This window comes from Akebia trifoliata, chromosome 3 (genome assembly GCF_017979445.1).
Source record: "Akebia trifoliata isolate Shusen 1 chromosome 3, ASM1797944v1, whole genome shotgun sequence".
In the NCBI taxonomy this organism is placed as follows: domain Eukaryota; kingdom Viridiplantae; phylum Streptophyta; class Magnoliopsida; order Ranunculales; family Lardizabalaceae; genus Akebia; species Akebia trifoliata.
Genome location: NC_141377.1, coordinates 11,777,527 through 11,921,705, shown reverse-complemented (window position 1 = coordinate 11,921,705; position 144,179 = coordinate 11,777,527). Strand labels below are relative to the sequence as shown.

The following is a 144,179-nucleotide window of genomic DNA, read 5'->3' as shown; positions in this document are numbered from 1 at the left end:
CCAGAAATTGTATGTTTGATATGTTTAATTGTATTTTTAATAAATTATACGTGGGTAGGATATTTTAACGGGTAATTTCCATAAATTAGGTCTTGTGCACTGCTCGGACCCCGTTTTGATATAAAATTTGTATTCTTTTTCAATATTATTGATAGAAATAAATTCTATAATTGGAAAATGTGATTTAATATTCAATAAATTCATATTGAGTTGATGAATATCAGAAAATGGATATTTTATTGAAGAGATTGAAAATTGTAAAAATCGAAAAAAGGGAAAAAGGGTATGAAACGGTAAAATGTCAGAGTCACACCTGAGGGGTGATGTATGCATTTTACGTTATTGTGTTATGTGTTGGTTGGTGAATAAATATCCAGGGATAATATTGTTGGTTGCATGTTTATTTAAATTTCTGTTAGCGCGATGCGCTGTTTACCTTTTCGTTATGTTATTTATTTTAGGCCGGGTGGGCACACTTGCATGGTAGGAAACTGGATATCCATTCTCAACCTTGTATTGTTAATTTCTCTTTTGTTTTCAAATGAAAATAATATATATTTATAGTTATTTTGTGAGCTGTTAAAGAGTTTGTGAATGCCTGAAGGGATAGTGCGTCATATCATCCGGAGTGGTGTACTATCCTGGGATGTACGGTAGGGACCACCAAGCTCATACGTGGTATGGGACGAGTATGAGAGTGGAGTCACAACTGGAATCCGGGTTACTCTTCTCTATCTTTATCAGTGAACTTATAATGTAAAGGTGGTCGTATATGAATGGTTTGTATATTTGGGAATCACATGCATGCCTAATAGGCATAGACGAAGATGATTAGTCAGTGATCACTAACAATCTATAGTAGTCGAACGTTCTGACACATCGAAAAGAGACCCATTGCTTACGGTTACGTCAAACGGCCAGCCTGAGCCGGATAAATGGTCAACCAAGCGTGGTAAACAGCGACCAGCCATAAAATTAGGAACTAAAAGCCAGAGAAGAATTGTAACATCATGTCCCGACTGGGAGCGATCCAGTCGTGAATCCCAACTCTCTAATTCCAATACTCCACCATTGTGTATTATGTATCTGTTGCTTATTTTGATATATAAAATGAAATCCATGTTTACTGTTTCCATTTGATCAATTAGATTTGTATAAAAAGAGAATGTTATAGTGAGTAATGATGATCGATGTAATGTGAGTTTTAAAATGGTTAGTTGCTCATCCCTGGCTATATGTACCAGTTAATCGTAGTTTCTTATATACAATTTTACATATTTTTAAATGATTCAGTATGTTTATTCGTTCATGTTAGGAGAGGTTATTGGCAGAAATTGTTTTCTTCCTTACTGGGTAACCATTGTTACTCACCCTTTCCTTCTTCATTTTTTTAATTTCAAATCTGAAGTTTGGCGAGGCAGGTATAGAGCACGAGTGAGAATCATCTGGTAGGTCAGACAGCAAGAGTTCGTCACTTGGTAAGTATTGGGGCTACATCCCTCTAGTGGTGTTAGATTGTCTAGGTAATATTATAGATTTTATTTTGAGCGTTAAGACTTTTGTTAGAGTAAGAAATATTTGTATAATCTTGTATTCTGGTTATTCTTCCGCACTCTGATCTTTCGTTCGTTATTAGACGTATAAAGGCTTCCGCTAGTATTATATTTTATTTGTTTATATGCAGGATTGTATGTCGTTTATCAGGTGCAGGTTGAACACCTTGGAATGCTAACATAAACAAAGGAGATCATGCCGAAATTTCAAGGTGCCACCTAGTATCTCGAGATCTGACATGGGGATTTGTGTTAACGTTTGGCGGGGCGCCACACACCAAAAGGATCGGACCCATCCCATGTTATCCCAACCTTCACCGCGCCACGTTTACATCCAAAAAAATCGATAAAATCCTTCAACGGACCCAAAAAGCCCGATTTGCCAACACGTGGCATTTTTGATCAAAATCAATGATCGCAAAAATCTCAAAAAAAATCAAAAAAATAAAAATGTGAGACTGGGGATACTTACCCTTCATCTACCCTCCACCGCTCCGCCTCGAAATTCACAAACACCTTAAGCCCATTAAAGGCCCGTGAACCCGCAATTCTCCAAAATTCAATTTTCCCCTTACCCTATAACCTAAAATTTATCACATATATCCCCTAAACCCTAAAATCTACCCACCATCAAAAACCTCATCCAAAACAAACCCTACCCCATCCAAAACATATATAAACAATCTTCAAAACCCAAGCCCAATATACTAAAAGCCTACAAACCACTATCTACACCCATTTCATTATCCAACCCACAACCCTAACCCATTAACTACTACCCACATCAACCAATCACCCTCCCAACCTCAAAAGATGACACATGTCATCATCCCCTTTCACCTCCCTCATCTAATCACCTAACTCCATCATCATTCTCTAAAAAATCAACTAAACACATCACCTTTCCTCAAAAATCACCTCAACTCATACCTTACCCTAACCTAACCTATCCCCATTCTCTAATATCATCAACCACTTACACCTCAACCCATACCCGAATCCATCACCATTCTCTAACTTCATCAACCACCCACATCACCACCCATATCTCTTACATATCAACCCATCACTTTCCCTTAAAACACTCCAACAAAATCCTCTCAACCTATACTTCCTTCATCATCAACCAACTAACCCATACCCTTCTCTCTAATCAAACAACCCCCATCCACCAATCAACCAATCTCATCACCTCACTCTCTCATCACATATGCCACATGGCATCATCCCCTTTCTCCTCCCAAAAATCAATCTATCCACCTCTTACACAACTCATTCTCCTAAATCTAAACACCTCACCTCTTCAACCAACCTAACACTCCTTCTCCCAAACAACCCTCTTATACCCCCACTCCCCCATCAACCATCACTCATCTCACCCTACCAAACACTCTACCCAAATGGATTTGGGTAGGATCCAAACTATTTGGGTCAAAACCTCACCCATTTTCATTCTTTACAAAACTACCCCCAAATTCACTCCAAATTTCATACCCCATGTAGAAATCCCAATTTGAACGGGTCGTCACTCGAAAGGGCCCAAAAACAGTGATTTTCCGATAAATTTGGTCAACGGGCCTCGAAGACCCGAAGCATTAAAATTTGGCATTTTTGACAAATCAAAGCCTCTAACACCTCTCAATGGATTAGTAGGTCATCCAAAAAGCTCGACATGCTCCACTCCATTCGAAATATCGATTTTCGACAAAATAGGTCAACGGGCCTCAAAGGCCCAAGATGTTAAAAAGTAGCAACTTGATTGAACCGAGGCCCCTAAAACCACCCAATGGTCCAAGGGACCCACCAAGGGGACCGTACTCATTGTACGTTGTCCCAACCTTCACCGCTCCATGCTTACATCCAAAAAATTGATAAAATCCTTCAACGGGCCTAAAAGGCCCTATTTGCCAACACGTGACATTTTTGATCGAACCGACAATTGCAAAAATCTCAAAAAATTAATAAATTAAAAAATGTGAGACTTGGGATGCCAAACCCTCATCCACCTTCTACCGTTCCATCTCCGAATCCGCGAACACCTTAAACCTATTCAAGGCCCATAAACCATTAACCTTCTCCTAAATTAATTCCCCACCTTACACCCTAACCTAAAATCAACCACATATCACCTAAACTCTAAAATAAACCATCCTAAAAAATCTAACAAAAAACAAGCCTTACCCAATCCAAAATAACCTAGAACCCCAAAGCCCAACACTAAAAGCCCACAAGACATCACCATATCCATATCCAATTATCCAACCCACAACCCTAATCCATCAACTACTACCCACATCAACCAATCACAATCTTCACACCAAAAGATGACACATGTCATCACCACCCTTCACCTCCCCCATCTAATCACCCATCCCCATCACCATTCTCTAAACACTCCATCTAACCCACATCACCTCTCTCCAAAATCACCTCAACCCATACCCTACCCTAACCTACCCTATCCCCATTCTCTAACATCATCAACCACTCATATCTCTTACATATCAACCCATCACTTTCCCTTAAAACACTCCAACAAAATCACCTCAACCTATACTTCCATCATCATCAACCAACTAACACACACCTTTCTCTCTAATCAAACAACCCCCATCAACCAATCTCATCATCTCACCCTCTTATCACATATGCCACATGACATCATCCCTTTCCTCATCTAAAAAATCAATCAACCAACCTCTTACACAACATATTCTCTTAAATCTAAACACCTCACCTCTTCAACCAACCAACACTCCTTCTCCAAACAACCCTCTTACACCCCCACTCCTCCCATCAACCATCACTCATCTCATCATACCAAACACTTTACCCAAATGGATTTTGATAGGATCCAAAACATTTGGATCAAAACCTCACCCATTTTCATCATTTACACAAATGCCCTCACTGTCATTCTAAATTTCAAACCTTCCACCCCTAAAACCTATGCCATTATCTCTCTTTCCAAACTTTAAACCCATTATACCCCAAAACATCCCCCCAACACCTATAAATACCCCTCCCCTCCTTCCAAAAATGGTTACCAAGTCTTACTAGAAAAAAAAGAAATCTAATCTCTGCTTATTTTCTTTTCCACTCTCCTACTCTTACTACAACATAAAAGAAAAAGGATACAACTCTCTCATAGCCACTAAGAACTCAAGAGAAGCCAAGAAGCATAGAAGAAGAAGGAAGAAAAGGAAAGGAAAGGAAGACCTTGAAGCTTCAAGGTGGGTTCAAAGTGCATCCCCCCCATTTTCTATCTCTATCCTTTTCTCCTCCCTCTTCTAGTATCCCCTTTCTTTTCATTTTGTTTTAAATGGGTTGAGCATGAATGGATCCCAAGGCTAAAGGTTCATGAGGGTCATTTCCATCAATGAAATGACCCTATGATCAAGTCGAAAATGAACCCCTATCGAGGGTACAAACACTTCCACATGGTACTTTATTTTCCAATGTTCTTTAAAATCAAAATGACCATATTATGTTGAGGTTCCAGCCACTGGACGGGGAGAAAAGGGTGCCTAACACCTTCCCTTTCCTCAAACCGAGCCGCTTACCCGAATCCCTAGGTTCAATTAGTTCCCTATCCGTTGTGAGTCACTAACGCCAAAAATGACAATTTTTCGAAAATGTGCATCGGGTGACCATTCACACCCACTTACAATTTGAATGGTGGCGACTCCAATTCATCGTAGATGTGGCCGTCGTAATGACGAAAATCACGTATCTACACCCCCATCTTCTAAAAACCATGCCATTACCCATTCTCCCAACCTTTAACCCCATTATACCCTCAAACATCCTCCCAACACCTATAAATACCCCTCCCCTCCTTCCAAAAATGATTACCAAGTCTTACTAAAAAAAGAAAGAAATATAATCTCAATTTCTCCTCTACTCTCCTACTCTTACTATAACCTTCCAATAAGATACACACTCTCTCACATTCCACTAAGGACTCAAGGGGACATAGAAGTAAAAAGAAGAAGAAGAAGAAGAAAAGGAGATTAAGGATACAAGGTGGGTTCAAAGTGCATCTCCCCCCTCTCTCTTTTTACCTTCTCCTCTTCCCTCTTCTATCATCCCCCTCCTCTCCATTTTGTCTTAAATTAATTATGCATGAATGAACCCCAAGGCTAAAGGTCTAAAAGGGTCATTTCCATCAATGAAATGACCCTATGATCAAGCCAAAAATAAATCCCTACTTAGGGTACAAATACAAACACGTGACACATTATTTCAATTTAAAAAAAAAAAAACAAAATGACCGAGTTACGTAGAGGTTACTGCCATTTGGCGGGGAGAAAAGGGTGCCTAACACCTTCCTTTTTTTCAACCGAGCCGCTTACCCGAATCTTGAGGTTGATTACCCCTTATCCATCGTGAGTCACTAAAAATGCCAAAATGGCAATTTTTCGAAAAATGTACATCGAGTGACCATTCACACCCACTTACAATATGAATGGTGGCGACTCCAAACCATCGTAGATATGGCCGTCGTAATGACGAAAACCACGTGTCTACACTTTTTGTATGAAAAAGTTGTCGATGAGCTTTTAGACTAAGACAATTGCGTCCCACTATCACTCCATCCTTAATTCCATTATAATATGGGCCTTTTTGGAAAATTAAAAATAAATAATGACTAGAAAAAGTATTTTTCTAAAATTTAAATCGAAATTAATCCTAATATACTTTTAAATTGATTTTGAAGAAAGTTTGATATTCTTCTTCACTCCGGCTTCAAGATCCGTCTCTTACAAGATAAAAGAAAATGTTAAAACAGAAATAAAAATTAAAGTAAAAGAAAGAAACTAAAATAAAGAAAGAAAAACTTCCATGATTTTTGTTGATTCAGACAATTAATTTTGCCAATCCCTAGCAACAACGCCAATTTGTTTGTGGCGTAAAGCTATCTCTAAAAAACATAAAAATAAATATAAAATAAAAAACCTACTTTATATTGACAAGTAGGGTAGTTCCACTGAGGATTACGAGACTAATATTCTTGATTTTAAAAAATCAAAGGAAAAAAACATGTGATTTTGAAGAAAAACTAAATTTTATAAAAAATAATTAAAATTAAGAAAAACTTGAAATTTAAGAAAACCTACGAATAGTAAATCCACCAAAATAACCTGATTAAATATAATCATAATATTCAAATTCTTATTAGATAACTCAAATCAAGAATCTAACTAAGGATCTTGACTCAGAATACTTTTCATTAAAACTCTTGTGAAATATATCTAATTAATTTGTCAAAATTTCCTTTACTTAAAATATTTTACTGCCAATGATCCTCCATCACGACAATCATCTGATATAATAGATTTTTTTTTCAATATTAATGGATCACATTGAGCAGAATGAATTAGGATAAATAATTGAAGAATACTTGTTGAAGAGAAATTTATTAAAAATCTTTAAAAGCACATGAAAGAATTAAAATACTATAATTAAACCTAACCAGTTTAACATGGCATTATCAAACTTCCTAAAATGGGAGATTGCCAAGTATGAACATGGAAACATAATAGTAAAAATAAACAAAATACTTATCTTTATTATTGATGAAATATTTAAACAAAATCTTTCTTGTCTTCCAAAATTACAGTAAAAATAAAAATAAAATCTACAACTAAAATATGGAGAAAGAGATTAGGAAAAGAAAGGAAAAAGAAATTGAATGGAGATATCAAAACAAGGGAGTTAAGGTTTTTTTTATAGAAAAAAACTAGGATTACTTTGGTAACATGTTTTCATCCAAAAAAATATCTGAATTGGTTCTCCTTCTTGAAATAGAAAATCTTTACTCTCAATTAGATTTCTAATCCCATTGATATGGCTCCGTTTAAGTAACCAAGTCAAAAGTTATGTCCAAAATGGTGAAATGTGACAGATTTCCAATGAAAATCTAAGTTAGTATTTCTTTGTGAAATATGAATTTGTTTTTCTTTGAATCAATTTTCTAATCTCATTTACTTCGCCTTAATTCGATAAATGAGTAAAACATTATGGAAAATGACATTATGTGTCAGATTTAAAGTGAAAAAATTTAATTCTGTCAATCCAAGGCCACTAGATCTCTTTGACCGTATTTTGATTTTGGTAGTTTTGCCATTTTTAATTATTTACTTTCTATCTATTTTTCTTGTAAAAAATGAACATATTATTAAACTCTCAACATCTGTTAAAATACATAAAATTTAGTCAGTAAAATCTAACTTATGATAAATTAATTATTATGCATGATTTCATTAAATAATCCTACCTCTAGATTAGAAAATACGGTTAAGTGTTCTGTAAAACAATGAAAAAATGCACATATTTTACACTTAATAGTGAGGTAGAGTTTGAGGGTGGCTTGTGAAATTATTTTAGAGAAAATGATGAGGTGTGATTAATTGAACTTGGGAGGGTGATGGAGGTGATGACATGTGTCAATGTTGGTGAGAATGGATTTTGTACTTTATTAGACTCTGACATTAGTCAATGGAATTTGATTGAGGGTTTGAAATAGCGTTGGGTTTAGTTTAGGAGTGGGCATGGATATAATATTGGGCTTGGGCCATTATTTGAACATGGGTTGGGTTTAGAAGGGATTTAGGTATTGAAATTGGATAATAGGCTAGGAATTAGGTCAGTAATGGATTGGCTTTGGGCTTAGAGTTTGGTATGGTTAGGGATTGGGTTAGGAATTGTAATGGGCTAACAATTGGGTAGGGATTTGATTTAGGATTTTGAAGGTTTGGATTAACTAAGGATTTTATTTAAGATTTGATTAGGTTATGGAGTTGGATAATTTGGGGATTGTTAGTTATGGAATTGGATTGGTTATGGATGTTAAGAGGATTGTTGATCAAATTAGGAATAGCTTAGTGTAATGGATCTAAGGGTGGGTGGTCTTAGAAATGAGTCTAGATTTTTAAAAATGCATGTAATGGATATGAGACCCATGCATTTATTTTGGACACATGGGCAAAACAAGGGCCTTCAGTTTTTATTAGAGCAAAAAGTTGAAATTTCAAACAGAGTTTTTAGGTCTTATGTTGGTATTTTGACTTAAAAACACATTTTCACAGACTCTTTTTGAGGTGATTCCATGCAAATTGGGGTGTCTACTGTCTACACCCATGCGCCATGCATTGTAGTAGTCATCACTAGACCATAATTCTCGAATCTTCAATCTATGACGAGACATGTCATATACCACCTATCTGATTTTCATGTAACCATGTTTCTCATACCAATCAACTAGAAAATCTCTTCGAGTCAACAAACCGGTATTTTATTTCATCAAGTCTATTCTTACCTAAATCAAGGAAATAAAGAAATATTTAAATTACTCAATGTGTAATGATAAATTAAACAAAGAATTCAAATTGGATGAGGGCACTACTACTATAAAGAAGTTTGTCCAAAATTAATAATACTAGTCAAATAAGAAGAGCTTTGGGCTAAAGAACCAATTATGGAAGAAACTCAATTAATAAATATTGGCATTATTATATTAAAGTGAGGATAGATATTGAGGTATCCCTATAGGACAATGAGAAAATAATGAATTTGTTTAGATATGGGTCTATGAAGATATGCTAGGTATGCCTTTCCTATGGATTTACACAAATAACAAAAGGTAGGATAGAGTCAATCTAACCAATATAGATATACGAGTATATATTATATTCGTTTAGTTGATTCTAACATTCTTACACCACAGAACCGAACACTCAAGTTTTTTTTTTTTACATTGTAAACCCTTTAGGGAAAAATCATAAGACCTCTTCTAAATGCAAATGTGCACTGGAAGTTAACGAGAGTTACCCACACACACAATCAGATTCCACAACTGACTCCATTCTTCAACACTAGCAACTTCAATCTGCTCCTCACGGATCTCAACATGAACTGCTCATCGATGGAATCCCAACACTTAATTCCAGAAGTAGTCAACATATAAATATGATTTTATATGCATAGACACCACAATTTGAATAAGGGTCCACAAAAATGCATTTTTATCCAAAAATTGTCAAAAGGCCTAGAGGCCCAAATTTTCAAAATTCAATTTGTTTTTGTCCAAAATAAGACCCTGAGACTTTCAATAGTCCTATGGACACATAATAAGACCTATCTAACTTCCAAACCCAATGATCTTCTCGACTCCTCATCATTCTAACCTAATCCTAAAATCAAATCTTAAGGTCAGTTAGAATCCACCACTCCTAAACTACTTCTAAGCCCCAAACCCTTTTCAACCATATCCTAAATATCAATTTCTAATCTAAATCTTAGCATATTTCAATCTATTACCTAGACCAAACTTACACAAGCCTACCCAAGCCCAATACCCTACTTATGTCCAAATCAAAGTCTAACACTACCTTAAAACCCAATAAAGAACCATTAACCAAGGTTGAGGTCTACAAACCCTCAAAAATCCTTACTCACAAAAATGGACACATATCACCATCATAATCCACCTCTCAAATTCTTTCCAAACAACATCATCATTACCCTCAAAAGCTCTACAATCCATACTTCAACCCACAGTACATATCATTATAGAGCACTATCATTTTCTCCAAATTTTCATCACAAGTCATCCTCATACCTTTCTCCTTAATTAACTCATTTAACCAACTTATTTCCATGCTTTTTGTCACATGTCATCACCATACTCACCTTCCCAAAATCTAACCACTTAACTTCTTATATTAACCATGCTTTCAATCAAACCATCAATTTTTTAAAAGATAGTGCCTAACACCTTCTCCGATCTCTAATCAAATTCCTTACCTAGATTTTAGGTAAACCGGTTACTTTATCCAATTTCAAGAGTCACTACAATGCCCAAACACATTGAATTTTTGAAACTATTGTTCGAGTGGTCATTCACACTTATTTCCTAAAAATGAATGGTGGTGACTCTAATCCACATAGTGTCGATATTTTAAACTCGAAAATCGCATAGCTACAATATGGTTGCATACCTTGATTTTTACACAATCATGATATGGACGTACATGAGAAGGTGTAGAGTCCTTGATGAAACATCTAAAATGCTCAAGATGTATACCTTAAGAAACGGCCTCTTAGAGTCACTTGATTAAGGTTTCTAAGATGAAGAAGATGAGTTTTATAATCCTAAGAGTGAATTCTTCTATAGTTGTTTAGAAAGAGAGCTTATATAGAAGTTTCTATATTTCTAAAAGTTCTCCAACTGACCCATCACCTGAGCATTCCTCAATTGATTGGATGAAAATATATCAATTGTCAAATGTTGTAAGGCCTTGGTCGAATTTTTTCACATATTAATTAATTGAAAATTAATTCCATTGATAGAAATTTTTTCTTAAGGTCAGTCAATCGATAGATTTGACCTATCGGCCGTCTATAAGCCTATTTCGATCGATTGGACAAGTCTGGTCGATGGATGAAACCTTCCTTTCAAATTTTAATTCCAAATTTAAATGATTTTACAACCTTCAGAACTTAACCAAATAATGTTAAACTAATCTCCTAAGTTTATACCTAAATATCAAACCAATTAAGAAAAAGCTCCAATGCACGAAGCCAGAATGGGTTATGATTTCTAAATATCAAAGAAATAATATTTAAAAAAGCATAGTATATTTTAGAAATTATTTAACAGAAATAAATTGATTCAAATTGAATCCATGGTCCAAAAAATTTGTCAAAATTTCAGTCTAACTCTTAAAACATTTGTTATAATGTTGTTATATATAACAACTATTTTCAATATACATTTTATGTAACATGAAAAGTGGGTCTTATTGTTGTAACAGTCATAGTATCAATAAAAAAGCAGTCCACATTATATTGGTATAGTGAAGAGTGGATCCTTTTAACCTTACTTTAAGAAAGTAAGTTAAAACTCATTAGTTGAAGATCATATCACAAAAGTGATACCTGTCAAGTCAACTATAGATTTACTTGGTGATATTTTAAAAAATAACAATAATTTAATTGAAGATTTGGTGTGATCTGTCTTAATGTTGATGACTTGATGCTTTCACTTACTTTTGCTAATAATTCTAAAGTTGTAATATCTAATTGTTCAAACAGATTAAAGTTTGGAATTGGATTAGATCAACATGACAACACTCATTAAAATTAAAATAAAATAAAGAAAAAGTAAAGCTTGTTTTCTCCTTATTCTTTGATGAAGCAAAATGACAAATGATTAAAGAAACAAAGTATGGAATGACTCTAAGCCAAGAACCTAATTTTTCATTTGGAAAGATTGTTGTATTAAAGCAACCTAATGAGAGATGTTTGGGGTCTTTTCAAAGTGTTTAATTTTCATCCACCATAATGTAATAGGTAGGACCCCATGTTTCCTTTAATGTTATTTATTTATTTATTTAATGAAAGTTGGTTTAAAGTTTTGTACTATTTTAAAATATTTAGACCAAGACATCTCTATTTGGCCTAAGATCAAGATGAACTCTCGATCACTAAACATTTAACATTTTGAATTTTTCTTAGATTGTCTTGATCAAGATAATATCAATTAATAAATTTATTTGTTAAAGTAATACCCTAAAATGTATATATGAACATACAAATTAATATCTTTTCCTTTTACCTAAATTATTTTTCTCCCTATGTCCTCCATCTCTTTGTGTTTTTCCCTCCTTACTCACTTTATGACCTTAATTTACTTTTCTTTCTCTCTCTAGTTGGATCTAGTCTTAGAAGGAATGGTGTACAATGATGAAAAATAATAAAGGTAATCTTCATATCTTAATTATAAGATTGGAGAGTTATAATAAAAATTTGAGATTTCAATTCATTTGGTTGTAGTAAGAATTTGGATAGGGACAATGTATGTTGTGTAAAGGAAGATGTTTAATGGAAACCTTTTCAAGGGCCCTTACATTAAATGAGAATATAGTCTAGACTTTGCTTCTTATAAAGATGTCTTACTCAAAGGCCACCACCAATGTTCAGTCTTTTTTGAGTCGCTGAGATGCCTACTCCCACTCCATCAACATTTCTAAAATTATTTCTACATGTGGGGTCATATAAAATATCGTTTTGAATAATCCAATTGTATATGGACTTGCTCATACCGCGCATATAGACATATCTCACTAAAATTCAATCCATTACATATTTCGAATCTCATGAAAGATTGACTTAAAAAACTAAAATCTAATTTTTGATAAAAATCACTTATCTTAATGAAAATATAGGATCATCAAACATGATATTCTTGTACATAGGCCTCACAAAACAAGGAATAGCGAAGATTTGAGTTAAAAAGGTCATATATGTCCTTTCAATAGGTGTGTCAATGGATCGAAACCTATCATGAATAATGGTTCTAGAGGGGTGTTTTGATATTGTTATTAATATATAAAGGTGGACCCAAACTCATGGATCATGCTCCAATATGTCCAATTGTTTGCTGGGAATCCACCTCAAGCTTTTGCTAGACGTTCCTGAGTGTGTCTGCACCAAACCTTTTGACGCCTAAATCAAATTCATAGGAATGCTTAGGTGTTTATAGAATTCATGTTAGAATTTCCTAGCTTGTTCTTAGATTTTAATCACACATTTCATGGTGGTCTTGATTTTTCAGGAATTTTTTTATGGGTAAACTACTGGTTTGAACCCATGACCTCAAAGTTGTTTTGCAATTTTTCTAGGATTTTAGTTGATCCTTAAAGTAGAAATTCCTTGAGATATTTCCCTTGCCACCCGAGAGACGCCTCCAAGAAGAATACCCGGGACTACTGATTCTCCAGCAGTGTTACCCTACTTGCACAACAAGTTGGACCCTTATTGACCATAGCGCGGACCAGGCGTGAGTACGGGAGCATTTAGTTCAAAAATATCTTAAAGTAGAGAGCGCCTCCAAAGTGTTTTATATATATTATTTAAATATAAATTTTACTATTGTATGCTTCATTTGTTTTGATTAATTCATCACTACATACTTTCTCTTGCAAAAAAACACCTATTTTACAATTTAGAATTAATAATTTTTAATAAAAGAAACACACTTTACTAATAAATTTATACATGTCTCCACCATGGTCTATAATTGTTATATTTTCACACGCCCTACATCTATTGTTTTGTTGCATCTTTTTATACTATTTATATAGCTTGACTATATCACTGATGTCACTAAGCTACTCATCACCTCCAATTAGTTACAACAAAAAAATCTTAATCAATATAATTGTTAGCAATTAAATAATCAAAATCTGTTTTAATTATTGAAGTTTATTTAATTTTGAAGGATTCAAATTAATTCTATAATTTCAATATTTTAATTTTTTCGTATTCATTAGAATATTGTTGTCTCTAATTGTAATACTTAGCAATAATTTATTAAAATTTTATTTTTAAGGATATACATGACTAATAGATACTTAAGAAATAAAAAAAATGTTTAATGTGACATGAAATGAGATTCTTTTATGTGAGTAGATATCAACATTTTGATTACAAGTTCTCATATTTTGAGAGCGAGGATTAGAGAAGGATCCACTCTTAAAGCACTAGAGAGAGGTTTAAGAGGAGTGATACCCTTAACAGAAGGATTGGGTCACTAAGGTTGGACCAGCTCATTTTGATTTTGATCGTGCATGGATCTTAAGATGATACATGTAATCATCTAGTTAGTTTTACTCTCCATGGTTGTTATTGAAGTAGATGCACATACATACATAAAAAAATTAAAATTAAAAAAAATCTTAATTTCAATTATAATTGGATATGATCAAATTTAATTTCTGAATAAAAAGTCGATCTGAGATCTCACAAAATCCTAAACACCAAAATGTATTGAAGGCACCTCCAATTTACAAAATTAGGTACCCTTGTTAAATAAATACCAAGATTGACTTTTCCATTAGCAAAAATCTCTATCCGATGGCCATAAGAACCCTAGCTAATTTTGAAGGAGGATATGTAATCTACAATCCTACATTAATGGTATAGCTCACAGCTCAAAGTCCGAAAACATTTAATGTTAACTAACGTATATAATAAGTACATGAGTGAAGGGGCCTACACATTGCAAACATGAAAGAGATTAGACACATGGCCTATACAAAGTACAGAAACATTGAGTGGAGAAGGAAAAAAGAACTTAAGAGAGTTGAGGGAGTGGGTTGTGGGATGAAGGGACAAAGTGGGGGCCATATGACCCAACTGTTTTGGATGCTTTTATAATGTCTTCTTCTAAGTGCACGGCCTAAGCAGATATCATGTGGTTCTCTACACACACTCTCTCTCTCTCTCTCTCTCTCTCTCTCTCTCTCTATATATATATATATAAATGAAAGTGAAAATTTTCAAATCCACCAACTAGTAAACCTTCAATTATTTCATACTCATTGTGCTTGTTTTCGTCAGGATCTCAGTCAATTTATCCACCCCACTAGTTTGACTGTCTTTTGGCTGCATACCACCCCAGTAATATTAAGGCATGAACATGGGTATATTTGACAATTGCGTAAGGAATGCAACTTGAACCACATGTAGACGAGGGGCCATGGGGGACACTTGCCCCCACAAGAACTTTAAAAAATTGGCTTGTCCTACTATTAATTTAGACATATTTTGAATTTGCCCCATACTTAAAATTTTGACAGTTTCTTCTATCCTCAGTCAATTTTTTGGATTTATTAGAACACCTCTCTATTTGTTTAATATTTGAGATACTACCTCTGTTTTCTAGCCAATGGCATACCCATTTGGACCTTGGGAGCCCTCTCAATTCTTCGATGAATATTTAAGACCCCGTCACTTTCAAATCAATGACATGCCCCCACTAAAAAAAATGCAAAAATTAGGGTGTTTTTAAACAGCCTGTGAAGGGTATATATAACAGCCATTGAAGTAGATACCGGCAGTTTAAAGAATTGCCATTAATTCTAGGATCGGTAATTCTATTTGGGGGCAATCTTTTCAGCAATTTTATGATCCGCCACTAATATTCTACCTATTCCTGCTCTTGAAAAATCACATGTGAAGAAATGGTTCCAGTTATTTTTTTAAACTATTGTGGCAGTCATAAAACCGTTGGTAAATAAAATATTCAAATTTTATAAAATGCCATTACACGCAGTTTAATAACAACCCCTAAAGTCATTTTTTATTTAATTAATATTATTTTAAATATATCTAGTGGTTGTTTCATAACCACCGGTAATGCTTTTTTTAAAAATAAATTTGGCACCTCAATTTCTTATACCAATTAAAGATCAGAACATACTATTTACTTATAATTGTGTTTGATTATAATTTAAACATTACAAAACTTTATAATACTCTGTTCAAATAATTTCAATAGTTACTTACAATTGTGATTAGGATAATATTATATTCAACCAAAAATAATTTACAATGGAAAATTTCAAGCTTTATACACAGTAGTAATTTTCTTTCCTACATCTATAGTCAATGTAGAACGAGGTGTGCTTGAAACTAGTGAGGAATACAAACCATTGTATGCGTCCAATTTTTGTTTCACAATTCCATTAGAACAAGCAGAACTTGGTGTTGGCGACTGACCATTTCAGACATGCAAACCCCTGGTGAGCAAAAACAAAATCTTTATATAATAAAATTAATCTCGTTTGCTTAATTGAAAAATAAATGTATAAAAATTCTACAACCTTAAAAAGAATATATGAAAATACAACATTCAAATCATAATAAACAAAATGATCCAATCTGAACTTAAATATTTATTTTGACAAAGTATACAAGAAATGAGAGTACTCCAATCCAAAACAGTATATGTAAGCTCAAAATATTTATTACATTAGGCAATCATATGTGATTTAGATGGAGTAATGTAAGAAAAATGGGATGTGTATTGATATTTGATAATAAAAATGTGAGCATAAATCTGAATTAATCAAACATGAAGCAAATGAAATTGGACTATTTTCGAAAACAATCCAAATGATAGGCTTTGAACATTAGTAACTATATTACTATGCAACAACAGTTGGAAGACTGTTGTTTGAGTGTATGTTCCTCATCATTCCCATCCTTTGGGAGAATGACTTACCGCTTATTCCCATATACCCTCCATTGACTAATGACTATTTAGTTGGGAGTTGCTTTGCCTGTGATCCTAGTTGGTTGGCTCTAGTGGTATTTTTGTACCTGGGGAATGATATTAGAGATAGGAAATATATATCCAAGATAATTAACATATATTTTCTTTCAATGCCCAATACCAAAAGAGATCAAGTAAAAAACTGCATTATGCATTAATCCACAAATGAACATTTCATGTCAAATTATAAGGAATTGGCTTCTATGTTGGATGAGATGATTTTTGACCAATTTCAAACCATAAACAAGGTGAATAAATTCCTCTTACAGTCCCCTATTGTTCCAATAGAATGCAGCTTTTGAATTTGAATCCCTTTGAGAAAGATGTTTCAAGAAAAACCATTACAAAGAAAATTACAAGATCTATCTAATAATTCAAACAAAATATTCAAAATCACACATTTTATTTGAGAAGTAAGCGAATCAGAAAGTAAAAAACCTTACAACTTTACATAAATCTCTTCTCTGGAATTCGACAGTAACTTTATAGAAATCTCTACTCCAGATTAACTCCTTAAAGTTCTCTTCAGTGAACGATGGTTGTTCAAAATCAAAATTGAAAGACTTTGGGCAAATGGGCTCATCATTGAGATCATGAAGTGATTTCAAGTATGGGTGGCAAAGTGCTTCATCACTTGCAAAGACAATCAAGAAAGGAAAATCAAGCAAAATATATGATATGGATTCCAATAGGAAACTAAATTCAAAGACATGGATTCTACATGTAAAAGTAAAAAAAATAAATAAAAAAGATATGTAGTTGTACCTGTAATCTGCTTGTTCGGATCAAACACAAGCTTTAGGTATTGTGGAAGTTGTCTAACATATCTCCTAGCATTATCACTTCGGAGGAACCCAAAGCTTGAATCGTCAATTCAACCGAATAGGATTTTAATAACAAGAGTGAAATTTAGTCACACTTTACTTGACGTAATGGTGATAGACAAAACTTCGCCTTTTAATAATACTTTTCTTCCATCAATTTCAAGTTTTACCTTTAGAACTAATCTGTAATATTTGCAAGCAGGGGGGTACTATACATCATTTTAGAAGATTGGCCAATTCTACAAAAATCAAAGATGGAAAAGCATTAAAAAAGATAGATTACACCATTTTTTTTAAAAACCTTTTTCTTGTATTTTTTCGAAAATGGTATTTTGGTAATCCTTCACACAATTTTCCGGTTCAATGGAATTAAGGAAAGTAAGAATATCTTAAAACAACTATAGTTATACATGAAAATCATCATAAATTAAAAAAAAAATGTTACTTAGAAGTATATGAAAGTAAAATTGAAATACCCTTTAACGTATCCCATATAAATTAAAACTTGATGAGCATTTGCCTTGTAAAATTGAAACGATTCTTAAAGGACTTGGAACTCTAACAATGAAAGCAAAATAGTACACGTAAAAAATCAAAATCAATGCTAATAAAAAATTATATTATTACCTAACCAGTATATGGATTTAGAGAAGATTCCAAGCTTGGTTATTCATTTATAAAAGGTAAACCCTGGCTTGGCCCCTTGATTTAAGAGAGCTCGCAAAACAAAAATAAAAAATAAAGGAGTAGTGATTAATAAGTAGAAACACCAAGCTACCAAACCATCATTATTTTAATAGTAAAAGAGCATCTATTACAGATAAGATAAAATATTTACCTCTTAGCTAGGTGCATCAAGGAAAATACTCCTTGGATTATCCTTATCCCTCATCCTTTATCCAGGCTTGAGACCGGCAATGTAAAATGTTTAATTTTTTATTGATGGAGTTAAAAAAAGATTTTCCTAAGAAATAAATTTTTTTATAAGTTAATTAATAATAAAATAACGAAATGCTAACAATAACAAATATTTGAATTAGTAACAAACAACAAATATTTACTCTAATATACTAGTCTATGTGTAGTTTACACATGTCAAAAGAAAAGTATCATATATTAGTAAAGAGTAAAATAATGGAGCAACTATAACAGCAAGCATATACACGCATTCAAATAAAGAGATTGTGTTTTGGAATTAAGGGAGACTCAACCTTAGATGTTTTGGAATTCCACCCAGAAGACAGAACTGACTAAACCAAGTGAAATCACCATGAGTTTAAATAATGTGGTGTGGCCAAGACCACTTTTTAAATATTCAAAAGAAGAGAATATGTTGGAATTAAAATATATTAGTAATTAAGCATATGTCGGAATTCACAACCAAATCCAAACAAATATCAACCAAGTAAATAACCTCAACCAAGTAATAATAGTACTTAATTTAGTTATACATCAATTTGCAACAAAAAATTCAAACAAACATGAACCAAGTATTTCAAAATGTTAATTAAGGTCCAAAAAACTAATATCAATAAAAAATATTGTTCACTAAAGACAATTAGTTCTCTCAATGAGCTGCTAACCTAAATCATCCGACGATTGGGTGGAGGAGTCGAGTTGAGTTGGGAATGATGCCTCAAACTATAAAAATAGCCAATTTTTATTTATTTATTGTATAAATTAAATATAAAACAATTAAAAAATTGAAAGGGGATTATCTTACTTGACGAGATATTTGAAATAAATAATGCTTAATTTCATCCCTTTCGACCTTCTCGACTTCACGCTCCTTCTTTTACTCGGCAAGTTCTTCTTTAAAGTTCTAACCCTTTCTCTCAATGAAATGACCTCCTTTGTATCTTTGGTGGATGATGATGATGAATCATTAAAGTAACTCGTTGGAGTCATACCCATCCCCACTCCACGAATATTACTAGATTTCTCGTTTCTCATGACTTTACTAAATATGTCATTTCTTCCGTAACTATCATGGGAGTCCTCCGGTAAAGCATCAATTAGTTTCTGCATCTCATCCTACACAAACATATACAAGTGTTTAGTTATTAAACATAAACAAGTAATATTATGTGTAATTAATTGAAAGAATTATATAATATGTTAATTACACATACAATTTTTTCCTTCGCAAAATTATCAATGGACACACCAATTTTAGTCTTATGGGTCATCATGAAGAACTCAACATGACTTAAAGGAGTGTCTAAATCATGAAACACTTGTGCGAAACTCTTGGTACCCATCATATGATCTTTTGTTGAGGCCGATTAACCTTATTAGTCGTGCTTTGTCGTTGCATTATGACCAATAAGCCAAGTTAATGGTTCAATGTATAACATAAACAATATTAAGGACTACAAATAAAACCATACTTATCCTAGTTCTGAGTTCCAAAATTCTATAAGACCACTCCATTGATCAATGGGAACATCCTCTGGATATTTGTACAACCGCATTACATCATCATCAAAGACCTAATAAATTCTTGTTTTTAGTTCAGACTTATAGTGGTTCCATTTCTTATTAAATGATTTTAATATAAACTTTCGATGGTCATCAATAATGTCAAAATTTTCCTACATAGACATAACTATTTACTAATTATTTAACAAACTAAATCATTATTATAAAAAAATTTAAGCATATAAAATATATTTAACATACCTTAATTGTCTGTCAAGCCCTTTCCTTCTCATTTCTATCAATACGTTTTCAAGAAATGACATCCAATCTAAAAATGTGTGGGTCTCTTGCTAGAACCCCACAAAAATTAAAATGCCTAGCAGTATTCTTTCCAAAAGGTTGTCCATGTCGATTGAAATCAACATGTACTGTATGTCCAACCTCTAAACTGTATAAATCCAAACACCTAGTTGGGTGATACCTTCTTTTAGGTATCGAACCAGATCTTTCGCCAACCTCATATTGTGAATGATCCATTTACAGTTATTACGAGTATTAAGACTAAAAATATAAGAAATAATAGTTCACATTATAAATTAACTAAATATATTTTTCACATGTCAAATATAGACATAGAAAATAGTAAAACAAATATGTCCATTAACAAGTTATTTGAATAGTAAAATATAAAATTTAACATTATAAATCATTTAAGAAACTAAATCATTATTATAAAAAATTTAAGCATATAAAATATATTTAACATACCTTAACTGTCTATCAAGCCCTTTCCTTCGCATCTCTATCAATACATTTCCAAGAAATGACATCCAATCTAAAAATGTGCGGGTCTCTTGCTAGAGCCCCACAAAAATTAAAATGCTTAGCAGTATTCTTTCCATAAAGTTGTCCATGTCGATTGAAATCAACATGTACTGTATGTCCAACCTCTAGACTGTATAAATCCAAACACTTAGTTGGGCGATGCCTTCTTTTAGGTACCGAACCAGATCTTTCGCTAACCTCATATTGTGAATGATCCATTTGCATTTATTACGAGTATTAAGACTGAAAATATAAGAAATAACAGTTAACATTATAAATTAACTAAATATATTTTTGACATGGCAAATATAGACATAGAAAATAGTGAAACAAATACGTCCATTAACAAGTTATTTGAATGGTAAAATATAAAATTTAATACTATAAACCTTACATCAAATTTGTGAATTTTTAAAATCAGATTCAACTGTATTATCAACGGATCCAATTGAATGAAAAAAATGTTCAGATAACAATTGAGGAGGTGCAGCAATAGTAATTCTTGGTACAACATCTCTAGCTCAATTTACACCACCATCATTATTTTGTGCTAAAAGATTTATATATTGAAAATAACTAAATGATTAATTTTCTCGGACCTCGCATTCGTCATCTCCATAACTCCCATTTATGTCAAATAAGTCTTTAGGTTTAGTCTTGAAAACAAAGTGCTAATCATTTTCAACATGATCTTTTACGTTACCATAGCACCATTATTCTGACTTTTCCTATTACTCTTAGTACTAAAGACACGAAATCTATATCCATTTTGAACATATTCCTTAAACTTCTTCGGGACTATTTGTAGTCCATAACTTAGGATTATAATTTCATTCAACATGACAATATTTGATTTTCGTAGTAATTTCACCTAATCCAAGAAAAAAAAATTAAGAAAACTCTTGAACCACTTAGTGAAAATTAAGATAGTTATCCAATTTATTCGATCAAAGCGTTATTCTAATGATTATAATATTTTACTTACATAGCTCTTGAACCACTTAGTGAACATTCCATTTTTCATCTTATGTAGTTCATGAGAACCATACATGAGTTTTGCATATGAAGTGATCGAATGTGTTGTTTGTGGTACCATTAATAATGCACATGAGATCGTACCACTCAAAAATATAATATAAAATCACATAAAAGTAAAGGAACATTCTATTGTATTACTTATTCAACGTAACATGTAATATTATTGTTGTTGAGCAACACATAGCGATATGCATGTTCCCATTCTACTTCACTCAAATGAAATGGCAATACAGCTCCTATCATGCTATCGTCATAATTCCTTACAGATCAATTGAACCTTATTTCAACGTTGGTTAGATACCTTGAACAAAATGTGATACATTCCCCAGCTAAGTATCCTTCGATTATAAATCCTTCAGGTTGAGCTCTATTCCGCATATGATTTCAATTTGTAAAGGTATCTATAAAAAAAACATATGTAATAAATGAAAGAATATTGATTGATAATAGAACGTGTAAAGATTTGTAAGTTATATAAAAAAATAATACCTTTTGATTAGATACATCCATCGATATTGGATTGGACTACCTAATTTGGCTTCTATTGATAAATGTATAGGCAAATGCACCATTATATCAAAGATTGCAGGTGAAAAAATCTACTCTAAATTGCACAGCATCAATATAATGTGTTCATCCAACTGATGTAGTTCCTGAATATGACATACCTTCTTACACAATTCTCAAAAATAAATTGTTTAATTCAATGATGATTACACAAATATTTTTCAGTAACGATCGTTTAATCGCCATCGACAACAATTATTGTATTAAGAAGTGATAGTCATGACTCTTCACTCCAGTAATTTTATGTTCTCTTCCATTAACAGGTTGAGAAATATTCGAAAAAAATCCATTTAGAACCTTCACGTTTTTTAATATTTTACAAAATAATTCTCACTTATTCTTGTCCATAAAAAAGTAGCAGTTGGTAAACAAACTTTGTTTGTTGATGATACTATCTATGGGTGAAGTGTATGTCTCAAAACCATTTCCATCAAGTCAAGTCGAGTGTTTAAGTTGTTTTTTGATTTCAATAACGTACCAATTACATTATGACATATGTTCTTTTCTATATGCATCACATCCAAATTATGTCTTAATAAATTATCTTTCTAATAGGGTAATTCGAAGAATATGCTCAACTTTTTTCAATTATATGACATGCTATCATTTACGGCCTGTCTTGCTCGTTTCCTATTACTATATTTTCCAAAATTAAATTCAATTTCGTCTAATAAATTTAATATGTCAGACTCAGACATAGGCATGGGTGCAGATATGTTATCTATTATATTGTCGAAATAACATTTATCCTTTGAAACCTGTGATCTGTTGGTAAAAGTCGATGATGTCCCATGTAACAATGTTTTCTATCCATTCATAAATAATAACTACATGTGTCTTTATGGCAAAATGGACATGCAAGTTTCCCTTTGTTACTCCACCTAAATAACATTGCATATCCTAGGAAGTTACTAATTTCCAAAACAAGGTCGCGTGTATAAGAAATGTATTTTTCTTTGAGACATCTTATGTCGGCAATCTATATTCCCACAACTCCTTCAATTCTTCCACAAGAGGCCTCATGTATACATCAATATAATTTCCAAGACTAATAGGACCAAGAACAAAAATGACAATATCATATTTGATTGTTTCATACATACCTATGGCAACAAATTGTACGAAATGAGAATTACGGGCCATTTAAGGTAGGCAATGCTCATTGTCCCAAATGGATTGAAATTGTCATTAGCTAACCCAAGCCTAATATAATGTTTTTCTAACGTAAATGTTGGGTGAAGGTTATTAAAATGTTTTCATGCCATCCCATTTGTAGTATGTCTTAAAATTCCATCTTTCGTACGGCCCTCATCATGCCACCTTATGTCAGAAAAAGTAATTGACGACATGGACAACCTTTGTAACCTAAATTTTAATGGGGCATGTCGTATGATCTTAGTTGAGATATTCTTCTACTTTTTTTCTTGTATTCCCATTTTCCACTTTCCATCTTGAAGCACCCCATTTATCACATACTTGCTTATCAATGACCTCTTTCCAATATAACATGCAATCGTTGTGACATGTGTGAATCTTGTTATAATCGATACCTAAATCTGAGATTATCTTTTTTATTTGACTAAAATTTTCTAGTAAGATTGAATTTTTTTATAGTACCTCTCTCAACAAGTCAAGTAACATTGTGAACGACTTATTACTCCATCTACTAAGACACTTTATGTGATATAGTCTCACTATAAATGACAACTTAGTAAGCTTCGTGCATCCAGGGTTTAATTCAGTTTCTACATCATCCAATAAATTGTAGAATCCGTTGATTTTTACATTTACCCCACTATTTGGTGTTGTCAAACTAATACCTATATCACAAATTTGTGGAAATCTAAAAACATTGTTTAATAAATCTCCCATTCCATCACCAACATTTTCATATCGGTTTGAACATTTGATTTACATTATGACCCGTAGAGGATGACGACCCTAACTCTTCACCATGAAATAACCATCTCATGTAATTCTTGTCAAATCCATCGTAAGTTATATGATCAAAAGCATTTTCTTTGTTACATACATTTAAAAAAAAAATAAAACATGAGGTGCATTAGTGCATTAATGTCGTATAATAGATTCATATTAAAATTTAAAAACATTTATATGTTATTTTAATACCTTGACTTTCGTATCCAACTCCAACTCCTATCCATTATATAGTCAAGATCATCTCAAATTTGAATTTAGACAGAAATCCACTCTTATTTTTAGTAATTTTTCAACTACTTGCAAAATTTGAAGATAGGTCTATGGGGCCTATCTGGTCTTAAATTTGAAATCAACTCATGATTAAAATTTTCAAATTTTTTTGTGAAGTGAACTATTAGGATCCAATCCAATAGACATCACTCATGCCTTTATAATAACACAATAGACCATGATTTAGACCAATGTTTTTGGAGGTGTATGATATTTACACTTCGAGGCGCGACTCAATTGGAACCAAGACTAATATTTTGGTTAAGGAATTCAAATTTTTGTGTTAATCACTTGTAGTAGTAATGTAAAACACTTTAACTCAACTTCAGTGAAGATTTCATTTTGCTTGATCTACGATGAAATAATAGGCGTAAGTCCAAGTTATATTTTTTGATCTCTTACAAAATTAAACGCACAAAGAAGCCAATTAAAGTTTTCGGGTAATTTCAATCTCTCTAAATCATTACCAATATACACAATGTGAAAAAAAAGAAGATAATAAATTAAACGAAAATGGAATCCTATGTTCATTCATATTTTTCATCTTCCCCAATTCTATTATCTTGTTTCCTAATGCTTAAAAAATAAACTTACATCATTTTTACTTCCATTTTTCTCACCCTTATTTTTTTTCATATCTATGCCAAGCTTAAGATATAACCTTTAAATTCTACACTTAATTATAACCTTCTAATTAATATAGATTGTGCTGCCAGAAGCTAGTGAACGGTGCTGATGGACTTTGCTTTACGGATCCGAAGTCACTTTTATCACCTCCCTTCTTGTGTCGACGTGGTACTTGTCAAAATCACTTCAACGCTCAAGTTAGAGAAGCAGATGAATAGTCTAATAAACTAGTTAAACCTCCAATCCAACCAAAAAGATCCATTCTTCTGTGTTAATTATGTTATTTATGGATCCTTGTTGTGAATCAGGATTTCCCCCTCTTACAAGCAGTGATCCAAGGGAATTCCTTAATTATGTGGATCCACAAATAGAATAGGAATCTTCTGGATTGGTCGTACTATACTAGGGAGATCTCTTCCGAGATCTCTAGGTTTGACGTGCGTATATTAAGATTATAAGTATTCTTTGACAAGGTATGCACTGCTTGGCAGAGGAGGTCTCATTCAGTACTGTGTTGCCTTTCTAGCTAGACTAGGGAGATCTCTGCTTTGACTTGCCCTGCTGTTGGGTAACGCCCATATGCTAATTTGCACATGGTACCACTTAATCAGTTTAGACACGTGTACGGCTTAGATAATTGTGCGGTTATTTTCCTATACAATTACCTCCTCTCAATGAGACGTGAAGTCCTTCCGTCTTCTCGAGACACGTAACCTCCTTCTCATTGGCTATCTTGATTCTTTATAATTACTTCTGCCCTTAACGAATCGATGCATTTAATACAACATCATTTCAATTCATCTCTGACAGCTAAGATGAATCAATCTTTGTCTGTGTCCATCCACGTTGAAAGCGCCCTCGATCCGCAGGGTCCGTGGGTTCACTTTTGATTTTTGAGATTTAGGAGTCGCCACCTAGTTATTACGGTCTAGGAATCGAACATTGACTCTAAAAGGTAAATAATACTAATCTACAAAAGAAAATACGGGTCTGAGGATCACGTTACGGGGTTGGAAGGTGTTAGGCACCAACCTCGCCCAGCAAACGTCGGTCTCTACTATTCCCCAAAGAAGATTACATTGCTAAAGGACTTAAAACAAATAAATAAAATAATAAAAAAATAGAAAAATTTACCTAGATGATCACAATAATAGTTCCCTCAGAACTGGTGGAGAGATTCCTTATTTGTGATTCCTTGCTTCGTTTCCGTCATTGGATCTGTTTCTGATCTTCTAAGATAAAGTATATTCTTCATAGATCTGAGTATTTTTAATTTTTTTGATAGATTTTTAGGTGTTTTAGAAGAGTTTTTGGGTATTTTTTTGAGCTAAAGTTGGGGTATGGATGTTAGATAAGGAGTTAGGACTTCAAAATTAGGGTTTTGGAAAGGTTGGAGAGGCTTTTTGACCTATTTTTTCTAGGATTTTTTCTTAGATACGAAAATGGGTTGTAAAGACCCTTATTTATAGATTTTTTCAGAGCTTTTTAGATAGAATTAGTGTTTAATTAGAATTACATTAGGTAGTTTTAGAGTTTAATTAGAATTATATTAGGTTTAGGGTTTGACTTTGGTCTTATTAGATTGATTAAGGTTTTGACTTAAGTTTCACTTGATTGACTAGAATCTAGAGTTTTGACTTAAGTCTTACTTGATTGACTTTAATTTTAATTAATAACTGTTTTAATTATTAATTTCAGAATTTTTAATTATTAAAATTGTAAAATTATTATTTTGCCCTCGGAGATGACTTTTTGTATTTTAAGTCGTTTTTTAATATTCTAGGATTTTTTGGAATCAATTTTTCGTAAGGAATTCAATGGGAATATTAGTTTGTGTCATTTATGAAATTTTTTGTGCAAAATGATCGTGAACTTTATGAGGGGTATTTTCGTAATTTTATCGAATATTGTGAAAATTGGCGAAATGATTTATTTAATTTCGATTTGTTGTTTTATGTGTTTGAAAGGGTTTTCCTAAGCGTAATGTAGGCTCTGTTAGGGGTATTTTGATAATTTGGTCATTTTTAGTGATTTTTACTGTGAAACTTCTTTTTGTCTACAAGATGATAATTTCTATGTTTTGTTGAGATATATTTTCCTAGCGTAGCGTGGTTTCCATAATTTGGCTTGAGATACTTCATCTGAATTAATCATCTATCATTGGGAACCGTTGCAATCGGGTTGACGAGTTGATTAATCAGACGAGTGCAAAAATGGGGTGTCGACAGATGCCCCTCTTTGGTAGAAGGTTGAAGCAAATTAGATAGCAAATCTATTTTGGTAGATAGTGCGATATCCGAATGCCAAAGCTAGTGATCGTTCATTTTGCAGCTTGATTTAGCAATTCGTCGTGGTGTTCTGATCCTCGAGGGTAAAACTCTCCCCGAACAAAAGGTCCTCGAGCGCGAGCTCTCACTAACAGCGTCAGATCCTTGAATTTTAGAAAATTCTCCCTGACTAAAATGTGCAAGTGTGTGCACTTGAAATTTGAGATAAATCTCAAAGGGTCTGAGCAAAATCCGAGTAAAATTGAGTAAAATCTGAGCAAAACATAAAATCTAGGAAAATTTGAGAAAAAATTTGACTTTAAACAAAACTTGAGAAAAATTTGAGGTTTGAGAAAAATCTGAGCGAAAGTTAAGTAAAATAAAACTGAGCATAAAATTGAACATAATCTGGGCATAAACTGAGCATAAAATTGAGCATAATTCCGAGAAAGTCCTTGGCGGCATCTGAGCATACTTTCGAGAAAGCCCTCGACGACATCTGAGCAAAATCCAAGATAATCCTTGGCGACAACTGAGCAAAATCCAAGTTAACCCTTGGCGGCAACTGAGCAAAATCCAAGATAACCTTTGGTGGCAACTGAGCAAAATCCAAGTTAACCCTTGGTGGCAACTGAGTAAAATCCGAGATAACCCTCGACGGCATCTGAGCAAAATCCAAGTTAATCCTTGGTGGCAACTGAGCAAAATCCAAGATAACCCTTGAGCAAAATCCAAGTTAATCCTTGGTGGCAACTGAGCAAAATCCAAGATAACCCTTGAGCAAAATCCAAGATAACCCTCGACGACAACTGAGCAAAATCCGAGTTAACCCTTGGCGGCAACTAAGCAAAATCCAAGTTAACCCTTGACGGCAACTGAGCAAAATTCGTGATAACCCTCGGCGGCATCTAAACAAAATCCAAGTTAACCCTTGGTGGAAATTGAGCAAAATCCAAGATAACCCTTGACGGCAACTGAGTAAAATCCGAGATAACCCTCGACGATAACTAAGCAAAATCCAAGATAACCCTATGCGGCATCTGAGCAAAATTTGAGATAACCCTCGACGGCAACTGAATAAAATCCCAAAAAACCCTCGGCGACAACTGAGCAAAATCCGATATAACCCTCGGTGGCATCTGAGCAAAATCCAAGATAACCCTTGGTGGCAATTGAGCAAAATCCGAGAAATCCTCGGCGATATCTGAGAAAGAACAAATTTGGGAAAGAATGGATGAATCTGAGAAAGAATTATTGAATCTGGGAAAGAATGAATAAATTTGAAAAAGAATAAATGAATCTGGGAAAGAATTTGGGGGAGAATGAATGAATCTGAGAAAGAAAGGATGAGTCTGGGAAAGAATGAATGAATCTACGAAAGAGTGAACGGATCTGGGAAAGAAAAGATGCCTTATTTACTGTTCTAGGTAGAAGCGTAATGAGTTATTTTATGGGCAAAAGCAAATATGAGATCAGAAACGCTTCTGTTTGAACCTCAAGATTTTTTTTTTAATTTAAAATCTGAATTTTCACTTCCTTTAAACCTCAGGGATTTTTCCAAAAATTGTTATCAAAAGGGTAACCTTAAATTCGGGGCTCCCATTATTCCTTTTAGAATTAACATTGACCAAGCTCAATAACAAAATGCCCATAGTTTGACAGGAAACATTGCATCGAGCACATCTTGTTAAAAAAATGCCCATAGTATAAGGGGAAAACTATATATTAGAGAAGAAGGAAAGTGTCCCTTGCATGAAGGTTTGAAATATTTGATTACCACAAGCGCAATAAAGATTCAACTTTTAATTTTGATTGAAGATTTTGAGTCAGGCTCAAGAGAACAAAAACATTTCCTTTTGAGACTCGTCATAGAATTCACCTTTTTCCCATTGGTTCACTTGAAGAAGTAGAAATTTTTAGATCAATCGTAGACAATACTCGTAGCTTTTGAGTTTTTGCCTGGTTTAAGCTAAGTGTTGAACTTGATTAATTAGACTTTAGATGTTTCGGCTCAGACCACCTTTTAGCTTTTCGACTCTATGGAGATTTTCTTCTATTTTTCTTTGTTGCTCTAACTTTTGCCTATATTGCCCATTTTGATTTTCAAACTAGCGAGCATGCTCTAACTTTTTCTTAGATCGCCTTTTCAGGTTTTCGATCTAGTGAACTTTCTTTAATTTTTGCTTTGCTCTGATTGTTGTTAAAGTCGTCATTTCAGATTTTCAAACTTGCCTTAATTTTTGCCTAAGTCGCCCTTTTCGGATTTTCAACCTAGCAGGCTCTTTTTTCTTTGCTCTAATTGTTACCAAGACTGTCCTTTCGGATTTTCAACCCTGCGAGCTTGCCTTAATTTTTACCTAAGTCGCCCTTTCAGGTTTCTACTTAGTAGGAAGATCATGTTTTGCTATCTTCCTTGATTTTTCGCACGGTACTTAGGAGGACTTTTATGGGTAAACTTAGGACTGGGTATAAAAAGAAAGGGATTTTGAGACTCAAAAACCCGAATGTCACTTGTGTGGTATTTCTTTTATTTTGCTTTGAATTTTCTTCCTCATTTTGAAGATATTTCTTTTTTTTTTGAATTTTTTCTGAATTTTTTTTGTGGGAAAATATTTTTTTTATTTTGATGTGGTCGGGCTTGAAGTAACGTCTCAAGTTGCCTACGTACCCCAGAATTTTGGGATCAGATCAAAACGTAGTTTAAAATTTTCCTCCCTTGGGTTAGGTGATCAGGCTAAGAAAAAAAAGGTATATATATATTTTTTTGAAAATGCTTCAAAGGGCTTGAGAAAAGATATATTGATCTGGGTAATAGGAGAATTGATTCGACCAAAGATGGCCTCCTTAAATGTAGTACCGTTCGATTTGGTCAAGGTTGGTTGGTTCTGGTAATTCAATTCCATCATGGTTTTGAAGTCTGACAGCTTTTCTTAGTAATATTTATTTGATGATGAACAATCCTCCCCAATTTGGTTTGAACTTCCCTCTATGGTTAAAGATAGGTGCCCGATTCTCTTTAAGTACTAAATCCCCAACTTGTAAGTGACGGGCCTTGATCTTTTTGTCAAATGCACGGACGACTCTTCTCTGATAGGCCTGCACGTGGTACAGAGCTCTTAGTCATTTTTCTTCGAACAAATTTAATTCTTCATATCGTTGACGAACTCAATCTGCTTCTGATAACTGACTTTTCAACAAGACCTTGGAAGATGGGATTTTCATTTTAACTGGTAAAACTACTTCTATATCATATACTAGAGAGTAGGGATTAGCTCCAGTGGAAGACTATATTGAAGTATGATACGCCCCCCAGTGTGAATGGTAGCTTTTTTGACCAATCCCGGTGTGATTGACCCATTTTCTTTATGATTGTTTGGAGAATCTTATTTGGCTACTCTATTGGTCTGAATACGGTAGGGAGATGATTTTTGATGTCAAATCTTGAACAGAACACAGAGTAATGACCTAAGCTTTTAAGTACAACCCATTATCAGAGATCAGCTCAAAAGGTACCCCCATATCGACTGATAACATGTGCTTAAATGAACTTTTCAACTCGAGATGTAGTGGGGATAGTGCTAATATATTTTCTAACATCTTCTTTGATTCCATTGATATAGACGAGTATATATTCCGTGTTGAATAATACCCAAGCTTGTACCTAACATACCCTCATATGATCACATGAACACGTTTTTTGAAATTTCTGAGTAAATTCATTATCCCCTCGTGTTCCTCTAGGGATAGGATAATTTTTATCTGAATTTCTTGGAAATTATTTTTTGGTTTAAAGTTCAATGACCTTTGCTTTCTGATTGAAAGTTGTTAAGCCCAACCCTTATCTTCTTGTTTAGGAGAAAAATATATCTTTGAAGCTAGATTATTACTTAATTCGTTTATACGCTCGAGGTATTCAAAAATTTTCTTTATCCAATCAAATTCAGAAGGGGCGACAGACATCTCTATGACTTGACAAACTAACTCGACTTAACAGAAAAAAAGTAGACTCGATCTAAAGAAAACATGATATTGATGAATTGAAAAAAAAAACTTGATTCAAAACTCATGAAAGACAATTACCTACACACAACGGACTTGATTATAGGCTGAGGACTCTGGATATTGCTTACAACCAGTAGGATTAAGGCAATGTGATCTTCAGGGAACAACTTGTAATTTTGAGAGATTCCAAGGCCATTTTTGATTGTTGACTTGGTACTAACGTTTCTTCTTGTTGACCAGACTTCCAACCCTTACTAGGCGTTAGACAATTGAGCTTAGGTGCAATGATAATCCTGAAACCTTATCAAAGGTAGAGTAGTCTTTTAGCAATTAGAAATAGAGGTCCCTCTTGATAGCATTGGTTAACCTCCTAGATTCAAAAACTCTAACCGATGAAATCTTCCGATCACGAAACATTACATGAAGATGATTTATCGATTAATCATGAATCTTAGAAAATTTTACATCACGATTAAGGGTTGTACGATTTTCTAAAAGTAAGATCTAGATTATACTAATCAGTATATCCCTTAATATGATGTTTTTACTCATCCTGATCTTGTTAAATATGAAATATTCAGTCCATTGAATTAAATTGACTGATACAAGGTAATTAGGACCATGTACCCATTTGAATTTGGGCCGGTTTGACCCAATAGATCTAAATATTCTACTTGAATCACTTCATCAACTATTTTTTTAAGCTAATTAATCCAATTGGTCCATGTGTAGATCTATAAGATCCATTTACCAATTGGGCTAACTAGTTTAATAATTTGATATTGATCGGTATGTCTCATCAATTAAATTTACTGGGTTGGACCGGTATTGCGGGTTAGATTGAAGTAGTGTGGACCGGTCCACCTACTTACCTTTGAGTTAGATTAAATAAAGCAACCCGAGAACACCCATAGTTAGTTCGGGTCGTGACCTATAGGAAGACTCCTAGATTCTAGGTGTACTATGTGCAATGCAATTTATCTGGCCACCCTTGCTCAAGTACACCTATATACCTTTCGAGCATACTCAATCAAACGGTATGTGATGACTTGGTTTGATATACCGTATAGGTGATAATCTAAAACTTCAACCCACTTCTCTGAAGTCAAAAGCAGCCAGTTTAATCCCCAGATCAGAGGTGGCGCACGATGCTTGAGCAAAGATACTTTTAAATCACATTTTTCTAGAACAGACGTAGTCTATCCTCCTAGTACCGTAGTACATCGAAGCAGGATCTCCCTTAGGCACTGGTTTTGACCAAGAAGTGCAACTGATGTACTTGGATCATCTTTGATATACCTATGAATACGAGTCAAGAGTTGTAGCTTTCATAAATGATTTTGCATCCCACAAGGGGACCGACCACGTACTAGTACTACGTTGGCAAACAGGACATGTGACCGTGTGGCTCACAATAGGTCAAAGGCTCAAGTCGTTCCAGCCTGGGTGTATCGATATACCTTTCAGAGTCACCTGATCAGACGGTACTGATGCCCCAGTTTGATATACCCTAAGGTACGTGACTGGAGTTGTGATTTTCATGAATGACGTCGCATTTCCAGAAAGACCGGGCCACGCACTAGTGCTACGTTGGCTATATTGGGACATGCAAGTGTGCAAAATAGTAAACGTGCAAGTGGTGTGTGCAAAACAAGCTAGGGTGTGCCTGGGCCTTTTTCAAACAAATGGGCCCATGAGCCAAATCAAACCAATCAAAATATAGACATCACATAAAATCCGTAGCATCGAGATCCACATCAAGACACGCATATCAAAGTGTATAACAATCAGGATTATGGCATATCTAATAGCAATCCATCTAAGAAGTGAAACAAAGAACAATGATGATCAATCAATTAAAATAGCATGGAAATCATATCAATCATTGAGATAGGTATAAAGTTTTTCCTTATTGTTCAATTGGGGATCACTTTGGGTGACTCAAAATAATTTGAGATTTCTGTGAACATTGAATTGAGGGTAAATCAATAATTGTAGAAATGAGGAGTTATAACTTTTTTTTTTTTAACGGTTTTTTTTTTTAAATAAAGAAATATTGAATTCAGTTTGAACAAAATTGTTCCATTTTTTTAAGAGAAAAACCGAATATTGTTTAAAATAAAAAATTTTGAAACAAATTTTTTTTTTTAATTTTTTTTTTAAAAAACTTTTTTTTCTTTTAACATTTTTTTAAAAAATGCTTTTTTTTTTTAATTTTTTAATTTTTTAATTTTTTTTTTATTTAAACGTTTTTTTTTTTGAAGTCTTTTTTTTAAACATTTTTTTTAAAATTTTTTTAAATGTTTTTTTTCTTCTTTTTTTTTTAAAACATTTAAAAAAAAAATTTTTGAATGTTTTTTTTTTAAACGTTTTTTTTATTTAAAACGTTTTTTTTTTCACGTTTTAAAATTTTTTTTTTTTTTTTAACTTTTTTTTTTTTTAATTTTTTTTTTCTTATCATCACGAACAATATTAAAAAAAGGTAATTTTTTTATTTCCTACCACATCACTCACAAATAATTTATTTTCACAACTCGTCGTCTATGCCTAGTAACGTGTTAAAAAAAATTCATCCAACATTTAAAAAAAAAAAGAAATCATGACTCTCATCCCAACCACTATCATTCCATCTTCAATTCATATGTCAATTTGAATATTTCATTATTTAGGATCATTCTAAATGATTCTCGATTGAACCAAAAAGAAAAAATTATATGTCAAATCCAAAATATCCAAAATTGAACCAAAGGGTACCAATAAAGGATAATACAAACCCAAAAATAATCCAAACAATAAAAATGGGTCAAATCCTTTTGATATCCTGCATTATTTAGGATCATTTCAAATGTCCCTAAATTAAATTATAGCAAATAATATTCCATAATAATACGCTAAAAATGATGCCGAGAGAATATAATACAATCCCAAAAATAAACGAATCAAATAAACTAAAAATAAACAAAACAAACATAAAAAAAAAACTAGGTCTAAATGGCAATGTTCCCATACTTGGGGGTTTTCAAGTTTGATCCTCAATAATCCTCAGTTGAGTCGCCACTGAAAGCGCCCTCGATCCGTGGGGCGCGCGGATCCACTTTTGATTTTTAAGGTTTGGGAGTCGCCACCTAGTTATTACGGTCTAGGAACCGAACATTGACTCTAAAAGGAAAATAACACTAGTCTATGAAAGAAAATATGGGTCCGGGGATCACGTTACGGGGTTGGAAGGTATTAGGCACTAACCCCCCCAGCAAACACCGGTCTCTACTATTCCCCAAAGAAGATTACATTGCTAAAGGACCTAAAACAAATAAATAAAATAATAAAAAAATTTACCTTGATGATCGCAACAATGGTTCTCTCAGAACTGGCGGAGAAATTCCTTGCTTCGTTTTCGTCACTGGATCTGCTTCTGATCTTCTAAGATGAAGTATCTTCTTCCTAGATCTGAGTATTTTTTTATTTTTTGATTGATTTTTGGGTGTTTTAGAGGGGGTTTTGGGTGTTATTTGAGCTAAAGTTGGGGTATGGATGTTAGGTAAGGAGTTAGGACTTCAAAATTAGGATTTTGAAAAGGTTGGGGAGGCTTCTTGAACTACTTTTTTAGGATTTTCTCTTGGATACGAAAATGGGTTGTAGAGACCCTTATTTATAGATTTTTTAAGAGTTTTTTAGATAGAATTAGTGTTTAATTAGAATTATAGAGTTAGTGTTTAATTAGAATTACATTAGATAGTTTTAGAGTTTAATTAAAATTCTATTAGATTTAGGGTTTGACTTTGGTCTTATTAGATTGATTAGGGTTTTGACTTAAGTCTCACTTGATTGACTAGAATCTAGAGTTTTGACTTAAGTCTTACTTGATTGACTTGACTTTAAGATTTTGACTTAAGTCTTACTGGATTGACTTGATTATAAGATTTGACTTAAGTCTTACTTGATTGACTTTAATTTTAATTAATTAATATTTTAATTATTAATTTTAGAATTTTTAATTATTAGAATTGTAAAATTATCGTTTTGCCCTCAGAGAGGACTTTTTGCATTTTAAGTCGTTTTTCAATATTCCAGGATGTTTTGGAATCGATTTTTTGTAAGGAATTCAATGGGAACATTAATTTGTGTCATTTATGAATTTTTTTGTTCGAAATGGTCGTGAACTTTATGATGGTCATTTTCATAATTTTATCAAATTTTGTGAAAATTGGTGAAATGGTTTATTTGGTTTTGATTTGTGGTTTTATGTATTTGAAAGATTTTTTCTAAGCGTAATGTAGGCTCTAGGGATGTTTTGAGGTTAAGGGTATTTTGGTAATTTGATCATTATTTAGTGATTTTTATCGTGAAGCTTCTTTTTGTCTGCAAGATAATAATTTCTATGTTTTTTGGAGTTATATTTTCCTAGCGTAGCGTGATTTCTAGAATTTGGCTTGAGATACTTTATTCGAATTTCTAAAACATATTTAGCAACAAAATATAACATTGGAATAATCATCCATTATTGGAAACCGTTGCAATCGAGTTGACAAGTTGATTAATCAGGTGAGTGCAAAAATGGGGTGTCAACACATGTGCCCCACTATCATCAGTACTACGCTCAAATTGTGACGTTTAGGTTAGATTTATGTTATCTTCTCAGGCGTATGTACTCCTTTACTTTTTCTTATAAATAAAAGATTTAGTGCTCATTCTCCTTCTTACTATGTTATTGCTCTCCATGATTTCGTCTCTCTACATTTTATGAAAAAATTTCTATCTTTTTTTTTCTACTTCATTGTTACTCTTACCTTTTTCAGACTAAGGTAATCTTTTTTTTTTCTGCAAACTTACTTTCTCAATGGTTGCTAACATAGCCCTACTTCGGAGGGGTATCTATATATCTGCTTCTATATCTCTTCGGGTTTGTGATGACCCCAAAAATCCTGGCGAATGCTGTCAGGCAAAAATTATGGTCTACGCCGACCAAATTAAGGCTAGCCTTACTTTCCCTCTCTCTCCCTTCCTTGGGGAGGTACTGAGTAAGATAAACCTCCAAATGTCTGGAAACTTCTACTGTTTTTGGTGGAGATTATGGAAAAGATGGGCATAACCCTCAATGACTTCATCTCCAAATACAATTTGAAAGTTATCCCCCAATACCAGGGGTACTACTTGTTGTCCTCTAAGAGTACAGCTGTGGCACTGGCTCATTCTCTCTTCAATGCTGACAAAGGGTGGTATAAGGACCCCCTATTTATCTCCAGGAATTGGAAATTCGCCTCTAGCGTTCCTCATGAGGGATTTAGAGTCCCTCAGACCTTCCAAGGTAAAACTGACTCTTAAATTCCTAGCTGTGTTTCATTTTTAATTCTGTTTGTAACTTAATTTGCTTCTAACTTTACTTTCTTTTTTTCCACAGATTTTTTTACCTTTTTCACTATTGAGGCTAGAAAAGAGCAGTGTAGAGTATTAAAAAATTGGAGGCTAGTGGCAGTGAACCTCAAAACCAGAGTAGTTGAGGGGGTGGCAATGGAATATCATATTCGTCTTTTTTTTTCATTTTGCCTGACCATCTGCATGACGGGCCTTATTTGATTTGATTTCCTTTGATCAGGCCAAACAGATCCCAGAAGATCTACCCTCTTTCTTGGCCTTTATTTTCGGTCTTCCTTTACTTCCAATTCTTTCAGGGTTTTCCGACGCCATGAACATTGACCTATCGAAGTTTCCTTTCTCCTTTTCCCCTGCCATTAGGGCCACTCCTCCCATTGACCCGACCATGAAGAAGAAGAGTCTAACATCTCAAGGCTCCACCCTCATTAGAGAAGTAGGCCAGCTGACACTGATGCATGGGAAACAAGTTACTCTTGCTTCTACCACTGCAGCTGCCGTTACTATTGCTACTACTATGGTTGTTACTGTCCCTACTAAGCTTCTTGAGGAGGAGATTCAGGCTCAGGTAGGGTAGAGTTGAACACTATCAGAGAGCACAGCCTTGTCCCTACTCTCTAACCGCTCAAGAGGCACAAGTTGATTATGAGAAGTTTGAGGAGCCTTCTCTTCCAAAAGAGTCTGATCAAGGGGGTCCTAGTCATCGCAGGACTCTTCTAGAGGAAGCTGCATTCTCTTAGATGGATCGCGGGGCCTTCTTCTAGGATGAAAATGAGAATAAAATCTTTCGACCTCGTTTTCACGTTTACAATAAGAGTTGCTTGGTGAAGAACCCTATCACTACCTCTATGCTTTCCCAATCTATTACTCCCAAGGACTAGGATGTTGCGGATTAGATTAATGTTGACCTAAGCTTCGATCGATTTGTCCACAACCTTTATCAAGTAATTTTCTGCTCTTCCTGTTCTATTTTATATTTTTCAAGCTTTACTTACTTAACTGCTTTAATTTTCTCGCAGGCCAACGTTTATGGAACCTTGGCCTTACTAAAATGGCATGAAGCTGAGGACCAGGCAGTTACTTTGACTAGGGAGCATGAAGAAAAAATAACTCTGCTCTAGGTTGAGTTGGCCTCTTCTAGTAAATTTTCCTAAGAGGCTAGAGAGGAGATGGAGGCTATCTTAGCCCAATTTTCTAAGGCGAAGTTAGCCTTGGAGGCCACCAATAAGAAGTTGACAAATCTCCAGGGTATTTTTTACTTGGAATTGGCCAACTACAAGGTAAAAATAAAGAGAAGTAGAGTTCACAGATCTCCAAAAGAAGGTACGATAACAGGAGCTTAAGTTGGGCTCTCTTAGGGTTGTTATTGAGACAACTAGGGCAACTCAGGTCACGAAAGATGAGGCTGAGACCAAGAGGTTATTGGGGCAACTACAAACCCAATATTCTTGATTGGCTAAGGAAGCTTCTACTAAGACCTATCACGAAGGCTTTGAGGTTTTTCAACTTCAGTACGAGGAGGATGATGACGAAAAGGACAAAGAGGATGAAGGTCCTACTAGTCCTCCTACCGCGGAGATCTCAAGCTGGTCTGGACGTTTTGGGCGAGTCCTACCCTTCTAACTGGATGAAAAGTAGAATCCCATTGCTATCTTGAACCGAGTCTTTGGTAAGCTTATGGAGGCTGGGCATACTATAGACTTGGACCAAGCCAGAATGACTGATCCACCTATTCAGGCCAATGATTTACCCCTTGACATACCTTTTGACCTACCTCCTACCCCTATTATCGATGTTGATCAAGACGAAATGGTCGACTCTCCAAATCTTGCTATTGGGACTTACCCTCCGAATTGTTGAGACTTCTGCCAACCAGTCATCTACCACCAATAAAGATCTACTCCTTGGTTTCAGTTGTATTCTATTTTTTTTGTTGTTCTTTGTACTATCCCATCTTTAGGATTTCTCTTGTACTCTTTTACTATTAATGAGAAAATTTTATTTCCACACAACTGTTATTCTATTGTTCTACTTTCAATATGAACTCTACTTTTCTATACTGTTTGCACTACATGCCCAACTACTGAACTACTTTTTAACTTAGCATAAATTTTAACATTATGCTTTACTTAAAGACTCTAACAGATCTATTTTTTGCACTACTTGCTTTACTTAAGCCAAATGCTACTTAGGCCAACTGCTACTTAAGCCAACTGCTAATCTGCCTTTAACGTGAACTCTATTCGTACTGTTTGTGCTGCACATTTTACTGTTAAAACTGCTTGAACTGCTCATATTTACCATCTCTTCCCCCTAGGTTCTACCTTATGTAAATTTTACTTAGGTGGAACCTTTTGATAAATTTTGGGGAGGTACCTTTGAGTTACTATCCTTTAAGAAGGCTCTAACTTAGCTTTATTTATTTGATCCTAAAATGGCTTATTCTTCAGCACTTTCTTTATTATAAGGCCAACTGTAGTCTTTTTACAATTTTTCTCCTACACATAGGTAGATGTCTTTGAGGACCAGCTTCTTGCTCTTCCAATTAAGGCAAAGAAGACCCACGCAAGTCCGGATCTAGGTGGGATCCACATTAATGTTTTGTTACTCATATCAGAGTTGGGCGCCGACCAACTTCTTAATCTGCCAATTAAGGTAGAGAAGACCCACGTAGGCCCGGATCTAGACGGGATCCATCTTCAGTATTTTTGAACTTGTGACAGAGTAGGATCTTGAACAACTTCTTACTCTGTCAATTAAGGCAGAGAAGACCCATGTAGGTCCAGATCTAAGTGGGATCCACATTAATGCTTCTTTACTCGTGTCAGAGTTGAGCCCTAACCAGCTTCTTACTCTGTCAATTAAGGTAGAGAAAACCCACGTAAGTCCGGATCCAGGTGGGATCCATCTTCAGTGCTAAATTACTTTCGTTAGAGTAGGCCCTGACCAGCTTCAGAAAGGCTGAAGCATACATAATGTCGATAGAATTACCGATGTCGATCAGTACCCTCTTCAGAGTGAAGGTGCCCACCTGAAAGGTAACCACCAGTACATTGTAATAGGGCCTTATTGCCCCCTCCGAATTCTTATTCGTAAAATCCACAGTCTACTCTCCGTAGGGCTTTATCTACTTTATAGGCCTGCTTCTTGCTTACTAAACGTGAGCAAGTTCCTTTGTTCACCGTCTCTTGACTCTTTTGCTGGCCTTGCTCTAGCTTGACCTTCTACTTTCCTACCTAAAGACAACATGTATCACTACTGCCCTTCAATAGGGGGCTGATTAGGCCTCTAGTTCCTATCTCGGGATGGATTCTTTCTCTATCTTTTAGATAGGTTTTTTTAGTCCGTCTTGCTCTACCAACCTCTATAGAAATCTTCTCAAGGCCTAACAACTATTAGTAGTGTGTGCCTACATAGTATCGCTTATTTCGATTTATTTAATCTCAAGGAAGTGGTGCTAGCCATTCAAAATAAGGCTTTGCGATGAGCGGCAAAATCTCACTAGGGGGCATAGAAAAGTGTCCCCTTATTCTTCCGTTCTCTGTCCTGCTCAAACGGTCTCTTTCTATTTTGTTGTTGTAACTGGTGCTACTTGTTCGGCTTCATCATAGTATGTATTATTTTGCTCTTCCTGGCCGAATTCTAGGGATCATCTTCCAAGCGAATATACTTTTTTGCTCTTTCGAACAGTTCGCTTAATACTTTTGGTCTCTTCTTTACAAGATACCTGTACAGTCCTGAGCCAGATGACAAAAAGTTTCTGAACATCACAACGACCGTTCTCTCATCACAGTTTTCTAGGGACATTACTTCTTCCCTGAGTCTCATTGTTGAACTCTTTGAGGCTCTTCTTAGACTATATTCTCATACTGAGTAGAGCATCTACGTCTTCACCACTCTTTCTATTGCCAATGTAATGTGTTACAAAGGCAGTACAAAGCTCCTTGAAAAAAGTCATAAATCCACATGGCAACTTGTGAAACCATGTTAATGTGTTTCCTTGCAAACTTGGAGGGAACAATCTGAATATTAGCCATTCATTTCCTTCTCATAAGGCAAGTTTCTGTTGAAAGTGGAAAAGATGTTCCATTAGGTGTTTCATCCCTAAATAGGGGGTGAAGCGTGATGGCATAACCTTCTTTAAAGTTTCTTCCACCAAGATCTCAGCTGCAAAGGGAGACTTTTGAATCTCTCTGATAGCTTGCGTTGCCGCTGTACCAATATCAGCACTCTTTGTCGTCTCATTCTCTTTCCTAATCATCTTTCTGATCTCCTCTTGAGTCAGACCCATTGTGAGCTCTACTCGAGTAGTTGCAGTAGCAACGTTTGTCACTCCTTCTCCCGTAGGGATCAATGATTGAGAATTTTCTTCTGTACTCGAAGAGCGATCATCTTCAACAGGAGGCTAAGGATATCTCGGTGGGAGATCTTGTCTTATCGATTGTTGTTTATCGAAACACTGACTCAGATTTGATTATGTTCGACTAAGTCATTCATCTTCTTCTACATCTGTTCTTGCTGCTTACTCATGACCTCTAGCATTGCCAAGAATTGAATATTTACGGTTGGTGCCATGGGTAGGGGTGCATTGACTTCAGTGGTTCTTGTGGATCTCACTATTGTTTCAATTGAAATCAATATACTATTAGTGTTCCCATGGACAATGCCAGTTCTATGCGGTTAGAATCTAGTGAATGGTGTTGATGGACTCTTCCTCATTGATCCGAAGTTGCTCCTGTCACCTCCTTCCTCGTGTCGACATGGTACCTACCAAAATCACTTCGACACTCAAGTTAGAGAAGTAGAGAAATAGTCTAAGAAACTAGTTAGACCTCCAATTTGCCCAGAAAGATCCATTCTTCTATAATAATTGTGCTATTTATGGATCCTTATTGCAAATCAAGATTTCTCCCTCTCACGGGTGGTGATCCCGGGGAATTATCTGATTCTATGGATCCACAAATGGAATGGGGATCTTCTGGATTGGTCATACTATATTGGGGAGATCTCTTCCGAGATCTCTGGGCTTGACATGCACATATAAAGATTACATGTATTCTTTGACAAGGTATGCTCTACTTGACAGACCAGATTTCATTCAGTGTTGTGCTGCCCTTCTAGTTATAATAGGGAGATTTTTGCTTTTACTTGTTCTGCCGTTGGGTAGTGCCCGTATGCTGATTTGCACATGGTACTACTTAATCGGCTTGGACATGTGTACGGCTTAAATAATTGCACGGTTATTTCCCTCTACAGACATTATTTTGTATATCAACCAATTTCAATAATTTTTCTTTTTAATTTTGTTTGGGAGGGCTCTATAATATCTTTCAATTGCAAATTCATATTGTTTATTTTCATGGTTGAGATGCAACATATATTCATTTAAAAAAGATGATTGAGATAAGTGGTCTAGGTTGGAAGATCCCCAACAATTAAAATTGTAGGTATTTGTATCATATGACACACATACAAAGTTGTGCATAAAATTTTAGAAAAATGGTGTACAATTATTTTTTCCCTCATTTATATAATTAACATTGGTGTTGAGGATCAAGATTGACTATGTTATCACCTAAAATAAATATTCAATTCCATCATCACTAATTAATGAGTAAAAACGACTAGTCAATTATAATTTTTTAGAGAATTATAAGAGCATTAAGGGGGAGGGGGGATCATCCTTCCTCCCTGATTTCTACAACAAATCACATCAGTTTTCTCGACTCAATCAAACGGCCATAATTCAATCTTACATTTTATAGGACATAAGAGAGGATCAGACCCACTGCCATCCATCTAATTAATTTGTGAAGAGAATATAAAAGAAGTTATTAAACATAAATAAATCTTGTTTCAAAAAAAAAAAAAAAATTTATGAGTTGGCAAAGATACTTATGTTGGATCTCAAAATCAATCAACAAAATTGGCACTAATATTTCCATAAGTAAGAAGAAATCTAATAAAGCTAGTAATATCAAGTTTTAAAATTAAAAAAGAAGAAATTTCTCTTCCATTATTTTTTAAGAAATATCTTCTTGCCCCCCTATAAATGACATCAAAACAAGTTTTTACATGAATTTCATTTACAATTCAGTTGGTTGACATGCTGCAAATCAACTTGTTGAGTTGATTCATTTACCTAAAAAATATATATTAAAATTCATATTAAAAAATCCAAATGAATCAACAAAATAAGTTTACATTAATAACCAAGTTATATGATACTACAAATGAATGATTAAACAAGTTTACTCCAACTATAGTTGCAATATTTTATTACCTATTTATAAACTTAAGGTCCATGGTTCTAGTTTTTTTATATATTATAATTCTATTCCATGTTGCTTGACCATATTCAGACACAAGGGTGATTAAAAGACCACCATTACCTGATTGTATATATATAAAAGAAGGCAAAAACAATCTGATTAATAAAAAAATCTACTAAGAAATTATTTTCAGTGGAATTGAAGCATAGATCATTAAAAGATCTAATGATGCATTAAACAAAATTAGGCAAATCAACACTATGTAACAGATTATGAGTGTTAATATAAGATGCCATTACCATCTCACAAAAAAGTAGTTCAAGAAAAATAAAAATAAAAACTAGTAGAACTTCTTAAGAAATGATTTCCAATTCCTAACAAAAAACAACCCTATCACTAAGTTATTCGAATAGAAAATGAAGACCAATTGATCTGTAGGCATGCTTACTTTAAAAAAATAAAATATCAAACTTACAAGAGATTCAAAGAAAAAGGCTTTTGAAAATTCAGTCTTTGAATTCAGCCAAACCTTCAACTGTCCACAATTAATAAAACATATTATATATGTTGTTTGTTTGCGTAAAATTTCATTAAAACCAAAGGATAACAAACAAGGATAATCAAGAAAATACCAAAATATAACAACGAACAACAAATACATAAAAGAGAGCTACATTCAAGTTTCTAATGAGGGAGAGAGAGTGTGTGTGTGTGTGTGTGTGAGAAATTGACCTTCAACCAAAACTTTATCTAAAATCTTAGATTTGCAGACAAACCCTAACTCCAACTTTGGAGAGAAACTTTGGTAGCTAAATCTTTTTAGAGAAATGGCATTTGATATCGCAGGAGTGAACGAATTCGTAGGGTTTTATAGAACAAGTAATTGATTTCACGCGCGAAGAAACCCATCAAAATCTCAGCAATTCATTCTCCCTTTGGTGGCTATAGAAATCACCCCAACTTTTTCAGAATTTAGATAGCCCCATTGACCATGTATCGTTGTTTTTTCAAATCTTCGGTAGAGAAAACCTAAAGATTCGGGCAAATTTTTTTTTTTTCAAATATTGGCATTTATGAAATCACTTGTAAAGAAACCCTTAAGGTTTTTTGAAACGAAGATATATGTGAACCGACATTTGAGCGAATTTTTTTTTTGGGAAATCAATGTTTATCAAATCGCCTGTAAAGAAACCTTTAAGGTTTTTTGAAACAAAGATATGGGAACCAAGATTTGTGGGCAAAATTTGTTTTGAAAATCGGCATTTATTAAATCGCCTTTAAAGAAACCTGGTTTTGTGAAACGGAATATGGGAACCAAGATTTTATGGATTTGGTTATGTTTGGATACCGACGTTTAACAAATCGTCTGTATAGAAATCCTTTAGGTTTTGTTAAAAAAAATATGGGAATCGAGATTTATGGGCTGTTTTTTAGAAAAGGCTTGTAAGACATTTATTTGAAGGCTGTTTTAAAAAAACACCAAAATATTTGGCCTCTAAATCATGTTTTTTATTTTTTATTTTTTTTGTAGTGCCCTCTAAATTTTTAGTGGATGTTTTAGATACCCATGTGTTTTCAAAGGGATGACATTCCACCTATCCAATATTCTTCTATTTGGACATCCCTCCACATTTTTAGTGAATATTTGAGATGCCCATGAATTTCTAATGGAAGACATGCCTCATTAACACTTTTCTTCCCTACATTACTTACTAAAAATAACCTAAATACCCTCATCTTCAACCCGTAACTAAGCACCCTTCATTTTTAGTCCTAAATCATTCATTTTCAAAATTTTTAACTTCTATAGAAAATTAATTTTAATTCTATTCAATCATTTAAATTTTCTCTTCAAGACCACTCATTTTCAAGCTCTTCAACCTCAATGATCAACTATAGTTTTCCAACCCCCCCCCCCCCCCCTCCCAAGAAAATCCTGACTTCGCCCTTGATCATGTGTAGTGGTATTTTTATAAATATGAATAAAATATGGGGAATATCAAAACGAACAACTTTTCAAACTTATTTACCAAAACAGAGCACTATACATCTTTTTTTATTTTTTATTTTATTTTTATTTTATCAAAATGGTAATTTATCATTTTGGTTAAAAAAGAACTATTTTAACAAAATCGTAAAATAGTAATTTTCATATTTGTGCTATTGAAAAAACCCTTTTTGTCAGAAGGAAACTTCTAACATGAGATCAAAATGTATTTTATTCAATGTTAGAAGGAGCCTTCTAATATGAGATTTGAATGTATTTTATATAATGTCAGAAGGATCCTTTTGACACTATATAAAATACATTCTGATCTTATGTCAAAAGCATCCTTCTAACAAAATGGTGTTTTTGGTAGTAAAAATATGAAAATTACCATTATTACCATTTTGGTAAAATAAAATATTTACCAAAACGATAAATTATCATTTTAGTAAATAAGATGTATAGTGCTCCACTTTGGTAAATAATTGATATGTTGTGCATGTTTTAGTGCATTTGCCTAAAATATATTTATGAAAATACCAATGTGCAATGAAAACTTTTAAAAAAAAATGTCGGGTTCAATCTGGTTATGCGTACAAAATAACTTGTGTAAAAATGCAAGATCCCAACCTATAAACATGAAATTCAACTGTCAGGATTTATGAGTACCTCGAAATATCCACTATAGAATTAACAAGTACACAATGATTATTCACACAAGACAACTACTTATAGACTCGATCTCATGATCTACTTCTTTTTCGCTTAACCACACCCTTTATTACTTCACTATCTGAATCCACGCACTGCTTCTATTATTTCACCACTACACAATCCAAATCCATGAGTTGCAACACCAACACTCAATTCCACGAGCAACAAATGAATAATAGGTTTGTGTTTGTGGTTGTTCACAAAAATCTCTCAAACTTGCATAGGTATAAAATGAATATAAATGTTTTAGAAACAAGATGGCTGGGGTTTCCAGAGACATTCTAATGATAGAAATTGTGCTCTACTTCTCTAGATATGCATATGTGAAATCTTAGATTTGAAAGTCAATTTATAGAGAAAATTTTGGAGTTAAAAAACATTAAAACTATGTTCACTGATCAATCGGCTTTTAATGCAATCAATCAAATGTAGTTGTCCATCGATATTCACAGAAATTGAATTTTTTATATCTAAAATTAATTTGCATTTTGAACTTATAGAATTTAATTTGTTGTAATCATCTATGGGTAAAATGGTTTCTAGGCGACTTACCATCCTAAATCATGGAATTGAATGGTCTTGAATTTCCTCAATCAACACACTAGAACCTTTAACAAACTCCATGATTGGAACTTGACTCATGTTTTGGAAACAAAACAATGGCAACACTAAATTTCCTAACAATATGCATGTTATTGTAGTAAGCACTGACGGTTATTTTTCATGATACAAATCATATTCATTGTGTAACCAAGCACCCATAAAATTGATTTCGGAAAATTATTTGCATTTGTAAATGGTTTGTAGTATACCAAGCAAGGACTTAGTACAATAAAAGGGATTGTTGTCCTTGTTCAAATAGCTCTTTCAAAAATAATTTTAGTCTTTCTATTATTTATAATAGTACTATGGACCTTTTGATATTTATAAAAGAAAGTAGGTTTGAGTGAATGGTAGTAACAACATACTGAGGTCGTTTAAAACACACTTGTGTGATTCTAGGAAAAGCAGGACTGATAATAACAATACTCTGAGGTCGTTTAAAATACACTCGAGTGATTCAAAGTAAGACAAGTTTGGTAGTAACAACACATCTAGGTCGTTTAAAACACACTCGTGTGATTCTGAGAAAGGCATGATTGATAATAACACCACATCGAGGTCGTTCAAAACAAACTCATGTCATTCTGGAAAAGGCATGATTGATAATAATAACATATTGAGGTCGTTTAAAACACACTTGCGTATCCAGAAGAAAATTCCAAGAAGCATTATACTAATATCGTTTCTAACATACTCATATGGTACTAAGCAAGAAAAGTTTGGGAAAGGCAAATCCGAGCAACAAAAGAAACACCGAGATATCACTCAAAACACTCATGTGTAGCCTTGACTAAAACAAGGCCAATGTTCAAAAGTAAACTATGTTTAATGCTCGGGGGAAAAAGGTGGGACATCCATGAGGTAAACCAAGGTTATGTCCGCTAAAACACGACAACTACTCAGAGATTCCTAAGTGTCAAAAGAAAAAAAAACAACATAAACGTCCAAACAGAAACAAAAAATAATAGAAAGGAAAGTAAGATGAGCAAAGACAATACCTGAGAAGTAAATACTTTTTATTTATTTATTAAAACTGAGGTAATTTACAAAATACTCAAGACATACCCTGGTGATACAAGGTTTTCTTATGTAAATAGGAAAACTTGAAAATCGAGGCAATTTTTTATTATTATTCTACTCCAATTCAAAACTTCTAACCAAATTAAAAGTGATTTATAAAAAAATGGACGGTCTACAATTCTCAACTTGTAAACATAAGGCTAGAAGTTTTAGAATAAGTTGATTTTTTGTGAGGATGTTCTCTATGGTGAGAAAATCATCATCACAAAATATCAGTCAATTCTGAAATTTCTAACCCTAATTTATAAGTTGAATCATGAACCGTCAATTTTTTACTGTTAGTTTGTAACCACTTTTCATGGGGTTTGACGTTTCAAAATTGGATGATATATATATATATATATGTATAAATGGAGGTATCTGAGTCTCTTAGAGCACCCAACTAATCCTAGGGATACATTGTGGCGCCCCGCCAAACGCTAACACAAATCCCAAGGCCAAATCCCAAGGTACTAGGTGGCACCTCGAAATTTCGACATGGTCTCCTCTACTTATGTTAGCGTTTCACGGAACTCAAACCTGATAAACCAATTTATAACAAAACCTGTATATAAAGCTGTAAATACAGGAAAATAACAGCGGAAGACTAATTACATCTAACATGTAAGTAGATCAGAGTGCGGAAGATTTATCAATATACAGGCTTACCAAAACACTCTCACTCTAACAGAGGCCTAAACTCTCAAATCCAAAAACTACATACATCCTGGATAAAACTGGCAATTCTAACGGATGTAGCCTTAGTGCTCACCAGGCAACAAACTCTGATCGTCGATCTGACCGACCAGATACTCCTCAAATACTGACTCTACGCCTGTCTCGGTAGCTGCAAGTGCTGAAACTAAAAAAAATAGGAGAGAAAGGGTGAGTAACGAAAGTTACCCAGCAAGTCCACAGCCAATTCCTACTAATAACCTTTCCTAAGCATGATCGAATAAAGCATACTGAACATTTTAATACATGCAAGGTTTTACAAGATAAAATACGATCAACTGGTACATATAGCCAGGGATGAGCAACTAAACAGTTTTAAAAATTATACATAGCATCAATCATCCATACTCATCATACGTTTTTCATTTTATGCAAATAAGATTGCCAACATTGAAATAATAGACATGCTTCTCATTTATAATCCGAAATATAACAACAGATACATAATACAAATGGTGGAGTATTGGAATTAAAGAGTTGGGATTCACGACTGGATCGCTCCCAGTCAGGACATGATATTACAACATAAATCTGATTTTTAGTTCCTGATTTTGTGGCCGATCGCTGCGCTTACCACACTGGTGACCATTTATCCGGCTCAGGCTGGCCGTTTGACGTGACCGTAAACAATGGGTCTCTTTTCGATGTATCAGAACGTTCGACTACTACTAGATTGTTAGTGATCACTGACTAATCATCTTCGTCTATGCCTATCAGGCGTGCATGTGATTCCCAAAGGACACTCCACTCGTATACGACCACCTTTACAAAACACGTTCACTGGTAAAGATAAGAAAGGAATGGACCCGGATTCCAGTTGTGACTCCACTCTCATATGCGTCCCATACCACGTATGAGTTTGGTGGTCCCTACCGTACATCCCAGGATAGTGCACCCCTCCGGATGATGTGACACACTATCCCTTCAGGCATTCACAAACCCTTTAACAGCTCACAAAATAGCTACGTACATATATGATTTTTCATTTAAAATAAAAGAGAAATTAACAGAACAGGGTTGAGAACGGATATCCAGTTCCTACCATGCAACCGTGGCCAATCGGCCTAAAATAAATAACAGTACTCAGCGCAAGCGCTAACATAATCGGAAATAAACATGCAACCCTTTCATTAATAACCTGGATATCCTTTCACCAACCTACACACAACATACAATGTAAAACGCAGACATCACCCCTCGGGTGTGATTCTGACATTTTACCGTTCATTCCCTTTTCCCATTCTCTCAACATTCTCATTTTTCATCCTTTCAAATCAACCATTCATTTTCAATCTTTCAAAGTCATTCTTTCGGTCTTTCCATTGAAAATCACCGAAGTTTATTCAAAAACAAGGTCCCGATGATGCACGGGGCAAAAGCTGTTAGAAATAATGAAAGCTGGTGAAAATTTGGCTAAGTGTCGGAAACTCAATTTTTCAAAGTTCTCGAAATTGAAAACGGGTTTTTCGAAATGAAAGTCTCGATCATGAGATTCGACACCATATAGTTTTTGTAATCTAATTCAAAGTTACGCGAAAGTTATTACATTTTGAAAACTTGCCGAAAACGTCGAAAATTACGTTTTGTTCTTGAAACCAAAATTCGGATTTTGATCCTTTGAGATTTGGATCTTAAAACCATTCCCATTATTCCGAAATGGGGGGTAAAACCTTAATTTCATTAAAGAACTTAAAGTAAATGGAAAGTAAAAATTAAAGAGGACATTTACTTAATATTTTTAATGAAATAAAGGGTGGAAAATAGTGTATAAGGTGTGAGGAGGTCAAGCCAAGAGTCAGAACACTGTTCTGATCAAAACTGTGTCTATCGGTGGCTGTCGGCGGCAGAATCAGGATTCTATCGGTGGAACCGACAGTTTACTCATCGGCAGGTGTCGGTGGGACCGACGGTCCTGCCGACAGAACAAAATTTTCGGGTGCTTCTTGATTTTGTCGGCGGCAGAAGCAACATTCTGTCGGTGGGACCGACAGAATGCCTTCGGTAGGTGCTGGTGGCACCGACCCTTCCCACCTACAGCCTGAACCTTACTCGAACCTTCGAGTTTTCGATCCATGTTTCGGATTCTTCTTCCATTCTTCGAATCATTCAACCCACCCACGATTTTGTTATCAAAATTCGATAAAACATAAACAAAACACCTACTTCTATCATGAATTTGAAATCAAACACCAATTTCTACGATTTAAATGCAAACAATAAGTTTTGTTTCAAAACCCTAAATGCACATTGAGAAATCTAAAGTTACCAATAAAAATTGGAAGTCCCTTACTTGGTTGTGAACGCCACGGGTACAAGCTAGCACTACAACTCAAGGTTGGATGGCTCAAGAGTCGAGGTTGGGCTGACTTGGATGCGAAACGAGCGAGGGTTTGCAAGGTATCCGACAATGACGTCCTCCTTCGCTTCTACAATGAAGTATAGACCTAGCTCCTAACTCGATGAAGCCCTCGGACGGAAGATGTGGAGGTTTACTCGAGCTACCCGGCTGATTTTGATGGAGGATGGAGAAAACGAACAAGAATGAACAACCAAAGGTGGTGAAGTTGTAGCTCTCGACGTGGCCGACAACTTTGTCTTCTTCGTCGAGGTTCAACTCGGCTTCGTTCGGGCTAGAACTTGAAGGGAATGGGTTGAAACCCTAGGGTGGAGAAGTGGCTGTCGTTTGGTTTCCTTGGAAAAGAAGAGAAATGAAATGAAATAAAAGAAATAAGATTTCTTTTATAATAAAGCTGATGGCATACTTGTAATTTTCCCATCATTTCTAACTTCGTTCTTAACTTAACCATTCGGACTCGGAAATTGACAAGTGAATATACCATTTCGAATAATTTTTCGCTACGGACCTAATGGTATCATCAAATCTTTCCGATTCTCGCTCTAACGAAATTCCACTGTTTTGGGTCCCACTTAATGCGAAATTCGAGGATTTTATAACTTTTTCCTCCGAACTCGAATTCAAACTTGCTTACAGGCTAATGTATATATTTCGATCCTTTTGAATTTAATGGCGAAGTCGATTTTCCTCAAAATTAATCATAGCAATATTCGAGTATTTTACTCTAAGTCTCTCATTCGATATTTCCCTCCGAATCTCACCATTTACTTTCCTCGAGATATGAGTTGAAAATCCGGGGTGTTACATACATACAGTCCCTTTCACCCCATCCCACCCACATCTGGTAATTTCTGAGATAAATCCTAAGGGTGGATTCTAAGGGGGAACTTGAAGACCTCCAATTCCTGAGACATTGTCTTGCCCACTTAGAAGGTCTTTTACTGGTTAGTCCTGGTAAAGCCCCCATGTGAATTTTTTTTTTTTTAAACGAGTTCCTCAACACCAAGTTTGAATAAGTCGAATAAATATATATATAAATCATAACATTTTAAAATGGAAATTTATAATTTTTTAAATCACTTTTCTATTTAAAATAGAAAATAAATTATAGTACATAACTAGATCAAGTTTCTCATCCGATTTGGGTGAGTTTCCAAATGAGTCATGCTGGAGTGACTAGACATGACACTGCGCTGATGTGAAGGTGCGCAAAGTACAATAGATGCTTTTCACTTGTACCTTGAGGAAAGCATTTAGGTTGTGTTTGGATTGACAGAAATGGAGAGAAGAGAAAATAAATGAGTTTCTTTCCATTTCTCCTGTTTGGATTGTTAAGTGGGGAGAGAGGAGAAAGGAATTGTAGGAAATTGGAGAGAAAAAAATGTGAGTTTTCTTTCTCTCCAAAAGTGGAGAGAAGAAGAGAGAAATGGAGAGAAACCCTTTTAAAATAGTTTATAATGCCAACTCTATTCCTAAATCTCTTTTAAAATATTTTAAAATTCTAAAGTTGTCCCAAGTTCTCTCCTGTCAATCCAAACATGGTAGAAAGAAATTGAGTTTCTCTTCGCTTATCTTTTCTTCTCTTCTCTTAATGAATTTCTCTTCTCACTATTCAAACAACTGTCACGACCATATTCTTTCGAAGCGAGGTCATGCGGTGCTTGGAGTGCTAATTCACAAGCAAGTCTGTCAAAATTATCTCACACCCCAAAATGTAGCTAGCAACACAAGAGAATGAGAGCAATATAAGACAAAGTCTGGAGATAATTTTGTTGATATAATATGCTAATTACATGGAGTAACACATTACAAAAATAAATAAGTGTGTTACAAACAACTAGTGATCTATGACACATGGGACTGGGTGTAGGTCATACTGTGCACACCTCCAAGTGGTGCAATGTCTATCACAGTATCTTGAGGAGTCAGCATGAGCATTTTCCTTTCCAAATCAAATGGGCAAATTGATTTAAACGAGTTTTACTAGTGAGTCAACTCAAAGTAAAGTAAGTTGAGTTGACTCGTCCAAGTTCCGACTTGCCTTTGTTAGATGGGAAGCTTTTATAATGCTGTTTGTAGGCTCTGTTTACAGTAATACTAGCGGGGAATCCTGATTTACCCCTTCAGTGTAAGACAGATACAGCAAAAGGAAAGTGCCAAGAATGTCAAAACCATTAGTTCCCGTTTAGATGCTTTCATAGATGTGGACAGCTCACTCCAGTTTGCTTTCAATTATTAAATTTTTTTTTTTTTTTTCAAAGAAAAAAAGTAATGGGGGGCCACAAGTCCACATAACCCACCCTGTACTTGTGGGGTTTGGATAGCTTCTCCACTCCCAACTTACCTTCATTGGCCTAAACATCCTAAGTTTCCAAAAATTCATAAAACTCTCTGATTAAGGAATTAGTGGCGATTATATTAATTAATTGAAGAATTAATTAATAATTTATTATGTAATCATATAATATGATAAAACTTCACTCTTCCTCTATTTATTGGGGTCTCCCTCCTCTTTACTTTATTTAGATACCACATTTCTTTCTAAGACCTCCAAGATTCTCTCTCTCTCTATGATCCCTAAGGATCTTTCTTTTATCTCTTTCTAATATCCCTTGAAGATGATATGAGTTCCTATCTATAATTTGTCCGGTGCTTAAACTAATCCATATTATCATGTATCCCTCTTTTTAGTGTGTGTTTGGTGACGCTTATTAAGTCTAAATGGAGGTAGTTCACCTTTAATATTCAGACTTCAAAAATTTTACTTTCATTTATTTTGTTTCAGATTTTAGACTTTAGAACTGAAATTTAAAAGTTTTGAACAGATGAATAACACTAGATGAAACTTCTAAAATCTGATTTGTAATTTTCAGACTTAAGAAGTGTTACCAAACTTAGCCTTTACTCCTCCCGTGGCATCTGTCAAATTGGAGAGCACGATCCCCACTTATGCGCTGCCCCCTTGGGAGACGTGTATAGATTTTACCTCTTATACAATGATTTTGATAAGAAACTCAAAAACATAATTTTTTTTTTCTTTTGTAATTCAATTTTATTTTTAGGAATCATATCCGTGAATTAATCGAATTGAACCTCAATAATTACCAATCTACATCTATCAAATCTTCAATCCATTTTTAGATTTGTGGGTCCTTCAAAAAGTGGGCCAAAACATTCGTTGGTTAGTGGAGCAAATTGTTCCTTATAATTTAAGAATTGCAGCTTTAGCTTTTAAAAGTAACATATTTTGATTTGTTTATTTGAAGGGCTGTCTCTGACTGTACAGAACCTTTGAGCATGCTAAGGTGTATGTTTATATTATAGGACGTATGGCACACCTTTTTGGTCCACTCACTCACTCATTCATGAACTTTTACCCATATTTTGATGGACCTACAAGTAGCTTGATTGATACCAAAAGTTTGTTTGATTGGTGATTCTCAAACATCTCAATAACAGCACATGTGACTATAGCAGTTAGGACTGATTTTCCTAAAAGTCTTTCGGATAAGGCTTTGAATATCATTGGTGATTCTTAATCATCAATCTAAAAATCTGAAAGAATCTAAATCTAGTGGCTAAAATCAATTGTGTTTCTTTCTCAAATATAATGACTTATAAATCATCGATCAAACTAATTATTTGTGTAAAGGTCCAAGTGTTGGCCAAAAGTTAATGCCATCCGAATAAATATCGAATACTTGTACATGTAGAAAGATATATATCAAAACATATGGTCCTTATAGCTAAGAATCAAAAAATAAAAATAAATTAAAAGATATTAGAAAGATTATGTTTGGAGCAATTATATTGCTTGTGACCATAGAACATCCGACTTGAGGTTTCATGAGCAATGGAGATCGACCATCATAAATTCATGAATAACTAATATAACAAATAAATAGTAAAATGTTGATTAAACAATCTTCTTCATTATCATCAAAGTCCTAATCCAGGGATTTGAGCACAGCTAAACAAATCATGTTCTTTTATTCAAACTCTCTCGTTGTTATGGAAAGTGTGTTCATTCCATTTTCACCATATATATTAGAGCAAATTATCAAAAATGCCATTTTAGCATCTTTTTATGAACACTAATGTTGGGGTGACATAGGATTTAATGCGATTCTCACAATTCTGATGTGAAGGTGCCTACATAATCGTAAATGTGTTTCCTCATGATATGAGTAAAAATCATCTATAGTTTTGTACGCATCTCCACGTCAGAATTGTAGAAAATCATGTATATCACCCCAGTACTACTCTTTTATAAGACACTATACATATCTCTATTTAAGTAAACAAAAAAAAATGTGTAATGATTTTTTTACGCCCCCCCCCCCCCTCTTCTGACACACACCCCCATTACAGAACCGAAGATCAGTTGCCTCGAGATACACATAATCATAAATTCATTTTTGTGTATCTCGAGACAATTGATCTATGGTTCCTTGATGGGGGTGTGCGTTAGGCGGGGCGTCATATCATCACGACTTTAAAAATATATATAATTGTTTTAGTATAGTCATGTTTCTTTTCAAGATTTAGTTTATTTCATAACTCAGTGGTTTTGTAAGCAATTTCTGGCATCAATGAAGATTTGAAAACCCACATATCTATTACTATTTTATCCATCACCATTCTTAAAAAATAAGTCATTACCTGCAATTAGGAATAGAGAAAACTTAATTTTAAAAAAACCTCCACCTCTTCCTACACGTTATTGTTTTATTGGTTGTTGGATATGTAAGCATCCAACAACATTGCACCCTAGTAGAGCCAGTGGAATCAATTAGGCAAACCCAACCCCATGTACAAAGGAAAAAACATAAACAATGAGTTCATTACATCACCTAAACCTAAACCCAAAACCTCGAGATTCCCACCATTTTAAATTTCTAAAAAATTTGATCTTTGTGACTTTAATGGATGACTGAGCTCAGGGAATGTTGGATTCCCACTAGGAAGCAGTTCAAAGCAATCCCACACACCTTTCCTTTTCTCACCCACTTTTCCTCTCTTTATCTCTGCCAATTCTTCTTTATGTTTATTTTTTTAACTTTGAACAATCAATCAAATAAAATTCACTGCTCTCTATGCCAATGGGTGCCTGACAGACTGACCTGCAAAAGAATTTTGATTTAAATATATTAATTTTATTCACTCACTTAGCTTTCTATTTTAATTTCTTTGGTGTAGGATAGAAGAGAATAGAAAAATCTCACACTAACACTCCTTTCAAGGCAAATGTATGATTGCACACTACAAGGAATTTTTATTCTCTCATTCCTTTTGAAATTAACAAGATTTGTTTAGGCTTTTTAAAAAAAAATAAAATTATTTGTTTATATATTTTCTTTACTTTTACTCTGATGAACCATTGGAAGGCATGTTAGTAATTCTCTTTTACAACCAAACCTGTCTGTTTTTTTTTTTTTTTCGTTCTTAGAGTCTGACAGAAGCTATTAGAAGCATGAAGAGCTCTAGTTATTTGGGTCAGATGTAATCTTAGCTAAAATAAAAGAAGTCCATATTAGGAGTGATTGTTTGAGTCCATCAAACCAGTCCTACTATATCTTCATATCATCAGAAGCTGGTTTTGGCATCTGGGTATCTCTGGTTTTTGAACCTATAATTCAGTGGAAGCTATGGAAAGTAAAATTTTCCCTCTTTTTGTGGTTTTGTTTTTGTTTTGGACTTCTACTAGTGCTTTGCTTTCTCCCAAAGGTGTTAACTTTGAAGGTAATTTGATTTTTGTTTTTTTCACATTTTCTGCAATTCTGCCTTCATTAATCCCAATTTTTTAATCTGGGTTTTATAATTTCAGTGCAAGCTTTGATGGGTATTAAATATTCTTTGGTGGATCCTCATGGTGTACTTGATAATTGGGATGAAAATGCTGTTGATCCATGTAGTTGGGCCATGGTCACTTGTTCTCCTGACGGTCTTGTTATTGTACTGTAAGTTCTAGTGCAAAAAAGTTCAAAAGAGATTAATTTCTCTTAAATTTTTAATTTTTGAACTATTAATATACTAGAAAATTTAAAAGAGCTTTTGTTTCAATGATGGTGTTGCAGAGGAAGTCCAAGCCAGAACTTATCTGGTTCACTTTCTCCAAGTATAGGAAACTTGACAAATCTCCAGAATGTGTAAGAATTATCTATAACAAATTTATTATCATTATTTTTCTTTGTTAATGGTATTAATGTTTAGAATTCTTGCAGTCTCCTACAGAACAACAACATATCAGGGCCAATACCACAAGAGATAGGGAGGCTCTCAAACCTTCACACTCTTGATCTTTCCAATAATTTCTTCACTGGTGAAGTTCCCATTTCTCTAGGCCACCTCAAAAGCCTCCAATACCTGTAAGTAAGAAAATTGAGGAAATTTAACATGATTTATTTCATGAAATTTTAATGTTTTTGGTCTTAATTTGAAGAAGTAAACCCATATATTGTTCTGAATCTGATTATGAGTTTTTCAATTGGGATTAGGAGGCTTAACAATAACAGTCTCTCTGGAACAATACCTCTGTCTTTGGCTAACTTGTCCGAGCTTGCTTTTCTGTAATTCTCTAAACCTTTCTGGTGTAATAGGTCAGATTATTTTATTTTTCTCTAATGGAGTTTCATATCTTTAGAAGATTAATGTGGGTTTGCTTCATAATGTTCAGAGACTTATCATACAACAATTTGAGTGGCCCTATAACAAAGCTTCCTACCAAAACATTCAGGTACTTTGGGTTTCTATTATATTTCTTTTTCTTTATCAAGGATCATGGGGTATTGAATTTTTTTTTTTTTTTTGTGATTTAGCATTGTAGGAAACCCTCTGATCTGTGCAACGGGATCGGAGGAGGAGTGCTTTGGAACAACGGCCATGCCACATTCCTTCAACTTGACTAGTTCACAAAGTACGGAATTTTGTAATTTTGAAACCTTCTCTCTGAAGATTTAATTAATTATTTTCATTATATTTTTTGTATTAAAATTTGAGTATCGTCGCCCTTTACTACAAGCACAGGTTCAATCATAGATGTAACTTTAGATTCAAATCCTTCACTAAATTAAGATAACCCAAGTCAATTGTTTATGATCTCTGCTCTAGAATTGAGTCATATTTTCTTTTAAAATTTCTTATTTTTTCATTATTTCTTGGTTGATACTTAAATTATCACTTTTCTTCAATTTCCTTTAATTTAAATTTAACTCATTCTTCCTTAATTTTCCTACACAAATTAAAAAAATTTATTACTTGTGTTTTAATGAATGTTATCAATATGTATTAAAACACAGTTTTTTCATCCTTGCATGTTGATCTCCTGACTTCATCTACTTCTCTATGCCTATGAAGCTCAACACTTGGGAAGACCGAGAAGTCACAAATTGGCCCTTGCTTTTGGATCGAGCCTCGGGTGCATCTGTCTACTCATTCTCGGATTTGGGCTCCTTCTCTGGTGGAGGCAAATAAACAACCAACCGATGTTCTTCGATGTTTATGGTTAGCAAAACAAAATAAACTCTGCAAAATTACCATGAAAAAGAATATTATAAGAAACACTATCCTTGAATTGTTAACCAATCCATCTTACAAACATTTGTAATAATCTCTTCAAATTTTCAGACAAACATCATGAGCAAGTTAGCCTGGGAAACTTGAAGAGGTTTCAATTCAGGGAGCTTCAAGTTGCGACAGATAACTTCAGCAGCAAAAAGTTGGTTGGAAAAGGTGGTTTTGGAAATGTATATAAAGGGTACTTACAAGACGGTACTGTTGTGGCCGTAAAGAGGCTTAAAGACGGAAATGCCATTGGAGGTGAGATCCAGTTTCAGACTGAAGTTGAGATGATAAGCCTAGCGGTGCATCGAAACCTCCTTAGGCTTTGTGGGTTTTGTATGATGGGCACAGAAAGGCTTCTTGTTTACCCCTATATGTCCAATGGGAGCGTTGCTTCCCGACTCAAAGGTAAACAAACTTTTTTATGTCAAGCAATTCCATTTATCTGAACATATCATTTAATTCGTTGTTTTTTTATTTTATTGTTGTTAATTTACCAAAACGGTGCACTATTCATTTCAATTCCGAAAATGATAAATTGCTGTTATAAGTTATTTTGCCAAAACAGTAAAATTTGAAATGAACATTGTTTTGATACCACAAAATACACATCCCCATTTGTTTTTTTTAATAAAACAGTATAAATGTCCCTTGTTTGACTAGCCATATAGAAATATAACTGTTTTAGTACAAAATAATGAAATAAATTAAATATTGAAGGGAAACATCATTGTACTAAAACAATTATATTTCTATCTGTTTACTTAAACTGTGGATATGTATACTGTTTTGTAAAAGGGTAAAAGGGCATTTTTGAAATAAAATACTGTTCATTTGAAATTTTACCATTTTGGTTTAAAAAAAATCTTTTTTTGAAAACGGTAATTTACCTTGTTAGGAATTAAATTGAATAGTGTACCGTTTTGATAAATTTTCAATTTTCATATACCATTTTGATAAATTTGTCTCTTTTAAAAAAAAAAAAAAAAAATTCTTATAGGAAAGCCAGCCTTGGATTGGAGTACTAGGAAAAGAATTGCCTTGGGTGCGGCGCGGGGTTTATTGTACCTTCATGAGCAGTGTGACCCCAAGATAATTCACAGGGATGTGAAGGCTGCCAATATATTGCTTGATGACTATTGTGAGGCTGTGGTAGGAGATTTTGGATTGGCGAAGCTTTTGGATCACCAGGATTCACATGTGACAACAGCTGTTCGGGGCACCGTAGGACACATAGCTCCCGAATATCTCTCAACGGGACAGTCCTCTGAGAAGACTGATGTCTTTGGATTTGGGATCCTTCTACTAGAATTGATCACAGGGCTGAGAGCTTTAGAATTTGGCAAAGCGGCAAACCAAAAAGGAGCCATGCTTGATTGGGTACGTATATAAATATTAGTTGCTCCATATGCAGGCATGCAACCTTACAGTTATACATCCACATTTATCAATATTTTTTTCTTTAATTGATAAATATAAGAAGATCCCAATAAAGAAGAAAGAAATTAAAAAGGCCTTAAAGGTTGACAAAGTCTACTAAAGAAACACGCACACGCACACGCGCACACACACACACAAATGCAAATGCAAACAGGGGATATCTATACTGTTTAATAAAACAAAGTTAAAAGGGTATTTTTGATACGAAAATTACAAAAGTTATTGTTCATTTTAAATTTCACCGTTTTGGTAATTTTTAAATTTTCGGTGCACATTTTGGTAAATTGCCTTATTTTTAACTGCTAAATTTCATGTTAATTTTGATCGAATCAGTATAGTTTCTTAATTGTTCATAACATCTATTTTTCTGTGAAGGTTGATCATTATTTATAACATGGTTTAATACAGGTGAAGAAGATTCACCAAGAAAAGAAGCTCGACATGCTTGTTGATAAAGACCTTAAAAACAATTATGATCGGATTGAGCTAGAGGAAATGGTTCAAGTAGCTTTGCTGTGCACTCAATACCTTCCAGGACACAGACCAAAAATGTCGGAAGTGGTTCGAATGCTCGAAGGTGATGGTCTTGCTGAGAGATGGGAAGCTTCTCAGAAAGAAGAAGCAACCAAGTGCAGATCTGCCCACGAGTTTTCCTCATCAGAGCGATACTCCGATCTCACCGACGACTCTTCATTATTAGTCCAAGCAATGGAGCTATCAGGACCAAGGTGAATTCACTTGCCCCCCACCTCCCCCCCAAAAAAAAAAAAAAAATTGATAGAAAATGAAAATGAAGAAATGCATGCTTAAAGCAGTGACCTCATTTGTTTTTTTTTTTTTTTTTTTTTTTGATAATTATTACTTTTATAAGCAAGCGAGTTAGTGGTTAGCAATTAGTGGGTGCAGGTGAGTTTTGAATCTAGGTCATGCAATCAACCCTCAAAGATTTTACCAAACTTAAGCAAAAGTTGGCACCTCAATTTTCTTTTTTTTTTTCCTTTTGAATTTATTTATTATTATACCAAAGTTGTTTGTTGTATAGTAATATTGACTTTAGCAACTTTTGAGGGATGGCACCTTCATTTGTGTTTTGTGTTCTGTTTTAACGAAGTTTGTTGTATACTAATATTGCACCAAAGGTTGGGATGGGAATTTGGAATGTACATAATCTAATTTTAGTTTCTCCTGGACCCTCTTGTATTTTTCTTTAGGAAAAAGAACCTTGAGAGAAGGATTTCTTTCTAAATGCCCACTAATTTTAATAGTCCAACCCTTTCATTTTGTGAGATTGAGATCCATAATTCAAATTTTTTAGATCGACAATTCAAATCATTGGGATCAACCTTTTGAACCAATTGTCTAGACTTGTTACAATCATTGAGATTGACTATAATAAATTGCCCAGAGCTACTATATTTTGGAACATTCTTATGTTTTGTTACTATGACTCATGACTCATGTGAGTGTGACACCCCCTTGTGCCTTCATGAAGCAGAAATTCAAGATTGAAGATGAAACCCTCCTTGATCTTAATCGTGGTAATCATCTCCACTTCGTTGACCATAAAAAGATTTTTAACAATTGATTATAGGGCTAGACTATTTGCACCCACCGTTTGTGCTCAATGTACCCATCTAAAACACATTTTGGAGTGGGATGCATAAAAGAAAGTGAGTGCATCAAGCATAAATAAAACGGTCCATGATGATATCAATAAGAGACCTTGAAAGACGTTATGACAACATGTCAAAAAGATGTTATACGAATCATTTAAAAAATCTAATTTCCTTGACAACAACAGATATAAAAGATGTAATAATAACTTCTATGGATGAGAGAAAGAGAGAGACTACTTGATTTGGAAGAGGAAAATGAAGTAAACCCTTCACAATTTCGTCTTGATTTAGAGGAGGAAGATGAAGTTTTCTTATCAAACCCCTTTGTTTGCTAGTTCACTTTGTTGAGAAGGGGAGAAAAAAATTGATTTGGGAATGAAAGGATAGGGTTTGGAGATGAAAACGAAGGAGATCACATTTGGCTCGGAAATCTCGGATGAGATTTTTGATATTTCGTTTGATACGTATCGTTCGTCTTGTGAGATACCGCCAAATCCTAATACTTTGTCTGTTCGTCTCATTGTTAGGCAACACTGAGACGACTCAAGCGATACATTTCAGTCTCAGAAGAGTTTTAAAACGTGCTTCCCTAATCTCACCATTAAACACGAGGTTCTTGGATCACATCTACTGGAAAAGAAGTCATCATTGGACTCTCATAAAGCCAATTTCCTTACTTGGTCCCAAGTCTCAATTCTCCATCTTCTTCAACCTTTTGATTCTATAAAACAAAACTCATTATCTATTCTTGTGCCAACAATCACTCTCCCTTCATTTCCATACACCCAAATCCACCAATCCCAAAATTTTAATATCAAATTACCATATTCTTAAGGAGATTATAAGGTCAATAGCCACTACACACAAAACAGTTGAAAGCCATATCTTTCAGTCAGAAAGAGTTTTCAGATTGGGTTGGATCGGGAGCATTTTCCTAAATCGCTCCTCATTAAGAGACATAACCAAGATAGTTCTCACATTAATCTGTGTAATAAATGATACCTCTCACAACATGAACAACTTGTGCAAAGTTGGTTCTTGATCGTTATCTACACTCGTTAATTATTGATCACGTAAGTTATAAAACACTACTTTTTTTTGGGTTGGCGCAGGTTATCCAACTCTCCTTTGGGATGAGATCAGTCCTTACGGTTACTTACATGCCCCAACCCCACCAAAATTTTCCAAAATGCAACAGGGTTAGTAAGGAGGCCACCTAGTTTCGAATAAAATGCCAATGTAACTTAAAAGAATTTATATTTGTCTCTCTTGAGCTTGAAATTCTATTCCTAGTGAGGCTAAAAGTTAAAAAAATATGTAGCACTTATTTTCACCACGAAAGAATATTTGTAGTTGCATTGATTCTATTTTTTTCACCATCAACATTACTGCCGGGGGTAAATTTTTTTCACCTTCAATTAGTCACCCATGTCCCACCTTGAGATTTTGTCAATGCCAGCTGATGATCTCAGTCCATTTGTTTGAGGCCCCATCATGAGAACCCACAGCCCGGTCGTCACTACCTCGTGTCCTTACTAGCCAAGTACTTTCCCAAGGGATCAAGGTACCTCTGCACTAATAAGGCTTAAACTTGAAGCTATCACCAATAGTCCGTACTGGTCATTACTTGTACTGACAATACACTTAACGCCACATCCATAGAGAAGACCATGAGGTATTGCCACAGAAGAAGACATCTTTTAATAGTGTCTCACAGTGTACTACCAAAAACGAAAGTCATTTTTACCAAATTATCACCGTTAAACTTGTAAATGCAAAAATTTACACTATTTTAAGATTTGTGACGACACCTTGTGGTCACTACCTCTAGTACTCCTAGGTGTACATGCAAAAAATCCTTCCCGTAGTCAAAATTAGATTAAGTACAAAAAGAGGTAGAGTAAAAGTGTAGGTGGTCAAAAAACATATATTTTTTAATGTCTTTGCCCATATATTTATAAAGGTGAAATCTTAGAATCCTATTAATCAATTTTGCCCTTATTTAATTTTGTAAGTGGATCTTGATTAGGAATGCACCTAATCAAGTTCTTATCTCCATTCATTTATTCTTCTTTAAGATTTTGCATCACCAATATTCTAATCACTGTTGACATAATCCTTGATTTTGAGGGATTTTCGCTGACTAAACGGCTCTACAACGCATCATTGATCCAATATCACCTCGACTAACTGAGATCCAACTTCATGGTTGGTTTACTACCAAACCACTGATCATACCCACAAATGAGTTCGCTCAGATCTCTCTGGCTAACCTGAATCCCTAGGTAACATATACCACCATTTAAAAAAATATCCTCCACAATACCCTCTTTTAGAGGTTTGAACTAGTTCAAGAGCCTGTGAATAGATGAACGGTATAATGTGACACGTGTCTTTTTGTGGCTAGACCACGTACTCTTTACAATCTCATTCCAAGGTTCGAGATTCGTTCAGTTACTGTTCATGCCACACATCATCCAACCGTTTCACCTTGAAAGAGAGATGGCTATAATTGCCTCGATCTTCAATATTATTTTAATCATTAATCTCGTTGCATACCTCGAGGTATTTTCCCCTATAAATACCTCTTTCATTTCCCCTGTTTTTGGTCATTTATTTTATTATCCATAAACTCCTTTTTTGTAGTAATAAAATGTTGTCTTATCAACCCGTAACAATCGAGCTTGTTCTCCCATTAACCAAAGCTTTTAATCCAAGAGATTCGACTCCCAACAGTCGAGTTTGTTTCTCAAACTGAACCAAGTAAAAAAATCTGACCCCTAACAATTGGGATCAACTCTTAAAAACTAAACTAAGGCTTAAATTTTGAATGTGTCCGACCAAGAGTAGTTGGACTTGATTACGTCACGAACCAAGGTTTTTGTTTGAATACAAATGAATGAATAAATTGACCTCAATAGTCGGATTCAATTCTAAAAATTTCGGGCTTCATACCTTGTCTAGTCTTAGAGGGGGGTGAATAAGATAAATTAAAATTTCTTTCGATTATCCAATTTTAACTTAGATTGATAATTTGACTATGTGTTTTAAGACATTCATGTAATCTCGATTTTGCATTCATGTCTCTAATTTGCATTTAACGAACATACATTTGAAATAAAAATATTCCTTTAACCATGTCATTCAATGACACATTCATATACGATTTACTTATTCAGCATTCATGGCATCTTATGATATTCAAAGTATTTAAGTGTAAGTTACAGAATCATAAAATATGCACGAGATATAAGACTTAAAATGATTCAACAATGTGTCTATAACCATTCTCATGGCAAGTCTTTAGTTTGCAATGCAATAGTTGTTCATGTAGAATCTAAACATTTATGACATGTCATACATATCATAATATTCATTCATAGCATACATTAATCTAAGTGTAACTTAATAGAGGCATTTTCACAAACATGAGACAAACATTTTATAGTGATTCGGTAACGTGCTTACATCCACTCTCAATGTTCCTATCTCGGAACTTGGTATTCACTATCAAAGAGGTTTATGGTTTACCTCGAACACTTTACATAGAATTTTTATACTTAAACTAAATTCTAAAACCTTAAGATTGAGAAAACGCATCATCTCGAAATTGTGAGTTCTGTTCTTCAGGAACTCACAAACCTCTACTCTTGTCAAGAATCCTCAATTCTAATAAGAGCTTGATTTTTTAGGGATGAACCAAGTAACCACTTACATATGTTTTTAAAAAATTAAAAATAAAATAACAAGGACTTACTTAAAACAAGAGATTTGCCAATCAAGTTTTGAGGTCTTTGAGTCTTTGAATTCAATAGAGTTTTTCGATGATCCGATGTTCTAATCATGTCTTCAAAATTTTCAATTTTTCATGTTTTACTCATTCCTTCAACACCAGTTTCTTGCTGCAATAGATGTGTCAATGTGTGCAAGGTTCGAGGGAATGTGAAGAAGGGATCAAATCAAAGGAAAGATGTAGGTTGAATGGGGTTTTAACTAAGGTTTGGACCTTCAAATGTGTAGAGAATACTCTCTAGATAAGAGATGGGAGAACACAAATTCTCTAGGAATCAATCCAACCCATAAATGAATTCAAGATTGAGTTTTAAAGGGATTTGGAGGGTTTTCGAAGCTCAACGATTGAATTTATGACCATTATATACTTGCTGCTGACGGTGCTATGATGTTACCCTGGTGGAGTCGTGAAAATTACTAAAAGTCTTGACCATTTTGGCCATAATTTTCTTTTGGAAGCTCTGATTGACAACCTGTTTAGGGATTTCATAGATCTTACTTAGTAAAAGGTCCCTAAACTGTCACCAAGGGGTGGGTTGATATCATCGTCATTTTATCAGAAATTATATGTTTATACTCTCATTAACTTGAAAGGTAAGTAAGGGGATCGAACCAAAGAGAAATGGTGGTTGTCACCAAAGTAAGAAACATGAAGTTAATCTAAGTTACCATTTTAAAATCTATTTTTGTATTTTGTGAAATAAAACGAAAAGTAAATGTTATTGAAAAATAAAGCAATAAAGATATAAATTATACTAAGCAAAAAGTGAAGAAAGCCATTAGTGATTAGAGTAACCTAGGATTAACAAATAAAATCACATCTAAGTTTTATCCTTCTTTGTACTCAACTCCAAGTGCTTGGTGTGAATTCCTTGGATTAGAAAATAATTAGGACTCTTTCACTCACTAATATGTGAAGTCCCTACTACCAATTATCTATATTATGTATGTTTTATCTAGATCTTATCTAAGTATAAAACATCTAAGTTAAATATAAGAGGTGTAAAGATTCATCTAAAGCTTTTATCTATTAGAGTTAGATAAAACGTTAAAGAAAACCCAATAATCATAAAGAACATGAAAGGATAAAGAACATAAACACAGAATTAAAAGCTTGCTCCTAAGATTCTTCTTCTCACTAATGGAGAGAGTTAGGTTATGGTCATTACAAGGATACAAAGAGAACTCGTGAAACCAATACTTGTATTCATATAGTAACCAATGTACACTATCTTCTTCTTTGAAAAATTACAGAAATGAATCCTATCTAAAAATAGAAAATAACAAAGAAAATTCCAATGATATTAGAGGGAAGAAGAGATAATGGACCAAGAGCCAAAAATCATTTCGTAATTGAAAAAATGATATATTTATAGACATTAAATGCTCTAGAAGGACCCAAAATAGCTGCCATTACTCTTGCGTATGCTATCATGTGAGGAGTACACTAGAGAAATTTTAGGATGCTCTATTCGAGATTCACTGTGTTACATTAGATGTTCACTGCGTCACATTGATCTAGAGACACGTGGATCTCTAATTTTGCATGATTGCTTGATTGGTCCTCTAAATTGTAATGCACACTTAATTAATTGATTTGGTGGTCCATCTTGATGATTTGATATTTGACTTATACGATAAACACACGTAATCAGTCTTCTGATAAATGTATTAATTTTGTGCAATTAAGCTTAATTAGCATAGTAGAACATATAATATGATAAATTGAGACTTAACACAATTATTTACCCAATCTAATGAAATAGGGATGGAAATCGAGATAAATGCTTGACAAAAAGTACAGATAAATCAGTCTTTTGAGACACTAATCACACTCCCAAACTTATCTTTTTCTAGTCCCTTAAAAAATAAATTTGCATTTTCACAGATATCTTGACTGCATTTAACGAATATAGTAAGCCCTTAAACTACTAGGTTATCCCTAGTAGACGAGTTTGATTCGTGAGGATTTGTAAATAATATACCTACAAAATTCAAAATAACTTTTGAAGTAATAATAGTTAAAATCAACACTTATATTTAAAAACACAAGTTATTTCAAGATTTGTTAATCATTTGGAAGTAATACTTGGTATAAAGTCTCAATTCTCATTTCTCTATGACAAAACTTATACTTAAATTGACCTTTAAGATATAGTGATTATAACTTAGAAACTTTAGAAATTCGGTTTCCTAGAGTAAGTTTCAACCTTTTAACTAATCTGGAATAATTGGATCACTTAGGGTTTAATTCCAAACTTAGCATCCAATCTGGGGTAGTGAGAAGTGCGGATATTCACTTTAATACCTCTAACGGATTTTATCTATTTCAACGTATTCACATTTTTACATTTGATGGCTTTCACCATACTAAAAATCTAAACTTTTCTACTTTGATTATTTTATTCCTTTCTTTCTCTTTCATTTCGAGAGATCTTTTTCTTTTCTTGCTCTTTTTTTTTTCTTTTTCTTTTCTACTCATTTTTATTTTTTTTCTAAGAAAAGCAAGCAGCTATTTTCAAGGTACCCAGTCTAATTCAATAGTTGTTATTCAAGACATATTCAACCAGTTCTATTTTTCTTCTAATCAGTCAACCAAATGAATAAGGAAGTTAAAGTCCATTAAACCCAAATTTTCCTTATACTATAGGTAGAAAGAAAGTAAAAAAAACTTACTTAATTCAACTTAGATTCTTGGTAATCTTATCAGAAGTAACTATAAACAAAAGGTAACTTTACTCTAATTTTTGCCTAAGAGAAATACGAATGGATACTCCAGATCAAAGCTTCCAATCGAAGATTGATTTAGTATTTTTAATTAAGTGTTTAAAGATACAAGCTAAGATCTTGAACAAAATACAACAAAGTTGCCACCAACATATTTTTTCAAAATTTTCAAATTTTAATGATTTTTGAAATAGAAAATAAAAGAAATTAAGGGTGAAATATGACCCTATACCCTCAAACTTAAACATAATATTGTTATTAATATTTTAGTATGCATCTGAAAATGAAGCGGGTTGGATAGCACCTGAAAATGATCCTACAATCTTGTGATACCAACATAATATCTTCTGAAATGAGACAACACACCACTCACCATTATCACAATATCGATTGTATCTGCCGTATTAATCGTGATCATGTTGTATGATGTCAGGAGCACCATGAAAGATATTATGCTCATAACCTAGGTAAATATTCCTAAGTTATGTCAGATAAACACATACCAGTATTTTCCACCTACACTGTGTAAACTAGCACAAGACCAAATAACAACGAAAAAGAAAAAGATTTCTGAAAATATTGCCACAATAGATTGTTCTTGAAACAAAACAGGGATAATACAACATTTAGATAAACAGAAACACATGAAAACAACTACTAACAAAGAAAATTCTAATAGCAATTCTAGTACAATACTTAAAAAAAATTCCTAATGAAACATGTAATCTCTATGAGCTTTGCTTTTAGCAGTGGTTGTCTCAAACTCTCGTACCCTCTCGCGTTGTTTAGCTGTATCTAATTGTTACTTTAGCGTCTTCTACCTTTTATACAGCTTACCAATCCTCTTGAAATTTTTTGTAAATACCTTCTGGAGGGGATATGGTTTGACATCATCCAAGAAGGATGTGTTCTCAAAATTTGAGCTAGACGACCTAGTCTCGCTCGCTTTGACCTCATCAAACTCTAGTCCTAGGTGTTCATAATCATGAGGGCTTTCGTGCTCTTCAAAGTGCTCAGGAACTGGCTACCACAAATCCGGGCACAGACAGTACACCCTTGAATTCTAAAAGCTGGATCATTTCACCTTGGGGTGCTAAAACTGCCATTGGCATTCCCATATGCCTCTTAAGAATCTGACAGACCAAGTGTAGGAAAACCAGTGAGCGCCCCTTCTTGGGCTTGACACAGGCATCGATCAAAGTTTCTAAGATGAGACAGGACACGCAAAAATTGGTATCCCTAGTCTGGATCGCATGCATAATGTACATGTGTTTTGTAAAGAGCAAAGTATTTTTATGGGTCCCTAGGATGTTCGAGGCCGCCCATCGTCAACAAAGGTATTGATTGGCTCGAAAGCTCTTAGATAATAATTTTTTACTCCTCTTGCTAATTCGTTGTGAATTGAGTTCCAATTGAGTGATGAAAAACACAAATGGATAACGGGTATGGCAAGTTCCATCCTCGATTTCTGTAATACTTAAGATTGCATTGATATCCTCAAAACCAATGACAAACATGATGCCACGAAACTCGATGGTGAGTGAAGGAATAACGGGATTGCTTGAAATAACAAAAACATAAAACTCTCTCACTAATTCTTTACAATAGATTTCGGAACCTGTGTAAAACAAATTGTTCCACCCTTGTTTGGGTGATGGTCTTGCAAAACCATGTTCCATTGATGTCTTGAAAGTAATAGTCAAAAATAGACTCCTAAACAATTGCTCGTTTGGAAAAAGCCATGGGTACTACTACAATCAGGATGGTCAAACGATCGATCTGTAAAAATCTGACTCTATTTGTTGATTAGAGGATTACGACACAGTGAAGGTTGACTACGATGTAGTGAAAGTGATGGTGATGACGACGTAGTAACTCTGAGTTGATCACAAATTGGTGCTGACTACATTGATTACCTCTGATTTGCACAGAAATGGCTGAAGAGGGAGATCTGAAAAATTTCTACTTGATGGTTATGATTTTGGACGAATTTCAGAATGGCGGTAGAGAAGAAGAGAATTAAAGATTAGGGCTTCTTATTTGATTTAAGGTTGATGGGAAATTCTCAAATTGCTATTATGACAATCTACAATACTAAATTACTAAAATAACAAGTCTAAAATGAAAGAAATACTAATTAAGTAAATCCTAAATTGCTAAAAAATCTTAAAAAATTAAAACAAAAACAAACAAAAAAACTAATGACCTAAGATTTTTGATGGGAAGGTAGCTGTGAGTATCGTTTAACGTGATAAGGGATCAGCTTTTCACTTCTTAGCACGTAGAGCTTGGGTGCATCAGGTATACCATTCCGATTCGTCAGTAGCTATTTGAAGAGGACCAGCAAGGGGAAAACCTATCGACAGGTAGATTCTTTCATTTCTACTAAGTATTGTGCAACCCTAAACATATGAAACCAAATATGATTCTTCTTTTAAAACCTACCACTTTGGTTCCAAATCAATAACTATTCTTGATGATGAAAATGGTCAAGTTCTAAGTCTAATTGAAGCGAAAAACTACAGTATTCACCCAAAACTACTAAAAACAAAAACAAAAAGAATAAGTTGTCTATTAGAAGCACTAAGTTTAACTTCTTCAGCCAAATAAAAACTCTATTAATCTTGATAAATTAGTTCATTGAGGAGAAGAACTTCCTCTGGTGGTACACACTCGAGATACTGTTTGAGGCGCTGGCCATTCACTTTGAAAGTGGATTCGTCCTTGAAATTAAGGACTTCAACACTACCATGGTGGTAAACTATTTAGATAATATATGGGCCAGTCCAGCGAGACTTGAGTTTTCCTAGAAAAAGATGGAGTTTATTATTATACAACAAAACTCCTTGACCAGGCTCGAAATTTTGTCGAAGACTATGCTTGTCCTGATAAAATTTTGTATGTTTTTTTTAGTGTTTAGCACAATCATAAGAATCATTTCTGATATCTTCTAATTCATCAAGTTGTAACTTACGATTTTTACTGGCTTTATTGAGATCAAAGTTAAGGTGTTTGGTCGCACAATATGCACAATGCACAAGTTTTAAAGGGGATATGACAAGCATTGCCCTAACTAGTAGGGAGATATTCCTATTGGTGTTTTAAAATCGATCCGGTATGCCCACAACAAATCATTTAATCTCAAAGACAAGTCTTTTCGTGAAGAATTGACTATTTTTTTTAGAATGATCTTGATTTCCCTGTTAGAACTCTCTATTTATCCATATGTTTGTGGATAATAAAGTGTTGCAATCCTATAAGTTATGAGGTATTTTCTCATCAATGATGTAAAGATTTTACTGTAGAAATATGAGCCACCATCACTTATGACAGCTCATAGAGTGCCAAATCTTGGTAAGATGGTCTCCTTGACAAAGTTGATCATCATTTTGTGATCGTTCATTTTACACGCTACAGCTTCGACCCATTTGGACACGTAATCAACGACAACAAGGATATACTAGTAACCCTAGGAAATAGGAAAGGGTCCCATAAAATCTATGCTCTAAACGTCAAAAATGCTGATGATCAGGATAAGATTCTGAGACATTTTGTCACGCCCCGAAATCCTAACACGAATCCCTATGATTCATTAGTCAGAATCTCGAGATGTGAGATAGTCAATCACACAACCTGATAGAACATTCACAAATAATAATACTTATGAAAAGAAAATATACGCAGCGGAATAAACATTTGACTAACATCTATACGAGAGTCTAGAGTCAGCGGAAGAAATCGACAAACACTGATATAAGTCAAGATCTTAAATCTCATAATTCATCAGATTACAAAAATTTCTAAACTAACATATTTTTTATCTACAAACGAAAACCACTAGGATTCCCTACTAATCCTCAAAGACACGGTGGTAGCAAGACATCAATTTGTTCTTCCTCGAGGACCTCCTCAAAAGACTCTTTAAAGAATGGCTCTTCAATAGCTGAATAATCTGAAAGGGGAAGGATAGGGTGAGTAACAGGGGAATGTTACTCAGCAGGATGAACGCCGTTCTAACAGCGAGTCATACATGCATGAGTAATCATCAGAACAATTAAATAATGCAAGTTTTCATAATGTACCATACGATAAATGTTTAAGCATACTCAGTAAACAGTTATAATAACTTTCAATCTATCATTTTCAATCATTTAAAGTAACATATGTATCTTTTAAATGAAAACATCTATCAATCATTACAAAATAAGAAAAAGATACATAATAAGAACACGGCAGTGTAATCGATAAGAAAGCAAATGAACACGCCGATATAACCGCATCGGCTATGGCAATACGATATTCCAAACTTAACCTCCGATGTGGAATCTCATCGTTATAAATCTGATTTTGTGACCGGTCTAGCATACCATGGTTGGATGACCATTTATCCGGCTCAGACTGATCGTTGACCAAGAACCCAATACTGAGTTCAACTAACGGTGAGGTCGACCGTTTGACGACTACAGACTAAAAGTGATCACTAACTAGCCCAGGAAACCCCTCGCGTCGAAGCCTATTAAGAGGCAATGCATGTGAACCCCGCCTAGCTCTACACTATACAGAGACCGCCTTTACACACAACGTTCCCCAGGAAATAAGTAGGAGAAATTCTCGGATTTCATAAGCTGTAATATGCTTTAAGGTATCCCATACTACCGAAGAGCATATGACATCTAGTGTTATCTTAGATTGACTCGCTGCTTTCGGATACACAGCAACGCGTCACTCTTTATGGATTTTCTACAAATCTTTACTGGTAAACAAAATAATTTATTTTGTATATAATATATCATTTCTTTTAATTGAAAATACAAACAAAATCTGGTAGTGCCATCAAGTAACAGTTATCTATCATTTCCATCCATCAACTATCTCATCCCTCTATCTATCTATCACGTTTTACGTGGCATGGCCACTACGTAGAACTGGAGGCACTGTCCCATCAATCAGTTGAGAACATACGTTCTCTCTATCCATCCATCAATTAAATCGATCAATCTATCATCTAATTTCCTACATATCTATTAAAGTAATTTTACTTTTAAAGTAATTCGAAATCCATAAAGCATCAACCAATTCTATTCGATGGTTTTGGTTGAGTCGAGAGACTCGAAAACAAAGATAAAACTATAAGACATAAAAGCTGAAAATCTATGAAATTTTAACTAAGTGTTGAAAAATAATTTTTCAAAGTCGAAATTGAAAACGAACTATTTATTTATTTATTAAAGAACTTAAAGTAATACTTAATTGTTTTTAATGAATTAAAGGTAGGAAATGGGTATACATACTATATGGAAGCAACAAAAAAAAAATTAGAACCAAACTCAACATTCGGATACTTTTCCGAATTTCTAATTTTTCGTCGAAACTCGATCAAAATCGATCCAAATATTATACCACCTATAAAATACTTATATTACATTAAATAAACTAAAATCAATCATAAATAAGCATGCAAACATGATTCAAATCGTTCAAATATGTATAAACTTAATGAAACGATCGATTTATCAACAATCATATGGATTTTCTATGAAATTATTGCATAACTAGAAGGTAGAAGGGAAGGCAACTTACTTCAAGCTATTTTCAACGGTTGAATGGACTTAAAAATCGCCTCCGGCCTATCTCCAAAATTTTCTTCCAGCGAAAATCGGATTTCTTTGCGTCCACGCGTAACCCTCGGCGAGAGGAACAACTTTCCTTCTTGCGCCTAAGCTCGGATCGTTCTCGTTTGGCGTAGATCTGAGTTTCAAATATTAAAGAAAAAGGGTTGAGATTTGTTTGGAGAGGAGAATAAGAAAAATCTGATTTTTCTAATAGAATTTAGATATTTATATAACTTAAGTTGGGACATACTTGTCATTTTGGGAATTATTTTTCCCGAATGTCGAATTGGATAAATTTATACTCTATTTTGGGTGATTTTTTGACACTAATCTAATGGTATGATCGATTTCCTCAAATTATGTCTCTAAGGTGTCGTTTACCTATTGAAAAAATATCTAATGCGAAAGTCGAGGATTTGATAACTTTTTCAATCGACTTCAGATTTTGGCGTGCTTACAAGCTAAAGTATGTTTCTCGATCCTTCTAAATCTATTGGTGAAGTTAATTTTCCTCAAATATTAAAAATTAAGAATCTATACTTTTAAATCAATGCACGGATCTAAAATTCTTTCCTTGAGATACATTTTAGGATTTTCAAGTCATTACACATTTCATTTCTCTTAGAAAATTTTCTTAGTTTTTGATATCGATTACAAGATTTGCTAAACTCGTGGCATCTTAGAAAATGAAAGGCTAGAAGAAACCGCATTGCAAGATTTTCATAGTAGTTTTCTTACCATTGAAATACCCTCCGTAGGCATGATTATGACAACTCTAAGATATTGGCTTGCTCACATATTAGAACACACGTTTAATGAACTGGTCAGGACAGTACTTGAATAAGTATGGCTCATCCTAAAAATACCACTTGATTTTCGAAAGAAGACGAAGTTTTTCTTGCCTAGTAATTGAGATTAGCAATTGACCTTTTACTAAGTAGTTGATAATGTTAACATACCACGAAATGTAAGAATTAAAGATTTGCATAAGTTTCTTATCAAGAAAGGATTCAAAAATGGGTAAAAATTCCTCAGATGACTTAGTGACTATCCTAGATAGATGATCAGCTACGACATTCTTTACACCTTTTTTGTTTTAGATCTCGAGATCAAACTTTTACAATAGCGACATCAAATGGATTAACCTTGCTTTAGCATCCTTCTTTGATAGAAGGTATTTTAATACGGTATGGTCTATGTAGACCACGACTTTCAATCCTATTAGGTAGGGGGAAATTTATCAACGGCATAGACCACTACTAGTATTTTTTTCTCTATTGTAAAGTAGTTAAGTTGAGCATCATTAAGGATTTATTGACGTATTAGATAATGTGAGGATGGTTATCGATTCGTTGACCCAAAATAGTGCCTATTGTATAATCCTAAATGTCGCACATAACCTTAAATAAAATATTCCAATTTGGACGCTAACTCAGACTTAAATTGATTAAACGTTGATAGATATAACTCTGAGAAATTGAAAGGAACATCCTTATTTAAAAGTTCACATAAAGGCTTCAAGATCTTCCCGAAAGCTTTAGTAAATCTATGGTAGAAACCTGCATGGTTTAGGAATGACCTAATTTCTTTGATTGTTCTAGGAGGTGGTAACTTTTCAATTAAACCTACTTTTGCTCTATCTACTTTGATCCCTCTCTTAGAAACAATGTATCCTAGTACACAATTTCGGATGTTACCATAAAATGACATTTTTTTAAATTAAGGACTAAGTTGACTTCTTTACAACACAGGATGACCAATGTCAAGTAATGAATACATTCCTCAAAACTTGATCCGAAAACTGCAAAATCATCCATGAACACTTTGAGATATCTTTCTAGCATATCTAAAAATATATACTCATCATACAACGCTGGAAGGTAGCGGGTGCATTGCACAACCCAAAGGGCATGGGAAGATAAGTGAAAGTTCCGAAAGGGCAGGTAAAAATAATTTTTTCCTGATCAGTGAGAGCAATGGGTATTTAGTTTTACTTGGAGTAACCATCCAAGAAGTAATAGTAGAAGTGTCCTGCTACTCTAACATTTGGTCAATGAAAGGTAGCGAAAAGTGATCTTTGAGAATCATTGAGTTGAGTTTTTATGATCAATACTCTCCAACCGATTTGGACTTAAGTGGGGATTAACTCGTTGTCTTGTTTCACTACCACAGTGATATCAGACTCCTTAGGAACAACTTGAATGGGACTTACCCAACGATTATCGAAAATGTGGTAGATAATATTTATATCTAGTAATTTTATCACTTCACTCCGGACTACATCATTCATTACAGGATTTAGCCATCTTTGAGATTCTAAGCAAGACTTAGCGAAATATTCTATAAGAATGTGGTGTATTATCACGGATGGACTAATTCCATTAATGTCAATTGTGGTCCAACCAATAGCTTCTTCATATTCTCTCAAAACTTTCAACAACTTTTCTTCTTGGACTACAATAAGGTGGGAGGAAATGATCATAGACAAAGTTTGATTTTTGCCAATAAATGCATATCTCAAAATCTCTTAAACTACTTTGAGTTTTAAGTTAGGAGACTCGATTTGGGAAGGAACAAGAGTGGAAGTACGAACAAGAAGACTCTCGACTTTTTCGTGCTAAGACATTGCTTTCACTGATCAGGAAAAAATTATTTTTACCTCCCAAGAGTGGAAGTACGACCAAGAAGACTCCCGAGAAAATAGTGTTTTCCTCTTAGGTATGGTTAAATCTTTAAGGAATTTGGCATAAGAAGGTATTTCCTTAATGACATCTAAGAATAGAATATTGATATGCACATTTTGAAAAACTTCAAAGATACCCTCGAATTGCTTACTCTTCTTATTATCTCTAAGGTGATGAGGAAATGGAGCTTTTGGAATTGACGGAACGATGGAAAGTTTTTCTAAACCTTTCTCTTCCTTAAGAGATTCTACAATTTCTTCTATTTGAACTTTGTCCTTCTCTAGGATATTATCTTCCTCGTCAATAGGTTGAACCTTGTTGTTCATTTTCTTTCTTGACCTCAATATGTAGTTAGCTTGGACGGAGTCTTGTGGATCTTCAAAATGGCTTTCTACCTCATATTGACCCTTCGGTCCATTGGAAACCATAATTTGACTTCTAGGGTTAGGAACAGTTTGACTGGAAAATTGACATTTCTCTCACCTTCTAAGGGAAATAGTAAACTAATTCAACTGAATTTCTATCTTAGATATGGACTGAGCAATGACCTGATTAATTTGGGTTTGATTTTGATTGATTTTTTGTTGAGTTTGGATGTGCTGTTTCATCAACTTTACCATCATAGATTCTAAGGATGATTGTTATTGGTTAGATAGATAATAATTGGGTATAGAATCTGGAATTATGGCTCTACATTCAGTAGATTGTCGAGATTGATAAGGTACTTGTGGAACGATGGCTTGGTTCATGAAAAGACTGGCTTGTTTAAGATAACTTCTATTGTAACCTGGTGAACCACTAGACTGAATAAGTTTGTTTCGTTTGTGTAGACACCCCAATTTGAACGGGCCCACACTTGAAAGGGTCCAAAAATACTGATTTTTTTCAATAGGATTCGCCAACGGACCTCAAAGGCCCACATCACTAAAAAGTGACTTTTTGATCGAACCGATGCCCCTAGGACCTCTTGATGGTCTAGGAGGCCCACAAAAGGACTCGGCCTACCCTACGTTTTCCCAATATTCGCCGCGCTATTCCCAATATCGAAAATGACGAATTCTCAATAAAATTTACCAACGGGCCCTAAAAAGCCCGATTCGCCAACACGTGACATTTTGATCAAACCAATGATTTCAAAAAATCCCAAAAAAATAAATAAAATTAAAAAATGAGGCTTGGGATGCCTATCACACCTATCCCTTCACCGTTCCATCTCCGAATCCAAAAAAACCTAAGCCCACCTAAGGCCAATAAACCCTCAATTCTTTAAAATCTATTTTTCTCACCTCCTCCCTAACCTAAACTCAATCCCACATCACCTAAAATTTAAAACCAACCTACACCCTCAAAATTCATTCCAAAATAACCCTCAAGCAATCCCCAAAACCCAAAACCTCTCCTAAAGCCCAAACCCAATGCCTCTAAGCTCAAACCCATATCCAATTCATATCCAACCCACAACCATAACCCACTAATCACAACCCACATCAACCAATCACTCTTTTATCATCAAAAGATGACACATGTCATTACTTCCTCTCACCTCCCTCATCAAACCATCCACCCCATCACCTTTCTCTAAAATATTAACTACCCACATCACCTTTTCTCTAAAAAAAACACATCAACCACACCCTCCCCTAATCTACCCTCATTACTCCCTATAAACCTCCATTTTCTCAAATCAAACACATCAACCTACACCCTCCCCTAACCTATACTCATAATTTCCTAACTCCTATTCTCTCAAATCAAACACATCAACCCACACCTCCCCCTAACTTATCATCATTATACATCTCCCTAATCTACCATCATCATTTTCTATAAACCCATCTCTACAACCTAAACCTACACTCATTCTCTCAAATCAAACACTCAACCTCTCCCATCAATTAAATCTAAACCCCTAACATTCACACATCTTGCCATATGTCACCATCTCCCTCACCCTCTCAACCACTCTCTTAAACCCTCCATTCTCTTAAATCTAACACCACTCAATCAATCAACCACCCTCTTAAACACCCATCATTTCACCTCACCAAACACTCCACCCAAATGGTTTGGATAAGATCCAAACCATTTGGATCAAAACACAACCCATTTACCCTCATTACATATTTACCCCTCTCCCAACTCCTAATTTCATACCCCCACTTTTAAATACAATGTCATTATCTTTTTTCCTAACCTTTTACCCCATTATATCCCTAAAATAATCCCTCAACATCTATAAATACCCCTCTCCTTTCCCAAAAATGATTCCCAACTCTCACAAAAAAATCTCTTACTAAGTCTCACAAATATCACTCTACTCTCTCTACTCACCTCTTCATTACTCTCTCACACTAATCTAAAAGGAGTTACATTCTCATGACTCATCAAGGATTCAACTCAAGAAGACATTGAAGAAGAAGAAGAAGAAAAGCAAGGAAAGAAAAGGGTAAAGCATCAAGGTGGGTTCAAAGAAGACCCCCATCCTCTCTCCTTCTCTACCCTCTCCTCCTCCCTCTTCTATCATCCCCTCTCCTCTTCACTTTGTTCAAATGGATTTAGGATGAATGAACCTCAAGGCAAATGATTCATTAGGATCATCTCCTTCAATGAGATGATCCTATGATCGAGCCGAAAGTAAATTCCTATTTAGGGTACAAATGCACCCACGTGGCACTCTATTTTCATTTTTTTTTTTTAAACAAAATAACCGAGTTCTTTGAGGTTATTGCCACTTGGCGGGGAGAAAATGGTGCCTAACACCTTCCCTTTTCTCCAATCGAGCCACTTACCCGAATCTCAAAGTTTGATCACCGCTTATCCATCGTGAGTCACTACGAGCCAAAAATGGTAATTTTGCGAAAATGCACATCGGGTGACCATTCACACCCACTTACAATATGAATGGTGGCGACTCCAATTCTTAGTAGATGTGACCGTCGTAATGACGAAAATCACGTATCTACAGTTTGTACGAAAAATTAAGATAAAACCTATTATTTGAATGATACATTTGACTATAAGAATTCTAAGTTGGCTTTGTAAAAACACTATAGCCATTGATAGCATTGGCCTGTTTGACCTTAATGTATAGTAAGTTAGGACAATAATAAACCAAATGATCATTTCCATTGCACATGACACATAAAGAAATTGGTTTGATTAACACTTACAAAATTGATCGAGAATCATAGTGAGGGTTGGATACTGAGATGATAAAAACATCTAGCTACTTTGTAAGACTATGCAAACCACTCACTATATTAGACATAACATTCTTGAGATTAGGGTCTACCTTTATCTCATATATTCCTGATTTCTTAATGGGGTTGTCTCCATCAAACTCTCTGTTATTATTGCTCTAATCTTGAGTACTCTCGACTAGCTCAACTAGAAAATCCTATGTTTGCTTGGGAATCTGGTTCATGAATTAACTTTTATGCATAGACTCAACTAAAGTACATTGATTCATGGTTAATCCTCGATAGAAATATTGCACAAATTGTGTTTTATGAATGTCATGGTGTGGGCATTTGACTAACAAATCATTGAACCTCTCCCAAGTTTGGGAGAATTCTTCATCTAGACGCCCTCTAAAATTCATAATTGTATCCTTCAATCTCTTAATTTTGGACACGGGATAAAATTTGGCCATGAATTTTTTTGATAGAACATCCCATGAAGTTATGGAATTGGGGGGCAAAAGAGTTCAATCATGCAGATATGTAATCTTCCAAGAATAACGAAAACAAAATGAGCTTAACACTCTTTTCATATAAATTCTAGTTTATAAAGATTTGACATATGGTCAAGAATCGATTGAGGTGGGTGTTCGGTTGTGTTCACGGTCTAAACCGTGAAATTTAGGGAACATATTTATAATGGTTATCTTAGTTTCAAACCGAGGTGCAATATTTAATAGTAACACAATAAACGTAGGTGGGGTTGTGGAGTGGGAGCGAAGAGCTTATTGAGAGTTTGCTCTCGATCACCCATTATATTCAATGAGGGTTTCTTATGAATTCTACTAATGGTACGCTCAATATCATGATCCAATGGTTCTAATACGTACTCCTAGATCGTCTACCAAGCATGCAAATCATAAAGTCTATCAAACAAGCACAAAGGAAAATACTAAACCTAGATAGGTTGCATAACTCTAGACAGCTCTTAATTGGTTAGAAATTGTGTAACTAGCATTTCGACTCAGTTCTATAAAATCAAATACAGATATCCAAATCGAAGGTGGCACAAAATGCATAATCAAATACACTCTTAAATCACCTTTCTTTCTCGAATAGACTAAGTATATCCCCTCAAAGGACAAAATCTTACTAGATACCAAAGATGATCAAAAAGCACAATCGACACAACTTGAAGCGAATTTCTCCTAGTGAACTCATGGGCCCTATAGTCTAGTCTATTTGATTTTAATTAGTTTGATTAGATAACTAGTGAATTGACTATCCTAATTAAAGCAAAGAATTGGTAATGACCTCCAATCCTTATCTTATGTTGCCTGCAAACACCTAAATTTGACAAGTCATCTATGCAAAATGCCCTAAATCTACAAAAATTAGAATGGGCCCCAAAGCCCAAACCTTCAAAAAATTTATATTTCTTTTAAATAAATGGTATAAGGTCTTTCGTACATGGCCCATGGGCTAAAGACCTACCTCACCTCCTTATATACCATCATCACTTCTTAACCCAACCCAACATTAATCCAATTCAACTCAACCCATCACTATGCCTACTCAATCCACCATCTAAGCCCATTGGACTTAAAACCCATTACCACACCTATTCAACTCACTACCCAACCATTATTTCAAGCCTAGCCATTGTACTCAAGTCCTAAGATCACAACCAATCACTCAAGATCATCAAAGTATGACACATGTCACCACCTCAACTCAATTTCGTCATTCAATCCCCATCACCTTTCTATAAAAAAAATCATCTACCCACATCTCAACCCACACTTTTCTTTAACCTACCCTCATCATTATCTAAAAAACCCATTTTCACAAGGCATACCCACACCACTTGTCTCCAATCAACTCATTTAAATACTCTATCTCCATACATTTTGGACATATGTCACCACATCCTTCATCCTTCCAAAATATAACCAACCAATCCCTTACACAATCTGTTCTTCCAACCAAAACTCATTCCATTCAACTCACCAAATACTCAATCAATAAACTACTTTCTTACAACATCATTCTTCTAACAAAAAATTACTCATTTCACCCTATCAAATGCTTAACCCAAATGAGTTCATTTGGGTTATAAATGACCCACTTATACCCTCTTCCACAAATGCCCTTCCACCACCTTCAATTTACACACCCTATCTCACAAACCTCAAATCATTCCATTTATTTTCATTATTTCACCTCATTCTACCTCTAAAAGTATTCCAAAAATCCTATAAAACCCCCCATTCTCAACACAAAAAATCCCCACATGCTTGAACTCCCAAGACTTGAATTAAAAGATTCATTCTCAACTCTATCTATTCTTAACTCACTATTCACTTTCAACCCTCTACTCACTCTCAATTCCCTCAACTTATCAACTCAATCCTATTCTCTACTATACAAGTGAACCAAGACAAATCAAAGAAGGCTCATCTTTTGAAGGTCAAGACAATAACAAGGTGGGTTTTTGGATAAAAAGAAAAAAATATATTTTCTTTCCGCCTTCTCTTCCCTCCAACTTCCCCTCTTCTACTTCTCCCATTTTCCTTACACTTATGCATATACCACAAAGGGTTAGAACCATAAAAGAGCTCATTTCTGAATAAGGAGGCCGTCAACTGTTTAAACCAAAGTCAAAGTCCCTCACACTCGAGGGCACAAATCGAATCTTTCTGACTTTTCATTTTTATTTTCAAATTGATCAAATCCAAAGTTACCACTTATGATGAAGGGAGTAGGGTACCTAACACCTTTTTGATTCCCTAATATAGACCTCCTTATCTAGATTTAAGGTGGACCAATAGATCATATACGTATGACAGTCATTAAGATGCCAAAACAACACTTTTTTCAAAAAAATATTTTTTGGGTGACCATTCACACTCTTTTTACAAAAAAAAATGATGGCAACTCCAAAACTCAAAGTGGGAGAGATATTCGGAAATGAAAATCTATGTCCTCAGTGCCATCCCTAAAAAAGGGGTGCTCTTTACTAGCTTACTTAACTAATCTAAGTATGTACAAAATGAAAATTAATAAACAAAGGCAATGAGTAACCCACTAGAAATGAGAGGTGTGGGTGGATCGAATTTACATCCCGTGTTAGACGGGGTGAAGACGAGTTGAGTTGACTTAGGCCACCAACTCTGATTTTGGTGTGCGAACCTAAGGAGTCGTAACAGTAACATCCAACCATCGTCCTTCCCTAGTCTATTACAATCCAAGCTTTCTTGGATAATTAATTAATTAATAAAAATTTTATAGGGTTCCTAATACAAATGGATCTAAAATAGAAAATGAATCTAACTAAAAATACAGAAAAACAAAAGGAAAACAAAAGAAAAACAACAAGATGGAATGAATATTGGATCTAATGGATTGAACTTTAGATTTTTGTACAAAAATTTCTCAAACTTACAAAAGAAAACATAGTGTTACAAATTGAACAAAACAAAAAAATAAATACAGAAACTAAATCTACTGTTACAATCTAGAAGTAAAACTAAAAATTAATTGTTACAATCAATGTGGCATAGTGAATATTGACTGCATTACATTGAAATCTCGGGATCTGTGTCTAAAATTTTTTCACAGATCTTAGATAAGATCCCTCCGTGAGACAAACCGTAAGTAATGAATCAATCCTAAAAGGTTGGGTATGATTCCCCTAGTGAACCAAAATGTAAAGAAAAATAAACAATTAAACCTACCCCCAACAATCTAGCTAGGTTCCCTCATAAATTAAGCCTTAAAGAACAAGAAACAACTAAATCGACTACTAATATTCAGGTTTGATTCCCTCATGAACCAATTGTTATTCAAAACAAGAACAAATTAATTCAATCCCCATTAGTCGGGTTTGGTTCCCTTATGAACCAAGTGTAAGGTAACAAAGGACCAACCCCCATCGATCAGGCTTGGTTCCCTCATGAACCAAGTCTTAAAAACAAGAAATAATTAAACTGACCCCAATGATGGGGTTTGCTTCCCTTTATGAACCAAATCTTAGACAACCGACCCCTAATGGTCGAGGTTGGTTCCCTTTATGAACCAAATATTTTCCAATGTGCCGACCTCACACCGTCTGGTTTGATTCCCCTAAATGAACCAACTTTGTAAAGAATCGACCCCAAATGGCTAGGCTTGGTTCCCCGTATGAACCAAGACCCTATTAGAACCAACCCCAAATGGTTAGGCTTGGTTCCATTTATGAATCACGATTTTGTAGATGCCAACCACATACGACTAGACTTAGTTCCCTTGAATGAACCAAGACCCTATTGGAATGACCCCAAATGGTTGAGTTTGGTTCCCCTTACAAAAAAATGGCTTGGTGTAATTAAGCCCCCGAGCAATTTAATCGTTCGGCACAACATATTGATAGACTTTGTTAAATCGACAATTAAATAACTCAGCCATCTAGTTCAGTTTGGATTAAGCCCCCATTTATTTCATTCGACTCGATCGAGTTACCAAATTACAAATTGTGTCCAATTGGACCCCCCGTGAATTGATTGAGTCACTGACCAACTAATTAGACCCACTAGCTCAATTAGTTCCCAAGGAACATCAAAGTAGATGCCAACCCTTTACCTTTCATACCATGAATTACAGTTGCTGATGCTTTTTCAAATAAAGGGTGTTAAGCTCATGTGCATTAAAAATTGATGAACATGTAAAGCACCTAGCAACCTAATTGCCATTCACTTTTGATGTTCCCGCACAGTGTTACTATCAAGACGGTTCAATGCACATCAACCTTTATGTTCATGTAAGGCACCCAACCATTCTTTTTCATATTGAGTCTTGAAGAGTTCGAATTTAATGCAAGTAATAAAAGCCTGATAGTATAACAGCACATGTGATACTTTGTCCTCTTCCTTGCAAGTCAATCCTTCCAAAGAGAGAACCATCCAACATCTAACATCTCTCTCAAGCCACCGTTGCAAAATTCAGCTAAATCAACTCGTACTTCTTAAACCGTCCTTACTTGCAGGTTGCGTGCTGTGTAGGCAACATACCACCGAGGTTGCAGATCCCATTGCAGTATCACCATTGCCATCTTGCAAATCCCATTGCAATTTAAGTTGATCTAATTTTGATGCAAGACGATAAAGAAAGATAAGAAAATGAAATTTAATTTAGTCAAAATAAGGGATTTAGGAAAATCTGATTGAGGATTGGATAAGAATTTGGATAGGATATAATAATTTAATTCTGGATTTTGGACAAGTATAACCACAATCTCAATGAAAATGATTTAAGGTTAAGATTTATAGGGTAAGAAAGGGATTAAAGGTTTAAGGTTTATTGGGTAATGATTAAGGATTGAGGTTTGTTGGTTTTAAGAATCAAGAATCAAGAAAATAAAATAAAATCAAGAAAAAAAGAAAATAATAAAAAGAAAAAAAAAATAAAGATTAAAAAAAAAAAAGAGAGAAAAGGATAGAAAGATAGAACATTTGAATCACATTAAGGATTTTTAGGAATCACACCATGAAATGGTAGAGAATTCACTTCACTCCATGAAAGAAACACATTCTTTATCCATCAAAATCTTCATTATTCATTCATTAATATATAAAAATCATAATACAATCTATACAAAAAAAATAAATTTAAAAATCCTAATCAAAGTAAAATATTAAATAAATAAATCTAAGTTTCGTAACTTTCTTTCTCCTAATTTTCAAATCCTAATAAACTTAAATAAAAAATAAAATAAAATTACTAAACTATCCCTAAATATTATATTAAGACCATAGGCCAAGTCAGATCTAGTACAAAAGGAGGTAGAGTAGAAGTTTAGGGGGGTAAAAAACAATCTTTTAAATGTCTCCATCCATGCATTTATAGAGATGAAACCCTAGGACCCCCTTAATACTATTTACCAATTTTGCCCTTATTCAATTTTGTAAGTGGGTCTTGATGCACCAAATCAAGATCTTGTCTCCATTCACTCTTTCTTTGGGACTTTCCATCATCAAGATGCTAACTACTTTTGACCTAATCTTGATTTTTAAAGATTTTCGATGGTTGAACACCTCTAACATGTGTCCTTGACCCAATATTACTCTGACCAGTCAAGATCCAAACCCTTAGTTGATTTGCGATCGAGCCACCAATCTTACCCTCGGATAAGATGGCTCAGATCTCCATGAATAACCCAGATCTCTAGGTGCCACATGTCACCCTTTGATACCCTTCAAAAAAATTATCCTCCACAAAACTATAACTAATGTTTGCAATATAAATAAATTTTATTGATTCTACATTTTAAACCACCATCTCCAGTCACCATCACCATATTGTCATAAAATTATGTAAATATCCAATAAGAATTCTAGTGGAACAACAAACAGTCATGGTAAAAAGGTTTTTCTTTTGTTGTCAATTAAAATAATGTCTTTGAAATTTGTGGAGTAAACATGAAACTCGGCTGAGTCAAACCTTATTCAATTATAATTCAAGTATAATTGTTCAATATCTTATATATGATTTGGCCTAAAACTCATCCAGACACTCCAATGGACTCGATTGACAATTTAATAAAAGGTTATCTTCAATCAAAGGATAAGAAGTCACTCCAACGTCATCTTCATCCTCGTCGATCAGATGACATCATTTACAAATTCATAGCTTTGATACAAACATGGCCAAGGGTAAGAAAAATAAAGACAAACCACACAACATTGCTTTTGAACTACATCCCATTTATTTGGTACTTCATAAGAAATCAACCAAAAAAATATATACAAATTTGTAAGACAACCTTTTTCTAAAACCTCAAGAGAACCTTAAAAGCTACGATTTTGTCTAAAAATTCTCTAATGATGGATATATGGGTCTACCACTTATTAGTCTCCCGTGCAGAAGAGTAGGGTTGCCAAACCAACATCACGACTAACACCATAACAGAATATGAAAAATAAAAAAAAATTTAAGGGTTTACATTACATAGAAAAGTGAAGAAGAACCAACCTGATGAAGGACTCAATTTCGGGATGACATATTCTTAAACAAGAAGATTCCTACACCACCAAGCACCAATAATAGAACAAGAGGAACTCCAATGACTTCAACATCTGTCATTTTGCTTCTGTCGGTTCTTTCATGAAGAGATCGCTCACTCATTCTCTCATGTAGAAAATTACTGAGATTGTCTAATTGATGCATGAGTTGGCGTTGTCCTCTTGCGATGATCATTATCTGTTTTAACAGAGCCCCAGAGTTAGATCTCAGATCTAAACAGAAAAAATCTCACAAAAACTAAAGTTTTGTAAGCAACTATAGCATGAAATGTTTAAAACGGTATAACAGCGTACAATGCCAAGAGATTGGATTTGTAATCTTGCCATGTGATTATGATTAAACAAGAGGGCCGCTATTGGCACCAAAAATTTTACGTATTGCATACCAATTTCTTAAATTCTTTATCACACCCCAATTAAAGATTAAAACACACCTCAAACATTTCAAGGTTTGGCTCAAAGTATAATCTCAACATTACAAAACATTATAACAATCGTTCAAACAATTTCAGTAGTTGTTTACAATTACAATTGCACTCATATAATATCCTAAACCCAAAAAATAGAAATCTGGCAAAAAAATAGAGAGATGGAGAGCTTCTATTGGCACCCCAACTTTTACTTATTCTCAACCATTCACTTTTTTTCTCTATTTTAATTGGGGTGTAATAAGTGAAAGATGGGGTGCCAATAAAATCTCTCTTAAACAATTTTGACATCTAAGATACATCAGAATCTGCAGCCTCCCAACTGAAACACTGAGTCTATGGACACGGCTCGATCCTTGATGTCCCAATATTTGTGGAACATCCCTTGGACGTGATGCAGCCTCAAAGCGTATTAAGTACTAACAGAGCAATGGAGTGGTCAGCTTTAGTTCTTGGAATGGACAATTTTTGTTCATTGAAATGGTTCTACTCACTGGTTTTGGGTTAATGACAGATTCACAAAAACCATGCATGAAAAGAATTAGGTCTAGGCCCCAAGAACAAAAAATATATATTCAAAATCAATCATGCAGAATTTTTTGTGGGTTCAGTAATGTGTAGCTAACATTCATATGGTCAATGAGCCCAAATGTGTGCCACATCAGAAAAAACACATCAATACCGAAGGCATTATACACATCATGCACAATAAACAGTTACCATCCAAAATCAAGAATTCAAGAGCTCTAGTCCAACCAATAAAAGGAAGTCTCCGGTTTATCATTTCCATGGTTCTCCCTAAAACATACATCCACGCGTAAGTTCGAAAGAATCCATTACAGTTTTAATTAATGGGGTACTGTACCTCCCCCAGGGACCTAAAATTAAGAGAGCTTCTATTGCCACACCAAAATTTTCTAACGCAAACCAAGATGTGGGCTAATTCTTTGGTGATTTACATATGAATTGAGGTGGCGTTAGCAAAAGTTGATGTGGTAATAGAATCTCTCAAAATTAATGGAGATTTTGGGAAGAAAACAAAAACAGAAAAAAGAGTAATTTTGTGGTACCTCTTCCATTAATGGAGATTCCTTTGCCAACTGGGAAGAAGATGAAGAATTGGGTAGTAGCGATCCAGTAGTCAAGGAACCATTCCCCAAACTAGACATAAAGAATGATGTGGGTGCAGAGCCATTGCAGGCTTCAGCTTGTAGAGCCAAGTTTTGATGACTAGCAGAAACTTTCCTCACTGTAAACTTGGAATTTAGCTCTTCAATCCGTGTTGTGAACTCATCCATCCTCTCATTCAGTGTGGAAATTTGTTCTGAAAGTTGAGTGATCACTCCCTAAAACGAACCCAAACACAAAGATGAAGAGCAAGACCAAATGGATATTGTTACAGAAATAAACGAATTATTCTCATAATCAAGACTAAAATAGTTTCTGAAGTATTGGAAAAACTAACCTGGTTTGCAAGTACTGCCGGTGATTCTGGGTTTCTTCCATCAAAAGTTCTATTGTTGACAGCCAACGGGGTAAGTTTGGATAGATTCTTGTCACGTCGTGTTGAATAGGAGTGTGACAACCCGCTGCTCGAAATAAAAATGAAAACAACATATTTTGAGAAATTTGAAAAAGAAAAATTAAGAAATTTATGAACAGAGCTAAATTTAGTATGATCCTCAATCCTTGTTTTTGTACACAGTTAAAACAATTGTTTATCTTTACTATTTTAGTGAGAGGAGGCAGAGTAGGAGTGGTTCAATACCAAATTTTGGATCCCACAAATACCCCGCCTATACATTTAAACTAATATAATCATTGTCATTTTAGTCAAAAACCAAGAAAATTTCAGCCTGCAAACCTAGAATCACGAAGGTTAGTTTTCGAAATTACAAAAATATTCTTTTTACTATTTAATATTAAAAAATAACCCTTTAAAGAATGTTTTAAATTAAAGATAAGCCCTTATGATACATGTGCGTTTGCACATGCCACCTTCTAGTACTTTATAATGGGAATTTAGATACACTGACCTATTTGGATTAGATAATAAACAGATTCAAAACATTTAAAAAAAACAATTTGCCAAGATTAAAAGGGATGAGAAAGTAAATAATACCTCTTAAGATGCTTATTTCTCATTGCAACCCTATCTGCTGAGGCTCGGGAAAGTGCTTCTTTGGGGCTTGATGAAACCAGATCCTCATCAATGCTGAGCTTTGTCTTTAAATCTTCTGGCAATGCCTGTGGAATGATCAGATAAGTAATACATGGAAGCAAGAAAAGACAAGTTAAGTTTGAAAAGGTTTTCCATAAAATAACATACCATAACTTCATTTACAAGCTTTTCTAGCTGAATCTGTTCAATGTAAGTGCGAGGAACATATGAACCTTCCAAACCCAATTGCTCTCCCAAAAACTTTACGTATAAACGGTCCTTACCTTGTAACTTTTACAAAAATCAGTACAAAATTCCATGTTAGTGCTTAGCTAAAAGAACATATATAAGAAGCTAGGATGGGTAACCTTATGGTAACAAGAGTTGGCAATTAATCACTAATACGCAGCATTAAATTTCAACAAATTTCCATGAAATACACTGAAATATTTCCATTTCCACAATGTCCAACATCAAATTTAACTGATAGTTTTTTTTGCTCGGTATATCTCTTGATGGAAATCACTATTAAATTCGTGAAATAATTCACTGAATAGTGAACGTCAATCAAAGTAATCAAATTTTATATATACAAATACAAGAGCTCAGTGGAAATATTAAGATCAATAGTAATCTTCGACAGAAATATTCTATTCTGAAAAGAATATTCAAAGATAAATATATTGATAAGAACCTGTCAAAAAGTAGTGCTAAGACTAAAAATAACAAAACTAATAAATTGCTCATACAAAGGACTTCCAAAATGGTGCATTTTATACCATATAGAAGGATAGGTAATATATCGCATGGGGCCCAACTATTTTTCAGAGAGATTGTATGCTCACATGGGGGACCTTGATCAATCACTTTTGACAGGAACTTCAACTTCGTCAGTCCTTTTTTCCAGACTTTGTCGAAGAGAATGGCAATTTAGCTACAATTTTCTAATGCTTATCACCCAGAAGAATGTAAAAAAAAAAATTGAGGTAGCCAATTGAAGCCTTGTTAATTTGTTGTGTAGCCTAGTTGGATAGCACGTTTCACAGTGGGATGAGATTTCACTGCAAGACAAATTCACTTGTAACAGCTCGATTAACCATAGCACTGAAACCAAAATCAAATCAGTGGTACAAAACAATGTAAGACCAACATAGAAAAGAGCAAGTCTTTGAAGGAGGAGATTGTGTTATAATATTCTCAAGGGAACGGTTTGTGATGGGCACTTATGACAAATTAAGAAAGAAGAAAAGGGACCATTCAATATTCCAAGCAAATCAACAACAATGAATATGGTGTGTAGATACTAGATGCCTGGAACATTTAGCCGATATTCAATGTCTCAAACATATATCCTTATCATGGAGAGATTCTAGAGTTCAAAAATTCCACAGGTTCAAGAGTTTCCTAAGAAGAAAATAGAAGAGATGCACATATATTGGTTGCAAAGACATTGAAGATACATCGGGGATAAAAAAGGCAGCTTTTAGTGAAGTCGAAGAATTGTTTTGAGTTCAAAGAATACATGGGAGAATGAGGAAAAAAGACAACAATATGCTCAGCGATAGATTTAATGGCTTGACAAACTCAACGAGGTGGAGTTCTTTCCAATAGAGGATGATGATGCACTTGATGCCCACTACAAGTGTTGAACGGTATTGTTTGGAGGTCCAAATTATCAAAACTCATCGGGCCTAGACATCCCAAATTTGGAAAGCATAATTTTTAATTCTTTTTACCTAGAGATTTGTTTGGGGAGCCGGTCAGATGCACTTGAAAGCCCATTCAAAGATCTATGACATTTATTTCACGGATTTTGGGGAGATTCTAATGTTTTGGAAGTTGAAAACATATTGAAAGTTCTGTTATGGTAGGAAAACGAAAAAAAAATAATAATAATAATAATAAATAGTAGGGTAGTTAACTTCAATAGTGTAGAGACGCCGTAATAAGTTTGGGGGTATTTTGGACTTTATTATGCTTTATTATCAGAAAAAGATCTCAGATATACAATTTTTCATCATTGCTGAAATTTTATGAATGAAAACTTGGGTGGAGACTTACTCCATCCAGAGAAGTGATTTCTCTCTCAAATTCTTGTGCCGGAATCGTATTATTTTGATCTCCCTTATTACTGTTTTATTTTCCCTATTTTCTCATTGACTAAAACAATTTCCTAAACTTCAAATGAAAATTTCCTCAATATTTCTGTTATTTCCACAAAAAACAGTATTAATCTCCATATTGATCAAAATATTTATATTTCAAGACTAACCGAAATAGACATCGGGAAATCAAAATTTAATAACTTGCTAATACTAAAACATTATCAACAAGACTTACGCTGCAGTCCCTATTAGGTGGACCACAAAGACTATCTACCTATCGGAAATGTAAATTGCACACATATGAATGGGCAGCACTTACCATGCCGAAACTGTGTCCTGGATAGGAGATGTAGTAAAATAATAATAATAACAATAATAAATAAAAAAGTCACTCGTTTTTAGATGGACTTCTTTTCTGGACTGCTTCCCACATAATCTATTACAACTTAAAAAGAGCTCCATAAATGGATTACCAACCATCATTCAATCATGCCAACTATCCTTAAATTTCTCCCATTCATATAAGATCCTATGCCCTTAGTAGCACAAATTTACTCCCATGCAAAATTCGTTTTGCTCTTACTACCCATTAATAATCCCATGGTTCCGTCATGACCACCAATCCATAACTGTGAACATTTTATGTAGTTCTTGTGATTCTATAACCTAATAATTCAAAATCACCATGAAAATTTTAATTGAACGAGATAAATTCTACATTCCACTAAAAGAGAGATTAAACTCATAGATTTTTTCAAAGTGGGGGGCTTTTGAAGCTTCTCATCGAATTTTTTTGAAAACTTATTTATATATTTGATAGCAACCTCTAAATTAAAACGCTACTCCTATCACATAGTCATTGGAATCCAACTAAGTTAACCATTAGATGTATGCACAGCATAACAATATCACCACATTTCTTCCTAAAATGCAAATTAATTACTGAAAGAATAAAAGGGTATTTTAAATAGAATGTACATTAAAACCCGAAAGAAGAAGAAAATTTTTAGCCACATAGGCTCCAACAATTCACATAAGTACAATAGAGGTAATATGATGGTGTAATACCTGAACATAATGACGATTCAGTTGTTCTAACCAATCAATTTTCACACACACCCTATCATCGGAGAAGACATGGCTGCTTCTTTTGAGGATGGCTGCTATGGTGTACCCCAAAGCCATAAGCCCACCGAGAAGGCGTACACTGACTTCAAAAGTGATTCTTGGTGATATGATGAATGGACTATCTGTAACCCATTCCTGAAATTGACAAGTGTCTGAAGAGATGAAATTTCATTCATAAATAGCTAGTGAATTCCAATAGCCAAACAGATCCATAACAAAATAAAGACCGCACAAATACTAGATAATCAAGCAAAAAATGAAAATAATTAAATACTCTAGTTCTCTCTTTGAAGTAGTTACAAAACCAATTTTGGAGTACATATTGGACCTACTAGGAACAAAAGAAGTTTTCACTATAATTACCAAGAAAACTGTTTCCATACATAGGTGCTTTATGCATCAGTAGTTTGCATTGCTTCTCAGCCTGACTAAAATGATTTTCCTAACATTACATGAACGATGATATGTTAAAGAGATTATAATCATGTCTAAGATGAATTTGAGCATGCTAGACAACAGAAAGGTGCAATCTAAAGAATTTGCAAAGAGAAGGAAGTACATGGAAAAGATTATGCAACAAGGATATTTCATTTTTCGAAAGGTATTACTTGCAGGCTATAACATGCTGTCATGTTTAGTAGAACAAATTTCTATAAAAAAAATAGTTCTGTTGTTTCTTATATAATATTATGTGTACACATCATACATACATGAGTATGCATGTGTTTGCATATATTGGTATGTATATACTAAATATAACACAGACTGATTTACAAACTTATGGGAAGAGATGAACTTTAAACAAAAAAAAAAGTAACTTATTTGGCATAGGATTTCTTCTGTCAATCAGTGAAAATGAATTTCATTGAACCATCTAAGGGTTGATGAGATGGCCAAGGCCATTCCTCAAGAAGTGGAGGTCTTGGGTTCAAATCCCCCCTCAGGGACTGCCCTCAAGGATCCCAAAAATTACCTGGTGCGTGTGGGGGGGAGGGGAGTGCACGTGCCCCAAGAATTATTTCGGTAAATTTTTGTAGCTTATGCAAGTTGGATGGGGAATCTATGAACCATATTCCACTTCATTGAGAGTACGCTTCTGGGGTTTGGTTCCACTTCTTTTACTTATTCGGATTGTTAGGGTGCATGATGTGGTCTATCAAGATTGTATTTGAGGGTTGGTCTCAGTGGGGAGTGGGTTTTGTAGCGTTTAAGAGGAAGTTGTGGTCCATTCTTCCCTATGCCATTTGTTGGGGCTTGTAGTGTGTTAGAAATGAAAGGATTTTCGATAATAAGAAGCATTAAGTTCACAAGGTGACGATTGAAATTCTAGGCCTTCTATTTTATTGGATCTCGGTGTACATTGAAGCGAGAGAGATTTATTTTGAAGACCTCTTGGGGAGGTGGGATTGGGTTTGTAATCTTATCAGTAGCCCGTAATTGTGTTTGTTTTTGTTTTTTGGTTTCTTGTTGTCTTTGTTTTGTTTACTTTGTACTCGCTTTGGGATTTTAGGTCACCTCGATCGCTTCCGTTAATAAATTTCTTTTTAATCATCAAAAAAAAAAAAAAAACACAAGATGACTCCCCAAGATTTTTTATTAAGATTTCATCCCTACCCGCCAACACACAATCCCTTAGGGTTCTCTCCAGCCAAATCATGTTATCAATGGTGATAGGGATCCTACTTTAAAATCTTGGGCCTCTCTATATTATTTCAATAGCTTTGCACTTACCACCATCCATTCTTTCCACCGAAAAGTGCTGCACAGCTACAACTTTCCAGCTATTGGGCAGGTTGTGGCTAGCCCAAGCCCAACATAAAAATAAAGCACCTGAGTTATTTTGTTCATTTAAAAAAAAATTGTGATGTGCATATTGGAAATATTATAATAGATAGTTAGTTCTAGTTTGATTTATATGGTTTTATTTCTGTTATTCTTTCTATGTAAGGGAATTTATGTCCATTCCCTTTTTATGGGTTATTAATATTTACCAAGCTCTCATTATGAGATTTGATTTTCTCTTCTAAAATTCTTCTTGGTATCAGAGCCGAAAAACCTTTGACTCTCCATCCTCGTTTCTCCTTCAAATTCTTTTTTTCTCATTAATCCCACTACACTCACCTAGTAGTAGCCTAATCTAGAGTTTCTCCCCTTCGGGGCCTCTTTTCTTTTTTGATTTATACTTTCTTAATCGCATGTTGCGATAGAGATTTCATTATTTTTTCACATGCTGCAATAGAGTTTTGTGCTGTGATTTTTTACTCTACGTTGGGGTTTTTTTTTTCTTTGCTATCAAACCCTGTGTTATTAGGTAAACTTCGATCAAAGCCACTGGATCTGATCTGCCTTACGATAGCAACAGCCAACAACAATGTGTTGTTGTGCATATTTTGATCAGACCTAAAGGCCCTAAACAGATCTGCGACATCAACAAACAGAGGTTGGGAAACTTACGATCAATTTATGTGCCTTACACATCTCTTCGATCAGATCTACAGGCTTGGAACAGCCCTGCAATCAACCTACAACCCTTGAATAAACCAGCGATAGTAGCAACCATCGATTAGGAGTCTTGTAATCAGACCTGTTGCCCTAAAACAACCTTTCGATCAGATCTACAGGCTTGGAACAGCCCTGCGATCAACCTACAAGCCTTGAATAGACCTGCGACAGCAGCAACCATTGATTAACAGCCCTGCGATCAGCCTACAAGCCTTGAATAGACCTGCAATAGCAACAGCCATTGATTAACAGCCCTGCGATCAGACCTACAGGCTTTGAACAGCCCTACAATTAGATTCCAAGCCTCAAACAGCCCTACGACAGCAACAATCAGTGGTTGGGAGACTTGTGATCAGCCTATAGCCTCTCTATTGCCTTGCGATCTGTTCTACAGTAATTCTAAGGTTGTCTCTGTGACCAACGATAACCAATGGAGCCAGCAATAGAAAAAAAAATTTAGTGACTATCTTCAATAGAAACAGTACGAAATATATGTTCTTTGACCTTGCTGGAGCCTTGACAGCAATAGAAATTTTTTTTTGTGTGACTATCTTCAACAACAAGGGACTTCGATAGCAATATATTGTGATTTTTTCTGGTGTTGCCAACAACAATCAGTAGGATTATTTGGCATTCGACAGTACTTATACGGGATATCTCCCTTCAATCCAAATTTTCTATCTATTCATAGTGTATAATGACCTCGACTCACGCAACTAAGGACTCTACCACCACTTTTGGGGCTAATTTCTCTGTCCAGTGTATCACCAATGCTCTACTAGATGGTCGTAACTTTCAGAGTTGGTCCCAATCTATACGACTTTATTTGGGTAGTCGAGGAAAATCTGGTTGGCTGTTAGGCAGTATTCCTAAGCCACTCCCCACTGATCCCAAATTTGAACAATGGGAAATCGATAATTGTCCTATTCTTGGTTGGTTATTCAATTCCATGGAGCAACGCATCTACATTATGTTTATGTATCATGAGACTGTCTCCTCTTTGTGGTCAGCTCTCACTCAGACATATGCACATGCTCGCAATGACTCCAGGATTTATGAACTTTACCAGGATATTGCTCAAGCTACCCAACGAAATCAGAGTGTTGCAGATTATTTTGAATTCCTTCAGTCCCATTGGGAGGAGCTCTCGCACTATGACTTTATGGCTGAGTTATCTGTAGAGGCAGCTGGGCATGTGGTCAAGAGAATTGCTCGACATCAAACATACTAGTTCCTCACGGGTCTACGCCCTAAGTTTGAGGCATTGCGGACCCAAATCCTTAATACCACTCCTCTACCTTCATTATTTGAGACATTTGCGACTATTGATAGCGATGAGCGTCGTCGCCATGTCATTCCCTCTCAAACTCAGTCTTCTGTCACTATCTCCGCTCCAGATACAGATCAGATGGCTCTTGCATCCAATTCGGGTTATTCTAATTCCCGTACTCAAGGATCCGAGAATCAAGGTCATGGGAGCCGTGGGTGTGGTAAAGGAAGTGGTCTTACATGTAGTCATCGTGAGAAGATTGGCCATGGGAAGGCCCGTTGTTTTCAACTCTATCCTCACTTGTTGAGATCTTCTGGGGGGCAGCCCTGTGCCACTGTTGTGGAATCAACCTCTCTTGATCATGCTTCTCTTGGTACTATTGATTTGCAACACCTTTAGACACAAATTACATCTATTGTACGAGATCAACTCCAGGCTCAGACTCCCTCATCCTCAACAGTCGCATCTGTTACCACTCCTCTAGGTACCTCTTATGCATTTTATGCCACTCAGTCTGGTTCTGCTCCTCTAACCTGGTTCATTGATTTTAGTGCCTCTGATCACATGACCGGTGAGTCTAATCATTTTATTTCTTCTATTTTTCCTACTACTCATAAGGAGGTTCGTCTTGCTGATGGGTTTCTTACCCCTGTTCACAGTTAGGGTAATATATCTCTAACCCCTGACTTTTCTCTTGATTCTGTTCTCCATGTTCCACACTTATCTCTTAACATTATGTCTGTGAGTAGTATTACAAAATCGCTCAATTGTTCTGTAACATTTTTTCTTACTCACTGTGTCTTTCAGGACCTGACTTCGAGAAGGATTTTTGACAAGGGATATGAGAGGGATGGGCTGTACCTGTTTGAAGTTCCACCTACTGCTGCCCCAGCTTCCGTGTTCCCACTCATTAGAAATCATACTTTTTCTTTTCAAACTTTAGACTTATGGCATGCTCGCTTAGGACATGCTAATTTTTAGCACTTATGTTCATTATTTCCTACTTTAAAATAATCTTGTAGTGGACACAAATTTCAGTGCTCTATATGTGAGCTTTCTAAACACACACGTACCTCTTATATTCCTCGCATGCATAGAGTTAATGTTATTTTTGATTTGGTTCATTCTAATGTGTGGGGGCCTTCCCCTGTTACTGCTTTTAATGGTCATAGATATTATGTTACATTTATTGATGACTATTCTCGTTGTACTTGGGTTTATTTAATGCGTTCTCACTCTGAGGTACTACCTATTTTTGTTAATTTCCTTAAAATAATTCAAACTCAATACAACATTACCGTCAAATCTCTTCGAACAGATAATGGTGGGGAATATATTTCCAATGGGATTCGCTCCCATCTCCATGAGCGTGGTATGCTTCATCAATTAACCTGTCCCTACACTCCTGAGCAAAATGGGGTGGCGGAATGTAAGAATCGCCATCTCATGAACATCATCCGTTGCCTTCTGCGAGGGATGCATGTTCCCAAGTCATATTGGAATATGGCAGTTCTTACTGCTGCTTTCCTCCTGAATCGTGTTCCGAGCCGCACTTTAGGGGGACAGGTGCCTCTTCATGTTCTTCAACCTGATAGCACTCTCTTCCCTATTACACCTAGAGTTTTTGGGTGTACTTGTTTTGTTCAGGATAGAACTCCTCATCGCACCAAACTAGATGATAAAGCTACCCATTGTGTCTTCTTGGGTTACTCTTCTATGTCAAAGGGGTATTGGTGCTTTGATCCCCTCTCTCATCGTATTATTCATTCCATGGATGTCACTTTTTTTGAAAATGTTCCATATTTTCATACTTCATCTTCTTTGCAGGACTCTTCTCCTTTACAGGATTCTTCTCCAATAGTGCTACCATCTCCAGTTTTCTCTCCATCTTCATTTTCGCCGCCGCCACTGCAAGTTTACTCTCGTCGCCCTCCCCCCTCTCAGACTTTGCCAACCTCCTCCTTGGATTCAGGTATATCTCCTTCTACATTAACGCCTGTTCCTTCTATTTCTAACTCTCACTTACCTATTGCACTTCGCAAAGGTAAGTGAGAGTGTGTTACTTATCACCCTATCGCCCAGTATGTTTCTTATCAGAGTTTTTCTCCTTCCTATCGAGCCTATCTTGTCACCACAGACTCTATTCGGGTTCCTCGATCTGTATCTGAGGCTTTACGTGATCCTATGTGGACTAGAGCTATGACTACTGAGATGGATGCATTGCAGAAGAATCACACATGGGATCTTCCTTCTCTTCCTTCTAGGAAGCGAACTGTTGGTTGTAAATGGGTTTTCACAGTCAAGTATCTCGTAGATGGTACTGTTGATCGCTACAAGGCTCGACTCGTCGCTAAGGGATTTACGCAGACTCCAAGAAAGGACTTTGGAGCCACATTTGCCCCTGTAGCCAAACTGTCTACTGTTCGTTTACTTATCTCTTTAGCTGCCTATCATTCATGACCTCTTCACCAGCTTGATGTGAAGAATGCCTTTCTAAATGGTGATCTGACAAAGGTCATTTATATGGATCCCCCTCCCGGATTTCGTCTTCAGGGGGAGTATTCTGGGAAAGTATGTCGCCTTCTTAAATCTCTGTATGGCCTAAAGCAATCTCCGCGAGCCTGGTTCCAGCGTTTCTCTAAGGTCATTTTATCTATGGGATTTTTCAAATGCCACTCTGACCATACTTGCTTTATTCGACGAGGAGTAGATGGCCGCAATACCATTGTCTTGGTTTATGTAGATGATATTATAGTAACTGGAGATGATACACAGTGGATTGACAAGGTTAAGAGGCAGTGGGGTAGTGCATTTGAGGTTAAGGACTTAGGTCCCCTCAAGTACTTTTTAGGGTTAGAGATAGCGCGCTCACGCCGTGGTATTTCGTTATCTCAACATAAATACACATTGGATCTTCTTCAGGATACTGGTATGCTTGGTTGTCGTCCTGTCTCTTCCTCAATGGATCAGAATCATCGCCTTCATGCTGAATCTGGGGAACTTTTATCTGATCCCTCATCTTACCAGAGACTCGTAGGCCGTTTGATTTATCTAACTAACACTAGACCAGATTTGACCTTTGCAGTTAGTGTAGTCAGTCAGTTTATGCATGCTCCGCGTACCTCTCATCTTGATGCCGTATATCGTATCCTTCGCTACTTGAAGTCTCGTCCGGGTCTAGGCTTATTTTATTCATCTACTGCTCAGCCACATCTGTCATGTTTCACTGATGCCGATTATGCGGGTTCTCTTACAGATAGGAGATCTACATCTAGTTTCTGTACTTTCTATGGCGGTAATCTTATCTCGTGGAAAAGTAAAATAGAGTGTGGTTTCTCATTCCTCTGCTGAAGCTGAGTATCGTGCTATGGCCCTTAGCACATGTGAGATTATTTGGCTTAGATCTTTGCTAACAGAGTTGGGATTTCCTACTGTTGGTTCCTCCTCACTGTTCTATGACAACAAGTCTGCTATCATGCTTGCATCTGACTCAGTCCTTCACGAAATAACTAAGCACATTGAGGTTGATATTCACTTTCTCAGGGAGAAAGTTCGATTTGGTGTACTTAAGACAATCTTTATTTCTTCTTCAGATCAACTAGCCGATATGCTTACAAAGCCTGTTGGACCTTCTGTCACAACCTCTCATCTCACCAAGCTGGGCCTAGTTGATATATTTGCCACAGCTTGAGGGGGAGTATTGGAAATATTAGAATAGATAGTTAGTTCTAATTTGATTTATATGATTTTATTTCTGTTATTCTTTCTATGTAAGGGCATTTATGTCCATTCCCTTCTTATGGGTTATAAATATTTACCAAGCTCTCATTATGAGATTTGATTTTCTCTTCTAAAATTCTTCTGTGCATTCATGGTTTAATATTTCGTTTTGTTTCATAATGTTTTGTACGAAACATTTCTGATTTTTAGCTTGCCAAGACGAAACAACATCCTAATAAAAAAATATCAAAGTTGCTATCATTTTCGTATGTTTTTTTTTTATGATCTACAAGAGTTATTTAGAGGAGAAAACCAGATAAAAAGAGGGGGGAGGTCTACAGATCTACAAGAGTGATCTAAAACAAGAAAAAGAGAGAGGTACTTGGGTGGCTAATCATCAAGTTTGTACTGGATCGACATCAGATCATTTCTTTTCGCTTGCCTTCTTCTTCGTCTTCTCGTCTTTTGTTTTTTTTTTTCTTTTTTAGTATTCTGCGTTTCATCTTCTCTTAAAAAGATGACTTTTCCTCATCAAAGAAAGGAGGTTTTAACATGATGCCCTTGATCTTGGTCTAATCTAGAAGACTGAGTCATTTAGACCAGCTCCACATGTTTTTATAAATATTAGATACACCCGTGTTTTTAAGCTGATGAAATGCCCCATCACCATAGTCTATTGTGAAAGATATTCTTTATTTTAATGTTATTAATGTTTTGATTTTTTCAAAAGTTTCAGGGAATATTTCGTAATGTTTCAGGAAAGTTTCAGTATCATTTCAATTTTTCAAAAAACCGAAACATCGGCACGAAACAAAATTTTAAACCATGTGTACATTTAAATATTTTAGTACACAAATTCTCTATTGTTAAGTATTTCTTATATATAGTTAATTGTTGTTATGAAATAATAAAAGAAATTATACGGCACTAATATAGCATGAACGGTATATAATTTTTTACTCTGTACCAACATGTCTTTATATTGAGAGTCAAAGCCTCAATGTGAGATTTTGACATCTACATTGTACAACTTATTATTATCTGAGTTAGATAAGAATGGTCTTTCACGAATAATTACGAGGATTCATCAGTTCCTGGCTAAAAAGTATCTCATTCTACTTATAAAAGATCGGGAATAGCAGTGAATTGGGTAATGATTCTAGGTTGGGCTTCACATATTTCAGTATAGTGTTGTGAGGTGTGACATGTTGCAAGATCATTGTTGTCATATGTGATGGCATATGCTAAAATTATCCATTAGGCTCACATATGGTAATACTACATACATTATCACATACTATCCCAACGGTCATAATTTTGACTGTTGGAGAGAAACTATTTTTTTGTAATTGTTCTGTTAGAATAGTGTGTTTAATAATAATTGTGGTGTGTAAGTAGGAGGGCATTAGTGTCTTTTCACATTCTTTTATGTTATTATAAATAGAATAGAGAAGGTTGAACCCTATTTGGTTCGTCTCCTCCTTTCCCAGCTCTTCTCTCTTCTTTTCCTCCTCTTCTTCCTTATTTTACATGGTATCAGAGCACCTCTGAATCTGATCCATTTTTCTGCACTTTCCTTCATCAATCTTTCTTCTTTATTCTCCATTTTTCATTCTTTTTCTTCTAAAGATTGATCTAAGTTTTTAGAGAAACCCTAAAAAAGGGTTAAAGGCTGCTTCGGCCCCCTTTGCTGTGTTCTTGGAGAGCTTCTATCTTCTTCTTCTCTGCAGGCTGTCTATTGAATGTAGAAGGTATAACAGGCTGTCTATGTGCTGTTTTTATTTGATGAAGTGTTCTATCGGGCTCGATTAGTGAGTTATTCATACGTGATCTGAATCTACTGCTAGGTGTGAGTTTGGACGTGATCTAAATTCGTTTTTGGAAGTGTTTTTCTCTTACTTTTGTGGCCGATAGAGGTTTTTTTTTTTTTTTGTTTGGAGGGTAAGAGGGGGTTAGGCTGACCCCCAGACCAGATATATTAAATTAAGGGGACCATTACATTCTGTAGTAAATATTTCCTCTCGCATCCTCACTAACTTATCAATCTCTCTAGTTAGGGGCGGGGAAAATTCAATCATCATCACTTCATTATAATGGGAAGCCAAAAAATCAGCCACTCTATTTGTTTCCCTAAAGCAAAAAAGAGAAAGTACAAGTCTTAAACAGGGTTCTTAGTCTTTGAATTTCTTCCACTAGCCTACACACATACCACGGGCTTTGAAAAGAACCTTGGATGCATCCAATAGTTATTGAGGAGTCCGCAGCAACCTCAATATTTTCAATGTTCATCTTCATGGCCATAATCAACCCCTTTTGGATTGCTTCCAACTCGTGATAGATTACCGATTTACCTTGACAACCTTCTGAAAATAACCTTACCGCATTGCCTTGATCGTCCCTCATTATAGCTTCATGTCCCCCCAAGCTACCTTTTAGGGAACCATCTGTGTTGAGCTTAAAGAAGTTGGAGGTTGGCCTTGTCCACATGCATCTCACTCCCGGTCTATGCACGAGTGAGGGTCTAAACCCCAAGCTTCAGAGAATTTTCTATTAGTGTCAGTATCTTCCACTTGATAATCGGAGAGCCCAAACCTGAGTCTTATATCGTTAATAATGGAAATATACACATCTTCCTTAGGCCTCGAGGTATTGTTAAAGATCCTTTCACACCGCTCACGCCAGACATGATAGATGAAGGTGGCAAAAACAGCTCTTCTAACATGATTGATCCACTTATTATTCTTCAAGGCTTTGGCTAATCAAGGAATTTCAGTAGCCCAGGACCCTATTGTTGTTAATAGCATCATCTTCCTTTTCAATTTTTTCCAGATAGTAACTCTATAGTGACATTCGACAAATAGGTGAGCCACATTTTCAGGATTAGCTTGGCAAAAGGCGCAGTTAGAGGCATTTAAGATTCTTCTTCTAACCATCCAATCTTGTGTTTTGAGGCTATTCGACAAAGCTAACCAAAGGATAAATTTTTGCCGAGGCACCATTTTAGCACCCTTGAGCAAGGAAGCCCACGAGACAATAGGCATATGCTGGCTGCATTGGTAATATGCAGATTTAATAGAAAAAATGCCTGAAGGGCTTTCTTTCCAGACCACCTTATCATCCTCGTCTAGGTTGAATTCCTCAGAGTTCAAATTTTGCAACACCGAGTTTAGAGAGTTGTTTGCCCTTTGCGAAATGTCCCATCTTCCATTTCTGATGATGGCAGCAACTTTGGCTTGCGAATGAAGTCTTGAATCATACCTTAATTGTTGCGAAAATCTGCTCCTAAGGATGCCTTCTGAGTGCCATGGATCATCCCAAAAGAGTGTTGTTACCATCTCCAAGAACATGAGTGATACAAGATTGAGCCATGCATCAAAGACTCAGAATTTTTCTCCATGACCAAGATGCATCAAGCGGGATTTTCATTGTCCAAAATGCTTTGTTACGAATCAGATTAGAGTACACCCATTTAACCCATAAGTTTTCAACCTTGGCAGCAATCATCCGAGTGTATCTCATATCGGCCATTTGGTTCCACATACCGATATTTTTGACACCCAAACCCCCTTCCTCTAAAGACGAAGTTCAGTGGATTGACTCCAATGGAACCTTCAAGTGAGTCAAAGACGTTTGATCAAGTTTCTCATGATAGTCTAGGCATACAAGGTACATCTATTAAGTTAAATGGTCAGAATTATCTTCTTTGGGCTCAATCCTTCAGAGTTTTTGTTGGTGCTCAAGAAAAATAGCAATTTTTAACAGATGATGTCCCAGAAATTCAGCAGGGTATAAGGAGTGGTGGAAAGTTAATTATTGTGTGAGGTCATGGCTACTAAACAGTATGGAGCCTCATATTAGTGCTAATGTAATATTCCAACAAACCGCAAAAGGTATTTGGCATGCAATTCATGATATGTACTCTCACGAGAAGAATATCTCACGTGTTTATGAATTGTATGAGAAGATTTTCAATTTTCAACAAGGTGATAAGAGTCTCAATGAATATTATAGCACTCTTAAAAGTATGTGGGAAGAGTTAAATACGCATCAGCCCCTTACATCCGATTTAGAGGTCCAACAAAAGCAACATGAAGAGTTCCAGGTTGCCAAGTTTCTATCTAGACTTCATTCAGACTATAAGTCTATTAGTGGGCAAATGTTGACTAGCGATAGTATCCCATCACTACATAATATTTTCTCACGTCTACAAAGTGTTACTGTACCATCTCAATATACCACCCATATGACCTTATCTACAGATGCTTCTGCTATGATTTCCTCCCAATCTAGTAATGTTATCTCATACTCCAATGGAGGTCATGGTCGTGGTAGTTATTCTCGTGGACGTGGTCGAGACTCAAAGGGAGCTCATGGTTGAGGTCGCAATAACCGTTCATGCACGAATTGTGGTCATTACAACCACACATCTGACAAATGTTGGGATAAGTTTGGAAAGCCTGCATGGGCTAATCAGGCTTCTCGTATGATTGATTCTTGTGATACTCAACAGAGTAGTATGACTGAACAACATTCTAGTGTTGTCTCTACAAATGGTGATACAGGGGTCATCTCTTGTGAGGAATACAATAAATTAATGAAACAAGTGCAACAACTCTCTCTTCTGCAAACTGCAACCTCTTCTAATGTTGCTACCACTTTGGCATACTCATCAAGTACCACTGCATTTATTGTTTCCCATCCATCTTCACCTTGGGTAATAGATTCTGATGCTTCCACTCACATGACAGGTAAGGTTTTTTTATCTTTGCATAAACTTGTACATCACTCATCTGTTGTTCTTGTTGATGGTTCTTCTTCTAGTGTTCTGGGAGAAGGTGATGGGTATGCATCTTCTTTGATGTCTCTTTCATCCATGCTATATGTTCCTAAGTTTCTTGTGAGCCTTCTATCTGTTAGTCAGTTGACTAAATCATTAACTTGCTCCATAACCTTTTATCCATCTTCATATGTCTTTCAGGATCTCCAGACGAAGAAGACAATTGGTGAAGGGCTTGAATCGAATGGATTGTATTATCTTAAAGAACACCCAATGATTACTGGTGCTGCACTTCATTCCAGTATATCTCCACTTCAATGGCATTTTCAGCTTGGTCATCCTTCACCACAGAAGATCAAGCAAATGGTTCCCTCAATTAAGTCAATGTCTTCCTTCGAATGTGAGGCCTATGAGTTTGGTAAACATCATAGGTCAATGTTTACGTCTCGTCTTAATAAAAGAAGTCCAACTTTTTTTTTCATTAGTCCATTCAGATGTTTGGGGTCTGTGTCGTGTTCCTAGTCCTTTTGGTTTTAAGTATTTCCTTACATTTGTGGATGATTACTCGAGAATGACATGGTTGTACTTGTTGAAAGAAAGGTCTGAAGTTCTTACTGTATGCAAATCATCTCATAAAGAAATAAAAATTCCATTTGGTTTCGATATTCGCATTTTTCGTTCTGATAATGCCTTGGAATATATGAAAAATGAACTTGCTGATTTTTGTGTTTCTAATGGTATGCTTCATCAAACTTCATGTGAACACACCCCTCAACAAAATGGGTGGCAGAACGGAAAAATAGGCACTTGCTAGATGTGGCTCGAACAATGATGTTTCATATGGGTGTTCCAAAGGATTTTTGGGCTGATACAGTTCTTAATTCATGCTATCTCATTAATCACATGCCCTCATCTGTGTTGGATGGTCAGATTCCTCTTCGATGCCTTTGTTCAAGTTTACCTTTGTTTCACATCCCTCCATGTATTTTTGGATATGTCTGTTTTGTTCATACTATGGATCCAACACTTGAAAATTTGTCTCCCAGTGCAGTTAAATGTGTATTTCTTAGTTAATCTCATACTCAAAAGGGGTACAAATGCTTTGATCCTCTTTCTCGAAAGTTATTTGTCAGTGCAGATGTTACTTTCTTTGAAAATACTCCATATTTTTTACGTAAAGGAAACATTGTTTCTATTGATGTTCTTTCTTCTCCAGTACCCCTTCCAGTTTATGTTCCTCCACTGATATCAGCAAGCCATTGCAAGTGTATACACACAGAAATAATACATGTGCACTACAAAATCCAACAATCCAGTCCTCTACACAGTTACCATCTTCTGAAGGAGATTCGTCCATCCAAATTGCTTGCTTTAACTTGGATTTACCTATTGCTACTCGGAAAGGTAAACGTTTGTGTACTAAACATCCAATCACTCAATTTGTTTCCCTTGACCATCTAAGTTCTTTGTATCACCAGTTTGCCTTGTCCTTTTCTGTAGTTTCTATTCCCAAGACATATCAGGAAGCTCTTTCCCATTTAGCATGGAAGAAGGCTATAAAAGAGGAAATGTCTGCCTTGTGTTCTAGAGATACTCGGGAGTTAGTCACAACTTCAATTACCACAGATATTGTTGGTTGTCGATGGATTTTTGCTATAAAATATCAACCTGATGGTACTATTGATAGACTGAAGGCATGACTAGTAGCCAAAGGATATACACAGACGTACGGTGTGGACTATTTTGAGACTTTTTCTCTTGTGGCTAGATTAAATTCAGTTCGTGTTCTAATATTAGTTGCGGTAACTAAACAATGGTCATTATATCAACTTGATATCAAGAATGCTTTTTTGTATTGTGATTTGAATGAGCTAGTGTATATGGAGCAACCACCCAGATTTGTTGCTCAGGGGGAGAATGGAAAAGTGTGCAGACTGAAGAAAGCTATTTATGGTCTTAACTGGTCCACGTGCCAGGTTTGAAAATTTTAGCCAAGTGGTGATGGGTTTTGGATATCGCAGAACTCATGCAGATCACCCAATTTTCATTCTTCAACGAACAACCGGTGTGGTACTGCTGATTGTGTATGTAGATGATATTATCATCTTTGGTAGTGATGTGAATGGAATTAAAGCAACAAAGAAATATCTGAAAAATCACTTTCATACCAAGGATTTGGGACAGCTAAGGTATTTTTTGGGTATAGAAGTGGCTCATGGTAAGCAAGGTATAGTTCTTTCTCAGCCAAAATACGTTACTGACCTTCTTCATGAGACAAGGATGCTTGGAGCCAAACTTGCTGATACTCCCATGGAATCTAATCTTCATTTTGATGCTGAAGATAATAAGGAATTTGAATATTAAAAACAATATTGGCGGCTAGTTGGAAAACTTATATACCTAACTATTACTAGACCTGACATCTCCTTTGCTGTTGGAGTTGTTAGTCAATTCATGGAAAATCCCAAACAATGTCATTGGGATGCGGTATGCAGAATTTTGAGATATTTAAAAAGTTCCCCTGGGAAAGGTCTAGTGTATAGTCCACAAGGAAACCTTGACATTGTTGCCTACTTGGATGCAGATTGGGCTGGTTCAAAATATGATAGACATCCTACTACCGGGTTCTACACATTCATTGGTGGTAATCTAGTTACATGGAAGAGTAAAAAACAAAGTGTGGTAGCTAGGTCAAGCGACAAAGCAGAATATAGAGCTATGGATCATATTGCATGTGCTCATGTGGTTGAAGACTCTTATGTGTAAATTTGGCTTTGTTAATCAAAATCCTATGACCATGTTCTGTGACAATCAAGCAGCCATATTCATAGCCAATAATCCAGTGTTCCATGAGAGAACCAAACACATAGAGGTGGATTATCACTTCATTAGAGATGCAGTTATGAGCAAGAAAATATGTACTCCATATGTCAAGTGTGAAGATCAAATAGGTGATATCTTCACCAAGGCCCTTGCTCGTAGTCCATTTTCAGTGATGTGTTCCAAGCTGAGTATGGGTGATATATATACTCCAGCTTGAGAGGGAAGTGTTAGAATAGTGTGTATAATAATTGTGGTGTGTAAATAGGAGGGTATTAGTGTCTCTTCACATTCTTTATGTTATTATAAATAGAATAGAGAAGGCTGAACCTTATTTGGTTCGTCTCCTCCCTTCCCAGCTCTTCTCTCTTCTTCTTTTCCTCTTCTTTATTTTACAGTTTCCAAATACAAATACAACATTCCCACTCCCCTGTAATTTACAACAAATTCTCTCTATAATTAAGATTTTGTACTGTCACAAAGCTTATAATCTCTGCATGACTTCATTCTTCATCTCTTTATTCTTCTCCTACTCCTACCTCTTCTAATTCTTGTTTTTGAGAATTAAGACAAGCTCAAAGAACCAAGAATTCAAATCGGGAATGGAAATTATACAAATATATTTTTCACTTTGTTTTATTTTTGTTTTGATATTTTTCATGGTTCTTGTTACATTATTTGCCCTTTTTTTTTTTTCTTGTTTTTTTTTTTTCTTGTTTTTATCTGTTCTTTCTTTAAAAAAATTCTTTTACAATATCTGACCACATGTGCAATGGGAGCTTTTGCCTTGCATATGTGACCACATATGCACAAAGCATATGCTGGTCACACATGGCTGCAAATTCGGTTTGACAATATTGTGCAAGATATTAGGGAAAAGGTGTGTCACATCTTTCCCTGATTACTTCTTGTCAAGATAATGCATACACTATGCACAAATTTCATATTGAAAAAAGTTCAAGTTCCTCAAGGACAAACCTCAAACATAAGATTGTATTTGCCATCTCTGTTACGCATCCTCAGATATGATTGGCAAGCTTCTGGATCTTCACCTGGTGGTAGAAGATATATATCATATGTCTCCTCCATGCTTTCTGCACGTTCTTTGGAAATAACAGCCCTTATTTGCTCCACTGTCAGGTTCCTTGTTGACTACAATAACAGAAAGCACACAGCGCAAGATGCAGACAAGTTACTTATAAAAAAAACATGAGAACTTCTATTGCCACACCCAACTTTTGTTAATGCCAACCCAAGATGTGAGCTAATTCTTTGGTGATTTAAATATGAATTAGGGTGGCATTAGCAAATGTGGGTGTATAGAATCTCTCAAACAGATGAATTGGGGATTAACCTTTAAAATATAAGTGGGGTTCTGGAACCCCGAGAATGGATTGAACTTATTGATAATTTTTATATGCGCCGTCTGTAGATCTGGCTCAATAAAAGCTTTGTACATCGGATATACCTGTATAGAAAAATGTCATCAAGAACTATTATAGATGTAAATGCTTTAGATGCCTAGCTATAAGCACCCATACATGCCACTCAAATTAATTTCTAAAGAAAAATCCATGGGATAATGGGATAAGTGAAAGAACCGTTTCAGAGATTTGATGGATTATATCTTCTGGTTCTTGGTCAGCTCGTTGTATGTCTCGTAAAACCCGTTTCACAAGGTCAAAGTGAACACCGCCTGTGACGGATACTCGAAGATCTAATAAAGGCCGCAATTTTTCACTCAAAGCATATATGCCTTCAATAATCAGAATCCGGGAGCTCGGGACTTCGATAGTCCTATTAGGGGTACAAGTTAAATATGTAACCAATGGAAACAAGAAACATAAGGTGTAAGAATCAGCAACTTGAAAGAAATATATTTCGATCAAACCCATTGTTGAACAGAAAATGAAGACAAAGCATGAAAAAGCCATACGACTCTTTTGAAAGAAATTACTTTTAAGTAAAAAAGAATGGAAAAGTACAATAAAATACAGAAATTTGACTACAAGTATATTAAAAAAAATTATACAATTACCAATTGAGGTAAAAAATTCCCAACCTGTATCCTGTGCGGCAGCTAGACTTGAAATCATATATTGGCACCTGAACAGGCATCCCCTCTTTTAGGCCATGGATATTCTCAAGCAAAGTATCATAGTCTGTCAAACGCGGGTCTGTTTCAAACAATACAACCATTAGCACAAAAAAAAATTTACACTCCCATAGTTCTATCATTAGCTTGGTGTGTAGAGTATCACCTAATTTTTCTGGTACAATAATGGAACACCAATAAAAAAAATTGAATGATCTTTTTCCAGAGAAACTAGTGTTGTAAAATGTGTTTGAGAATTATGCCTCGAGGTTTGCCAAAGCAGGGGGGACTCACCCAAAGGCCGTGCGCTATATTTAGAAAGCATAAACCTCAAGAGTCATATGGCACATCCGCCGAGGATTTGAAGAAAAAAAATATATATTTCACACATTTTTCAGTGCATTTTTTAGAGGTGCAAGCGCCTTGTGTACTTATGATGGTAGCAATTTTGGGCTGTAGAGCTTAAAAAAGTTCAATTTTATCCCCCCTCATACCCTCCAACCTCAAGTTAGATGATTGTAAGCTATTCAAGATAAAATAACAGCAAGAACATATCTTTTCCCCATGTCAAATGGATCAATGTTTTGTTCATAATCTTTCTTTTTTAAGTCAATTATAACTTTTAATCTTGGTGTAAAAATGAAAACTCATGAGGCTTAGGCCATTGAAGAAACTCAGGCCATGCCTCCACAATAGAACATTGAGAAGAACTATTAAAAAAACTTATATTGCATAAGGCACAGGTGTCAAAACAAGCACAGTTTTCCCAAAGGCAATATGGAAAAGATTCACTAGATAGCTGTATATAAAATATTTGTGAATTAGAATAATCACTTTCTTTTTGTTACCATATGAAACAATGGCAGAATGAAAGGTAAATAGAGGACTTGAAGTACTTTTTTCTTTCAAATGGAGATGCAGGGTACTGAACCTGTAAGAGAATCAAGGAGTTCTCATGTGATGTAGTTTCACAATGCCAAACAGAAATAGCAGAGTCCAACTGAGATTCAGTTAGGATTTGGAGTCCAATGAGGTACCCCAATTTTTTTAATAAGGTAAGATTTTATTAAGAAGTTAAACAAAAGAGGTCGATAAAATAAAGGAAGCCAACAGTACCATAAGATAAAATAAAAATAAAAAGTAGATGGTTACCATCAAAATTTCCATCAATAATTCGACTGGCGTCATTGTAATTGTCCATTGATATGACAGCGATGCTGGGCATAAAACTGAGCACCTTCTCTGTGAACACAGTCTTCCCAGCCCCTGAGGGACCCGCAACCCCTACTAATATTATCCCATCATTCTTTTGGGCCAACAACTGGCATGCACGGATTACTATAAAGAAGCCCTTCTCAAATGAAAGTGGATCTTGGATTGGGGCAATCTCATAACGATCGGCATCCTTTCTCTTTACCAATTGAACCTGATCCCGTAGGAGACCCACCTTTCGTTGAGGCGATTCAATACCAGAAGTATTTTGAGCCATTTGGATCCTGAAAATTTTGGTCAGTTTCTGTGATCTGAAAAAAAAAACGAGTAACAACCTTAGATGGGTCACTAAGAGACTGAGAGATAAGTAATTTGATCCATTCAAATACAGATCATGAATATTTGGAATCCATATTATGCAAGGAGAAATTGCTTCTGCTAATTCAAATTGAAAGATGAAATCAAATAGGTCAATTTTCGGTGTCATATACATATTAATAGTTAATGCATTCACCATAGTTGGCAGCTCCATATCAAGGTCATCATCAATATCGTCACTATCATCAAAGTATATGTGAAGATAGGGTGGGTGTAAGAGGCCTCTAGGGGGGCAGTATTCATAGATAGATGGATACCATTAGTTATGCAAATTCAATTGGAACATTTTCTTTACTCCTCCATTTTTTTTTTTTAACCGTTGGTAGATAAGCTAGAATTAAATCTGCAACCCCATGTTGCAACTTCAACTAATTGAGCTAAGGCTCAATCCAACATTATGCTTACAACTTGTGTAAACAAACCTCAGTGAACATCTTGGAGGATTTTCTAACGTTTACAATAAAAACTTCTGACACATTATAGGTGATGCCTGGTATGAAGCAAACTAGCAACATAAAAGAGGTAGCCAGGTATGTGAGTCACTTTGCAGCGGCTGTCTGCGGTGTAGCTAAATTGGCACACAAATTACATCATGTCTCCTTTCCATCACTTTTTAAATAAAATCGGCAAAGGTTGAGTAGAGTTAGCAATTTCGCATGTGGTAGAAACGATGGATGAAAAAATTATGGGTATCATTTGGTTTGAATAGTTAAAGATTCGATCAAAACATGAATGTGGTAAATACGCAGGGAAAAATAATTATTTGTTCACAATCCTACAATGTTGGGCCTCAAATAATGATTAATGTTTCCCATGGAAGACTCTACTTCCACTCATAGTCACCAAGTCGAGGTTTGGTAATAAGTCAGTAAGAAAAAATTCAGTAAAATCAGGAAAAATCAAAACAAAATCGAGCAAGGTTTAGGGCCGTGTAGTTGTTGCTAGTAGATGTTGTCTCATATTCTATCATCAAACTCCATGTTAAACTACAAGAATAAATACCAAACCTCATTTCATATCGTCCATGCATATACAATAAGTAACCACAGGTCTAAAAGACATTCAAGGTTTATATTGTTTAAAATATAAAAAGATTTGGTTAAGATTCATCAATCAATCAAAATTAATGTCATCCTCATTTGCATCCCCATTATTTAACACTTCATCAATAAATTGGTCACTGACTAGTAGTGTATCAAGGTCATCTTTCATTTTACTCGCTTTATTTAATAGCTAAGTTTGTAAAAGTTCTGACTTATTGAAAAGTCACAATTAAATTGGTGAAAATTTTTTTCATGATTTCATCATGGTTTTTTCAATAAGTCGCAAAATTTGATGAATATGCTTCTACTAGCCTAGGGTCCAACAATACAATTAGATTCTTCTTTCAAGAGAATGGATAGGCTCAAATGACTATCTCGAAGTTACTAAATGCAATATTAAAATTACAGCATGCTACAACAGTGGTAAAACAATTTCTAGCAGTGTTAGTTCTCAATCAAATAAAGAGAAGGGGATGAAAAGGGAATGATAATCACTCCTAAAAGAAGATCTAGGGTTTGTATAAATTGGGGGTTAGCATTCAGATTTTGGGAATGGATATGTAGATCTTGGCCACAGTTTTAAGGAAGGGTACGGGTTGGATCACAGGGGATAGGGTTAGGTTCAGTTGGGTTTGTCCAATGGTTTCACACTAATCCATTATCTGGAGAAACTCAAAAGCAATCGTAGTTTCTGCATTAGATTCTAAAATAAAAGAGACACAAGTTTCTATATATATATATATAAGATTTTCGAAACCATAGAGTCAATCTCAACCATCAAAAACAAACCAATGGCTAAGATTAAAATACAAAGTAACTACTAAATAACTAGAAGCCTCTAAAATAATTAAACAAATAAATAATGCCAAATGGGTCCTAAGCTGGTCGTGCCCCTACCCACCCATATTTGGTTGGACGTCCCACACAATGTGCCCAATGGGCCCTCATTCTCCATTGGTAGCTCACATGTATTTTTCCAATGTGAAGTCTTCATAATGTCATCCATGTTGCGGCCTTTTATCTCTAATCATAACTGAAATTTTGAACTAGGCTTAAATAAATATCATCCAACCAAAATGATAATTGTGCAGGGGCTTTGTTCCTCCTTTGATAAATCTTATGTCTTGAAGTATTGATGTCCTCATCAAAGAGTAGTTGGATTTGGGGGTATTTTTACAAACGATGAGAAAGCGTGATATTGGCTTATTTTAACTAATCACAAGCATGACTGTCCAAATTTCACTCAGTTCACTATTCCTATGTGATTAAGACAAAGTATACTTAAGTTCTACAAGTGATAGAATAGTTGATAGTGAAACATGGGAGTTTTATGTTAAAGTAGACTTTCATCAGGGATCACCCCTAAGTTCAATGGGTTGTCGTGTATGGTATTTGTAGATGGAGTGTTGGTTGATAAAACTAGAGGAGTAATCTCAAAACTAGAAGTACAACCAAAAGAAAATATATATTGCATAATTTAAAAAGGTAACCCCTTGGGATTAGAGAATTTGGAGCACGAACAGTAAAGGTTTTTTCTAGTTAGACAATTTTATAAAAATCTAAACAGAAGTGGGGATACTACTTTCCCCCACATTACAGTTTGGTGGCAAAGGATACCATCTAAGCTGGCTTTCATGGTTTGGACAGCGATTCAAGAAAGAATTCTCACATTTGATCAGCTGAGAAAAATGGGTTTCTGTGGCCCGAACTTTTGTCGTATGTGCGTGATAGATGAGGAGATGATGAATCATTCATTAGTCCACTATGGGGTGGCAAAAGAGATGTTGGCTCTTTTCCTAGCTCGGTTTGGAGTGGAGTGATGTCTTCCAAATACCTTAAGAGAGGTCTTTGTTGAATGGCTTCAATTGCGGTCTAGTTTCCGGTCTTCAAAAGATTGATTTGGAGTCCTACTCCATTTGTGATCACTTGTGGTTTTACAATGGGGATACTTGCCCCCACAAGAATTTTCAAAGTCTACTAAGATTAATGAACTATTGTGACAATGGTGGATAAAGAAATCAGCCGTTATTACCCCCATAAAAAAATTTACACTCTTCGTTGCCACCAAAAAAAAATTTCCATTCTTAGTTACCCCCATGGAGTAAAATCCTGGCTCCGCTCTTGGGTATTTGGAAGGAAAGAAATTCTAGAATTTATGAGGGAAAGATGATTTCTAGCCAAGAGATTTTCATCTTGCTTTTAGGTTTTATTCTTTTGGTGTAAGGTCTCCAAAGAGTTCAAAGGGATTCTCTTTGAGGATTTTCTAGTTCAATGGGAAAACGTAGTAATCTTTCAGATGGATAGTTTCCTTTTCTTTTGTTTTCTCTTTGGTTTGGTCACCTCGACCTTCCCTTTCTGTTCTTTATATTTCCCTTTATCTGTCAAAAATAATCCAAATAGACCATCTCCATTATTTAAGTTCAATTATCCATAGAAATGGAGAAATTGATAAAGGCGTCACAATTTAAATTAATGCAAAGTAGTAAAGTGGAGGAGCACTTATAGAGTTTTATGTTATTGATATGCACCAATCAAACTGAAACTTATTCAAACATTAAGAAGAGCAAAAAGTATGGACTAATCAGGCAATAAAAGAACATATAAAACACAACCCATAATAGAAAGTTATAAAAACAAAACAGAATCAAAGATGATGATACTAACCGAGTCTTTATCAGAATAGGGAAGAAATATTAGAGACCTGGGTCCTTAGGAGGTCTTTTTCTTCAATTTTTTTTTTTTTTTTTTTGTTGGGGGAGGGGTTGGGGGTGATCTGGGATTTATTGGAGAACGGAATGAAGTGTGATTTGGGTATTTGTATGGCGCTGGGATTACTGAAAATATGGGGCGGTTGCAAGAACTGTTGAAGAGAGGGAGACTGCGTGAGTGGTCTATATTGATTTATAATTTTAGGTGTGTGATGACTTCCATGAAGAAGAGTGCAGGTCGGGAGTGGGATCATAGTTTTCCAATTCAATATGTCGTATCGTATTGATGCCCCGAGAGACCGAGTTGATTCGTTTGAATCATCTCGTCTAAAACGAGTTAAGTCGTTAAAACTGGTTTAGTATTTTTTTTTTTTTTTTTTTTGTAAATGTATATTCGCATTTAAATAACAGAGCTGCCATTGAGAGGGATTTTTCATGTCTAAATTCCAATTTCAATACAATGTTCATTTTAATTCTCAAAACATGCATTCACTTTTATAACCAATGAATTCGTTGGTAGATCTATGAATTCATATATATTGAAAGTGACGAAGTCACAAGTTCATAGGTAATAAAAATGACAAATGCATATTTTGGGAATTAAAATGAACAGTGTACCTAACTCCGAATTCCGTTGTATTCAACGCACGAACAGAGATTCACCCAAGAAAATAAGTGAATGGTTTAGAATAAGTAAATGTTGAGGTGCCAATAGAACTTCTCTGGATTTTGCAGGACTTTTTTCTAAATAGTCCCTAAGTTTTGGGTAATCTGTTAATAGTCCATTTAGTAAACTTTTCTTTTCTTAATAGTCTCTCATCTCCCACAATTCTCACGATTGAATGCTATAACTGTTCGAACTCATTGTTTTTATTGAAAAAAATTGAATTTTTGACATCTCAATCAAGTTTCAAATACTCCATTCCATCGGAAATGATTTAAGAAGGAAGAAGTCATTTTCAAGGGTATTTTCAAATATTTTGTATGTAAAAAACTAGGATTTGTTCACTTTTTTCTTAGTTTTTAAGTGAAAATCAATCAAGAATGATTCTTTTGAGTTGAAATCATCTAAACTAGTCATTATCTCAAGTTTTTAGTCAATCTTTCCATGTATTTTAGTTTTTTAAAAAAACTTAAAAATTGAAAATGGGTTGACTTTACCAGTAGTGAACTTGACAACAAATAAAAAACGTCAAATTCGACAATAAATAAAAAGTGGTGAACTTGACAATAAATAAATAAAAATTGTAAGTTCACCAATAATGAAGGACTATTAAGAAATAATAAGTTTATAAAATGTCCTATCAAGCTATCGCACAAAACTTAGAGACTATTTAGAAATAAATCCCTCCACCAGGGTTCCTTAAGTAATTTTCCCTTTTATTTTTTGGGTTTAGGATGTTATATAAGCCTAATCATAATTGTAAACAACGATTTGAATTGTTTGAATGAGTGTGATAATGTTTGTAATGTTGAGATTATAATAGGGATTTTTCCCAAAACAACTTATGTCCAAATTCTAGTTTCGGTACATTGTTCATTTTAATTCTCAAAACTTGCATTTCGAGTGAATACGTCACTTTTATGATCAATGAATTTGCTGGTATATCTATGAATTCATAGAAATTAAAAGTGATGAACTAATGAGTTCGTAGGTTATAAAAATAACGAATGCATGTTTTAGGAATTAAAATAAATAATATACCAAACTCGAAATTTGTCATATTTAGGGAACGAAATGGAGATTCACCCATTATAATTTGAGCCAAACCTTTGTAATGTTTGGTGAATCTATTTTAATCTTCAATTGGGGTGTGATAAATAATTTAAGAAAATGGGGGTAATAAGTAAAAGTTGGGGTCCCAATAGAAGCTCTCTTAAATAATAATAATTAAAATGGGAAAATGTTAAATTGGAATATGAAAATGGTATTGGATTAGGTCCTATTTACTCCTTGAGACAGAGTGGAATACAAGAGGATATTCTGGTACGCTTGTAAAATATTCGAAATTGTCATAATGGCAATGTATTTTCAATATGTTTGCAATTTATAAGTACTTTTTAATAATAATATCACTTTTGTAGACATCCCATTTGTTTAGACCGAGCCCAAGCACTCTTAAACCATTCAGAAGAGGGCTTAACCCAAAGAATCTTTCAAGAGGGCTCCAAAGCCCATCAGCAGGGGCCTCAGGCTGATGAGTATTTAAATGTTCATTTTATTTCATGTATTTTGAAGGCACTAATCTATTTTTTTTATTGAAATTAGACAATAATTATATCAAAAATCATGTTGGAGGTCATTTTAATGCCTTATGTTGAAAAGATGCTTAATTCATGCATTTTGACACACATTTATGTGCAATTAGAAGAATCTAATATTGTACAGTTTATTTTGTACGTGTCTCAAACATAATTCAAAGCAAAAGAGAAGCAGTTGTACAAAATTTGGAGTCCTATTATACTTGAGGTATGAGAAGGAATAAATCACCAAAGGATGAAGACAATCAAACTCAATTTCACCTTGGTGCAGCTTAAGGTTGTTGTAGCGCCACTAGGAAATCATGATTGGTCATGGGCCTTTGTTGATTGCTTTTCAACTTGTTGCACGTGTGTTAACCTTCGAATGTGATAATTAAGTTAAAAATTGACCCATTGGGCCATAGTTTTGAAAGCTCCACTATTGTAAATAGATTAGGCTAGTTTAGGACTTCATTTTCTCCCCTAATTCTTTGTAATTTTTTTTATAATTTTGAGAGAGAAATAGAGTATTTAAATTGGAAATCAATGAAGGATTGTCTAATTACTTGTATTTTCTTTTTCTTCATTCATTATCTTGCAATGAAAAGTGGCTAGATCCCTCTAATAGAGAGATTGATGGAGCAAAGAGCAAGAGTGCTTTGAGTTTAATTTCTCTATTCCAAGTTCTTCACAAATGATTAAAAGGTTTAATTGATGTGCCTTTTACTTTACTTACATTCTTCCTTACTAGTTATACTTAACCTACATAGATTAATCTTAGAAAAGTTCAAGTTAATCCATGCATAACCTTGATTTTTAGTTATTGAAGTTTAGTATTCTATGGTTGAAAATATGGCTTTGTTCTTTAATGGAAATTCTCAATGAATTATCTTCCCATCCAAGAGCATTAAGTTGCCAAGTGGATTGAGATAAGAGAGGACTTGAAATGGTTTGAAATTAGGCTTAAGTTCTACTATTCTTGGTGGATTCACATTCTCTAATGACTAATTTTAATTTGTAGTTTTCCCAAAGTTTAATTATCTATTTTTAGTAGTTTTGTAATCAACAACTCTTCCAAAACTGGTTTTAAATTCTTTTTGAAACTTGATAATTAACTATTTCCAAAGTTTAAAGTGTTCATCACCGTCCCTATGGATTCGACCCTTACTTGTCAAGTACTTAAGATATAATTTTATATATTTTTCTCTTACACTATGGTCATACTTACAATGAATAAATTGGCGTCGCTACCGAGGATTGTCAGGCTCCTAAATTCTAACACGAATCCTAACGACTCATTAGTCTAAATCTCAAGGTGTGAGGTAAACATACACACAATCTGATAGAACAATCATAGACAATAATACTATAAAATGAAAAATATATGCAGTGAAAACTATACTAAAAAATTCAAATCAGAGTAGCTGAAGCTAAACAGTCATAATTATAATTTTTAATAATCCTTAACATCATAACCATCTCCCAAAATACAACTTTCCAAAAAAAATACTTCATGCCTCAAAGTTTAAAATTTAAAACACAACATCTAAAACCCTAAAGTGATTCTCAAATTGACGGGGGTTGCAAATCATCAACATAACCTTCTACGAGGATCTCCTCGAATGGCTCTTAATAGGTAGGCTCCTCTAAAGCTAAATAATCTGAAAGGGTGAAGGATAGGGTGAATAACAGGGGAAAATTATTCAGTAGGATGAACGTCGTTCTAACGAGTCATACATGTACAAGTAATCATCTAAACAGTTAAATAATGCAAATATTTCATAATGTAATATACGAGAATTGTCTGAGCATAATCAGTAAACAATTGTAATAACCTTCAGTCTATAGTTTATAATAACATATACAACTTTCAAATGAAAACCATTTATCAACATTACAAATAAAGGAAAAATACATAATACGAACACGATGGTGTAGTTAATAAGAGAGCCTACATGCCGATATAATCATCTCGACTATGACACTTCAATATTCCAAACTTCAAATCCGATGTGGAATCCCATCGTTATAATATGATTTTGTGACTGATCTAGCATACCACGGTTGGGTGACCATTTATCCAGCTCAAACTAACTGTTGACCAAGAGTCCAATACTAAGCTCAACTAACGATGAGGTCGATCGTTTGACGACTACAGACTAATAGTAATCACTAACTAGCTTAGGAACCCCTCGCGTCAAAGCCTATCAAGAGACAATGCATGTGAATCCCGGTTACTTTTACACTATACATAGACCGTCTTTACATGCAAAGTTCTCCAAGAAAGAAGTAGGAGAAATTTTCAGATCTCATTAGCTATGATATGCTCTAAGGTATCCCATACTACTGAAGAGCATATTACATCTAGTACTGTCCTAAATTGATCCTCCTCTTCCGAAGATATAACAACGCATCACTCTTTCTAGGTTTTCTATAACTATTTACAAGTGAACAAAATAGTTTTCATTTTGTAATATATATTAATTTCTTTTTATACTAAAAATACAAGTAAGGTTTGGTAGTGCTCTCCAATAACATCTATCTATTTATACATCCATCTATCTATCATATTTCACATGGTCGTGGGAATGTGAGATATGCATCCATCCATAAATTTATCATGTCTTATGTGGCATAGTCACTACATAAGGTTGGAGGCACTGTCCCATCAATCAGTCAAGAACATATGTTTTATATATCCATCTATCAATCAATCCATCAATTAACTTCCTACATATCTATCAAAGTATTTTTTATTTTTAAAGTCATTCGAGACCCATAGGTCATCAACCACTTATATTCGATGATTTTGGTTGAGTCGAAAGATTTGAAAAACATGAATCATAAGATATAAAAGCTGAAAAACTGTGAAAATTTGACTAAATGTGTGATTTTTTCAAAGTCTTCAAAATTGAAAATGGTTTTTTGTAAATAGAAGTCATCAATAACATAAGAAACACTATATAATTTTTATAACTTAATTCAAAGTAACGATAAAGATATCGCATTTTGAAAATCAGACGAAAATGTTGAAATTTACATTTTGTTCTTGAAACCTAAAATTACATTTTGGTATGATGAGTTTTGGATCTCAAAGTTTCCAAATGGGGGTAAAAACCTTAATTTCATTAAAGAACTTAAAGTAAATATTTACTTAAATATTTTTAGTGAGATAAAGGTGGGAAAATAGTATACATGTTGTGGGGAGAACAAAGCTGAAGAAATTTTTTAGTTTCTGAAACTTTTTGTTTTTAACGATGGTTGACAGTGGAGACATTTATAGCTGACAGCGGCATTATCAACAAGTAGGAAGCTCAGAACAATTTAATCGTTCTGCAAATTTTTTGTCGAAATTAACCAAAATCGAAATAGAAACTATCAATTAGATTCTAAAAGATTGTACAACTTATAAACAACTTAAATAGCATCCCATGAATCAAAATCAATCGAAAAGGATTATGCAAACATGCTTTAATTCATTTGAATATGTATGAATTCAATGAAATAATCATTTATTTGGAAGAACAACTATTATAACCAAGATTAAATGCATTTTCTATGAAAATCTTATACAACTTGAGGGTAGAAGAGAAGGCATCCTACATGAATAAATTTTTATGGTTGATTGGAGGCGAAGAACGGTACAAAGATTGAGGTTGATGGTCTTAGATGTGAAATGGTTGGGTGGTCGTGATACTCTTGGTGACGACACTCCCTTTCCTTCTTATGATGAAGGACGAATCTTCTCTCAAGTAAATGAAACCCCGAGTGGGATGTATCGAAACCTACTCTCTGATTTTTGATGAGAGACGGAAAGAATGAAAGAGAAAATATGATCAAAGACTATGAGATTATAGAGCTCGACGATGTCGACAACTTATTCTTCGTTGTCGAGGCTCAACAATAGTTTGTTTGCGATGAATCTAGAAAAGAAAAAGAGTGGAACTCTTGGTTCTTAATCAACTAGGGTTTGGGTAGTTGGAGAGAAAGAAGATTGAAATAAAAGAAATCAAGTTTCTTTTATTTAAAGGCTTGAGGGGCAAAGTTAGTATTTCTCATTTGTTTCTAATTTCGACGATAACTTAACTTTTCAGACTCGAAAATCGACGAATGAATACTCCATTCTCCATAATTTTTCATTGCGGACCTAACGGTGTAATTGGATTTTACTAATTCTCATTCTAACGAAATTTAACCTTTTTGGGTCCCACCTAACATGAAATTCGAGGATTTTATAACTTTTCCATCTGAACTCGAATTCGAGCATGCTTATAAGCTAAAGTATGTTTTTTGACCATTTTGAGTCTAATGGAAAAGTTAGATTTTATTAAAAATGAATAAAACAAAATATGAGTATTTTACCTTAGGTAACTCTATCAAAATATCTTAAAATTTTCAATATTTGGTTTCCTCAAAATATGAATTAGAAACTCGGGGTATTACAATGATGGTGTCTTGAAACTCAAATTGAGGGAATACTCAAATTTCAAATTTCTGTTATGTTCTGAGAATTTTCAATACATTCCAGAGGCAAACAATGGAAAAAATCTAAGAGTTGTTGCTCACTGCCAAGCTACGCCACCATTGATTTTCGTAATGGCGCGACTTTATAGAAGGTATGCTTTTCTGCTTTTGACAACAAACTTCTATGACCTCCAACATTTCTTTAGTGTATTCTATTTTTTCAGATTTTCATATAACTTTGGTTTTGATCTCCCTATTTCTACTTTCTTTGTAGGTTTGTGCAATTTGGAATTAGATATTCAAGGAGGGCCAATTGTGGACAAAATTGAAGGAGTAATACAAATTTTTAGTAATTCAATTCAGAATCATTAGTTTAGTTGTTCCTTTATTTTCATTAGATCAATTGTAATAGGGGCAAAATTGGAAAAGTTCTAGAAAAAAAATATATTGATGTTGGTTTGTGCTTACGGTAGAACTAACGTTGCCACCAACCTTGTCACCGTCAAATAAACATTTCCTCTGTCGATGGCACCGACATAATCAATTTTTCAACATTATTTTTCCCTACCAACATATACATTTTCAGTATCTTCTTTTTATTAAGAACATTTAAGTAAATGAGTTTTCATTTGTTCTAAGTTATTTAATGAAAATAAAGGCATACCCCCCCTATTTGGACCAAATAAAAATTGTTTCAAAATGCAAAAATCAAAGAATCAAAATCTAATTTTTGGGTTCAAGAATAAAATATGACTTTTGACGTTTTTGTCATATTTTCGACTCCAATCTTCTTGGGCTTTTCTTTTAAACTAAGTTTTAAAAATTACATGATGTCAAATCACTTATTTAAGAATTCTATTTCCAAAAACCTATTTTCCATTTGAGAAATTTTGAAAAATGACATTTTTGAGACTTTGCCAAACTTTCATTAGCTTTCTGCAACTTTGAATACCCGTCAATGATCTTGTCTTAAATTGCTAACATTACCTATTTTTGGCCATTTCCTGTAATATGTTTTTATAAAATGATTTTTGATATTTAAAATTATTGAAAACTTTACTTTTAGATTTAGTTAAAATTGAGAACAAAAATATTTGAATGTTAAAACTTGAAGGGATTGCATTGTAGGTACGATATCTTTGAATTTATAAATGAGAATGTAAACTCTTTTTGGGTGTGTATGTTGGAGAGTGGATATTGATGAGTGTCTCGAAACACTAAATTATACACACGTTTCCCAGACATTTATCTTGATTGTTGTCACTATTTCTCCGTATTAAGGTAATAATCATGATAAGTCTCGAAACATCATGTTGTATGTTATTAGATGATAATTAGGCTTAATTATACATAAATAAATTTATTTACTAGATAAATCTGATTACGTGTGTTTCTTGTACAGAAAATCAGTATTTTGAAGTCAAAATCTCAAGGCGAAAGCATTTGGGCCTACTTTGGAATGCCCTAATCCTTAACTCATGTTCTCCTCTTTTATCCTTTTGTGCAAAGAAAATTGGAGGCTACTTTTAGACTCTTCTACACACCTTTTTCTCTATAAATAGAGCCTTAATCTCTTGAGAAAGTCTCTCTTGGTTCTCTCATTCAAAACTCCTTTAATCTAAGGTACTTGGCCTCTTCTCTTATATTTTTGTATTTTTATCTTCTAGTTTATTTTCTTTTTAGCTAAATAGTCTTGTAAGAAATAGAAGAAGAAGAATTTGTAAGTTTCTCTATGAAATAAAGAAAAGTTCTTCCATCTCTTATCTTCCCTTTCTTGTGATGACATTAGGCTAAACTCCTCTCTATTGGAGAGTGGAAAAGCTTCGAGTAAGTTCTTGTGTTGTTTCTAATTTCATACATTTCTTTTATCTAAAATACTCATAAGTTCTTTTTAAGATATCTTATACCTTTTATTCTTAATATAGATACTGTATGCTTAGATTAGATCAAGATAAAGTATGCTTGAAGTAGATAGTTGGTAATAGGAAGTTCAAAGAATTCTACTTTGTTTATGTTTTCTCATTTGATTTCATTTGTTAAACTTTCTGATCTAAGGAGCTAACACCAAGCCCTTATGATTGAATTATAAAAAGGCTAGAGACTAGGAGTTGCTCATTAACATGTTTTAGGTAGATCCACCTCTAATAGTACTTTAATTTCATAAGTTTACTTGCTTTTAACTTCATTTACTTTGGTTCATTTTCCAGTAACTTTAAATTTTCTTGATAAGTTCAAAAATCGATGAAGAAAAAGACAGTTTTAATCCTATTTGATTGATATGAATTTTATCCTCTTAGATTAACTATATTCCCCCTTTCTCTTGGGTATGATCCCCTACTTGCCTCACAAGTAAGGTAAAAATGAGATTAATATTAACTCCAGTAGGATGAACAACGATAGTACTACCATAATTTTGGTGTCGTTGTCCGGAAAAGGTAAAGGTAGTGGTAACTTTTGATTTAAAATTCATTTATTTTATTTTTTTTTCTCTTTTGATTTCTTTTTGTAAATTAAAGTGTTCTTGAAGGTTTAAGAGAGAAGAAAGAAGAAAAAAAATTGAAAAAAAAGGTCATTCCCATGTTCTTTTTCACCCGAGACAACAGAACTTAAACTAGTTGTAACTTTCTGATCTGATCTCCGATTAACTATTATAGTATATCAATTTGGGGTAGAACGAAATTGTTTATCAAATGTGACAAAGTCAACAAGATTTTGATAAGTCAGAATTAGTTTTTGAATTCATTTACTATCATTTCTGCTAACATTTCTATTCTGTTCCTTGTAGGTGTATATTTTTTTTTTCTTTCAATTTCCTTTAATCTTTAGTTAGATTTATTTTTCTGTTTTAGAAACTCTTGTATAAGATTCCTTGTAATTTTTTTTAATTATCCAAGAAGGCTTGGATTGTAATAAACTAAGGAAGGAAAATGGGTGGTCGATACCATCACGGCTCCTTAGGTTCGCATACCAAATTTAGAATTGGTGGCCTAAGTCGACTCAAACCATCTTCACCCCGTCTAGCACGGGAGGTAATCCCGAAACACCTATGCCTCTCTATGCTAGTGGGTTACTCCTTGCCTTTGTGTGTTATTTTTTCAATTTGCAATACTTGGAATAGTTAATTAAGTAGTAAAAAATATCCTTCTCCTAGGGATGGCATGATAAGATAAAGATTGGAAGTCATTACCAATTCCTTGCTCTAATTAAGATAATCAACTCACTACTCATACAATCAAATTAAATAAAATCAATTAGACTTGACTAAAGTGCACACGAGCTCAATAGGAGAAATTCTGCTTCAAGTTGTGCTAATTGAGCTTCTTGGTCATCTTTTGTATTTAGTAAGATCTTGTCCTTTGAGGGGATAGACTCAGTCTATTCAAGAAAGGAAGGTGATTAAGAGTGCCCTTACTTATGCATTGCGCGCCACCTCCGATTTGGAGATCTGAATGATTCAAAATTGACTTTATAGAACCGAGTTGGAAGGCTAGTTGTGCTATTTCTACTCAATTAGGAGTTGTCTAACTTTAGGCAACCTATCTAGGTCCATTCTTTTCTTTTCGTAATTGTTTGATCGATTGTGTGATTTGCATGCTTGGTAGACGTTCACAGAGTAACGTATTAGAACCATTTTATCCTGAGATCGAACGTACCATTAGTAGGATACGCAAGACACCATCAGTAGTTATGATGGATAATCAAGAGTAAACTCTCAATAAGCTCTTCGCTCCAACTTCCGCATATCTTCTTACATGCATTGTGTTACCATTGAACAATGCACTTCAATTTGAATTTAGGACTGTCACCATCAATATGCTCCCTAAGTTCTACGGTTTAGACTGTGAACAACCTTACACCCACCTTAATCGATTATTGACTATATGTCAAACTTTTAGAAATCAGAATTTAGATGAGGAGAGTATCAAACTTATTTTGTTCCAATTATCCATGTAAGACCACGCAACTGCATGGTTGAACTCCCTAGCTGTAAAATCCTGAGTTTTTGATTCGTATCTCGAGGAAAAATATAGTAAAATTTTAAGAAAATCCTAAAAGTGGGACTTAATATAAAATTATAGGACCTTGAGAAAGAATTATTAAGATTCGATTATACCATTGGATTTGTAACGAAAAATTATTGAACATGGACTATTTACTTGTCAATTTTGAAGTCCAAAAAGTCAAATTATCATAAAAAACGAAAACGACGTCAATTTTAAGGGTCACCTCGAGCTAAAAATGTAAATTTTTGTTATAGATAAAATTTATAGAAATTGATCACACCATTAGATCCGGAACAAAAAATTAGATGAAATAGAGTATTCATTCACTTTTGGAGTCTGGACGGTCAAGTTATCATCAAACGAAATAATATGCGAAATATTGATTTTGTCCTAAAATTTTAAATTTTTTTTAAAATTTTCGTCTTCTCCAACCGTCCAAAATAGCCAACGAAATTTAAAAAGAACAAATATATTTTTTTTTTTAAATTTTCAAACTCAGATCCCTCACAAATGGCTCATCGTCGACAACCGACACAGAAGGAAGAAACGTCTGCAGTCGTGTTCTCTACAAAATCCACCCAACCTCTTTCCATTTCACTTTCTTTTTCATCCCGTATTGTCAAAAATCAACCGTATTTATATATGAGAGTTTCAAAATTTTGACCTCGAATTTTGTCTGTTTCGGTATCAAACCGTCATCTGTCGTAGAAGGAAGAAAGGACGACGGCGTCGAGATATTTGAAATCAATGGGTTAGATTCGAAAATCAGCCATCTTGAAGTTTGAATCACCTCGATTTTCGTGTTAATTTTCTCGATTTTCGTGCACACACTTCAATCATTTCCCACAGAGATTGTAAGGAACTCTCAATTTCTATTAGTAATCGTAGATTGTGAAAATTACGTTTAGGATTTTATCAAAAAAATTTGATGTATTTCCAAAATTTAGAATTATTTTGTTTTTTTTTCAAAATTCATACTAGAAATTGCATGCTTGATATGTTTAATTTTATTTTTTAACAAATTATACGTGGGTATGATATTTCAATGGGTTATTTCCATCATTTGAGTCCTATGTACTACTCGGACCCTATTTTGATATAAATTTTGTATTTTTTCAATATTATTGATAAAAATGAATTTCATAGTAGGAAAATATGATTTAATATTCAATGAACTCATATTGAGTTGATGAATATCAGAAAATGGATATTTTATTTGAGAGATTGAAAATTGTAAAAAAATTGAAAAAGGGAAAAATGGTATGAAACGGTAAAATGTCAAAGTCACACCCGATGGGTGATGTCTACATTTTTCGTTGTTGTGTTGTGTGTAAGTTGGTGAATGGATATCCAGGGATAATGTTATTGGTTGCATGTTTATTTACTTTCTGTTAACGCGAGGCACTGTTTACTTTTTCGTTCAGTTATTTATTTTAGATCGGTTGGCCACAGTTGCATGGTGGGAAACTGAATATCTATTCTCAGTCTTGTATTATTAATTTCTCTTTTGCTTTTGAATGAAAATTTTATATATATATATATATATATATTTGTGAGCTGTTAAAGAGTCTATGAATGCTTGAAGGGATAGTGCGTCATATCATCCGGAGTGGTGTACTATCCTGAGATGTACAATAGGGACCACCAAGTTCATACATGGTATGGGACGCGTATGAGAATGGAGTCACAACTGGAATCCGGGTTATTCCTTTCTATCTTTACCAGTGAACTTGTAATGTAAAGGTGGTCGTATACGAATGATTTGTATATTTGGAAATCACATGCACTCCTGATAGGCATAGACGAAGATGATTAGTCAGTGATCACTAACAATCTATAGTAGTCAAACGTTCTGACACATCGAAAAGAGACCCATTGCTTACAGTTACATCAAATAGCCCGCCTAAGCCGGATAAATGGTCAACCAAGTATGGTAAGTGCAGCAATCGGCCATAAAATTAGGAACTAAAAGTCAGAGAAGAATTGTAACATCATGTCTCGACTGAGAATGATCTAGTCGTGAATCCCAACTCTCTAATTCTAATACTCCACCATAGTGTATTATGTATCTGTTGCCTTATTTTGATATATAAAATGAAATACATGTTTAATGTTTCTATTTTGTCAATTAGATTTGTATATAAAGAAAATGCTATAGTGAGTACTGTTGATTGATGTAATGTCAGTTTTAAAATGTTTAGTTGCTCATCCCTGGCTATATGTACTAGTTTATCGTAGTTTCTTCTATAAAACTTTGTATTGTTAAAATAATGCAGTATGTTTATTCGTTCATATTAGGAAGGGTTATTAGCAGAAATTGTTTGTTTTCTTATTGGGTAACCATTGTTACTCACCCTTTCCTTCCTATTTTTTTAGCTTCAGAACTTGCTGTAGGTGAGACGGGCATAGAACCAGCGAGTGGGGACCACTTGGTGGGTCAGATAGACGATCAGACTCCGTCACTTGGTGAGTACTAGGGTTATTACCCTTAGTAGTGTCGATTTGTCCAAGTATAATATAGAGTTTGGTTTTGAGCGTTAGGAATTTTATTAGAGTAAGGAATTTCTGTATAATCATGTATATAAACTTCTTCTTCCGCACTTTGATTCTCGTATGTTATTAGATGTATATAGGCTTTCGCTAGTATTATATTTTATATGGATATATGCAGGATTGTATGTTGTTTATCAGGTGCAGGTTGAACGCCTTGGAATGCTAACATAAACATATGAGATCATACCAAAATTTCGCAGCACCACCTTGTGTCTCGAGATTTGACATGGGATTTTGTGTTAACGTTTGGCAGGGTGCCACACTAGCACCCAATTCTAGGGGTGCACATGGTTCGGATTGGTTCGGATTTTGACAAAATTGGAACCGAACCAAACATGATCGGTTCTACGAATTTGAAACCGAACCAATCCAATTACCCTATAGAACCAAACCAATCCAATCCAATCTTGGTTCGGATCGGTTCTCGGTTCTCATACTTATTTGAAGATAGATACCTTCTTCCTCAATCCAAGCATTCTATCTCCTCAAATCTTCAAACCTTAAAAACAAGTAGGACTTTTTTTAAGCGTGGACTATGGGATAATAAAAAAATTAAAATTTTTCTATATTTCATTTAAGAAATTTGATGCAGATGAGGTTCAATAAGTTGAAAACAGTAGATTGTATAGAAGATGAGATAGAGAATGAGTTCAATAAGTTGAAAATGAAAAAAATTCTCCAAGAAAAATGAAGGGGTTTTGGCTTAAGGTTTAAAATAATGGCATTTAGGCCATTTTATGTTATTCTCCTAAACAAATAAGAAATATATTCAAGATCCATTCGAGAAGAATTTAAATTTGTTTACCGTTAATTGAAAGCGCCTGAGAGATCGATAGCTCAGAGATTTATCAAAGCTTTTTGAATCAGAGAGAGTTCAGTCTTCGTTTTTCGATGAGTTGGCAAGGCGGTGAGGTGAGGTGAGTGAGAGAGACGACTGAGATTAAGAACGACGGCGACTAGGGTTCTGTTCGCAGAATTCTTCAAACAGGAAGAAGAAGAAATAAATAAATAACCAAAATTTTTATTTTTTAAATAATTATATATATATATATATATAATTGGTTCGGTTTTCGGATTGGTTCGGTTCTATTATATCCTAATCCAGAACCGAACCAAATTAATCGGATTTTTTTTCTTCGATCCGTACCCGAACGTGGGTGTGTTTAATCCGAACCAATCCAATCCAAAAGCTTCGGATTGGTTCGGATCTCGGATTTACCCAATCCAATGTGCACCCCTACCCAATTCTATAGCCACTTGGGATATTGTATCCAAGAAATTTATGGTCAAATTCTACCCTGTGGCAAAAATTGAGAAAATGAAGGACTCCATTAAAAATTTTAGAGCCCGTCCTGATGATGAATTTTTCCAAACTTGGGAATGATTCAATAATTTATTGGTCAAGTGCTCACACTATGGCATTGACAAAGCACAGTTGCTGTAAAGTTTTTATAAAGGATTAACAATGAATCAATGTACCTTAGTCGAGTCTATGCATAAAGGTCAGTTTATGAACCAGACTTCCAATCAAGTATACGATTTCCTCGTAGAGTTAGTCAAGAGTGCTCAAAACTGGAGTACTAACCAGGAAGAGTTTGATAGAAATGATCCGGTTAGGAAGACATACATGTATGAGTTGAAGGTAGACCCTGATCTAAAAAATGTCATGTCTAGTCTAGTGAATGAGATAAACAATCTCACGAAAAAGTTAGATGCCTTTACCATCTCAATATCCAAACCTCACCTAGATCCTCGTACAGTTTCGCAAGTGGCTGTCGAATCGAGTTCTTTATGCGTCATATGTGACGGCAATGACCATTTGATCGAGTGTTGTCCCAACTTGACTCAAATTAAAGCTGAAAAAGCATATGTGATTAATGACTATAATACTTTTAGGAAGCCAACTCCGAACTCTTTCAGTCAAACGTATCACCTAGATAATAGGTTCCATCCTAATTTCTCGTACAGACATAATGAACCTATTCAATTTAATGGTCCGTTAGGTAATAATAAGTGTTTTCCCAAGCAATATGGTTCTTCTATAAACCAAGCCATTGTTCCTCAAGTTCCTTATCAACCCCAACAATCTACAGATTGTAGAACCATCATACCAGATCCCATGACCAATTACCATCAGCTTGCCCAACAACAATCGTCCTTAGAATCTATGATTGTTGAGTTAGTGAGGCATCAACAATATTTCATCAAAACTCAACAGCAAACCCATCAAAATCAAACTCAGATTAACTAGGTCACTACACAATCCATAACTAAGATGGAAGTTTCATTGGGACAGTTAGTTTTTTCCTTAAGTGGGAAAGATAAAGGTCAATTTCCTAGTCAGACTATCCCTAACCCTAGAGGTCAACCTTCGACTCCAAACGGAACGAAATGTCAATACGAAATAGGAAGTCATTCTGGAGCTCCACAAGACTCAGTCCAGGTTATCCACACCTTGCGTTTGGGAAAGAAGGGGGACAACAAGGTCCAACCTGTTGACAAGGGAGAAAAATTCTTAGAGAAAGACAAAGTTTTAAAAGAAGTCATAGAGTCTCCAAAAGAGAAGGAGAAAGATTTGGAAAATCCTCCCATCATTTTATCAATTCCAAAAGTTTTATTTCCCCCATCGCCTCAGAGACTCCAAAAAAAGTAAGAAGTTTGAGGGTATCTTAGAAGTCCTCTAACATATGCATATCAATATCCCATTCTTAGATGCCATTAAGTAGATATCTTCTTATACGAAATTCCTGAAGGATTTGACCACAACTAAGAGAAAAACATTGTTTCTTCGGGAAGCCATCATGGCAGTCCAAGCTTTGTCATTCATCCAGCAAACGATTGCACCAAAATTTAAGAATCCTAGATGTCTGATAATTTCCATTCACATTGGAAATCAAGTAGTCAAAAAATGTCTCTTAGACTTAGGGGCTAGTGTGAACTTTTTACCATATTCGATTTAGAAACAATTATGTTTGGGGGTTTTGAAACCCATCGATATCATGTTGAGTCTAGCCAATAGGTCCATAAAAATTTCAAAGGGTATAGTTGAGGACGTGATAGTTAAAGTCAAAGATTTCTACTTCCCTATTGACTTTGTTGTCTTAGAGACAAAGCCAATCATCAATCCGAATAGTCATATTCCTATCATCTTAGGACGTCCATTCTTAGCTTTGTCTGAAGCAGTCATTCAATGTAGAAACGAGATTATGACTTTAGTATTCGAGGATATGAAAGTGAAATTGAACGTCTTCCACAATTTTCAAGGAATTGATGTAAATGACGGTATGAAAGAAGTGAACATGATTGATATGCTAATCAATCAAACGTGTCAAGAGTTAGGGTACTCTGATCCCCTAACGAAATGTTTGGCTCACTTTGGCCTTGATTTGGACGTAGAAAAGTCTATAAGCGAAATCAATGCTTTGCTTGAATCCGTTCCACTCTTAGATTCTATGCGGTGGCACACAAAAGCTGAAAGTCTTCTTGTGTGCACATCGAGTCTTGTTCCTTCCCATGTCGAGCCTCCAAAATTAGAACTCAACTCGCTTCCAAAGACCTTAAGATATGCATTTCTTGACAAGAATCAAACTTTGTCTGTGATCATTTCCTCTCACCTCATTGAAGTCCAAGAGATAAAATTGTTAGGAGTATTAAGAGATCATCAAGAAGCTATTGGTTGGACCATATGTGATATCAAAGGAATTAGTCCATTTGTGGTGATGCACCTTATTCGTCTAGAGGATTTCGCTAAGTTTTCCTTAGAACCTCAGAGATGGCTAAATTCTGTCATGAAAGACGTGGTTCAAATGGAAGTGATAAAATTGCTAGATGCGAGTATTATTTATCCTATCTCTGATTTTCATTGGGTGAGTCTTATACAAGCAGCTCCTAAGAAGTTTGGTATCACTGTGGTAGTACACCAAGACAATGAATTAATCCCCACTCGAGTCCAAAATGGATAGAGAGTGTGTATCGATTATAGAAAACTCAACTCGATGACTCCTAAGGATAATTTTCCTTTACCTTTCATTGATCAAATGTTAGAGCGTCTAGTAGGACATTTTTATTATTACTACTTAGATGGTTATTCCGGGTACAACCAAATACCCGTTGCTTAAGTTGATCAAGAGAAAATAATTTTCATCTACTACTTTGGAACTTTTGCGTATCGTCGCATGCCTTTTGGATTGTGCAATGCACTCGCTACTTTTCAGCGGGGCAAGATAAATATATTTTTCGACATACTAGAAAGATATCTCGAAGTGTTCATGGATGATTTTTCAATTTTCGGACCAAATTTTGATGAATGTCTCAATCGCTTGACTTTGGTCCTTGTACATTACAAAGAGGTCAATCTAGTCCTCAATAGGAAAAATGTTATTTCATGGTAACATCGAGGTTTGTGCTAGAGCACATTGTTTCTACTAAGGAGATTGAGGTAGATAAATCGAAGGTAGGTCTAATAAAAAAATTACCACCTCCTAGAATGGTTAAAGAAATCAGGTTATTCTTAGGCCATGCGGGTTTCTATCGTAGATTCATTAAAGATTTCGAAAAAATCTCCAAGCCTTTATGTGAACTATTAGGAAAGGATGTTCCTTTCGACTTTTCAGAATCATGTCTCTCTACGTTCAACAAGTTCAAGTCCGAGTTAACCTCGACACCCATTATTCAACCTCCAAACTGGAGCATTCCATTCAAAGTTATGTGCGACGCTTCAGATTATGCAATAGGCATTGTTTTGTGTCAGTGAATCGAAAAACAACCTCATGTTATCTAATATGCTAGTAAAACCCTGAACGATGCTCAGCTTAACTACTCTACAATAGAGAAGGAAATGCTAGTAGTGGTCTATGCTGTTGAAAAATTCTGCCCCTACCTCATAGGCTCTAAAGTCGTGATCTACACAGACCATGCAACATTGAAGTACCTTCTATCAAAGAAAGATGATAAAGCAAGGCTAATCCGTTAGATTCTACTTCTACAAGAGTTAGATATCGAGATCCGAGACAAAAATGGGGTAGAAAATGTCGTAGCTGATCACTTGTTTAGGATAGTTAATAAGTCATCCGAGGAGTCCTTACCCATCTTTGAATCCTTTCCCGATGAACAACTTATGTAAATCTCTCAAGCCAACACTCCATGGTATGCGGGCATTGTCAACTACCTAGTTATAGGTCAATTCCCAGTCGAAATGACTAGCCAAGAGAAACTCTATCTACTGTTGAAAATAAAATGGTATTTCTGGGATAAGTCATTGAGTCAGCATATGATGCCATTGTTATCACTTTGATTGCCACGCTGGACACCATACCTATGGATGACTTCCAAGCTCATCTCCTCGCTTTTGAGTTGTGTCTTAAAGCACAGAGCAATGCCTTGTCTAACATTCCAGTGGCCAATGTTGCAACCAAAAGTCACAATCAGGCCTCATACTCAGCAAACAAGCATGGAAAACTCAACCATAATCGTGGTTGTAACAATGGATGCCATGTTCCAGGTCAAAAGTCCTCTTTTCAATTAGTTGGACCATGCCAACTTTGTGGTCGTAAGAATCATAAGGCCGATAGTTGTTTGTTTCATTATGATCAAAACTACAAATCAGCTCCAACACCACCTCCTGCCAGTGCATACATTGTTGCTCCAGCTACTCCTTATGATCCCAATTGGTATCCTGATAGCGGTGCAACCAACCACATTACTTCTGATTTGAACAATCTTCGTCTCCATTCTGACTATGATGGTCTGATTCAACTTCGAGTTGGTAATGAGTCTCACCTTCCAATCTCACATGTTGGTATGTCTTCATTTGTTTATAATAATCGTAGATTTCTTCTTAATAATATCCTTTGGGTACCTAAGATTTCCACTAACCTCTTCTTTGTTTCTAAATTCTCTCATGACAATGATGTTTTCTTTGAGTTTCACCCTCACTTCTTTTTTTTATAAAAGATCGCAGTACGGGGACGGTACTTCTTCATGGAACGAATAAGGGTGGCCTCTATCAAATGACAACAAGTTGTAATAACACCTTATTCCATCTCACTCCTTTGCTCTCATTGATGAACACACATCCCTTGACATTTGGCATCAATGCCTTGGCTACCCCATGATGCAACAGTTAAAGTCATTGTTTCTTTTCACTCCATTGCCCCTTAGGACACCTCACTCTACCTTTTGTAATGCTTGCCACACAAGTGAAAGCCATCGTATACCTTTCAATTATAACACTACATTTTATTATGCTCCTTTAGACTTGATTGTATAAGATATTTGGGACCCTGTCCCTCTTGTTTCCCATGATGGATTTTGTTATTACCTCCTCTTAATGGATGTTTTTAGTCATTATGTTTGGATTTTTCCACTTGATGTTTGTTTTGATGCACTTACCACTTTCATCTCCTTCAAAAACAAAATTGAAAATCTTCTAAGTTGCAAAATTAAAGTATTCCAATTTGATAACAATGGTGGATTCAAAAAATTTAAGTCATTTTTAAATGCACAAGGAAACAACCATCGTTTTTCCTGTCCATACACAACGCAACAAAATGGCCTTGCCGAACGTCGTCATAAGCACATTGTTGAAACTGGCCTCACCTTTATGGCTAATGCCTCCATACCCTCCATTTGTTGGACTGATGCTTTCCAAACAGCTTGTTACTTGGTCAACCGTTTACCCTCTCCGATTCTCCATAACAAAACTCCCCTTGAAACACTATTCAAGGTGTCCCCTGATTATTATACCCTCAAAGTCTTTGGGTGCACATGTTATCCCCACCTACTTGATTATAACAGCCACAAGTTCCTTCCACCATCCCTACTGTATGTTTTCCTTGGCCATAGTCCCTCCCATAAAGGCTACAAATGCCTTTACCTACCAACCAATAGAATGTACATCTCACACCGTGTTGTCTTTAATGAAGGCTCCTATCCCTTTGTGGCATTAAAGGACTCCCCTACCTCATGCTCGATCTGCACCACCTCTCAGGTATATTCTCTTCCTCCTCTCTCCATACCCCAAAGTTTCCCCTCATCCATCACCTTACCTACCACTCCCTCCTTAACTCAAATGGTACCTTATTCTTCTTCCACCTCATCTGAGTCTAATGTTTCTCCACCCTCATCATCCACAATCTCGTCCTCCTCCAAACCTCTAATGTACACACCATGATCACTCGTGCCAAAGTTGGCACTTTTAAACTCAAAGCCTATACTGCCACCAAACACCCACATGCTTTCGATGACCTTGAAGAACCAACATGTTTCTCTCAAGCAAACACTGACCCCAAGTAGAGTAGTGCCATGGATGCCGAAATTAATGCTTTGATACATGGACATTAGTTCCTACACATTCCAAGATGAATATTGTTGGGTGCAAGTGGGTCTTTCAAATTAAAAAGAAGGCTGACGGATCTATTGATAGATATAAAGCGAGGCTTGTTGCAAAAGGATTCCACGAGCAAGAAGGTATTGACTATGGGGAAATGTTTAGTCCAATGGTCAAGCCATGTACTATTCAAATAGTATTGAGCATTGTCGTTTCTAGTGGCTAGCCTCTTCATCAATTGGATGTCAACAATGCCTTTTTACATGGCATTCTTGAAGAGGAGGTGTATATGAAACAACCTCTTGGCTTCACTTACCCTACCCTTCTTCATTATATGTATCATCTTCACAAATCCCTCTGTGACCTTAAGCAGGCCCCGTGAGCTTGGTACCATCATTTAAGCACATTCCTCTCTCAAATTGGGTTTGCATCATCTAAGGCGGACACCTCTATTTTTATCAAACAAACCTCACAATTCTTTGTTTATATGCTCATCTACGTGGATGACATTCATCTCACAGGTTCCTCCAAAGAATGCCTTCAAGATATTATTGCTCAACTTCAATTGGCATTTTCATTAAGGACCTTGGCTCCTTAAGCTACTTTCTTGGCATTGAAGCTTTGAACACTACCTAAGGTCTCGTCTTCTCCCAAAAGAAATATGCCATGAACTTCTCCGCAAAACAAAAATTGATGGTTCCAAACCTGTTTCAGCACCTCTTAGTAGTCAACTTACGCTTACAATGCATGAAAGCAGACCTTTTCATGATCCCATATTATATCGAAGTGTTGTGGGTGCTCTTTTGTACCTCACATTGACTCGTTCTGATCTTGCTTTTACAGTCAACAAAGTTTGCCAATTTATGCAAGCACCTACTGATGCTCATTGGGATGCAGTTAAGTGAATTCTTCAGTATGTCAAGCATACCCCGAACTATGGTCTCTCTATTCATCCATGCTCATCCTTCCAATTAAATGTTTTCTCTGATGCCAATTGGGCGAGATGTCCATATGTTCGATGCTCTACCAATGGTTACTACATCTATTTTGGCCCCAACATTATATCCTAGAGTACTTGCAAACAAAAAAAAATCTCTCGTTCAAGTACAGAAGGCAAATACAGAGATTTAGCCATATTCACTGCCGAGCTCATTTGGATACGGTCAGTACTATTAAAACTTGGTCTCTCATCAGCATCCCCCCCATTCTTTGGTGTGACAACCTTGGAGCCACCTACCTCACAACAAACCCTATCTTCCACACCCGTACAAAACATATTGAGATCGACTATCATTTTGTATGGGAACGGGTTGCCAATCACTTACTTGATGTTAGGTTCATCTTTCCAAAGACCAAACTGTTGATATCTTCACCAAAAGTCTTAGTTCTCTACGATTTAATATGTTATGAGACAAGCTAACCATTCACGCAGGAACGCTTAACTTGCGGGGGCGTATGGAAGCACAAAATCATGATCGAGATTCACCAGATCATGATTCCTTTATTGCCACAAAGAATCCTCACTAATTAATTTCTGCATTTAGAAGCTTTCCAATAATGCTCCTCAAAGATATTTCCTTTATTGTTTTTAGAAAGATTATATTCTTTATATATTTTCTATATATCTCCTCAATAGAAGAATCTATAACATACCACTTCTATGTATACTTAATCACTATCCTTTGTTAGAGGTGAAGTGAGATTTACTACATTCACACTAATAAGTTTGGTAAACATAACAAGTTAAGCCCTCCCTTCATCAATCCCTTCAAAGTGTTGGCAAAAGTAGATGTAACTTATCGAGTAGCCTTACCACCCACTCTAGTTAAAGTGCTTGACATAATTCATATATCCTTATTAAGAATTTACATCTCTGGCCCTGCTCATGTGATCAAATACGATCCTATGGACATCCAGAAGGATTTATCATATTAGGAGCACCTTCTTAGGATCATAGATCCTAGGACCCAAGTGCTTAGGAAAGAAAATGATTTTGCTAGCCAAGATACTTTGGCGACACCATGGCTTATAAAAAGCAACTTGGGAAGTGCGAAGATGAAATATGTGCGAGGTACGCTGAGATATTTGCCAACCTAGGAAAGTCGTAAATTTCTAGGTCGAAATCCATTTGGGGGGGGGGATATCATGACATCGATTATTTCATTTTTACCAAAATAGTTTAAATATTTATTTGGTTTGATATTAATATTTACTTTTTTAGATAGGATAACTACATGGACACTCTAGGTCATGACAATTAGAATTGCTTTTTTGGGCAAACCTTTAGATTAATTCTTGGAATTTTGGGCCAATTCTATAAACCATCGGCAATTTTTTTCTTGTGAAAATGATTTATTTATAATATTAAATAAATAAAGTATGTATATTTTATTAAGGAAACATTATTTTTGATATACGAGCAATTTATTGGGTGTTTATATTTTAAGTAGAATTATATAAGTATTAACTAAATTAATAAAGCCATAGTTAAATTATGCATGGCAACATTGGCAGCCGGATAAGCGTCACAAGGCAGCCACCAAAGTTACATTAATGCGTACCATGCGTTCGTTTTTTGTAGGTGTGAACTCCTTATTTGCTAAAATTAATTGGAGTCAAAGAGAAAGGGCAAAAATAACTAATGGAAAAAGAATAATGATTTTCTAACTAGAAAGTCTTCACTCGGCCAATGTGGCATGGACACGGAATCATAAATATTTTTCTCGGGATACACAATTGCACGTCCCCTTAAAAGATATGCAGTTATGTATCCTATTATTGACTGAGTGAAGACTTTCTAATTAGAAAATCAGCACTCATGCATGGAAAAAATGATGGTTAATTTAATTTATGTTGTTTGGTACTTGCTTGGATATATATATATACATATTACATTCAATGTTTGGCATGTCGTTTAAGTGATTATTTCATGTTTGGTTGACAATACATTATATTATGTGTTGCGATTAACCATGGTAAGGCTGGATTATGAGGGTAATATTATAAGTTTAAACTCACGAGGTTATGTAATGTAAGAATACAATAAGAACCACTATTGAAAATGGGAAACCAAAAAGGAATGCAAGAAGTGGAAATTGATGATGACCTATTTGCGAGATAGAATAATGAATACCATCGACTGACAATATACTTTTAGAAAGAAACCTTAGGCCAGGGGGATGGATTTAAAAAAAGTTGAAGTTTGGATGTATTGGTAAAAGCTGGTATCAATCTTTGAGGACAACAGAAGGTTTGGCCCGGGTTTAAAAGCAGTAAAAAAGGAAAGTTAAAAAAGATGTAAAAAAAAAGAAAATATAAAGGTTATTAAAAATGCTTCCGAGCCGAAGACAACAAGACACCTCTATAAATGATTTATTGTTGTATGATTGCTTTGAAATTTCTCATCTTTAAATTATTCAAAGAATTTGTAGACCTTTTTTCCTTGCTAAGCTTCACTGCTTGCAGTCCTATGTTAACAGATGCAGAGGAGATAAGGGCTGGAATATAGGATTTAAAACAGGTCGGGCCGAATATGAGTAAGTCCATATACATATCCCTTACTAGCTACAATTAGGGGTGCAACTTGGTTTGGTTTGTTTCGCTTTGAGGTCAAAGTGGAATCGAACCGACATAGGTCGGTTCCACTTAATAAGAATTCGAACCAAATTCCATTGGAACCGAACCAGCCTAAACCGAATTAAAGTCAGTTTGGTTCTATGGGTTGCCAATATTCTATAAATTGTAAGTAACATTTTTAATGAAAAAATAAATATATAGTGACATAAAAAGTCATATCTATATATATATATATATCTATAGGGTCGGGTTCCGTAGACCCCTATTACGACTCACCGTTTTGTCTTATATGAGAAAAAATGTTTGGAATGGGCCGATTTTTTGTGAGGATGATCTCTATGGTGAGGAGATCATCCTTGCCAAAAATCAGCTCATTATGAAACTTCTAGCCCCATGTTTACAAGTTGACCGTCCAATTTTTGTAAATCAATTTTGATGGGGTTAGAAGTTTTGGAATGAGATGATTTTTTGCCAGGATGATCCCCTCGTCACAGAGATCATCCCCATAAAAAATCAGCCCATTCCAAACATTTTTGCCCATATAAGACAAATGGAGAGTCGTAATGGGGGTCGTAGGAACGCCATCCATATATATATATATATGGAAATGTTCAACACCCTAAGCTTTACCCTACACTTTAACAAACGTGTTTTGTCCTACATGAGTTAGAAGTTTTGGAATGTGATGATTTTTGATGAGGATAATCTTTACGGTTAGAAGATCCTCACCAAAAATCAGCCCATTCCAAAATTTCCAGCCCCATGTTTACAAGTTGAAAAATCGTGGACCGTCCATTTTTGTAAACCATTTTTGATGGGGTTAGAAGTTTTGAAATGGGCTGATTTTTGGTGGGGATGATCTCCTCACCATAGAGATCATCCTCACAAAACATCAGCCTATTCTAAAACTTCTAACCCATGTTGGACAAAACACGTAGGGTAAAGCATAGGGTGCCGAGCGGGACTCTATATATATATATATAAGGGTTTGGTTTTCGGTTGGGTTCGGTTCTATACAAATTTGATATGAAAACCAAACCAAATGGATCGGTTCTCCATTTTTGTAACCTAGAACCGAACCGCAATTTATTCCAAACCACCCCAAAGCTATCGGTTTGGTTCGGTTCTTGGTTTGAACCGGACCAAGTTGCACTCATAGCTACAATCATATTCAGACTATTTTACTTTCACTTTCATCAAATTCATATTTAGATCCGATCAGACTGAATTAATTGATTCGAGTCAGATAATGTCAAACAGTTCACGATTGTTTCAAATCAAATGGTGTATTGAACTCAAGATCTCTCCAATTTGAAGAAAGGGCTGAACCACTATACCCAACCATATATTGTTAGTTGATGAAAGATGGCTTGAAAAATATAAAAATACAAGTTGCAAAGTAGTATATCATTCGGATCTTGACGGATATAGGGATGGATCTGTATCCAACTCGGGAAAACAAGAAACATCAACCCATATCCTAACCATATTTTAATTCGGATATACTTGATGGAACTAAACCTGCTAAATTCGGATTAGGATCACTCGGATTTCGAATAAAGCCATCCTATTTGAAGCCCTACTAGAATAGAAGATATTGTTGTACGTTACTTGGAATTGTAATTAGAAATTGTAATGAAGGGATTATTGTAAAAGCTTGTACTGAAATATTATTATTATATTCAATAAAAAGGATTTTAAGTTTGTGCTCGGAATACAGATTCATGAGTTGTTTCTAGTATTTGATATCTTTTCAGTAAAGGATATAAATGTAGAAATCAAAAGGGAATATACAATGATAGGTCCAGAGAGAATTAATTAAAGTCATCTCAAATGGCTTAAATTAAAAACTCAGTCGTGACTGTTTTGCCCATGTCGATCAATCCTAGCCGCAATCAACATTTTCTTAATTGTGTGCAATTCCATAACAACATCTTTGATATTCATTCTCTCACCTGGTGCTTCAACAGAGCATGCGACCCCAATTTGAACTATGGATATCAAGATTTCTCGTATTCTATGGATACAACAGTATCCTTGATTTTGAAAATCATTAATTGTTACGTTACGATCTTCCAAGAATAGACATGGATCCAAAATTTCCATAACTCGCTCTGTCAAAGCCATTTTAGAGAAATGATGAAGGCTTAGACCATCTTTGAACATGTTATCCGTTGGTCTCTTTTCAGTAAACATCTCTAGTAGAAGTATTCCATAACTGTAAACATCCCCTTGTGTTGAGACCTTTGCCCCTATCCCATACTCTGCAATTCATTCAAAGCCCAGTGAAGTACTTGAAAAAAAAGAAAAAAATCTTGAAATTAAGAGTATTTAAAAAATATAAACATACCTGGAGGAACATATCCAATAGATCCCCTTATAGCTACTGAATTTGTTTCAATTTCAGTAGAGGTGATTATGTTGCTTGAAATAAGCTTTGCTAATCCAAAGTCACCTAAATGGGCTGTCATGTCGTCATCAAGAAGAATGTTGCTTGGCTTTAAATCACAATGAATAATTGGTTCTTGGCAATGATTATGAAGATAGTCCAATGCAGAAGCAACGTCGATTGCAATGCTTAATCTTTGGCTAAGGTTCAAATTTCTCAACAGATGCGTCTCATGTAAACGAGGGTGCAACCAATCTTCTAAACTCCCATTAGGCATGAACTCAAATATTAGAGCTTTGAAATCATTACCTTCAAAGTCCACACTTGAGCAGGCAGTTATAATCTTGAGTAGATTTCGATGTCGAATCTTTTGCAAGGCTTTACACTCGGACATAAAACTATTGGAAGCTCCTCCTATGTCTAGGTTCAATACCTTCACCGCAATAGACATCTCATTTGTTGGAAGAACCCCTTTGTACACGAATCCGAACTTTCCCATACCAATCAAGTTGGATGTAACAAATCCACCTGTAGCTCGATATAGTTCATCATAAGAAATCCTTCTAAACCAATCACCCAAGAAAATTGTCGGAGAAGAGTTCGTCCTTTTCTTTTTCCTCCAATAAAGCGCAAGAAAGAATGGTACCACTATTGAGGATAGAATTATGCCAATTATCATCTTGAAGGCAAGATGCATTCGTCGTTTCTTGGATTTCATGATGGAACATGTAGGTAAGTGAAGTTCAGGGATGCCCCCACAAAGCTTACTATTTCCAACAATTGAAAATGCACTGGAGTTTTTAAAAACTCCTTTTATCGGTACCTCACCCTCAAGATCATTAAAAGACATATTCAAGTTTTGAAAAAAAGAAAGGTCCTCTAGATCTTTAGGAATTTTTCCAGATAAGTTATTGCGTGAAAGATCTAAATCTTGAATAGCTTTCAAAGAGCTAAAGGATTGGGGGATGGGTCCTTCAAAGAAATTACCCTGCAAAAAAAGGTGTTCCAAGCTCAAAGAACTACCAAACATGTTAGGAATTTTACCAGACATTTTGTTCTCAGAAATATCTAGTTCTTCAAGACTTTCCAAGGTACCGAGTTCCAAAGGTAAAGAGCCAGTCAAAGAATTGTGAGCTAAGTTAATGGAAGTCAACTTTGAAGATACACCAATGACCTGTATGGGTATGATACCATTAAGATTATTGTTTGAAAGATCCATTATTTTTAAAGATTGACAATTCCCAATATCTGAAACTATGTTTCCTTCTAAGGTATTATTTGATAAATCTAGATGGAATAGAAAGGACAGATTGGCCACAGAAGAAGGAATATGTCCTGAGAACCTATTGTTAGATAGAAACAACACTTGCAACTTCTGAAGCTTCCCAATGCCCAGTGGAATACTACCAGTGAACAAATTTTCTTCCATACCTAACGTGAATAAGTTAATTAAGTTCTCTATTCCAGAGGGTATATTACCAAATATTTGATTTGACCCTAGATATAGCTCTTCAAGTAAGATTGAGAGATTAGCTATAGAGTTGGGTAGAACACCACTGAAATGATAAAAATCGATAGCCAACACCTTTAGAGAGGTGCAATTGGTCAAAGAATTGAAAAAATTCAAATCACTTCCAAGATGATTCAATTCCAAATTTAGAAACTGAAGGACCTTTAGATCTCCCACATTAATAGGGACTTCCCCATGAAAATTGTTTTCAGAGATATCAAGCTCCTCAAGCTGTGAAACATTGAACAACGATACAGGAATTGAACCTGAAAATTGATTTCCACCAATGTAAAAGTCGACAAGATTAGGAAGGGTGACGCCAATCTCAAGTGGAAGACTCCCTTTTAGTTGGTTACCTGAGATGGAAATTTTTTCCAACGATGAGGTATTGTATAGAGAGGGAGGAAACATACCAGACAACATATTGGAAGTGACACCAAGAAACTCTAGACTTTTCAATTGGCCCAAAGAATCTGGAACACTTCCTTCCAAACTATTGAATGATATCGAAAAAGAGTTGAGGGATGAAAGGTTCCCCAAGGAAGGTGGGATCCCTCCTGTTAGATTATTGAAGAGAAGATGTAATAGAATGAGCTTTGACAAAGAGCCAAGCTCGATTGGTATCTTCCCTATGAACTTGTTATAACCTAAACGGAGGCTTTTGAGGTTGAAGCAGTTGGTTAGATTGACTGGAATTTCCCCGGAGAACGAATTGTTGCTCATATTGAATTCTTGTAACCTGAACAAACGGCCAACTTCTTGAGGGATTTCACCTTCGAAGCTGTTGTTGTCGAGGTTTATCTTCCTTAGGAAGGAAAGGTTCCCAATGTAAGGAGATAAGTAACCCCCCAATCCTTGAGACTTGAGATTCAACATTAACACCCTTCCATGTCGACGACCGCATGTAACAGCTTCCCACTTACAAAAATGGACAGAATCATTCCATGAGCTTAAAACATGCAAAGGATCATGATATATTTGATTCTTGAAGGCATGTAAGGCGAGTTTATCAGTTTCATTTCCTAGGATGACAGCTTTGGCCAATCCTTTTTGTAGAGAAATACATAGAAGAAGGAATATGGTATGTAGGAGAAAGAAGTCAAATGAATTCATCATCAATGATCCAAGCTATAATGGGTTTGAGAGGCCTCTATGGCTTCTTGGTTGATTTATATAGATAAGCAAATGATGTGGGGTGGTTGATGAGTGCCCTCCATCCATGCACTATTGGTTCTCCACTCGTACACGCTTTTAGAGAAATGACTATGGTACTCTTGGGAGTTGCATTGCAATAAGTCTCATGATCATAAGCCTGGAATCCATTCCATCCAACAAATCAGAATTTTTTTTTTGTTTTCTTTTTTCTGAGTATATAGGCCTAACATGAAGTAGATAGGACACACATTTATCACTGAGTGACCCAAACTGTATACCTATACACCTTAGAGATACCACGTGGACATGATGTCTACCCATTCATTACCGATTGAGTCCGACTAGCCTTACTAAGGGTCCTTGGACTCACCTTGTGACATCAAAAAACAT

General features: G+C 35.0%; 3 protein-coding genes and 1 long non-coding RNA gene across 6 annotated transcripts; 1 reads left to right on the top strand and 3 right to left on the bottom strand.

Moving 5' to 3' along the window:
* The first annotated feature begins 55,416 nt into the window (after positions 1-55,416).
* On the top strand, positions 55,417-60,741 carry LOC147405998 (protein CLAVATA3 INSENSITIVE RECEPTOR KINASE 5-like). Its single transcript, XM_086433913.1, has 11 exons — positions 55,417-56,297; positions 56,383-56,515; positions 56,633-56,704; positions 56,780-56,923; positions 57,053-57,124; positions 57,232-57,291; positions 57,374-57,471; positions 57,912-58,058; positions 58,182-58,523; positions 59,116-59,495; positions 59,964-60,741. The coding sequence occupies exons 1-11, from the start codon at positions 56,204-56,206 to the stop codon at positions 60,285-60,287; spliced, it is 1,866 nt and encodes a 621-aa protein (XP_086290039.1). The 5' UTR covers positions 55,417-56,203; the 3' UTR covers positions 60,288-60,741.
* Positions 60,742-67,927: 7,186 nt separating this feature from the next.
* LOC147405997 (uncharacterized) lies at positions 67,928-74,034 on the bottom strand. The gene is made up of 2 exons (XR_015176246.1): positions 73,271-74,034; positions 67,928-68,153 (listed from the first exon to the last, which is right to left on the bottom strand). It is a non-coding gene; the product is annotated as an uncharacterized LOC147405997 (long non-coding RNA).
* Positions 74,035-85,643: 11,609 nt separating this feature from the next.
* On the bottom strand, positions 85,644-114,824 carry LOC147405996 (inorganic pyrophosphatase TTM2-like). 3 transcript variants are annotated; one of them, XM_086433910.1, is made up of 12 exons: positions 114,527-114,824; positions 110,382-110,752; positions 109,197-109,311; positions 108,736-108,931; positions 108,489-108,602; positions 108,113-108,286; positions 91,986-92,180; positions 88,981-89,103; positions 88,774-88,898; positions 88,117-88,240; positions 87,722-87,997; positions 85,644-86,401 (listed from the first exon to the last, which is right to left on the bottom strand). In XM_086433910.1, the coding sequence occupies exons 2-12, from the start codon at positions 110,716-110,718 to the stop codon at positions 86,186-86,188; spliced, it is 1,995 nt and encodes a 664-aa protein (XP_086290036.1). In that variant the 5' UTR covers positions 110,719-110,752; positions 114,527-114,824; the 3' UTR covers positions 85,644-86,185. The 3 variants fall into 3 exon arrangements, with proteins under 3 accessions (XP_086290036.1, XP_086290035.1, XP_086290034.1); XM_086433909.1 differs by having other exon boundaries at positions 110,382-110,745; XM_086433908.1 differs by having other exon boundaries at positions 110,382-110,725.
* A 25,347-nt stretch (positions 114,825-140,171) lies between these two features.
* LOC147405995 (uncharacterized) lies at positions 140,172-143,758 on the bottom strand. The gene is made up of 2 exons (XM_086433907.1): positions 141,086-143,758; positions 140,172-140,999 (listed from the first exon to the last, which is right to left on the bottom strand). The coding sequence occupies exons 1-2, from the start codon at positions 143,748-143,750 to the stop codon at positions 140,587-140,589; spliced, it is 3,078 nt and encodes a 1,025-aa protein (XP_086290033.1). The 5' UTR covers positions 143,751-143,758; the 3' UTR covers positions 140,172-140,586.
* Between the last annotated feature and the right edge of the window lie 421 nt (positions 143,759-144,179).

Bases quoted from the DNA above. Each gene is read 5' to 3' on its own strand.
- LOC147405996 (XM_086433910.1), bottom strand. From the start codon at position 110,718: ATGGCTCAAAATACTTCTGGTATTGAATCGCCTCAACGAAAGGTGGGT. The intron at 109,312-110,381 runs GTAACCATCTAC...TGTTTGAAACAG, and splicing joins TATTGATGGAAATTTTGATG to ACCCGCGTTTGACAGACTAT. The intron at 86,402-87,721 runs GTACCACAAAAT...CTGTTAAAACAG, and splicing joins AATCTCCATTAATGGAAGAG to ATAATGATCATCGCAAGAGG.
- LOC147405995 (XM_086433907.1), bottom strand. From the start codon at position 143,750: ATGATGAATTCATTTGACTTCTTTCTCCTACATACCATATTCCTTCTT. The intron at 141,000-141,085 runs GTATGTTTATAT...AATGAATTGCAG, and splicing joins TATTGGATATGTTCCTCCAG to AGTATGGGATAGGGGCAAAG.
- LOC147405998 (XM_086433913.1), top strand. From the start codon at position 56,204: ATGGAAAGTAAAATTTTCCCTCTTTTTGTGGTTTTGTTTTTGTTTTGG. The intron at 57,125-57,231 runs GTAATTCTCTAA...CATAATGTTCAG, and splicing joins TTGTCCGAGCTTGCTTTTCT to AGACTTATCATACAACAATT. The intron at 58,059-58,181 runs GTTAGCAAAACA...TCAAATTTTCAG, and splicing joins GATGTTCTTCGATGTTTATG to ACAAACATCATGAGCAAGTT.